The 121,896-nt window shown below is 42.5% G+C and overlaps 4 protein-coding genes across 8 annotated transcripts; all 4 read left to right on the top strand.

Moving 5' to 3' along the window:
- Positions 1-1,437: 1,437 nt before the first annotated feature.
- Positions 1,438-46,138, top strand: LOC143374756 (uncharacterized). 2 transcript variants are annotated; one of them, XM_076823170.1, is made up of 17 exons: positions 1,438-2,064; positions 9,998-10,440; positions 14,796-15,088; positions 17,258-17,649; positions 19,712-20,053; positions 21,192-21,336; positions 21,915-22,302; positions 23,235-23,616; positions 24,972-25,184; positions 25,515-26,039; positions 26,640-26,933; positions 27,328-27,628; positions 28,793-29,065; positions 42,245-42,669; positions 43,327-43,512; positions 44,022-44,368; positions 44,877-46,138. In XM_076823170.1, the coding sequence occupies exons 1-17, from the start codon at positions 1,891-1,893 to the stop codon at positions 44,926-44,928; spliced, it is 5,175 nt and encodes a 1,724-aa protein (XP_076679285.1). In that variant the 5' UTR covers positions 1,438-1,890; the 3' UTR covers positions 44,929-46,138. The 2 variants fall into 2 exon arrangements, with proteins under 2 accessions (XP_076679285.1, XP_076679284.1); XM_076823169.1 differs by having other exon boundaries at positions 43,324-43,512.
- Positions 46,139-49,942: 3,804 nt separating this feature from the next.
- LOC143374764 (uncharacterized) lies at positions 49,943-52,116 on the top strand. Its single transcript, XM_076823185.1, has 3 exons — positions 49,943-50,357; positions 51,249-51,408; positions 51,495-52,116. The coding sequence occupies exons 1-3, from the start codon at positions 50,180-50,182 to the stop codon at positions 51,859-51,861; spliced, it is 705 nt and encodes a 234-aa protein (XP_076679300.1). The 5' UTR covers positions 49,943-50,179; the 3' UTR covers positions 51,862-52,116.
- A 10,881-nt stretch (positions 52,117-62,997) lies between these two features.
- Positions 62,998-70,583, top strand: LOC143374504 (uncharacterized). 3 transcript variants are annotated; one of them, XR_013086672.1, is made up of 4 exons: positions 62,998-63,554; positions 65,724-66,513; positions 66,772-68,101; positions 68,136-70,583. XR_013086672.1 is itself a non-coding variant. In XM_076822662.1 (4 exons), exons 2-4 carry the CDS (start codon positions 65,735-65,737, stop codon positions 67,622-67,624), a joined length of 1,554 nt encoding a protein of 517 aa, XP_076678777.1. In that variant the 5' UTR covers positions 62,998-63,554; positions 65,724-65,734; the 3' UTR covers positions 67,625-70,583. The 3 variants fall into 3 exon arrangements, 2 of the variants coding, with proteins under 2 accessions (XP_076678777.1, XP_076678776.1); XM_076822662.1 differs by having other exon boundaries at positions 65,724-66,035; positions 66,114-66,513; positions 66,772-70,583; XM_076822661.1 differs by having other exon boundaries at positions 66,772-70,583.
- Positions 70,584-79,389: 8,806 nt separating this feature from the next.
- Drm (odd-skipped family member drumstick) lies at positions 79,390-93,101 on the top strand. Of its 2 annotated transcripts, XR_013086709.1 has the most exons (4): positions 79,418-79,926; positions 84,038-84,610; positions 87,822-87,998; positions 88,323-93,101. XR_013086709.1 is itself a non-coding variant. In XM_076822854.1 (3 exons), exons 2-3 carry the CDS (start codon positions 84,381-84,383, stop codon positions 88,396-88,398), a joined length of 306 nt encoding a protein of 101 aa, XP_076678969.1. In that variant the 5' UTR covers positions 79,390-79,926; positions 84,038-84,380; the 3' UTR covers positions 88,399-93,101. The 2 variants fall into 2 exon arrangements, 1 of the variants encoding a protein (XP_076678969.1); XM_076822854.1 differs by lacking the exon at positions 87,822-87,998 and having other exon boundaries at positions 79,390-79,926.
- The last annotated feature ends 28,795 nt before the right edge of the window (positions 93,102-121,896 follow it).

Here is a 121,896-nt window from a genome sequence, read left to right as displayed (position 1 = left end):
GTCTCAATTTCTTCCACGCGTCCATCGCTACTATCCGTCTATTCATCCCTTCCCTAATCCGAAACTCTTCCCGACGGACGGTGTTCACCCTCGTCGCAGCAATCAGCCTCCGAGCTGTTCCGTTCCCTTTTCTCCACTCTACTTACGACCTTCGACTAGCGAACGCTGGGAAAACTGAGCCTATTCGCCGCGGGGTCGAATGATACACGTTGTGATTTTCCTTTGGGAAATTATTCTGTCGAGGTACTTCTTACGCGGATGTCGAACATTATTTTAACCATTTCTTACAAGATTCAGGCTTTGCTATAACTTATAACATTCACATTCATCTCTCTCTATTTCTCTTATCTTCTGCTCTCGTTCTTGTTTTCTTATTTTTGTTATTTTTTTTAAATAATTTTAGTGCTACTTACTGTACTTTCCTTTGGTATCTGTGTATGATGTAAGTGCGTAGTAGAAGATGGCTTATTATTATTATTATTATTATTGAGTTCATGAATATCATTAGTTATCGTTAATTGCATGGAACTTGAGCTCTTTAGCACGTTAAAGTGAATGAGATAGGGAAGGGCGAATAAGTATTTTTAAAATATAAAAATCGGTTACATTTTAAGATACTTGTAATGTATTTGGTGGATGATTTTCTTATGTAACACAAATTGGAAATGATAATTATTATGCATTTTCCTTTGCTGAATCTGAATGGTATTGCTGTAAAGTCAACAATTCGTTTAAATTACTTCATCGTTCGTTAAGCAAATATTGCTGCGGTTTCAAATAAATCTCCATATAAGGGATGAATAAATATAAACAGATTTTCCATTGATCACCAGCTGAATAGTGAATGAAGCTGGTTGTTTTCCAAATCTACGGTAGAACCTCTATTATTTTACATAACACGTGGGCTTAATGTACGAGTATTTGATTTGCCAACTACGAATTATGTAAAACATTAATAATTCTATTCCGTTAACTTGCTGAACAAGAAATCTCTCTGTGTCACCAAATCTTATATTAAAACTACTTCTAAACCAGAAGTATTCCTTCCAGAAATACGTCCACTGCATTCCTACCATCCCTCGTGAATCACTTCCAGTTACTCCATACTAAATTATTGTTCCACACTCTGAATAATAAAGCATTCACTGAAACAAAAATATTTTCAAACACATCATCACCTCGAATCTCTCAAAATGCCCAGAAGAGGCGTAAAAAAATCTAGCAAATAGGGACACAAAGAGAATGTTAAAAAAGGGTGCGCAACGCTTATTAAATTCCACGCCCGCAGCAAAATTACTCGCCCAAACGAAACATTACGCAACCCCCTCCATCGCAGCGTTTCGCACGGTGGGATTAATGAAAACATTCACGCATCATTCATTAGCGGAATGAAATCGTCCCTCCCCGAGCGTGCCAGCCACCCCCTCGATGATCGCAGCCTTCCACCCTTGCTTCTCTCCCGTCGACGAGACATCTCTCGTCGGCATGGGATCCCACCCTCTCTCGAGGCTTCGCGGCCGATCCGCTGGCGCTAGTGTCTGGCCCCTAGGAGGTCGGGGGTAGGTCGACGGAACGAGACGATGCACGTACGAGGGAGGGAACGGATCGCGGTGATAGTCGTCGAGGACTCAGGGTGGTGAGTGCCACCTTCTCGGGTCCTCTCCCCTTGGTCCTAGCCGTCTGGGGCCAGGATCCTCGGCCGTTTCTTTCGGCACCTCGCGTACCTCGAGGGCCACCGGGAAAAGGCACAGATCGATAAAACCGGCGGCCAGTGTGCTATCCAGCCCCCGACAGCTCGCGCCCGTCCTCTCGCGTACGTGCGTGCGTGCGTTCGTTTCGCGTGGAGTTCGCACCGTCTGGCGGCCAGGATCGCGCGGGGTGCGGCCGACGATGGTGAAGGCCCCGACCATGGGTCCCCCCGCCGGCAGCATAAGGAAGATCCACCCGGGGCCCGAGATCGCGATGAACCCGAGGAACCTGCCGACGGCTCACGCTGCTACGATACCTGGCATCCGAACAGATGGCAATTCCTTCGGCAAGCCAGCCGCCGAGTTTCACCCCCAGGTACCACCAGGACGATGGCAATGCGCTCCCGCATGCCTTGCCAGCTGGTTCCCCATCTCGCCCTGTCTCGTTCCCCTCCATTACGACAAGTTCGTTGACCCTTCTGTCGGGTGGCGTTTGTTTTGATGCTCTCGCTGTTTTCTCGCGGGGTGACAGCCTCCGACTGAACGTGCCCGGGCTGCCGCGATGCTCTGACAGCGGTCCCTGTAGAGGTGGCGCGTTTTAAAAAATTGCCTCCATTAGAGCGTTTCGTTGTTTGTGCACTCCCACTCCACCCCCTCCCCCGCCTTCGCTTGTTTTAACCGCGCGTTTTGCCAGCGTGTGATGCTGGGCTATTTCATTATCGAAAAATTCTTTGTACGCTGACGGCGCACCGAGTTTTCGTAGTCGCTGATCCAGTTAAAATGTAAACTTCTGTTTTTACGCGGTGTTGTTTGCTGCGCTGCATAGTACGCTTCTTTTCTATTTTTTGGGCGAAGCCGAAGCAGATGCTTGTTGATGCTTGTTTTCCCTGGTACTGTTTCCTGGGGGTTGTAGTTTGATAAGTGCCAAGGGTAAATTAGTTTTTTTTTTTATTTTCTCAACGTTCTGTTCGATTTGTAAATTTTGCTGCTTTTATTTTGTATTTTATGTCTGTACATTTTGGAATTATATTTCAGCTTCGCATTACTTAATTGGAATTAGATTGGCGAGCATTATTAAAACAGCGCGAATAACGTTTATCTGTCGCCGGTGGTACAAATATCGTACATTCTCCCCGCTTTTTCTTCATTTCAGACTCGTTTCACCGTTTCTCCGCCAATGAACAAAGTGGCCTGTATTCAGCCAAACATTTCCCATAGCTGCGTAATTAACATTAACAATCTCTACATCGGAGATCTAGGTTTCTTTTCTCGCTCTTTTTTGTTTCGTTATTATTAGCGATAAAGAAATATTTGAATTCCAAGAGATTATAAATATCTCTCATAAATTATAAATATCTTAACTAACAAATATTAGGATTATATTAGGATTTAATCTTATACTTTTGTGTGATGAAAGTTTCAAAGTTATTTTTTTAATTTCTTTCATAGCCATTTTAATAAAGCTTCTTCCCTAATATACTCTTCCATTCGTTTCACAATGTATTTAAAATGACTCAAAGAATTTATGATTTTTTATCAAAGTACATTATTAACATAAATTAATCGTAGTGAACCATTTACACTAATCTATCTCGTATCCTGTTTATTAAGCTCTTTTTTGGCTCCCTCTTTCGAAATTACCTGGTCTCACTTCCTGGAGTTGATTGTCCTACCCCCGTTTTACTTTACTCTCCTTGTGCTGCCTATCTTTTGCTCTTCACGCGACAATTTCTACCCGTTGCTCCTCATTTTAGCAACATTTAGTACGTTTGCAATTCAGCGAGCACTGGAAGCTTTCACTGTCGCAAATAAGTTATTGATAAATTCAGCAAGTAGACAGCGGGGCGGGTCAGGCGGCGGTTTGAAAAATGTGGGCGGGAATACATGAATGAATGGATGCCGCGATCCTTTCTAAGGGACCCGTAATCTTTTAAGTCCATTGATTTATTCAGCATCCCCTTTCTCCCCCACGACCAGCAATATTACTGCAAAGGGCTGAAATATAAACAAGCTCGTGTATATTCTCTTCCGCGTTTTCGTTAAAGCGCGTGCGAAATTTTTGCGAAATTTAGAAGTGGACTTGAGGGTTACGTTTAACAGACGCCCACGAAATATCAGAATAGCGAGGAACTAATTAAATCACGTCCTGACGATTTCTCGCGACGTAATTCAATCTTAAATGTTCCTTGAAAATAAAATGAATTACTCCTTTCAAGGAAATGCTTGGAAATTAAATTTCTGATCACAGACGCCCTCAGACACTGTGCGCATTGAAAACGATCGAAAAAGGAAAACTTTTAAGATGCAAAATAATTATACTTTTACGCTTTTTAATTAAGATGCTGCATGTTGATGCAATAAACAGAGTGATGAAAAGTGTCTGGTTAAATTTCACCAGCTTTTTCTAATAATAATAATCATAATAATACTGACGAAGAAATATTTTACCTTTTTTCCCCTGAATTTTTACATTTCAAATTCGAGGGGAAATGTAATAATTAAGCTTCAATTACTTTCCAAAAGTAGCTTTAATTCTCTGAAACGCCCCTAATTGAAATGGCTGTATTTCTGACAGGTGCCGGTGCCCAAATAAAAGGCACTTGAATTTGCTTTTTTCCACATTCACGCATACAGCGCGCGAGTTGAAATCGTCGTGTGATCGTGAACGTCCTCGAAACTGCTTATTTTCTACAATACCATTTAATCAACATCCTCCCCAAACTTTCCAAATAATACTACTAGGTACTACCACTGATAATAATACCTCTTTTTACAAGCAGCAGCGTTCAACGAGGTGCACTCACCACCGCGGAACCCAACCCCAACTGAACCACCTAGGAAAACTTCCTCTCGAGCATCGGCAGCTCCGAGCGTTCGAGACCGTAGACCCTACGACGACGAATCGGAGCCCCGATGAGTGGGGATTGTTCGCGAATATGGCCTGTGCGTCGAGGTTAATAATTATCGCCGGAAATTCGATAAACAATGATACCCGTAATTCGCGAGGAAATGCTTTGAAAGGCGGCCTTAAGACGAGCCAGCCCATTGAAAGTGTCATAAAGGCTCCGGGTACCGTAAGAACCCGAGTTAGTTTAAAGCCTTTAATTAATCGTGATTACCGCTCGAGGAGTTCCCGTTTCTTCTTTCTCCACCCACTCGACCGCCCCCACCCCCTTTTTTTTCGTCGAATAAGAGTGTGCACGACCTGGAATCGAAGCTCGCAACTCAGCGTGTCATCCTCTCGTCTTTCGAGCAAGTGCTCGGCTGCGCTTCGATGATGCACTCGAAGAATCGTTTCCCGCGATCGAATGTGGGTCAGTTTTATCGCGGGAGCGGTGGGGAGAGAGCGAAGCTCGCTCCATTTTCCCCGTCGAAGGGTCCTTTCTGTTGATCTTTTCACACTTGAATTTCAATAAATCGGATTACGAGCCGCGGGGGGCGGAAAATTTCACGCCGCGAGATTACATGTCGCCCACCGTCAGGGGGACACCTTCCCGTTGATGTTTTTAGCGGCACGAATTCCGATGAAATGGCACCGCTGGGAAAGAATTTCCATCGTCTCAGGTGATGCCGCGGGAAGTGCATCGCGTCACGCCGTCAGCTTTCATTTTTGTTGTTGTTGTTGGATATTTTACGGTGGGGGTAGAATTCACCTGATGGATACCTTCGCTGTGTCTTTTTATGATTCTGTTGCTGGGCGTGTAGGTTTACATTGGCGGATCTTTAGGGTTGATATTTCTATGCGAATGTTATGTACTCGCACATATCTAATATTTATGCAGTGCTGTTGAATATTACTAATGAGGAGGAAGATATTGGTAATGCAAGTAAATACGCAGCTCGTTTGTAATATGAACATATTTTGTTAACCTCCTTCGTTAATATTAATGCAAATATTCGAGTTGTGTTTACTTGACAGAAATGGCGTTGATGAACCGGTAGTTATGCAGTATAATTATAGCGCAACTGGAGCGTATTTCTTATAATTCCATTTTGCATATAAATAATATGAATAATAGATTCTGTGTGACGTGTGTGTATCACTGGCATGTTGCACTTTATATGACGTAGTCGGTGATAACCCTTTCCGTGTGAATAACGACATTTTTTTACCATTCGTATTCCAAGCACTCTTTCCACCATCACTGTAATTTAAACCTTTTTAAGTACCCTCATTTGAATGCAAATTAAAAAGTTGAATTATATTTCTGTGATACTCTGCATAGTAAATTTGATTCAACCACGTGAAAGATAGTAGTAGTCTACTTTCAACAAAATTTATAAAAAATTTCACCGCGTCAATTCAATTTTATTTTTCAGATTTGAAGTTTGTACAAAATTTGAAATGAATATGATTTTAAAATATAAGGGAAAAGAGAAGCAGGGTTCATGTGCACCAGCTTAATGATCGAAACTGACGGCAGCGATGCCAACGCGCCGACTGGAAAAATGCTTCGAAAAATCCAAGTCACTGCGCCGTTTTCCAGAATGGGAACACGTGGGAAAAGGTTTACTGGGTTACATAACCACTGCTCTGTCACGAGAATATGTGAACACAAGATGTTGCGTACTCTTGAAAACCATAAGCGACTACACTCGTAACTTTTAAGATGCCCATTTATATAAACACTTTACTCCATCTGAAAAGCCTTGTCGCGCAGCTGCATCGTTGCAACTGCAATTTTACTACACACGTTTGGTGCATCCAAGAAGCTGCTTGTTGCTACTGATATATTATGTTAGTCCAAGTATTGAATAAAAAAGTATGGTGCTTTATAAATTATGATCGCACAAATCTGGGATCAGCACTGTTAAGTAATAACTTTAGAAATAATTTTTGGAAATTTTGTCTACTTATTTCATTTACTTTATATGTATAATTGCATGCGAAGGTGCAGAAATTATTTGCTGGTAAATTGAAGATAAAATATTTGTAACAGTTATAATTGAAGAGGATTATTTACGAAAATAAGTTTAAATTATTCTTGAAAATAAAAGCATGTCATTTTTGAAAATTGTTGATCTTTGGTGCACGGTATTATTGAAAGATGTATTTGAAATTGAACAACAGAATAATTGGCACTTGATTATTTTCATTCTTCTTTTGCGAAGCATGGTCTCATAAATTTCTTTTTTGATAGGAATTTTTGCAAAACATGGAATGTTCTGTTACATCGTGGCAGAATTTTCTTGGTGCACATAAGTATCTCACAACGCTCTATCGATCTTCGTTATGAAACATTCTTGTTCACCTCTTTAATGTTTTACAACGGAGAAAATTATTGGAGTAGAAGCTCGGCATCTGCTTACGACGGAAAAATGATTTTGAAAGAGAATAAGTAGTCTCTGCACTACTTTCTAGTAAATGGAGATGTGGAAATCATTTTACAATTTCCCCTTAAAACAGAATCCTGTTATTATTATTTATTTCCATTTTCCATCTGAGCCTCAAATTGTGGCCCTTTCGCAAGAGACACATTTGTCGAATTAAAATTGATATTTCGAACAAATTCACACACGTTCTATCTCGTTCTTTTTTTTTCTTTTTTTTTTTTTTAAATACCTTCATCTCTACCTAGCAAATATATGTATCTGATAAGGAGAGTGCATAGTTCAGCTGCCACTGCAATTTATTTGGGGGTTACATGTTCACATATGTGTGCATAAGTCGAGGGCCTGGAAAAGATATATCTTTGAACCCCATTTTCTCGAAAACTATTTTATACAACGCTCCTCGCGTCTGACGCATTGTTGAATACATCGTGCACTAAGTACATGGAAAATTTGAACCAAATCGACCAAATTTCCTGCACTCCCCTCGAGAGATGCAAATCGCAAGTCGAAAAGGGCTTTATTATCGACTGGAGTATCGAGTGATTCTTTCGTACTCACGCTCGCATCCAAAACAATGTGAAAACGATGTGAAAACTCACGGTATCGCCAATGAAGAGTCATAATGCGAGGCATCGATGTACTTAACATATACATAACGAACCTAGAGGCAGTCTCCAGCAACGCAGAAATACTTAATTAATCCCTAACGATCAATTATCGCTTTTTGGAACGCCAGGTGCAAAGTGGAAATTATCGTGTATTTCGAATTTATATGCACAGAGGGCAATTGCACAAATTGGGAGATGTACATATATGTATATAATATAATGATGGTTGGAAGAAAGTTCGCAGTGTTAACAGAAATAAAAAAAAAAACATGTTGAACAAGAAGAAACTATTATAGGATAGAATAATTTTTGAAAAATTGGTCCAAACGACTTGAGAAGCTAACGTTTCGTCATTTTGAAAACAAATGCAATTGGTCGGTTTTTCAACTTTTTCATCTGTATTGCAAATTTAAAAATCCCGTTTGTAGGTTTAAGTAAGTTGTATAGATGCTAAAAATTCCATCCATCAATTGCGATAGTAAACACAAGACACCTTCTATATATTCTACTCGAACATTTATGATATTGGAACAAAGAGACTTTCGAGATATTCGTACCGTGGGTGAATTTTCCTTCGATGGGCCCACATGCGAATATCGACAGCATTGAGAGAAAATCCGTTTTATCGTCGACTAAAGCCCTTTTCAGCAACAAATCTTTGCCTGGCGATTTCGTTTCGAACAAATTTCACGCGAACGTTCAAGTAAACTCAGATTAATTCAACTGAATTTGTTTGACCGTAGTAAAATCTCGCGGGAAACTTTGCTAATGTTATATCTGAATAGTTGAAGCTCTGGGTATTTAAGCTCTGGGTACAGTGACTCTCAACAATATTCGGACACCAGAGTATGGTTAACTTTATGGCTTGATATTTCAGTTGTTTATAAAGCATTGACAGTTTACAAAACATCGATAAGCAGTTGTTTATTTATAAAGTATATCGAAGCTATTGAAGGCCACTCCGGTTAACAAGAATGGGATTCGAAACTATGCGACGTTCTTTTGGAGCACCTTTATTGTATGTCAAGATTTCAACTAAATTAGCGACCCGGACCGTGTGCACTCCTCTTGCCAAGTATAGAATGGTGTATCAGCTGTTCGAAACGCGCGTCTGCTCTTTTTTAACTCCGTTACGGTATATCAATAGTTGGACCGACGCTAATAGCGTCGCAGTTTCCGTCCAACACGTACCATCGATCTATTTGAACGATCAATAAGCTGATTTCGGTTACGCTGACTGGGACAGCCGTTAGCAGAGGATGAAAGAGCGCTCCTCTCTTTTTTCCCTCTCGCGAGCAATTAGAAATTGACAAGTAGCGACAGATGGATCGTTACGCGGTGGAATTTTCAAATTTCATCGAGGACGGGGAATATAAATTTGTTTGGGGAGGAATTGCACGACGCCCGTTCAAAAATATCAGTCTCTCTTTTATATATCATAGAAAGGGAACAGTGATTCGCTTGCACGTTTCGACAAGTTGATCGATTTATGTATTTTGCGCAGGAGTGATGTTGCACTTTTTAATAGCACAAATGCCACTCACGTATATTAATTCGCTTTATTTCAACGATGCTTCCGCAGTATCCGTATTCTCAGTCACTGAGTAATCTGTATCTTAAGGGGTCATGCCTATCTGTGAGGTCTGAAAACAGATGTATTTTTTTTTTCTTGAAAAAATATATATAAATAAAAGAATTTTACACTTTACGGTGACATTACGGACATAGTTCTCTTCACGATGCTCCTATGCCGCTATAAATGAATATTTTTACTTACAAAATATTTTTTATAGTCTTAAAAGGCGATAGAATTAAGCTACGAACGTGCAAAGTAATGATTAATTTTCAACGCTCTCTGTGTCTGCCATTTGTTTTTTCATTGTCACACAAAAATTCAGAACAATAGTTGAGGATTTGTCGAAGCGTTTTTTACAAAAAATACATAAAGAATTACATAATTTTGGGCCCAACAAGGCGCAATCCCCTGTTAATATGGTTACCTAGACATGAAACTGTCCTAATTTCACTATACATAGCACTAATGTATTTCCTTGAATTTAAATAAATCCGATTACCAATTAAATTTTCTTCCAACACACCACAATCTATTTGATATTTCCCTATACCCTGCATTTCGATCGTTCCCAGACGCTATTCCCTAACTACCCAAGCCCCATACATATTTTACACGTAGCTCCAATGATCGCCAGCGGGATCCCGAGTCAGATACTTCGCAGCCTCGGCGACCACCCACGATCCAGTCCACTACGAAATTAGTTTTACCCTGGCCGCGGCGCTTTCAATCAAACTGCCACGCGTCCTCCATCGATTTTCCACTAATTAGACTAAACCCCGTGTGCATGACAGGTGGACGTCTCGACCCAGGTGGATCTGCACGGCGGTTTCGGTGCGTCCGGTGGCCACATTAGCATCGACTGGGACAGAAGGGCGACACCCCTCTACTCCCGCGAGGACATCAAGGAGCAGTATTGCATCACCAGCAGGCAGCTGGATGCCGTGGAGAAATCCGGCGGCGGTTTCTTCGGTTGCCTGTCCACGAAGGGTCCCTCGCCCTGCAACACGGCCCGCGCCTCGATCCTCTCCGCCTGTGTCAGAAGCGTCCCCAGCGATGAGAACCTGTGCGACGCGCCCTGCCCCCGACGACCCCTGCAGATCATGTACCGTCAACCCTACCCGACCTACTCCAGGGGACTGTCCCGCTACAACTTTGAGGACGAGGCCGACTGGAACGAGAGTTCCTACTTCCGGCGGCGACCCAGATCCTTCTGCACCGTGCCCGATCCGAAGAGGTGAGTTTCCATGTGGAGGACAGCTTTACTGCTACACTCTGTATTAATTTAAGCAACGGGTATGATGCGCAGACTTGCCCGGGAGTGTAAATCATATCATTGGGAAGGCTATTGCATTTGTAGACATTATTTGCTTAATATAGGATGCAGAAACAATGGTTAGCTATTTGATAGTAGTAATTTCGATATATTTTTTTAGGGGTTTTAGAAACTCGAAGCTTGAGAGATATATGAAAAGCAAGGATTTGTTTATAGTTTTCATGTTACAGAAATGAGTTTTTGGGTAGAAGGTAAATTTGTCCGAAAAGGCGAATCGTTTCTGATTAAAATGAAAGAAGAATAAATTTTGTGCGATGTATGGTTCCCGATATAAATTAGATATAAATTCATTTATAGACCTCATTTTCGTGACAGTGGGCGGAAATTGGAATCTTTCATGGGCGTTATTTTTTAAAGAATTTCGAAACTAGCAAAGTGATGACTTAGACCCCTCCTGATTTCACGAGGACTACATCTTACTTCAGTTTCATCAAAATTCAAAATCCCACGTATAGATCGCGAAGAGTGATCGATTTGTCGTGGGGTGACCTCAGTGTGATTTTTTATTCCTTTTTGAAATGAAAAACTGTAATTTTTGTGTCGCGTAAAGGTGGCCGTCGAAGTGAGTTCATTGTCGTATGACACGAATATTCAAGGTCACGCAATGTTAGAAATAAAAGACAATAAGGATCTGGTACACAATGGAGGCAGAATACGTACGGAGCTCTGAAAGGTAGGTTAGCCATTGTTTAACCTCGTTTTCGCTTTGCGCGGTATACTAATTGCGTCTTTCATCTCTGACCTTATATAATTTGGAACATTGTTATATCTTATATCGTTGAACTTGTCTTGGCAATACCAAAAATCATAAAAAAAAAACAATAGAAAATAAAATAAAAATCATCTTTATACCCTGATATCTATGTATAAACATTTTTTAAAATGTTACCCACTACTATTTTATTCTACATTAGTTATTTATAAGTCTCTCCATCCAAATGTTTGTGTTTGGAAATTGCATCTTAGCAGGAAGAAGTACCTAATTACATTCCTCAATTAGAGGCTTTTGTATGCATCCTTATAATTAGATTCGTCTTCCAGCAGTTTTATACACACTTAAATATTTATACAAAATCATAATAGGAACTCAAAATTTTTGAAAGTAGAGCTCCAATATGGAACATATTCCGTAAAATGTACCATTAAAAATGAACCTACAATATTAACAGGAATGACAAAAATCAATTGTTTCCACACAGTAATATAAATTTCTCGTTGCATAAAGACTCCAGATGCCATTTATTCATTTTTCCCAAGCTCGCCAATCGTGAGATTTAAAACAACGTGTTCACTCAGGACACGAAAATAGGTTGAGCATAATAATTAACGTAATTGTTCATTCCACCGGGTTATCAAGATGAAAGGAATGCTCGAAAATAATCCTAAATAATACGCGACTAAAAGTTCTTAAAAAAAGCATATAGTAATGGTAATGCATGTGTGCCGTTCTAATTGCTGCTGAAATGTAATATAACACGTGCCTCGGAAAACAAGACTCACATTTAACTTCGTTCTATTCAACGATGCAGAAGAATACGAAGGGTTTGAAGGAGCAAAGATAATAACGGTATCTTTGCTCCCTCGAGGCCTTTTTGCATACTCACGAAGGTCATGAATGTTTTTTTTAAACAGCACTCTGTATTTTTATCTCCTGTGTGTCGGAGATGACGTCAAAAGATAAGTTTGTTCAGATACAATAACGTCACTTTGCAATGGCCATGACTTCAGAAATGTCTATGAATAAGGTATTTACCGATAAAAAGTAATGAATCGTTTGCTTTAAAAAGGGTAATGATAAATAAATGTTGCAAATAGCCCAAGTAACACAAATACACGAAGGTAACTGTAATTACTTAAGTTTGTTAGTCATGATAGTCACCTGAATTCCTATTACGAATGAAAGTTAGTAGCCCAAAAAAGATAATTTATCATCCTACCAGTGCTCCGTTATTTCATGAAAAATGTTTTAATAGAAAGTAGAATTTCTCAAGATAAACGACTTGTTTGTTTAAAGAGTGAAGGGGTTACGTATATGTACCTGGATCTTTATATCCTTTCTTCGGTTTTTGTAGCGTATGTAGAGTCTACATCGTAGACTTAAGCCTTTTCAAAAACATTACGTTGAAGTCTACATAATTAACGAAGTTATGGAATTTTGCAGTTCGAATTCTATTTCATTTTATTGCGCAGTTAGCTTTTTGGAACTCTTTTAATCCAGAACCACTGATTGAGGTAAAATGAAATGGAATCTGAAATCGTGTTTTCAACTCGCAAGGGAAACTGCTGGTTTGTAGAGTACCTCGATAAAAGTATCGGACAATTTTTCGAGGCGAAAACACCCCTCAAAGGTTAATGTGTGATTTCCTACTTTCCTGTATTACAATCTTAAAAACTATAGTGGATATATCGAGAAGTATTTGAGCAAATTATTTGAACGTTTTAGAGTACAACCCCAAAACTGCTCAAAGTTACCTACATTCGAACTCTTCGATACATGTCTTTATTTCTCTATTTAATTGAAAAATCCATGAAAAAAATCGTTCAACTCCTTCCACGTTGTTCCACCAAAAGAATTCAGCGTCCACCACAAAAAAAAACTACCAAACCACGTTTTTGCACCAATATTTGTACTTCTGACATTCGAACAAGCTTCCAATGAAATTGGACGACAACAAATTGGATCGATAGAAGTAAACAGTTTATTCAATGGAAAAATTCCAAGGTTGCAATTTGTTACTCGTTCACGTGCACGCAACCCCTGAAAGGTCTAAAGAAAGCGCTGTCAGCTCTTCTGGCCGGTTAACGGATTGGAATAAAAATATACCGTTAACTGGGGGCTACAGCGGCAGGTTACGCGCGACTTAATTAACCTGATAGCCGATAGACACTTCTGCGCCGTTCATTTTTATTAATACGCGCCAGAAGCGCGGCAGAGATATTGCTTCCAGTGATGGTTACATTCTCATTTCCATTGTGTCGGCCGCAAGCCGATCTCGCGAATGACGGGCATTATCTTGGGAAAAGTGGGTGACGGCACGTTGCCTCTTGCGACAACGACCTAAATAAATTGCATTTAGATTTCAACCGGTGCCTTCGAGGATACGTTATTACGCCAGCTGTGTTACAAACTTCTCCCCGGACGATGCTTCCTCCCTGATTATAATAAAACGAATCCCACTTGTGCTTGAATTTCACGGGTCATCTCGGTGAAATGGGCCGCTTAATTTCAAAGGAATGTAAGGTGTAGTAATAACTAAACTCACCTTCTCACAATGGACAGTGATACTTACAAAACGATTCTACGCGTAGAAAAATAAATGGAAAATTCAGAATGATATTCTCACTTATACAGTTTGGTTCTCAAGAGTAATAGGTAGTTGTAAAAATTCGAATTTCAAAGTTAGTTTGACCGATGCTCAGCAAATTTTCCAACTCATTGTCAGATCTTCTTGTCTGTACTTATATAGGTATTAATACAGTAATTTATCGATCGTTTACACGTGACCTTGAGGGAACGTCGTCTACGCTCCCGCGCGCGAATTACAGCAATCAGAAATAAACTGGACCGTTCAGCGCGCCATCGAACCCCGTAATCTTTTGCCTTCCCGCTCGCAACGACCGCTCGTAACAAGCTTTTCCTGGAAACTACTAAGCAAGCTCCCTTATAACAAACACATTACCAACTTCCGCCCGGGCTCCTCCTTGAGATTCTATCGGGGTTGTGCGTTTTATGTCTCTTTTCTAAGTGGTTAATTTCCCATCCCGCCACTTGGGGCATATTTATGTCGTCGGAATCACGGGACCGTGAAAGACGAGCTATCTGGTCGGGGGTGTAGCGGGGCTCTTTATATTCCGAGAATATTATCGCCCGTTACCGTGGACGCGGTAGTAAATTTGCTGTACAGCTGGTGATCAACGTGTTAGGAGATTGGACAACGATTTTCCTTTGAATTCGCCAGAAAGGCGATTATATCTTCTCGATGGGGTTGCTCCGATAACAATGGTAGATGTAACGTTTGATTTAGAATATTGGAATTGTACGGGTGCACCGAGCAGCGCTGAGAGTTGTACGTGTTAATAGGAGAGGGTGGGAAGTAATGGAACTCGTGGCAGGTGAAACTCGCTCGATAGTGACTCTCTATAAATTGCAGAATAAAAACTCTGAGTAATCTTCCGAAGCATAGAATTTCTCACGAACTGGACGGATGAATAATTTTCTTGTTCTTTGCAATTATTCGTTTGTTTTTCTGTCCAAGGTACACCTGGGTCCCCGAGGACGAGGAATCCACGAAATTGGAAGGTCCTCGGCCAGTGCTGCCCCCCGCACCCCCGCCGCCCGTGTCACAAGCCCCGAAAACGAAGCACGTGAGCTTCGCGAGGTCGCATACCCTGACATCCTTCGATCTACCGATGAGTGGGAGCCCGCCGAGACCGCAGAATCAGGAACGCCTTATAGATTCGCAGCCAACGATGCAGAACTCGATACATCCTTCGACCTTACCCCTGATGCACCCTTACGCTGCCAGCGAGCCCCGTGTTCTCGTTCTCGGTAAGTTTCCGTTCTCATGAAAGTTCACGAGCAAATGACCCTCGCACGGTCCATTTACTTAATGCGATGTAGCATTCGAAACATGGGGAACACAAGGGAATACCAGGATTCAGGAACATGTTTAGATTTAGAGTCCCTCGTCGAAAGTGAAATGGTTCAGCTTCTTCCTCTACCAAACTGGGGTACAAATTTTATTCAACAAAGTAATTGTTTTCGGCACCAAGTCTCGCGACCACGGTGCGCTTTACGGGGTCGATTTTCACGCATTTATACACTTTCACAGCTGACTCCCGCCCGTCCCTTTTAGAAACGCGTGGCGCTCCAAGCTAAGCTTGTATGCTGGACTGTAGACACTTTTTAGAGAGGAGTGTTTCTATAGGACGGCAGGCTCAATAGTTTTTTTTTACTCGAAGCAGCCCATTAGAACGTCAGGCGGAAAGTCTCGCGACATTTGAGGCTCGCGCAATTAAGGCTTCGAGCCTCTAGCGACCGGTATCAAAACTAATAGCAGAAACTTCGGGACGCCTAAGTGGATATAATGTTCATACATTTTCAGAGATAGAAAGTTCAGTGTCCCGTTAATGATACTTAATCCTGTCTCCCGCTGATTATCCTCTTCTCTTTCTACTTCCCCTCGGTCTAATCTTCTTCCTCCAAGTTCTTTTTGACTTTCTTTTTTTTCTCCCCTCGTAGCTTCTCCTGACTTCTCGTGCCTTTCTCTGCCACGGTATCTTTGTCCGCTAAATTCACCGCCCCATTCCACTTCTCACTGTCTGCTCCTGCTTCTTTTTATGATACACCCCTGCTTCCCCACGTGCCATTCCCCTACGCGCGTTTTCGCGCGCTCTTGTGACTATCACCTTCTGCGACAGCGGAAATTCCCAGCCTCGTGCTGAACTCTTCAACTTTTTTCGATCCCAAGTTTTTGTACCACAGATCGTTTTCGTTTGTATAAATAATGAGAAGATTGAAGCGCATTATTAGGGAAATATCATTCTTAAGGAGAAAAATAAGAAATACTAAATTAAATAATTAAAATAAGAAATTTTTTACACCTTTAGTCCCTACCTTCTTTACTCTCCACCCGACCCTCCGTATCTCTACCAATATTTACTAAATACCTGATACAACCACTTGAAAAACTCCACCGTGATTTATGAAGAGAAATTCAATATCATAACAGGAAGTTTCATCGTTCCCTGCAATCCGTCACTTCGGCGCGTGGAGTCACGCTGACAGGAACTGCGACCCGTTCCCATTTCAACCCTGCACGATCTGCAGATTATCAGGTCTTCCCGGGTATTAACTTCTTGCCCAGAAACCCAGCAGTTAGCTCAGTATTAGCCACCAAATTGCCAATATAGCCGGCCCAATGAGACACGATATTGAATTCGTGTAGGAAACGATAACGACTTGGAGCAGTTTCGCAGTGCACTGACATTAGACACGACTCGCGAGTCACACGGGGGAGCGGGGGGCTGAGTCGGTGAAAGCATTAATATTCCCGTCTCAATTAATTCCTAACGAACGTCGAATTACGGTCGGGACGTAAATTATGTTACTAGGGTAATTTCCACGCCGAAGAAAATCCGTCTCTTATTCGTCCCTTCGCTGAACTTGCAAAGGCGCGGAGAAGAGATTGCAGTGGACGTCGAGATTACTCGACTTATAACTTATAACGTATCCAACGTGACCGTTATAGTCTCGCCCTGATTGCTTCTTGTCGGGGATAGACTCGTGTGTAGGGAATTTAGGAGCTTTCGTGCTAAGTTATTCCATTTCAGAGGCAGATGTCTGCATAGAAAATTTAAAGGATTGCAGGTTGCAAGCTTGAACTTCGATAAATATATTCCTTCAGCAACTTGATAATGAAGAATATAAAATAGATGACTGCAGCTCGCGATGCTTTTTTCTTTTAAATCGATATTATACGGAGCAGTAGCAATTTTCTTGCATCATCGGATGAAAGCTTCCTTCATAGTCTACACCCTATAGTAATACAGATGAAAAAATTGAGAAGAAGACGAGGAGGCTAAGAAGGATTTATCTTCTAAGCTGACTTTCATATTATAGCAATCCCTAGCTATTCCACAGCGAAAAAGGGTTGAAACGTCCCCATTCACTCGTCAAGCAACGATTCCAACAGATTTAGCGGAAATTTCGTTGCAGAAAAGCCACCGAAGCGGGGTGTGATGAAGACACAGGCAACTCAGACAGAGATCCCAGCCGTGTTTCGAGGCCGAGTTCCTGTCACCCTTAGTCCTAGAACGATACACCGCGTGAAAATGGTCTCCCAGGGGGCCCAAACCAACGGCCTGTTTAATGGAAGGAAACTGACGAAAAGCTACTCGGAGGCTGGTCAGCTGAGCACTCCCTTGGGCAGTGGTCAAGTCGGAGCAGCAGGAAAAGAAGAGATTGACCATGAACCCCTTCACAGGACGCAGAGCGAAGAACCACCAAGGTCACCCTTCCTCGTCGACTCGCCACCATCTGAGATCCACGAAGCCACTCTGGAGGAGGTTCTGACCAATGGGGACATCTTGGAACCCATGGCGAGAGTCGTAAGTGTCACTTTGAATTGCAGTCGTGAATTCTGGTATTACAGCAGTGGTCGAAACAATGTTCAAAATGAGAACAGTGAGGAAAGTAAGAGAGATTAAAAAAATGTGGTAAAATTTATGTTGCATATAGTAGGGAGCTGCTTAGGAATGTAGCGAGTAATCAGAGGCTTGGATAAGTTGTATAAAACGATATTGTTGACGGTGTTAACAAGCAGATGTGTGCTTGAATATTTATTTGCTCACATTGTTGTACAGTTCATGCATATGTAACACTAATTACTAAACAGTATGCTGAATACAGTATATTAGATAAAATCTTTATATTATCCATAGGCAGTGCCTTTTTCTATTATTTAACGAAGCCTGAGAGTTCTAAGGATCGTGTTAAGCCTGAAAGTGGCTGAAAAAGACCAAGACTTAGAATAATTATTTAGTGTAATTATCGTAAGATCTGTGATTGAGTAATTCTGAAATTAATTTCACCATCCATTCTATTGATTTTGCCTGACGACCGCGATTGAGTTAACGGATTAAGCGGTTGAAACGCGTCCTGGCTTCAACGCATCCTAGCACAACGTGTCCTAGCCTCAGCGCAAAATAGATGTGGCGGAGAGATGCTGTGCAGGGTGAACTGTTTAACTCAATAATTCTAATTATTTCCGTTTCACGAAGAGCAGTCTGAAGATATTTTCTGTGAAATGCAATGAAGCGATTACATACGAGAGTTTACAAATCGATTTAAAACTTTCCCAGAGAGCTTTCGCACTTTCCCGTGAGTTGAAAATAAAATTAGAACATTATATAGAAATATAGTTTATTTATTTTTTTAGTTAAATTAATGCCCAGTTTCACCGTCATTAACCCATTAACCTTCCTCAACTGAAAGTGGAAAGTAAGTACTACCTACGTACATATTCATTTAATTTTTATCCATTCATAAGTACTTTCGTCTCGAAATCAATTAATTTTCGGCAGAGTCTGCTTTGATAGTAAAACCATGGAGAAACTTGCGACTAGATTGACGCGAAGTCTCGTCAATCTCGTATCGCGACTCTCAGGCCCTCCGAGTTGAATCACATTGATTCTGCTAGTCGGAGTGGAGAGTCGCTTGAAATGGTGGCTCGCGATGCTCGAGCCGCTGTACTCGATATCGCCTTTGATTGAGAGGAAGATATTACAGACTTCAATTTCGCCGCCAGTTAAGGATCAATCTGAAGCCCCGCCCGAATTATTCGATTGCGCATTCTGCGTTCGATTAAACGCTCCCCACTGCCTCCATTCGGTTGAATTTTACGTCGGAAATCTCGGCGGTGTGATAATGGTCGTATCGATTAGGTGTTCGACCGGGCCTTCTGATTGGGCGATTTATACGCGAAGCTTTATGCGTGCAATGACGTTTTAAGCCAAGAATTACCAGAGCAGTGGAAAAATATCTCCTTGTAAATTATTTATTTCAAGCTAAACATGTACAATTATGTTCCTTGAAACTGTTCTTACCATTAGTGTGATAATAAACACGTTGGCTCAAATTGAACGGAATTAATTAATTTATTTTGAGGGCGTGCTGTGCATAAATGAATGAAGCAACGCGTTCCCGCAGGCAGGCCGATTCCACTCTATTAACAGGAAGGTCGAACAAGAATCAAATTTCGAGGCCATCTATAGCAGATTGTAATGGTAGCGTGATCGAATTACTGTCCGGGCAACAAAATAGACGTGGCGAAAAGCAAAAGCTTGTTAGTGGGGTGTAATTAAAGGACACACGTCGTTACGGATATTAACATATCGATCCATGTTGCTCGTTTCGTGATGTTTCGCAAGTGATGGAATACGTGGATGCTGACTTAAACCCTACCTAATTTTCGGTAAACTACTACGTAATCAAATTCTATCAAAATCCCTTTCATCAAATGCAAAAAATAATCTACCTCCCCCTTCCATTCTACTTTAATTCTATCCTACATCACTTCAGATCAGCTCGTACTATTTTCTTAAAGCAGACCTAGGTGACTGTCCAGGTGCTTCTCACGCATAATTTTCTTTTTTTATTCCTTTTGACCAGCCTCAACATCAACGAAGGTCCTTCGATTTGGACGACCAAGAAATCCTTATAGACTTCAAGCCCGCGCCCGTGTCACCGGATGCGCGTGTTCTCCTCAATCGGATATCTCAGTCGACGCGGAGGTTCCTGCCGTTGCAGAAAACACTGTCCGACGGCGAGATCCGCGTGGAAAGGCGCGAGCTGGTCGGCGAAGTTAGTGAACTGAGTTACCCTCACACGTGCATAAGGAACCACCAAGATCCATGGGGCAGGACCGTCAGAACACCCGTCCAATTTTCTTCAACGCCTGAAGAATTGTTCCAACTGAGAGTCGCCTCGCCACACGAGGATCACCTCGAGGAGGCAAGTACAGGGATCATCTTCTTGATATGAGATCTTTAACTGGTATTTTATGAAATAGTTACTTAATTTTAAAGTAGTTTCATTTTCTTTATTATGTGTGACAAAAAATTTCTTTAATATTACTTATGCATTCTATTATCTTCAATAAATTTTCATTTCTTCTTCTCGCTTTTCAATAAAATTTTCTCTATTTCAAATGCCTTGGATTCATATTGTTTATGCTGTATATAAATACAGCGTATTATAAGAGATGGACATTGCTCTAACAAAAGCATTTTAAATCGCTGACTCAGTGCAATACGTTTCCGCCCGCTATTGAAACCTTCCAATCCCTATCTATCGAACTTTTCGAATGACTATTTCCTGCAGGGATTGAAACGCGCCATCATCGTTCCACCATCGACTCTTCATTCGGTCGAGTAGTTGTACTTGAAGATTGATGAGCGATTCATTGATTCTTCCATCAAGAAATATACTCCATAGCTATGCCATCTCTAAAAATACCAGCGAACACAGGCACATCACTAAATTACCCCAACGTGCCTACGCTCCACTTGACTTCTGCAAAAGAAGGAACTTTTGATTTCGCAACGAACAACGTTTCGATGTTTAAACTTAAAATCAAGTTTCAAATGAAAAGTTCCTAATTTTTCCGACTGCTACTGCCAAGGTTGGCCGAGTTTTAAATTAAAAGTGATCACGTTGCGTATAGAGGTTAAGCACTTTCGAAACTTTTCTTTACGCTAATTGCTTGAATTCTAGAGATACTACCATTGTCACGGTCGTGTAACTAGTTTGAACTTTTCGCTTGAATTATTCCTCTCATCCTGTTATCTCTGATCCACTTGCGAAATTAAGTTGAACAGCAGAGAATTAGAAACTGTGTAATTCTATAAATTAGTAGGCTTTACCACTCACTCTATTCGTGGTGAAACAATTACGGTTTTATGACGAAAATAGTGGGAAAGCTGGTTAATCGCTTAGTTGCGAAAACAAATTCTACTGTTTTCTTTATTTTAATGCAGAATAATCCTCGTACAACCATACACTGCATTTGATTATGATAAAAAGACCAGTGTGACATTTTTTAAATTGCTGAAAGCTGTTGTCGCGACGTTATTTTTCGATATCGTTGCAGGAGTTTCACGAGAATCTCATCCGACGGGGGCTTTTCCGTAAGAGGAGCGTATCACTCGAGGATGGCGTGCAAGGTTTAGCATCGGACGACTTTATGCTACCGAGATCGCTTCCCACGTCGCCCACGTCGCCGACCGCAGTATCAAGTATGAAATATGATTCACGCCGCGGTGCCGCGTTACTTCCGCAGCCTAGTGAAATTTTCAAGAAGTTTCACGGCAAAGTTCCGTCAGCTTCGCGGCGAGGCAATGTCCTATGCTTAAGCTGGTCCCCTTTTTACGAACGTGACGCGACTATTTTGTGGGAAAAACGACGCCGATTTATCCTCCGTCTCGTTTTTTCTTTATTGTCATTCACGTTCCACTTGTGGTGGTTTTACTCGCGATTTCACCTAACACTGGTTCTTCTCGAACTAGAAAGAAAAGCTGAATTTTTGAAATTGCTGATAGAAGTAGCGAAATCAATTTTGGAGGTCTCTCCTCCAAACAGGACGATTATAGTTTGAATTTTGTAAGGGTGATATATATTAAAATTTCGATTTATTTCAATGCAAGTAGTAGCAAAAGATGTCCAACTACTGATATGTATCTTTGAAAGAAAATTACCATTGCAATATTTACATACGGTAACAATTTTGCTGGAATGCGCCATCTCTCTGATAACTACCCTATTAATGGAAGTCCAATTAAGATCCGACCACCGTCGTTCCTCCATGATGTTTCAGCGCCAAGGAAGATTTTACAGAGTCCCAAGGACTATACATCGCCGTCACGTCTGTTGCGACGAATTTGCCCGATAGTTTTCAGCCCCGGAACCGGCATTTCTGGCATGATTACGTCCCCGTTCGTTTCGAGCGATTCGTTAACCAACGACGCCACGAGGGATCACAGCGACGGAATTTGGAATGAGTCTCAGGCGACAGTTCTCCAGGCTGACTCATTGGCACTGTTGACACCGTCATCGAGACGAAGACACTTACTGCTTCTGCAGCATCAGCAGCGCTCCTCGATGGACACAGAGGCGTTGGATGTGGAAGAAACGATGGAGTCGCGGCCGTCTAGCCCGAGGCTACGTCTCGAACCTGTCGCGCCTGTCCAGCCATTAACACCAAGGTAAAATCTTACATAATTTTTTTTATGAATTTAGTAATTTTAATTGGGAGTGCTTGAAATATATAATAATTTGCGTTTCTGATGTTTCATATGCTTTCTTATTTCACGTTTTAAATGTAATTCTGAACACTACCTTCTATAGAAATGTGTTTATACCAAAAATTTTAGTACAAAATCAGAATCTTTGGCAATTCCAACGTGCTCCACAATTTCATTTCTCCAATGTCATTAATAACTGTTATAGACGACGGAAATTGTTTTTGCTTACGAATAACCATTATCGTTGACAAGAATTTTTATTGGTATATATATATTGTGGGAGTTTTATTTTGGTCACTCTAGGCCATCATCTATTTTTATTAATATAATTACGAATAATTTGTATTTATGAACGATATACAACGAATGATAGAATTTATATGTTTTAATCAATAAAAACACATATGTAATAATTATATATTTTATTAACTACTTAGGGCATAAAATCGGTGTTGAGTTTTACAAATAATAATTTGTGTAAATTCTCTTCTGATAAATTATAGCGCGCCGCGGGTTCTAATACCCACAGTTCGCATTCCATATATTCTATAGTTCAATAGTTATACCGTAACCAAAAAAAAGTTTCCGCAATATATATTGGTTATACCGTAACCAAAAAAAAATCTGCTCATCGGTAATAGTTATTCATAACCAAAATCATTTAAACAAAAATATTAATTTAGGTTATAACTAATAACTAGTGACCAAAAAATATTTCCGTTTACAATAATGGTTATCAGTAACCAAAACAGATAAATCTTAATATTTTTTAATCACTTGATTTTTCGGAAAATTTATGCTGTATTCCATTTAAATAAAAATTAACTTTTTCTCAATGATTTTTTTCGAAAAAATTTAAAAAATAACTGTTATTTTCGCTCTCTGTTTTAAAGGGACCTGCTCCTGAACGTGGAAACGTCCGTGATCTCGAGCAATGGTAGACCAAGGAGCGCCTTCCGTCGCCCTAGTCCTGCTCCGCCATTGTCGCAGCCGCAGTCGCAATCCTCGAGCGAGTTTGGCTTGAGCCTCGCCCGGACGGACTCGGGAGGGCGCACGAACACTGATTTGTCTGAAACCTCGACCACCGAGGACTATGTCACTGCCAACACCTCCACTGAGACTGGGACCACCACAGGCACTTCCGCAACGACCAGTTCCTGGTCGAGGCCCCCGCAGACGTCGAGCGCCGCGGCCTCGGCTTCGGCGACGGCCACTGCCGCAGATGGCAGCTCCTTCGAAAGTGCCAGCTCAATTTACAGCTTGGCTCGCAGCGAGGTGAGTTTCAACCCGTTGCTCGTCTTTATAGTGACATTTTAGACTTGTTTTTGAAATTCCACATAGGTTTGGGTTAGGTCTGGGTTAGTCTCTTATTCTTCTAAGGTGCACTTTACTTGGTCCAATAATTTGATGTTCTTTCTGTCAACTGTTTCGTGACGAATTTTAGTTTTTAGAAGGAGGGTTACTACCTAGTGACCAGAATTGGTCTGGGTTATTAATAAACAATTATTAAAATAACGGATCAAATAAAAGTTAATTTAACTTTAGATTATTTCACGAATAAAGTTAATTATTTTATTCGACAAGAATTTATTCTTTGACTTTTATTGGTTCTTTGAAATTTATTTAAATAAAAATTGTGCCCATTTCTGCTAGTGACATATTGGTATTTTAAAGTTTAGAGCTACTGTAACTGGAACTTTTATTATAATAATAATAATAATAATAATAATAATAATAATGTTAATGGTAATGGTAATGGTAATGATAATGATAATAATGATAATAATAATTTTAAGAATAATAACAAAAAGATAAAAAAAACATAAATACATATAAGAAGACAAGAAAGAGAAAAATACTAGAGTAAAAGTAGAAGTAATATCCAGAAATTTCGAATGGGATGAAATACTATCAGGAACGTATGGTTATGATCAGACTGTGACAAAGTAGTGACATTTATGCGCATTATATAACCTGTGATATTTATGGCTCGTACCAATCCAATGAATATAGATCACCCATTGAATACCAAGCACGCGTATGTACATAAAAAAATCGGAAGAATCAGGAGGGATAGTAAAATTTTTATTGATCCGTAAGCATACTATTGACTTGGCCCAGTTTCCCCTATCGGGCGCTTTCTTACGACCAATAAATATGATGTTTTATTAGACAATGAAATCCCAAACACACGCGCAAGAAAGCAAAACAATAAAACGTATTATTACATCTCACCAAACACAAGCTCAATTTATTCTCTTAAAAGTTCACTATCCTCTGCGTTTCATACGTTTCAATTAAATTACCCTGTTGCCGTCGTAAATTATAAAGCGTTTTAACGTTTGCTTGCCAGAAAAAAATAAAATACAGTAGAGTGATCACTAATTCTGATTTTACTTAAAAAAAAAAAAATTCCATAAAAAATTCAACGATGCAGTAAGCATACTCCCCCTTAAAAGTGTACACTGTATCCAGTAGGATTGCTGAAAACGTAGTCTGTGATCCGCGGATACAATTTTCCAAATGCACAGTGATAACAAGCCTATTAAGCCTGAGATAGAGACCTGAGTAAGTTAAGAACAGTTATCGTACCGTGAAGCGAGATAAAATTCTATGGTATGGATCGTCAGGCTGTCGCCGAAGAGCCATGCAGTCCGCCACCGATACTGGAGGAAACGGAAATTCCAATTGGATTGGAGGCGCCACCGTCTCCAGCCAGATCCAGCAGTAGCAGTAGTTCGGGTAGTTACGATCTGAAAGACGCGATGACAGATCCGGGTCAGGAACACGAGCAAACTGCACCTCCAAGTGGGCACACCTCAGAAACGGAGCTGGACCGTGACGTAAGGCGATAATTAAACTAATTCCGATCACCTTTCCAATGGAATTTTTGCAAATTCAACGAACTCCATGACCTACGACCTGCGGATCCTTTTTGCTGTCTATGTCTGCGATTTTGATAAGACTGAAATATTTTGTAGTTTGAATGCAATCAGGGAGGGTTTAAATAATCATTTCGCTGGTTTCGACTTTGTAATTTTATAAAGTTTATAAATTTATTTTTATATCCAGAAGTATACCTCGCGCGAAGTTGGTTCTTCCTTCATTTTCCTGCGCAATGATGTTATATACCCAGAGTTCCATCTTTTCCCCTGTTTTCTGTTCACTTCCAGGAAGGCCACCGTTCCTCTTCCGGGGGTTACGCAGAGTCCCCTCCAGACGTGCGCGCCTGGAGCGAAGAGGAGCGGCGTAGACGAAGGAAAACCTTCACTCTTGACTTCCTGGGTAGCGCAGGGGACCCTGAGCGTGCCGCGGAGCTGTACACGGAGAACGCCGAGGTCAGCCCAACGCCGACTCATCGTCCCAGAGCCAGAGGCAAGTCGACGAGTGCCAGGAGTCCTCACAAGAACAACAGAAAGCGCGAGACGGTCCAGCAGCAGACGCAAGTGCAGCAACAGCCGCAGCAACAGATCGCTAGGAGTCCCCAGAAAGAGGACTGGCGGGTGGAAACAGCAGAAGATGGCGGGCATGTACCAACCTCGGACGATTCCAGTTGCAGCCATCATTACCATATGCATCACTACCATCATCATCATCTGCACCGCGAGGGCGCGGATGGGGGGCGGCATAGGAGGACGAGGGAGAGTCCAAGAAGGAAAACCACGGGCTACGTTTCTGCTAGAAGAAGGAGCAACGAGGTGAGTGGATGTCAAGATGTTGAAAGGAACAAATAGTGGGCAGATATTTGCATCGAGTATAAGCGTAGGACTAATTAAATAGAGTACAGTCAACCTTCGAATTATCCAATTTCAATGTAACATGAAAGCAATAATGGTTTATAAATTCCTTGATTAAGCGAACTTTTTTCCCTCCAGACAGCAAAAAGAATAAAGAAATATGCAAGTATCTTGAGAGATTGTAGTTTTTCTCTATTTCTTCATTTTTGTTCTCGTGTTATGTTAAAAAAGACACTATTTCATACCAAAAGTGTTATACTAGACCAGTGGCGCATTCAGGATTTACTTTTGGGGGAGCCGAGTGGAAGGGATAAAAATATTTTTAATGTAAATTCAATAAAATTCATTAGGTGATTATACAAATTTATTTAAAGAACAAAAGCCAGTTTTCTTTGGAGGGTGCCAGGCCCCTTTGCCCCCCCCCCCTCTGTGCGCCACTGCAGAATGCTTGTTCTCCCTAAGCGGGTATTTTGCCTCGAAACTGAAAAGTTACGAGTCCGTGATAATATGGTTTCGCTATGGTTGACGACACGAATACCCAGAGTTTCGATCCCAATTTAGGACAAGAACGCAGCCATAACAGGGAGCCTGCCTCGAAGAAGATCACGCGCAGCGGACGACATAATGTGCTCGAGACTGAGTCCAGGCCGTTATCAGCGCAGTCCAGGACACAACGGACAACGAGCGATGATTGTCGAGGCGCAAAGCCCGGAGGCGAGATTAAAGGCCCTTTCAGCTGAGTCCTTGAGGTCCGTCAGTCCAGGAAGCGACAGTGTCTTTTACAGCGAGAGCGCGGACCAATGCCTCACTGTCAGCGTCCTCGACGCCCCTCATTGCCACCAATGCGGCAGAGAGGTAAATTATTTACCGTTTGTTGGATCAACCGTTCAACGAGGAGGGGAGAAATCGAACTGTTGAAAGTAGTTTTTGGTAATGCGAATAAGAAATGTCTTAGCAATTGAAACTCTGGTAATATTTCGAACAACTATAGACGAAGTACGTAGTTTATAGCGTAGCTAGTCGCTTCAGCCTCACATTCCTCTTTTCCTACCTGTTTCTGGGTCACTCCACCCCAAATCGATCGCTTCCTGAGGTCGATGGGACCTCGATTTTCAAAGTTCATTGACCCCTTAAATCAAAGGGAAGAGAAAAAAAAATCCACCATGTCCAGATCGACCTGTCTCTCTATCTATCGGTCTATCTACCTCTTTTCTCTATCGTGCGTGCCGTCGTGTTGCTCCACCCCGAGGTCTCGGAAGAGATCGTTCGACCGCCAGCAGGTTTCGCGGACTCGCCGGAGGGGCACAGGGCGTCCACGAAGCACCTGTCCGGGCACAGGCTGTACAAGAAGTTTGACAAGAGGTACCGATCTGAGGACCGAGGGGACAGGAGGCACCGGCGCAGCAGCGCTGGTAGATCGGACGTCCGGGCGAAGTCGGAGGAGAGGGCTGGTCCCAGACGCGGAAGCAGAGGTTCTCTGGAGGAAACCGCCATGGGGAGGAAACGACTTCAAGCGAGAAGCACGGACGTCAGCCTGGAGATCCTTACAGGTTGGTTACTACGAGTAGCGGGGGAATCTGTCCAGGTGACACCTTTTCTTTCATTCATTCAGATGTTAGGACAAGATTTTGTATTAGATTTAAATCTTGTCGTTGTTAAGAGCTCATATTTCCTTACGGAAGAAGAGACTAATAAGGAATGAGTATAATTACAGGTGGGTCAAAATGTACCCCCATCCTCCAGGCGACGATTAGGGTGTTTTGGAGGAAATTCAAAATAAAAATTTATCAGAAATTCATAATAAATTTTGTTCTTCGCCTTATCAACAAGAAGAGAGCCCAAATGTGGTTTTGAATGTATAATGAATTTCAAAGTCACTGAGGGACCATTGAGTTATCCATTTATTGTGAAATAGTAAAACAATGTTACAGTATCATAATTTTTATTCCGCAAATTATGCCAGCTCGTGAAACTCAACTTTACGTTGGTTAGCGAAGCTCAGAGAAAAATACTTCCTCTGTTCCTCGAGCTTGAATAAAACACATTCCAATAAAGACATCTGCGCCATATATTGTGAAAAAGGCGTTTAAAAACTTCCGACGCGTAAAGTCCATTAGCCACGTCCGCATCCACCATAAAACGCGTTACACAGAGAAATGGATGCACGAGGTATTGCGAAACGAGCATAATAACGGTGGGCAAGCATTGCCCCGTAAAAAGTGACGTAATGAAACACGATTGACGGTTCATTAGATAAGTTTTACCCCTTTTTCTGTGGCTGTTTTTCTTTCCCTCGAGAGATTAATGATTTTCGAGCTTGTTAAGACACAGCGAAATTCAGTAAAAAGTATAACAACGAAACGTTCGTACCTTTTAATGGATTCGTGTATATTTCGTTACTCAACGTACCTACTGCGCCCGATAGAAATTAATTTCTGCTACATATTGTCGAAGATAATTAATATATGTGTGATAATTGATTGCATCGAAGGTATAAACTAATCTGAATAATTTTTAAACAAAGTAATCGTAGTGTCTCGAATATTTTAGAGAATATGTAGGGGATGTTACACGTAACTTGCTCTTAGCTGTATAATCCCTAAGGGTGCCCCCCCCCCCACATTTTCACAAATTCTATAAACTCCCACGTTTAACAGACAATTCCATCGTAATGTTTCACGTTGGAAACTTGATTGTTGCGTTCGAAACAACAGGTCGAGAAGACGAGGACAGCTACATGGAGCCGTACACGAGCAGCGAATGGATTTACATCGGGGACCTCGAGGAGAGCCATGTGTGGAGGAGGCCGGACAGCAGGGATGGCGACGAAGAGATCCCAGAAAGTATCGTTAAAGAGCGGAGAAGCTCTCAGGAATCGACGGAAAGCGAGAGAAACTTTCGTAAGAAGTACCAGGCGGCGACACACAGGATGGTGCATCGAAAAAGCAGCGGGGAAATGTATAAGAGGATACAAACTAAGAGCTTTGGTAAGTCTCTAGACAGTTCTCTATTATTATTCTCTTCTTATTAGATCGAACCCCTTTCAGCAGCGTTTCTGTTGGTCCACCAGAAACGAAGCATCATATTGTGCACTTATTAATAAAGTTTTCTTTTTTATCAATAAAAAGGGAAGAAAAGAGGGTCATAAAATATTCATAGTAAATAAAATTATTGGAGGTAAGTTTATGAAGAATAAGATTTTCCAATAACGAGTAGATATTCGAGGATTCCAAAATTCCTTTGAAAATACATCTGACGATACTTGACTGGTATGTCGATCATTTGAACACGAGAACGAACGTTTAGATACAGTACACTTAACGCTCTATATTTAACAGTCCCGCTCGCAATCGAAATCGAAAGCAGTTTACACGAAATTGATTGCTCCTCTGTTGCATTAACAATTACACGAGCTCGAGCACTTCCCTCAATGGGAATTAAGCGATAGTTATTTCGCTTTGTTGAGAAAACATTTCGATCCACTTATCAGCAATCAGTGGAACCCGTCGGTTGGGTGTACTTGTAACCTAAACGTATGGAAGTTCATAGTAAGAGCAATATAAATTATTAAATAATGACTAAAATTCTTTAAAAAAAGATCTGTTTAGCATTTCCCAAATTAATAATTAAAAGTTGAAATTGATTAAAGAAGTGAAATTATTGTAATTTAATAGGTAAATTAATTTCAAATAAGTAAATCAATAATAAATGCTTCTAAAAGTAAATATTTTCATCTGAACATAATATAAAACAGTGTTACCCTAGAAATAGTTTTCAAATACCTTACGAGGACGAAACGTTTAAATAATTCGATCGAAACGTAAAGCTTCGCGCGACAGCCCGATGAAACTTTTAACAAATTCATGGCGCTTGTAAAATTTTTAACGGCAGCGTCGATGTATTGTACCAAGAATGTAACGCTGTTTGCATAAATATTCGCTAAATTCGTCTGGAGATATATAACACCTTAAAGCTGCTCCTAAATTTATGCTCCTAGACGTGGAGCTTCCGACGGGCATTTACAATCCTCCGAAGATGTAACATGTAACGCATAATGTGTTGCATGTAGACATGCCTTCCGAGGTAGTTGTGACAGAAAAGAGGAATCGCGCGCAATACGTCAGCCCAATAAATCGAAATTTTTAGTGAAAGGTGAAACCAACAGGGACGGGTTAATGGAGCGTGGATGAAATTAATTACGGTGAATGTTTTGTCTAATACTTTCCTTCTCTGTATCCTGAAAGTAGTTTACCAAAGTAATGCAATAAATGAATACTTAACTTGTAACTTAATAATTCTTAAATATATTTAAATAAAAAAGAATTTTAAATTCATCTAAATTTCGAAATTCCCAATTAAAGAAGTAAAGCTAATTATCAAAGTGGACGACATATTGCATTATAATTGAAACTCCGAAGAATATCATAAAGGCTGTAGAAGAAATAAATCTCTAATTTTGAAACACAGAAAATTGTATGTTTCTTTCACTGTATACCGAATATAGGTTACGATCTCCTAATATTGCATCAGTGAGAAATTCCATGTGTGATTCATGGCACAAACGACTATACCGTACCTTCGAAATTTATACGATAAAGTATGGATAAGTATGCAGAGTATGAACGGGGATGAATATACGAGGGTTATTCAAAGGAAGAACTAATATGGGAACCATTAGAGACGGCAGATGCTGGCTAACTTTTATAGTAGCAGGGAATGTCATTTGAATTCCAAATACCCCCGTTTGGATGAAGTGAGAACTTCCCATAAATTTATACCTAGAACTATAATACTTACACAGGTAAAATTGCTTTAATTCAGGATTTCGGATTTACAGGACTTATAATATTTATTAAACCGAGTAACAATTTGTTAGTCAAGATGCATATGTAGAAAAATTACAAGTGCATTATAGGTACGAAGAAATTTATAATGCAAGTGTTGTTTCTCTTTCTTTATTGCTTCCAATGTACAAACGAATAACATTATTAACAAGAATAATATCTTTTATTTTAATGTTTAAAAAGGTATTCCAAAATCTATCCTTCACAGAGTTCTGTACTGTTCAACAAATTCGTAGAAATACTAGACAAATTTTCAAAATCGATTTTCTTGAAAACGATGGCTCGTATTAAAAAATTTTATTTTACATTTTTGTTATATTTTTGCATAAGGAATCTCCACAGTTGTATCAACAGCCCCCACCCCTGTAGAAACAAGAATCAAAGGATTTATTCCTCATCGGCCCAACTATAAATGCACGTGGTCCTTCAGGTTTACAAATGCCTGTAGCGATCCAATAATTAAGATGGATTGTCTATTTCTTACAAGCATCAATGAAGTTCTCTTTCGATCGGCCATATTGGATAAGTCTGTCCTCCAGAGCGTTCGAAGAGAGAGGAACACGTCCGCTGTATCGAGCCTCGAAGAACGAGAAATCTCGGCTAGAAGAGGATTCGAGATACGAAAGCACAAAGACTACGGGCGAAACGTAGAAATTCCATCCCCGAAAGTGTAAGAGACGGAGAGAATTGGTGGACTAGTAGGCTACTGTAACTAAAATTCACTCCGCCGCGAGGCACGCATCGCCGAAGAATGCCTCGAAGAGAACAGGCCGACAAAGAAATCGTTCCCGATCTCGGCCGAATCTGCAGACGAAAAGAGAAAGCAGAAAAGGGGGCAAGCTTCGTGACGGAGGTGGTAAACGCGGCGACGTGGTGCAGAGCGGAAGAAAGACAGGCAGAAAGGAGGAACGAAAGAGGAAAAAAGAGAGAGCCGTTCTTCCCGTTTCTTTAAATAAGCACCGCGTAATACTTGAGCTAAATATAATCGGCACGGCGCAGCTGAGAGAAAGACGCCGAGTGTCGGCTGGTACCGACGCTTCACCGATACCCGGCGTCGTCCGTTGGCCGCGTGTGACGAATCGGTCGTCGCTTGATTGGAATAAGCGATCGTTTCTCGTGAAACTGTACTGGCTTCGTCGCTTTCAGAAATGATAAGTATAATGGCATCTGGGGATGAATCTGAAGTGAGGTTTAGATGTTGGGTCTGAACTTGAGTTTATTCAACTCAGGTTTAGAGAACATAATAATATGCCTAAACCTAAGTATAGTCCTAAGAAGGTCTGCAGCAAAAGGAACATCTAGGACTTAAAAAGATTTGGGACTTAAGAAAATCGGAGACCTAAGTTCTAAGAACACCCAAGACCTAACCCAAGTTTAAATGTGACTACACTCTCAACTCAAATTGCATTGCCAACTCAATTGTAATGTGTACAGTAATTTCAGACACATGTATAGTGCATTCTGTGCATTTAACATGTTATTAGACAGGGAACAGAGTAACTGTATGCAGGAATGTTAGCCAAATTGGTGATCCAACTTCGTTGTAAGTAACATGAATGGTACATATAAGATAGATGAAGTAACAAAGCGTAGCACTGGGAATTAGGGTTTTTCAGCAGGTGACTGGATTGGTGAGTTCACTGCTAATTTCGATCGATTTGATCATTTGGGTTTTAAGTGGCCAGCGCCAGCACTAGTCGATATATTCTTTCTAGGTCTTTGGCATTAACCCTTAATTTTTTAGTGCTACTATGCACTAAATATAATGATGCGTGTTTATTACATCACAATTATATGGAAGTTGAAAACAGTAAACACAATTGCGACGAATTACGTATAAATACGAAATTACAACATAGGTACTTTTTGTATTCGAACAATTTTAGGAAGAACCCATTCTCAAACTCCGTCCACTAATCTTGGAATCTCCCTGAAACATCCTTCCTGCAACACGCCCCTGACCATCAAAACTATCGATCCCGCATCGAAATATGTACAAGTTCCATCGGCCGTGGGGGTTGATACTACGGGGCGTTTCAAAACAATATCCACAAACAGAATTGACAAAGACAATTCACAGAAACAAATGAGAAAACCGACGACTACAATATAATTCGAAAGCATCCAATACTATTTACACTCAAACCGCCCTGGCCTTAACAATCATCCAAATTTCAGCCATACATTTCTATAACACCTAATAACATCAATTCTCCTCCTAAAATCTCCACATAGCCTCCCTCGACTCTGGGACCTCCAAATCCGGAACGCCCAGTATACGTGGAAACGCGATTTTCTCGCGTCCGAATATCTCGGCAGAAGAGGAGTCTAGAGAGGGGGGAGTGATGGTCGGTCGTCGAGGGAGGGGGGGACAGAGGGTGGCGAGTGGAAGAAGAAGCTTTTGGCTGGCAGTCAGTGGGTCAGGGCGCCGAGTCGCATTCCACGAGTCGGCTGAAGGCATCCTCTTCGGGAAATCGAGCTTTCTCCGTACACCCACGTCTCGCGACGGCCGCGCGTCTCGCCGCCTTCTTCGAGCCTTTCCGTCGCGCACCAGTGAACCGGAAGTCCCCCTCGGCCGCGAGGGCGCCCCCCATAGCTTTTCGTTGTCCCCCTTGAGCGCGATGGTGTGCGATTGCGCGGCCACGGAGTGTTCCGCGGAGCTTGGGGCCGATGTGTCCTTGAAGAGGGCCTTGGAGGAGCTGCTCAAGTGCATGCTCAGGGTTTGGTGCAAGGAAGGCCAGGCCCTCACCAGGCTCGGCGCATCGACGCACGGTAAACCTTCCTCGAGATTAATGACCCCCCACGCTGCTCGGTGAACGTTTCATTGGGTTGACCAGTTCGTAAGCGTTCACCAGGTTCATTTGTTGTTGGAAAGTTTGTATAGTACGATGGGTCTTAGTCTTTCAAATGAAGGCCATTTTGTTGCGTGGTGGTGTTGATGCATCTTTGTGGTAATTGTGTGATTTCAAGAATGCACCACACTTTGGGGAATAGTGGGTATTGTACACTGAACAGGAACTTATGATTTACCCTCTGCAATTTTGTCATCTGATCCTTGGATCGATGGGCAGTTGGACATTCTTGATACGTGAATGCTGAGGATTTGAGATTTTGGCTGCAGCGATTTCTTTTGCTGGGTTTTATACATCGATCTGTTGATGAGTATGATGTAAATGTTTGTGGGAAAGTTTGAAATGATGTTTCAACGACTTCCGCTGGAATGACGAGCTACAAATACCATTCCCGTGCCTCGTGTGGTAAAAAATATGCTACATGTGTCGCGACTTATACAAAGTGTACACACGTTTTTAGGAAATTAGTGTTATTATGCGTTTAAATATCTGTAGAATTGAATGGACACAAATTAATTTTCAACGCGTGTAGTTTAATAGGATTTTTGTCAGATAGAATCGTATTCTTGTAATTTGTTCATCTTTGTGAATGCTGTTTGTCATTGAATATTGGCTATTCCTATATTTGAAGAAAGCATAGGTTCGGTTCGATACGAAGCAGAAACGAAATTTTCATTTGAGAATATTTTCTGAAGTGATGGTGCAGGTGCCACAATGAGAAAACCTATTTAATAGCTGTCTCTATAATAGAACAGTTCATCTGGCATTCTATTTCGGTTAATAGGAAACACACTTGTGTTCACATTATACAATTTTAGTTAACGTGATTTTCATGCCTCTTGTTTTATAATTTTATTATTTATATAATTTTATTGTAATATAAGTCTGAGAAAACGAAGAAATAATTAAAGTACCTATGTTAATTCTTCGGTACAGTGAGATAATGATGATCCCATTATTAAGAAAAATATCTTTCCATTTATAAGTGCCTCATACAGAACTAACTCCAATTTATTAGCAATATTTTCATTCATAAATGGAAGCATACCTATATAAAGCACAATTATTCTCTATACCACATTTCGAAATCAAACTAAGTAATGCTTTTTATACTTTGAGGTCTGAAATTCCCCACTGCACCAGTTGAGGGCTGAAGGTACATCATCGTAAATATTGAACCGTTTACCTTTGCAAATTGGGTGAGCGAAATCAAAGAGTGGAGAGTTTCAGAAGTGAAAAATTAAATTACTATCGCGAATGTTTGCCAGGTCAGAAGGCTGTCCCAGGTGGCATTAAAGTTTTGTTGTACGAAATGTATCCCAAAGCGATTAGCTTTATACTGTTTGCCTTTGAAACTTTTAAGAGTAACACCATCAAAGCCTACCCTGTGTTCGAAATTGAAGTATAAAGCTAATAGTGTAGAATTTTATTATCTATACATCTCCCATAAGCATATAAATTCTGGAATATTTTTGTAAAAATTGTAAAATATTACACTAAAAACAGATCAGTTGAAATATTCAACCTTTTCAATTTAATATTGTTTCATTATTCGTTTTATCGATGGCATGTGTAATGAAAGCATAATGTATCATGATTATACAATGACCATTAATCATCGTTACAGAGGTATTAATGTACCAATACGGTATTATTTTACATTATTAAATTATCAAATGAAGCTTCGTTAACAGTAATACCATCATAATAATTTCTCTTCCGTAAATATTGATTTCAATTAGCATCTATTCTTGCACCCTTGGTCATTTCGAGAATAATTATTATTTGTTAATCAGAAAGAAGATGGTAAAGAATGGTAAAGAATTTCGTGTAAAACACAAGTAATAGAAAACAAGACGAGTTATAAAATTTTCTCGCCTAATTTATTTTTATTCGTCTCATGATATTTGACAGTTTAAGAAACAAAATATTTTTTCCTGAACGTAACTTTTGAAAATTTCGGAATAATAAATTTCCTATAACAAAAGAATATTTCAACGTTCCTAAGCCTCGTTCATCGAACGAAGTCATGGTCGACGTCGACAATTAGGCTGCGTAACCTTGAAGAAGAAATCGTACGAAAATACCTTCTTTTGAAACCACAGTAGAATGCCGTCTTGTAGTCGATTTATCGAAATCAGCACGACATTGAACGAGCCGGACACAAGCGTAGCATGTAGTTTAATGACAAGAAAATTAGATTACTTATTCCAGCTTCCCTGCAAATAATTGAATATCTTCGATCTGTCAGATACGATCCTCGTTAGGTAGCTACTTAACTAATCCATCAGAAGTTAATTTGCTCCGGTATAACGAAGTGGAATATCAATAAACTATTTGACGATTTGACCGTTCCACTTTATGCTAAGTAACATTTAATATTTATGTAGAAGCCGTTCCCCTTACTGCTCCACTTTAATATTGTCTACTACTATTTCTGTCTCTATTCCTGTGTTCCTTATTCATTTATGTGCCTATCCTTGGGTGGCTTCTCTAATTTACATGATCCCTTTTCCTTCTTTCCTTCTGCAGCTCCTCCCCGCATTTTTTCTTCTTCGTTCATAATTCTTTCTTGCCTGTTCGTTTCTTATTAAAATTCTACTTGTTTCCCTTTTTTCTTCCGTCATTATTTACAACCGGGAATTTTTTAATCCTTTCTCTTCCACCTTGGTGTCTAGGCGAAGCCAATTTTAAAATATAGAAATTGGTAGAGGAACGTGCCTCGTCTAAACAGTAAAATCGAATGTGTGCCAGGTCGCTACGGCAAAGCTTTGTTGTCATTAATTGAACCACACATGCCGTTGCCAATCGAGTTTTCGTGGCGATCAGGGTCATAAGGATAAAACTGAAGCTGCAAAACGACTTGAATTAAGAAAACTTCTAATCAACTGGGGATGTGTTCCATAGATTGTAGTAATCTATTAAGTACAAATTGTCTTACTATAAGCACTCTCCAAACTATCGATTTTATGAAATACAACGAATGAACAAACTTTCATCATTTAAACACTTTACCGTTCGTGTTATTCTAATTTTCCGCAAAGTGTTCCGGATTGGACATGTAACCTTTTACATTTTCGCAGTGGCGTAAAGTTACTTTTTCCTCTACTTTCTTTGTTGTGAAAAAAGAAATATTTTAAATCACAAGTATGTATGTTTAAATATATTGTAAATGCTTTAATAAACTACGGAAAAGATCGCCTCACGGATCTGTTAACCTTTTTTTTTTGCTTGCACCGCCGGTCCCGAAGCGCGAGCTTGTAAGAACTGCGAAAGTGAGTTTCTTTATCCCAATGTCTCGATGGCTAAACACGCTTGGAAAAACTAGCATTGATCTTACATTCGCCAGAAATCTAGATGTATCTTGCATGCCATTTATTTCATACTTTAGCTATCACAGGCCTACAATCAATAAAATTATTTCTGCAATATCCGAGTATTCACGTCAAAAGCTGCGATTTTTTCTGAATTTCCGAGTTGGATATCTTCCCTTGTATACAAATTTTCTACAGTGAGCATTAAATAAAAGTTAAAACTAAAACGTCTCTGTTACTGCAGCTCACTGAATGTTTAAAAAACTCTGATTTAGTGACATGAAACGGCGACGATTGACAATCGACGCATCACCCGCCTCAAAGATCGTCGCGAGTCACCAGCGCGAACATTGGCACGACATTTACTACTCTTTAATAAACGTGGTACGCTTCAAATTCTCAACCCCTTCTCTGCAATATCACGTACGATTTAAAAAGAGCGTGCCGGTTAAAATCGATAATTACAATGATTCTCCCCGACCAGACTCCACAACCTTGAGATTCTTGCGTCGCGCGTGCGAGAATTTCCCGCCACCAGGAAAAAGACGATAAAGGCTGCTGGCGCTATTTCTGACATCGGACGCGATAGGGGATGATTGGAATGCGTCTGCCTTCTTTATCGGGGAAATATTATATGTAAAAGCCTGCCGCGGGCGCACGTGGTAATGAGACAAAACGCTAACCATGTATACACAGTCGATTACGTTTGAAGCATGGTGATGCAAGGACTCGCTTATTTTTATGGCGTGATGCGCTCCTGAATAACTTCGGCTCGACCTGCTTTTATTTTGCCCGCATTTCGACCTCGTTCTACACGTCCCGATGCTTTCCTTTTTCCAGACACTTCCGATTGCACCATTCAATCAGCCTTTCTTGCTTTTTTCCCACAGCCACGTTTTGTGAATATAGAATTTCATTTAGTTGTACTTTTGCCACTGCAGCCAGCGGATCATAAAATATTTTGTGCAACTGCCTGGGTATTTTGTAAATACTGTATTACTATGTCGTGTCATCTGTGATAAATGGAACGTTCTAAACTTTGTCTTATTTTGGTACTTGTTCTTTTACTTCAAGGACTCTTAAATATCATTGCATTATTAATTTAAAAGCAGGTCACACTAATCACGTTGGTATTACTAGCCCAAATATTTTTTATTATCAGAAATATTGTTAAGACCCTTAAGTTTCTCTTGAGAATGTAGTACATAATTATCACGTTTGTTTCTTAAAACTGTGCTCTAAGTTTTCAGGTTTAGAAAGACTTTCGTACTAAATGTACTTTGGGTTGGGAATTAAACTTTAGTCCCTGTGAAATACCCAGTTTATCGCGAAGCGTGTATTTACAGTGTAAACTTTTCTTTCAGTTAAAACACTGTCTGTTATTTATAGATTTAAATACTAATGGAATGCCTCTAATTAATGTGAATTCCAAATACCAGTCGAGCCAGTTCCTGAAGCTTTCGTAATTCGGTTGACTCCAGCTTTGTAGAGTTGTTTAAAAGCAATTTACGATAGCCATTGAGCGTTTGACGAAGACATTGTTAACGAGCGAGGTCGATGCAGGGTTCAATAATCGACCTTACGTAAATCAACCCCTCACTGTTTAGGAACAACTTTAATTACCGAGGGGTGTAAGTACGCTCAACTCGAGGTTCGTCAATTGTAATGAAAACGGCTGGAACATCACAAACCTATAAACAATACACGATAAAATTTTCTGGATATCATTTTATTATTTGACGAAAGGAACGCTTAGAAGTTAAAGGGTGTTTCTGAACCATGGGCAAATATTAATCGGGTTAATGGAACTTGTGAAAAAAGTCTTAATTAAAGCAATTACTTTAAAGTGTTTTCTAGGCTAAATATTCCACCACGCATAACGTCGATATTAACATATATAAATACAACTAAATAATTAATCTTCTACACAATTAATATTCTAAACAACTCTCTTATACAAGAAATCAACAGGAAGTTATGTATATGGAAAATAAATTTCCGAATCTAACAATAGCAAAATAATAATTTGTCATTCTTATTATTATTGTCATAACATTTCCATGTATCACTTCGTAACAGTGAAGTCACGACGAAAGAGAAGACAGAAGGTCCACGTGGCTTCGTTGATGCGAAAATGAAAGCTGTTACATAGCACTCGAGGCGAGTTGTCTTTTTGTACTCAAACATAGTACGCCACGTCCGGAACGCGGTGACGTAAAGCATTATTTTTGTGATACGCCGAACTGGTGGGCGACACACTGTACTGTTTTATTTTAAATGCGTCCCTGATTCGATCTCAATTGATTCTCCAATGTACATATAACAAGTAGTCGCGCGTAAACAGAAGCTCGAGCGCCTTGCTGTTACACGCGCCACTAGTATTTGGAACAATCTTTTCAAATAATTGAAATATATCGTACCTCTCTTTTTATACTTCGCAATATTGACATCTCTATTTTCAATTTTTTCCCTCATTCCATATTCATTAAAATAATTTATGATTAAGCAAATTCCATCTACGATAAAGAAACATTTTAAACTGTTACAAATAGCAGTAAATTTCTTTTTATAAAAGCAACTGTTATTACAGTAATCATAGGAGTGACAAATTATTGTTTTGCTATTAAAAACAACTTAATTTTAATGTAATATTAGTCAATCTTCATTAACCTTTATTAGGTATAATAAATATTTAAATGTAATTATTATTTGTGTTATTATGAAAGAAAGTGGATAATGAAGTACCAAGGGTTCAAAACCCACCCTTTCGTGACTTGAAGTCAAAGTTCTATTGAAATCCCTCATAAAACAGTTTTTGGTCGTTTTTGAACGATGTCCTACGTGCCACAGTCGTTCAAATTGAAAAGAAAAAAAAGTAGTACAAGGCGTAACGAACGAAGTGCATTTATTTATGCAGCCACGGCGACGTGCACTGTCCCGCTTTCATTTTATTTTTACCCAGTATTCCTTTCTATTTGTGCACTTGCTTTGGGCTGTGCATAGTACTACTCTCTCTCTCTCCTCAAATCTGCACGACAAACGTCGCGAAGTACGCGTGCTTCCTGATTATGAAAAAGGAACGATTGAAACGTTTATGACTATTTCTTCCCTCGTTATTTCTCACAAAATTATCTCATATACTTTTGTCACGATATTTACATAAAACGGCCGTATTATTAACACGCGAGGTTGTTTTTAAGAAATAGCCAGACTGATGAAAAATAAATATTTGCGGGAGTAACATTTGAAACACAAATACTGAAAATTTTGTATAGAATTTGTATGTCTTTGTTTACTGAAATACCACGAATGTACAAAAATATTCTGGCGACGTTAAAATTAAACTACGGGAATAAATTCAATTACGGAAACTTGATTGATCGCTACTTTTGCACGAGAAATTGATGGCAATTAAGCGGAGAGCGAAGCGAGCGTGAATTTAATTTCATCAATTAGCAATTTCGAGCACACCGATGGGGCTTCTCAGCTATTTTATATCGACTGTCTGCCAATGAGCTGCAGAGTTACTAGAAATGGAGACGGAAATCCGATAAATACGTAATTAACAGCGAATTGTATTTTGAGCATGTATCAGCCATCGTCAGCTAATAAATCATCAGAATGGCTTTTGCCAAGACAAATACGGTAAATAAAAAACGATAGGAACGAGATAATGGTCGTTTTGAAAGATCATTTCACTTTAATGGGCTACAGCACCTTGCAGGCCAAAAAGAATGGGTAACTTTAAATTGTTTTCTCAGGTAATTTTTCAGTGAAATATCCAGACCTTTTTAAACGATGTTAGGCAATATTTTTTACCTTTGCTTTCATACATTTTTTATTACTTAAAGTTTTAAAGTGGTGGAGTTATATAACATTGCCCACCGTTATGTGATATGGTTACATAAAAAATTAAAAATTCTTATTTCAACTTAAAGTAAAATAGATTTTCTTCAATGTAGCGTACCATTTTTAAATAATTTTCAGAAATAAAGAAATGGCATCTTCGTAAAGAATATTATATTGAAGAAATTAAAACATGATAAAAACCTAACCGTGGTGTAGCCCCTTAAAGCCACATAAAAATTGCCTTTTTTCAAAAGTGATCGAGCAATCACGTTGAATGAAAGTGTACCTGTAGCTTCGTCGATCTCGTAGAAACTTTGACACTTTGTCGTCACGTAAGCGCCACACGACTGGTCACAGGTCGGCAGCCTTTTCCACTCGCCACACAACAACGCCGTATTGAACACGAGACGAACCCCTCAGCCGCGAATGCAAGTTCGAGGAATTGGTGGAGCGACTTTCAACCAGCCAGAAAACTCTGCGCATAAATTCCCCGCGTGAGGGATGATTTATCGCATGGCTGCGCGTACAGTATCCACGAAATCGTGGCGGGAAGTTCGGCGAAGTAAACCGTCTTTTATCTCGCGTGAAAGCGTGATCACAAATAAAAATAACTGCGTTGTGAATACGCGGAACGGGGTCGAGGAAAGAAATGCGAGCGGCGACATTATTCTTTCTATTTGTGCTCGATCGCTGGCATCTTGATGGATATGAAAAAAAGAGGTCGTCAATGTCTAGGGTACTGTCAACGAGAGCCGAGGAACTATGTATAATTTACGCCTTCATCAACGATTATCTGCTTCTTCGTTCGTGTAACACACTTGTTTGCCTACTTTTATATCTACTGAATTTGTACACGGTGAACGAAAAATTGTTGTGGTGGAGCCAGGAAGGGTGGGTTCCTACATTTTAACCATTTGTGGTCAGCGTCATTTCTGAGTTACCATTTTCGTATTTTTGAATCTTTAAACTTTTGAGTGATAATTGTGTATTTGTAATGCTCATACAAAGCAATATTTTTTTTTTGTTTGAATTACAGAAATATTGATAAAAACAATTTTCCCTGGGCTGCGACACACGCCGTGTGACCACGAAGAGTTAAAATCATTTTTGTGGTTCACTTTTGATATTTTTCTGTCTGCTTAAAATCAGTGCTAAACCTATCTACCGCGTAGACTTACAATTAAGCAAACTTCCAAAGCGAAAACGCGCCACTGCCAGGGGTATGGTTAATTGAAATCTCGTTAAACGCCATTCACCCTCCACGGTGTACGCGATAACTTAATATGAAAGATTTTGTTTGATTGCAGAGAGCGACAAGAGGGTAGTAGTGAAACGCGAAGCTGGCGGCGAGTTTGGTTTCCGCATTCATGGCTCGAAACCAGTGGTGGTCTCCGCCATTGAGCCAGACACACCGGCAGAGAGCTCCGGCCTCGAAGTCGGTGACATTATAATGTCCGTGAACGGCAAAAGTGTGATGGACTCGACTCACTCAGAGGTCGTCAGGCTCGCACACTCTGGCACCGACGTTCTTGAGCTCGAGGTGGCGAGGACCTGCAACGTTTTGGCACCAAGGCTCACCAGGCCTGGGATGAAGGACGTCGCCGACGAGGCACCCATGTGCTCTGGCTACCTTTGGAGGAAATCCGCGACGTCCTCCAACACGGACAAGTGGGTTCGGAGGTGGTTTGCTCTGCGCCGCGATAATTGCCTCTACTACTACAAGACTGACGCGGTTAGTGTAGAAACGACCCATAGGGTGGAATTGTTCTTCGTGGACTTAATAATTTATTGTTTATTAACCCTTCACTGATCACGTGGAGTCTCACAGACTCCTCTTTAATAATTTGATATTGGCAAGCCTAAATTAATTTTTAACATATACCGAAGTTATTAGTGACTTTAGTATATGACCATTCCAATAAATTTTTGCGAATAAAACGAAGTTATTCGATAATAACGATTTTTTGTTTTATTCGAAGATCGTGAATTACGAAAGCTATTTCTGTTTTACAATATTGTAAAACAAGGTCGAATGAAAAGAAGCAGGTGTGTTCCAGACTCCACGTCACAGATTTTCAAATGAAATCCAGTCTTTATATTAATTTCTAAACTCATGCTTACGTTATTCTCATCTGATTCTACCATTCCCCAATCTAAACAGCTGGGAACACGTAAGTCGGTAACTCGTAACTTATCCATCTCAAGAGACTGGAACTCACAATCCCAGTCGTTCATCAAATGAAAAGTCCCCCAGCCACGCCTTATTGGAACAGAACCCAATCGACCGTCATTCCTCCCCGCGAATCGCATCCCATCGCGATGACGAGTGTTCGCCCGCGATCGTTTATCCAGCGAAATGGTTCACGGGAGTGCGATTCCGTTGCAGCAGGATTCACAGCCAGTGGGGGCGGTAATGCTGATAAAGTACGACGTGGAGCAAACGCCCGAGCTGAGGTTAAACAGTTTCGCGGTGAAGAAACAGGGTGCACCGACGCTCCGGCTAGCGGCGGACACAGAGGAGGCTGGTGCCCGATGGACGACGGTCATCAAGGAAGCCATAGAGAGAAACGACCAGGTGAATATCACGGGGCAGCGACGAAACTTTATCCTCTTCCAGGAACACCGGGGCCGCGATAAATTTTCATGCCATTCGCGTGCTGCAACTTCTGGGAATGTAACGAGATGCAGAAACTGGCCAGACCTTCTCCGCGTGCTTCAGAAAACAAGATTCATTTTAAATTCCTGCACTTCGGCGATACAGATACGCGAGTTGCTTGAACGATCAGAGTTCTGGGCGAGGCGGTCCCGCGAAATGGTATTGTTCCATCGTGGATGTTTTATAATAGGATTGCATAAAATAATCGGATTTAATTTGTGAAACGGGAAAATTCAGACTCCAAGTGTGTTCGTTTAATTGTTTATTTTATCGGTGGGGTGCTAGTTGAGCTTTGGCGAGGCTTATTGTATCGATATTAGTTGGTAATTCAGTTTCTGTTTCTCTTTACTTCGTCAGGCTGTCCAACCTAAATTTGTCGAAACCTTGTATTTGCCAGTGTAATTGGACATTATTGGTGTGTTTTGTAGGTCGACACTTGGCTAGAAGCGTCGCTGAAAATGCGCGAGATGGCGGCCTGCGCCATTCAGCGACCAGACTGTTTCGGATATCTGAGCAAGCAGCAGGAGCACGCCAAGAAGACGTCGTCGCCGACGGGTTGGTCCAGGCGGTATTGCGTGCTGAAGGATGCTGCGATGTACTTTTACGACGACGCCAATGCAGAGAAGGCTTTCGGTGTCGCCTGTCTTCACGGCTTCAGGGTGCACAGCAGCGCGCCGACTTCCGGTGGCAGGAAACACGCGTTCGAGCTACAGTCGCCAGACCCCACACGGAGGAGTTACATCTTCGCGACTGAATCTGAAATGGACAAGAAACGGTAGAAACTGTTGGGGCCCTTTCACCGTAGACACTTCTGTGACCTTTCACTGGTATTTCGAAAATACTCATTCGATGTTCGAAAGAGCAGTGACATAAAAAGAATGGAAAATCTGGAGAATCTGTGAATACATATGCCCAAAATATCGGTGAAGATGTGGAAGTGTCTCTTGTGGAAAGGACCTTATGCGTTTTAATAGATTCTTTCGTAGTTAGAGACTCTTGATAATATTTTCATCTCCAATTTGTTATTCTGATAATAAAGCAAACAAATTGTGTATTCCTCCTGATATGTAAATATACTTTGCCCATAAAATATAGTATTTTTTATTAATTGTTGCCTCCTGGTTTTCGAAATTTTAGATTCAGTTCCTTGAAGTTGGGAAAATATATTTTGGGGAGAGATGTAATTAAGGTGGTGTGGTGTTATTATATGTCTGACAGGATTACGACGAGATTTTAAAAATTCGTATAAGAAATGGACTTTAATGGGCCCTTTTTTTTTGCAGATGGCTGGCAGCTCTCGAATATTCGATCGATCGATGGATAAAGATTGGTTGACACAGGCCCATTTACCGTACGAGGCGGCAAAGAAGTCGAAGCAGCGAAGATCCTCTGAGGTGTCCTTCGCCTCTTCCTGTTTCCGGTTCCTAACGAACATCGTCGCGAATCACAAGCTCATCGACCATTTTCATCGTCGCCTCGATTCTCGCGCGCAAATTCATCGTGTGGGTCATGTCGCAAATATCCATCAAGTTCGCGATTCTTCACAAGTCCTGACACTTCTGCTAATATTATTCTCAACTCATAATTACCCTAACAAGCATTTTCAAAATTGTCGATGAAAATATTCTACGATAGAATATTGAAGAACGCTAGAATCATCAGTTCAGGTCGTGAAATCTAACGCACTTGTTGCACAAATTTTTAAAATCACTGTCTCCAATGGTTGTCGTTGTGCCATTTCTGCCAAACCCACTTCAGTTGCCAAAGTTTTATTCTTAAGAAGATAATTTTATTCTCCGATCTTTGATCATTGAAACCTTGTACAGGATTTAACTCGATGATCCTCTGTGATTTGTAATTTTGTGGCCATTTTAGCTGTTAATCATAAATTTCGACGACTTTATTGTTACCAACGATTCTAACTCCCAGTTTTATAAATTTTATCGATCTTAATGTCGCTGACGCTATTTTATGATAATTACTAGTCACTAGAGGTGTCGTGTTTATCAACGATTAAAGACGACTGATATTTGAAATAGCGTTTCTCAAAATCATCCGTCATAAATGAATGGTATCGTTAAGAATTATAATTATAGAGTTCACAGAATAATTAGGGGGCCAGAAGAATGTTTAATTCGACATTCATATAATTTTTATTTTAGTTTTATCTAAGTAGTATTTATTATTCATTATTACATGAACGACGAAGTTCGTTTTCATTTTCGCACAAAATGTAACGCACAACTATTACCATTTATATCATTGTTTCCATTTCAATTAATTTGTATTGGAGAATTTTCTGTTTTATGACATTTATATCGTTATCGAGTACATTTGCTGTTACTGCCATTTTGCGCCAACAAGTGTAGACTTGGACACGATAGGGTTGTAAATAAAAAGTTCTTCTATTTTGGACGTTGTATAAAGCTTGAGAAACGCTGTTTTATGTATATAGTTGGCTCCAGTATCAATTCGTACACGAATGTTATTGGATTGCTGCAGGAATTCTTGCAAATTCTTACATTTAATAAATTATTCGTATTTCCCCAGTTTTTTAATTAATCGATAAGGTTGTCCGTTGAAAATTCAACACACTCCAAAATGAATGGCAATTTCACAATTTATTCACTAGTCCTTCGGCACCGCAAAACCCCAAAATTCACACAGTGTTTTTAATACGCGATATTAAGTTCGTTGTAGAAAGAGGGATTCAGCGTTTGTGGGAAATTAACTCTGTGACCATAAATGACCCTGAGTTACGTATACTCCACTGTATATTACAGATTATAGTCAGCAGTAAAGTTTTCGCTAAGGTGTATAACAAATACTTACAACAAATCAAACATGCTGCGCAAAAATTTGCAAGGACCCCCTGCAGCAATGCCATATTACTCTCCGGTTACACTTTCAAACTCATGCGCAGAGTTTAGCCCTTTGCCCTCCAAGTATGCCTCCCATGCACACTGTGCTTTCAATTAACAGTACTTGCTGATTTTATTAAGAGTTGTCAATATGGAAGAATTTATAATTCGTAACATTATAAGTTTACTGTGCAATAGTTGCATTTCCATTGTGCATGCCCAAATATAAGTTGGAGAAGTGCGACGGAGCCAAAATTATCTATTTAGTATCAAGACATTAATATTGTGCGACAAATAACCAAATGTCCCTCGCAAAATTTGTTTTCTTTCTTCTTCCACCTCTATTTATATTTTAATTATTGTTTTTAGAATCATTCTACTATATTATTCCCCACTCCCAAGCATTGCATTTAAAAAACACAGCATTGGGCATCGAACGAGTAAGTTGGAGAGCAAAGGGTTATCAATTTGTATTGTTACTGGCTTTTTGGATTCCGTTTTTTATAAGACATGTATATAGGAGATTGCATAGCCGACTTAACACGCAGGAATTGAAATCGTACACATCCCTGACAAAGCGTCGAGCATCAAAACCGTGAACGAAGATCGTTTATTCACCGATTGTGTCTTGTATTAGAAAGATCCCCGCGTTCCCTTTAAAGTAATAGGACTCGATTTAGCTTTTAAGATGGTTAACAGTCGTCCACCGCGTTTCCACAGATTTCCATGTGAATGTTCGCCGTGACAAACTACGATAGCCGTCGCCGAGATCGGTCCCCCAAACGCGCCACATCGTTTAGTAGGTATACTTTATATTTCGTTTGGGCAAGCGTCGTCCAACGCCGTGAAACGGGCACACGTGCGTCAGCATGGTAACACTTATTAATTCGATCACGTATCGCGGTATGCTGTCGCGCACAACTACGACAAACGTGTCGGGGAGATATTTAAGTACTGAAACGAATGCACAGTTGAACGAAAGGTGTTACTTAGACTGTAAGAATCATGAATAGCGACATACGCGAACTAGAGTCAGGTAAATTAACGAGGAACGAGTGTTCTAACGAATTTTTTATTCGCCGTGGACGAGAGAAATGTCTTCTCCAACGACCATCCTTCGCTCGCGCGTTTCAAGGTTTATTCGAATAGTTATCGTTTAATCGATAAATTAGGGAACTCGTGAAAGCGATTAGTACAAAGTAATTTTGTGGGAAAATTATAATTGTGAATAACATCGCGCTGCAAGTAAATTCAACAAGCTTTCACATTCTGTCGTGTTTAAATATTCGGAGAAACTCTAATCTGAATGGTACTTTGTTTTTAAAACATTTAATTTCATATGTAGGCAGACTTGCTGGTGTTTCAACTCCTTGCATCTTAATATTTTTAGTGGACATAGTTTTCGAGGTGCATTCAACACATGGAAGTAATAAAAAAGAATTTATATAAGTGTGTATTCTATTTGTCCTGTTTTTATATATATATGGCTCTTATTAAAGAAGAAATGAATTATTCGAATAATCTTCAAACGCGTCGAAGCGTCGTCGAACCAAAGAATCCTGTGACAAATCTCCAACGCCAAAGAGGAAGAATTCTGTACCGTGTGAATGCTTTCTTCCGCGTGCTTGTTGCGTGAATACGAAATATCTAGCGCGATGATACGCGAGTACTCGCATGTACATGGAATTGCCGCAATTATATCTCGCTGTTCATACCGCCACTCTTTGTATCGATGCCACAGAATATCCTCGAGCTCCGACGAACGAAAGGACGATGTACGAGAACAGCGACTAATTGAAAGATCTAGCGCGCATGCGCGTGCGCGCGCTATCTTTGGACAGCGAATGAGATGAGTCCTGATGATTACGACGAGAAAATTAATCGAGCTTGTGCTCGAGAACGAAATAGAAACGAGAGTCCGGGGGGGTGGGGGGGGGGGGGGGTGGGCAGAGAACGACAGGAAGAAACGTGATCGAAGCGATCGTCATTAGACGAGAAACGACGAGAGAATGGCGCGAAATTTAACGAACAGACCGCTCAAATGCACAGATAATAAAATAGGAGGTTTAATACAATTGTAGAATGAAGTGCGTCAATTATTTACCCGTCACCCTTCGAGCTGGTTTGAAGGATGTTGGTCTTATTGCTGTTTAGACGATTTTTCTTATCGCCGTGAAAACCGGTTGCATTTTTCTGTTCTTATGGGAGCATGCTGTGAAAGGAAAGGATTCTGTAAAGTGTCCCAGTGACTTTGTTTATTTTTGTCTCTTCTCCACGCTGCTTGTTAAGTTTGCGACAGTTGAACCGAAATGAATTTCTTCTTTCTCGGAAGGACGAACCATCGCAACGGCGGTCGTCTTTTCAACCCGAGAAACAGAGTGTTTATGATAAGTACGTGCATTTGTAACTACATCACATAATGATAATAAATATGGTATTGTTATATTTTTGTTAGCGTAAAGATGTCTATATGGAGTATTTTATTCTTGGGTTCGATTTGTGCTACTTTTCATGTAGGATTTCAGTTCTAACTTTACGATCCCACGGAGAAATGCGCAAACATAAGTTCGCGATTTTGTTAAGAAAAATATGTACCGTCAATTAAATGTTGTTTTTCAGAAATCGATCGTTCATGATTTTCAACCACCACGCAATAATAATCGTCAGTAATTAAGAAAGAGCGAATTTATTTTATAAATACTTTTTATTTCACTTACTAACTTATATAATAAACATTTACTTAACTCTACTCGTCGAATGAAAAAAAGAGCAGAGAATATCAGATATTTTGGCTTAACAGGTGCAACTTCAAATGCTTCAGTTCTAAAAGAAATGGTGAAGTGTAGTTGGACTGCCATTAATATTGGAAGTAAGTTTGACTAAAATTAAATCCAGGTCAAAGGGGAGATTTGAGGATACATAGTACATTACTAGAAATGTAAAAAAGGAATGATTCGCATAGCATATAAATGAGTTCAAGTATGCATCATCTTCAACTTGTTATCACGCAAAGTAAATTTTCAAGAAACGGAGGCTAACAAGACTTTAGGGCTAACAAAGGTCGATACTTTTTTACTTAGAGTTCACCATTTTTCGATACTGTAGCATACAAAATATAGCATTCCATTTAAAATAACAAAATTGACCTTGAAATCTGCGAAACAACGCCACCTATAAAAAAAGTACATGCACTAAAAAATGATGTGCCCCTTCAAAGGATGCAACTCTAGAATAACAAAAACTTTTATACAACGCATACTTTAGAAGTTATTCGAGGTGTTGCAAGTTGCGTGGACCGCTCTGTATACTTCCAACAATTTCATCAGCCACCATAAAAGTGTACAATGCATCAAGCTCACTCTTTAAAGAATATGTTACATTCTAATTTACACGTAGCTTTCCTTCAATGCAACTGATAACCTCTATATAGTTATCAGTGTCCCGGGCACTAACATAGAAGGGAAAGCCACCGATAAAATATAGCCGCCAGTCGCCAGACCATCTGTGGCACCGAACGTGGCCATTGCTTGCGACCAATCTTCGGTGGCTTGCCACTTGGCGTCGCGGCATTTAGTGTCCCGTTTGGGAAAGGCCTTTCCTCTCTAGTGGCTGGGACACTGACTCTGTGTCCGCCACTCTTCGCCCACATACCGAATCGAGTGCATTACACGTAAGACATCGGTGACAATTGAAATCCTACACCGATACTCCCATTTGAAACGGACATGGACAGTTTCGATACAGAGACGTTCGTCAAATTGGTGCGTGCCAGATCTGCGTTGTGGGACGTTCGCACCGAAGAGTACGCTAACAAAGTTAAAAGGAAAGAATGTTGGCTGGAGATATTTCGTATAATGATAGAGGATTTCGATGAGCTCCACGATGAAATGAAGGTAAAAGTGAGTAAGTATTTCCGTCTCGATCAGTGTGTCGAATATCGGATGTGTAGAGGCAGAGAAGTTGGACTTGAATTCTGCTGTAAGGCTGCTCTGATTCACCACTATGGAGAAAGTACTCTGGAAGTAATCCATAAGTTTTATTAGAGTCTGAACGGAATCAACTAACCGTTCAAAGACACGGCTCCTACTTCAGAGCAGAGATGGGCAAAGCTTTATGGGGATGACGAATAATGAATAGGAATAACGAGTAAACTTCTATTCGCCAGAAACGAATAAATTTTTAATCAAATTATAATTTATCCAGATAAGATACATAATTTTTATTCGAATAATTGTTTACTCGTTGTACTGGTCGTATGAACACACTTTTAGAAAATGAAGAGGAGATCAAAATTATGAAAAGTTATTCGTACTATTTGAATATTTTTGTGATTTTCCAATAAATGGATAATAATCATTATCCGGATAAAATATTCGATCAAATGGAATATTTATTCGGATACTTATCTTAGAGAAATATTTATTCGAAACAATTCGATTAGCGTTGAACTGCTACTTTTACGTTAGCAACCTTTGACGTTATATATATAGTTATGCAAGTTCCCCCACTGTACCTCCCGTTGCCATGGCAAGTTGTGGATACTGTGGCGCGGCGACATGTTTGGCGCCAGATTTGAATAGCATATGTTCATAGGAAGAGAATAGAAAGACTAAACTAGAAAGTTTGCAGTGTAAATGCTCCGAATTGTTTCGAATATTATTTGAGTCCCGAAAATTTGAAAAGACAATGATATATTTTTTATTTTTATTCAATTTTACAAAACTTCTGTTCTACTTTCAGCATGAATTGAGTTCTTAAAGAAATTTCAAGTAAACAGGAATTGCATTCTTTCAGGCTCTGAAATACAAAGAAAGTGGAAGAGTCTACGGAATTGTTTCACCAGAGAATTAATGAAACAGAAATCTGAAAATTCGGGCGCAGGGGCTTCGAATAGGAAAAAATACATGTACTTTGACATCCTCACATTTTTAGCCCCAGCTTTACTAGATAAAACGTATGTTCTAATTAATAAGGCACCCTACACATTTCTACCATTATAAATGGTCCTTTAAATTACCCTTTACTTTTATATATTTCCAGTACACATTACCTGACTGTCGTAGACGAAGACAAAACCATAACAGTGAAAGAAGAAGATGGACACAGAGAAGCGTCAATTGAAAAAGATTTATCTATTGAGAAAGAGAAGCAAATTTTACCTACACTGAAACGAAGAAAAATCGAGTCCGACGATGTATTGCACGATTTAAGTAAAGCATTGGAGGATATAAATCGAATATTGAAGGAATTGTTCAAGTGTAGAACGCAACACGAAAGTGTCCTAGGAGATGAAGATAAATTGTTCCTGTTATCTCTTCATAGAGATTTGAAATCTATACCACCCGAGAAGAGGCTAATGGCGAAGGTAGAGCTGATGCAAATTTTGCACAAGTATAATAATTTCTAAACACTTCTCCCCCTCTGTACATTTAACGCAAAGTGTCTTTCATCTGCAACATCTCGAACACGGAGGTTCGGTACCTAAATATTTCACAATTAATCAGTGTGTACCATTTGGTGCTCCTTCGCCAGCAGAATCGTCTCACAATTCTAAGTCACCCATGCTAAATGTTCTTAAAAATACTGCAGAATAGTTTAAGAATACGTATATTGATGTTTTTTTTTTTTAAAATAAAAGAATGTTAAAGTTACGTCTCATTTATTTCTCATCTTGCAAGAATTTTTGCTTTAAGAAATCAAACACTTGCAACACGTTGATCTCGCTTAACCCATGAAGCATTCACGCAAAGGTCAACGAATGCTTCGTGTAACCGATCCAAAAGGCCACGAAGATAAACGGAAATCCGTATTGTCAGTAGCCAACGCGTTTTACAAATTGCAGTCCAGCAAACGCCAATGAATGGGCGGCTGGCGAAAATCGCCCGATAGGAAGCAACGGCATGGATGAGCAGAATATTTTGCACAGGAGACGTCGAGAAATTTAAATGACCCGATACAAATGGGCGTAAAAGAAAGTACGACGCGGTTTTACGCAACTTTTTCGCGCCATTTTACTACCGCTCGCGGCGACTGGTATTCGTCGATTCACCGCGAATGGCAACTTCGCGGATTCGGTTACCGTTTCGATTGACGATACCAGTGACGTATAAATTTCATGCAGAAAATACATAAGAATGCCTCTTGGTTCGTGCATAAATTTCATCCTGACTTTTGTCGAGTTTTCTGCGCATAGTTGCGTTTTATTGGCGACGCCTGCGCAGGAGCCATGCGCAAGAAGAGAACACTTCTTCGTATTTGGGACTATTTTAAGAACGAAGTTCAGAAGGAACTTTGGAAATATGATATACCATAGGTTGTTTTATGCAAATGTAACTATGAAGCATTAATGAATTTTGAATAATATTTATAGCATCGTAGCTGCGATGGTGTTGAGAAAAAAGAGGATTATATTCATTTTTGTGAAATCTGACAAGTATGAAATTTAAGGCACCAATTGTAACAGACCTTCATAGCTGTTTCCGTGTGTTTGATTTAGTAATAATTATAGGCCAACTACTTCCGAGAATTCGTGAAACGTTCGCCCAAGATCGAAACGTGTAATTTCGCAATGGAATTCGTTTCTGGGGATTATTAGTCGGTCCCCGAACTTGATACGCAATCCTTTACTGATACGTTACGCTGCGCGTGGTGATATTACCTATTAATCCCTACAAATAGTAATTACTATTAAATTATTACGTCTGGCGCTGTATAATTTACATCAATTCTAGATTCAAAAGTCTCGCGGCATTTTTGGGATTCCACAGCAGGAAATTCCTGCAAGAGAGAGTAATTGCATTGTATTAGGTTTCAGAATTTTATGACTGAGCAATCCAAATCCATTACTACCAATTCATTCCATCGCTATCAAAGCACAATTCTTCAGAGAATTAAAAATACTAAAGATGCGACCATGAGTACGAATCCATCAGCGTGGAAGGATCAGAGACTCCTTCGGGGAGGATCTGTAATTCCAGCGAGCCGTTGAGAAACGCGATGCAAAACGGATTCGAGGTTGCTTAGGGCCCGGTACACGGTTTATCCGAGGTTGAACCGGTGGTATCCGTTTGATAGCAGATAGCAGGCCGAACGACGCTGGTATGTTCTCATTACGCGTCGTGTAGGTATGCGGCGGCCAGTTCGTGTTCTCCATGCTTCGAGATCCGTGCACGCCGCGAGACCACGTTTCTTCTTCTTTTACCTCTTTCGCCCTCTCCTCGTTCTTTTGCCCCGTGATCTCCGTTCGTCTTCTTCTTCTTCCTGACCGCCTCGTCCGTCCCCTCGCGAGCCACCACTGGAACAGGATTCAAGCCCCGTTCACACCGACCACGTGCGCGTTGTTGTTCGACCTGCGCGCCAAACATCCCGACTCCGCGGCTTCCTTTTTCCATCGCCGTTCGCCAATTATTCGTAGGCTAGCCTGTTCCTCTTGTATCCTTTGCGGCCGTTGCGAGGATGTACGTGTTCCCGTTGCTGATGTATCTTCCTCGCTTCTGCTGAATATTCATTCCACTCCCTTTTCCCCCTACCTTCCTTTTCTTCTCTTTTTCAACAGGATGTTTCTTCGTTTTTTAGCGGTGCAGCTTTGGCAGCGAAGGAAGGGGAAATGAAGTTTGTGATTTAGGTAGATTTTCGGGGAATATTGGTGACTGGGAGGTCTGTGTTACATTGCTGAGGGCTTTGCGCCTTGGGGTTAATTTGTTTCTTCTTCGTTTTACTTGTGTTCCTTTAGGAGTAAATGGAGGGGAAGGGGGTCTGTGGTTTACTGGAATTTTAGGAAGTAGATGTTTTTTAGATGTAGGTATTTATTTTGAAACTAGTAAATGGACAAAGAATGTTTTAGTAAAATTTGGGGAAACATTTTGGTAACTTGATGGTCTGCTTCTGATTCTCGAGGGTTCCGCTTCTTATTCCCAATTGGTTTCTTCTTATTCCTCCTCTTGGAATTCTTTCGAGCGATGCACGTATTTATCTTGAAGTTTCGTGAGAAGACTTGCACTTCTTTTTATACTATACTCCCTTACTTCTGGTTTTGCGAGGTTTCTGTTTCGTCTTCTGGTTCTGCGCTGCACTCTTTTTCCTTTTCTTCAAGCTCTTAATCTTGTTCAGTTTTTATTTAACGAAGTTTTGTACACCTCTAAAATCTCATTTTATGGTTTCGTGACATTTTCTCCTCGTGTTCCCTTCAGCATACTTTATTACACTCTTCGTTTCCCTTTTCTTACCTTTAATTACTTTCAAAGAATTCTGGAGCTCGCATCTTCTTTGTAACTTATATATTTTATTCATCACTGCTCCTTTTTTCTCTCGTCGAATTTTCTTTAATACAATATTGCGGTTCACAAAACGTACTTATCGTCATTATACTCCTTCAAGAATAATCCCCTTCCCACTTTCGTCACGTTTTGTTATCTTCCATCTTTCTCTTACATTTTGTTATAATCCTTTTTCTTCCGTCTTGAAAATTACAATCTATAATTGGAAATAACAGTTGGCCCTGTATACTTTAATCAAGCCGCAAAGAATCTGTGCTTGGCTTCTTTATAATACTCCCCCTTAATTTCCACTTGGGCGATCATATGCATAACCTTTTCCTTTTCCCTCTCTTCGAAATTCATTCGAACGACAACATAAATACGCTGGAACCAATCATTACTTTACTACTTAAATTTTATGATATTACTTCCTTAATTACGTACCATGTACTCTTTTTTCTGTTGTACGTTTATAACCTCCATTTTCACCCCCCTCTTCTTCTTCTTCTTCTTCTTCTTCTTCCTCTTCTTCTTCTTCTTAAATTGTTTCGGCACGGAAATAGGGCGACCGTACCTAATATCGCCTAGCAAAAGTTAAATCGCTGTCAATTGAATAATAATTGATATTTTTGCATGAAATTTGTTTCAAAGTAAAGAGAAATTATTCATCTTTCGTGTAGCATAAGTTAGAATCGTTGAAACTTACAAATTTTTAGTTAGGAATTAAAAAACATAAGGCATGCAAAAACCGGCCCTGAAAAAAAGTGTACCTAATATCGCCTACTCAATAAATATTGATTAATTCATGTATATATGGGTTTTTAAAGTCATTTTCGTATGTGCTTTTATTTTTTTTTTTTGCTCTATAAATGTTTTTTTATGCATCTTTGATTTTATTTTTATAACAAAAACATAGAAATGGGATTTTTAAAATATTTTATTTTCTACGTTCGGGTGTACATATTCGACAATTAAAGTTTATTTCGTGACCCCACCTGTAACAAACATTACATCGAAACCATTGTTTTCCGGTGGGCGGTATTGAGAACACGCATACTGCTAAAAGAAAAACGCTATTTTCATTACGTAAAATATTTGATTCGATTTCATATCTTGAGTACATCATTAATTAGGTATTTCTAGTAGATATTCTTGCATTCACAGAATTATTAAACTTACCTTCTTCGAATGTGATGTAAAATTATTGTGGCGGACCAATATATTTTTTACACTGTTAAGATTCACTAAAATATTTCCCTTTCTGTAATTGTTGATCACATGACGCTGTAATTACAGTATGTCTTCCTACATATGGTTAGGTACTAATTCAGTGCATAACCGATAAATTTTATAACGATGGACGATATTAGGAACATGAGCGATATTTTAGGTACAGTCACCCTAATGATGCATAAAAGGCGCATAGATTTTGCGAGGGCCTCTTCCTCCCCCCTCTCTCTCTCTCTCTCTTGTGCTACAAACGCTCCAACTTTTTCCTTCTGCTTTTCTTGAAGTTCTGTAGGGCATGAATAAAGGGCCGTCCATAGTGGTGCGATTAAGCATGAATGAAGCATCGATGGAACAACGTATTATAATCGAGAAGGCAGGCAATTATTTTCTACGTATATCGATTCCTCAGTGTATAGGTATTACTTTGTTGTTTTCCTACCAGTGAAGGCGCGAAGAATGTTATTTGCATAATTTGTGATTAACGATGGTACATTATTTATTCGTGACGAGCATAAAGTAGCAAAGCTTCTATGTACATATTTTTATGCAAAGGAAAAATATGGCAGAAATATATTTGCGGCTTCTTAGATTGTTTTAACTCCTAACGTTTCGCAGAAAAGCTACAAAATTTGTTCAAGGATAGCGCCTGCTAAAGTGTTAACCGCTAGGAGTCATAAAACCAGATAGTTCAGTTTAGTTCCCCTAATAAAGTTTTAAGCGGTAGCTTTGTTTGAAACATTTATAAGAGGCTACCAGCAGCACACTGGCGTAGATTACTTTTGCTTTTATAGGTACCATTTCGTTTCGCAATTCACTTTAGGTTAGCTGAAATCCCACCACCGAAATGGTAACAGTAGAGCAAGTGCCATAAAATGTCTTAACATGCAATATAATATGCTAGGAAAGATTAAATGGATTCCGGATGTTGAGAAATTATTTCGATGATTCTGTGTAAATGTGACATTAATTTACGTAACTATTCATTCTCGTTTAATCCTCCATGATTTGTTTAAATACCCAATGTTTAAAAGGTCTGCATATTCCGGAGAATTTATGCAGAATCACTGCACTTAAACACCTTCGTAGATACTCAAAGATATTCTCGTTCTTTCAATACCGAAGTAGGACATTTTAAAAAGTAGAAAGCTTTTATTGTAATGGCATCATTGTCAAAGTACTCAAGTGTTAAATGCTGAAACGATCAACTACTCAAGTATATCTGCTTCAAGAATCAACTACTCGAGCGTTTCACTGTCCTGTGTTCATCAGCCCTGAAACACTTGAGTGGCTGATCCTTTGAGTGTTCAAGCGTCCAAATATCCAAGCATTCACTCGAACAATTCTAGACACCCATCTTCCTCGTTCCTTCCTCCAGCAACTAAACTCGTTATCACGAGGCTAATCGACCATATGCTGTGAACGCCGCTTAAATCAAAGATTCCATCAAGTTCGCCCGCGTAGCCACAGGTTTGACACGGCGAAACTTTAAACGTCGCACGCTAGGACGTGTCTTTTGCCAAACCCTCGAGGCTGCCATTTACAACTATCGCTGGACACATCCCGAAGAGGAATTCCCTGTAACTGGTCTAAATTCGGTGGAATCTTTGCTGAAAGTCAGACAGATCTCCCCTGTCCCTTTCTCTGCTCGCTTTTTGCCTGATTCTTTCCTCTTGCTCCTTCGGCGCTCTCTCGTTCCGTGTTCCCTCAGCTTCCAGCACGGTGGTGATCTTGATAACGCTGGCCTGGCGGTGGTAGTGAGATGGCGTCGGTGGTAGTGGCAGAATGGATTGGGGAGGGAAGAGGAGAGGGAACTAGTTCAGTGAACAAAACGACGCGAGAGACAGTTGCACGCTGTAGCAACGCCTCGCCGCTGTCGCTTCGCCTAAAAGCTTGTCCTCTCTGACCCTCTGAAAAGTACAGACGTTCCAATTCACACGACGGGCTTTCTTTTTGTTTTATTGTTATGTAACTTAGTGGTCGATTCGCTTCGTGATAAGTAAAGGCTACAAAGGATAAATTTAGGTGGCCAGGCTTTTGCTAGCCCTGGCAGTGAGTCACCGATGGATCTGGTTATTGGGTTGCTGTCTCGTGGCTAGTTCCAAAATACATTTTTATCGCAATGTCGATTCTTCGTATCTGAATCGGACAGGGCATATAAAAAATTGGTGTTTCTTTCGAACAAAATGTTTTGCGTTTACGTGTTATAAAAAACTCTACATATATATTGCAGCTGTGGGAGCACATCTAAAGGCTCAAAATACTTGGATAATAAATATAGAGATGGGCAAAAATTTCATTCAAATAGAAATTTCGAATAACGAATAAAAGTTAAAAAAAAGATTGTCAAATGAAAAAATTACCTTTATTCGTCAAATAATCTAAGATTAAAGTAACTTTTATTTGATCCGTTATTAAAATAATTTTTTGTTTAGTTAATGTCCAACTCTGGTACTTAAAAAATTAAAAAAAAACTTAATTATTCTTGTCAGTTAAATGCCAAAGAGAAATGTTTTTATTTCTCAGTCAAGAATGAAGTTATAACTTAATTCACTATGAAAGTAAACAGATGGAGCCTTTAAGATTTAAAAACTGTTATTAACTGAAAATCAAAATTTGCACTTACACCACTATGATTCTCAGCCCTTCGTATATATTGCTTAGGAATTACTCGTGTGCACTTAAGAGTCAATCCAAAATCCAAACATCACAGTTTAGGACTCACATCTCCAGTAACTTAAAAACCAGTTTATAGTACAAATTAATCCTTCGGATCATGATATTTTTTAATGAGAACATGTTTCTTCATTTAGGCAAAATTAAGCAGAAGATTCGAAAAACGAACGAGTAGCTTGATGGTACCTGATCATTTGAATGACGAACATTTTTTAAATTATAGTGCACGACAGGAATACACGAAGAAGCTGCTTCCCTTCCATCATTAGCCCTTATTTTTATTCGTAAGTCCCCCCAGACACAAAGTCACGTGGTATTTTGCATCAGAGTGCTCCACGTCACGCAGGTATTTAAATGTAAGGTACCTGTCATTGAAGACCAGTCCTTTTTCTCACGTTTAAGCAGCCGTGTTGACCTTCTTCCAGGTGTCTGGCCCTTTTAAAAAAGGCGATTCGTCAACGTTTTGTCTCTCTGTGCCTCTTTGTATTCCGTGAATTCACAAGTCGCGAAAGGAATCGGTTGGATTGTTGTCAACGGTATTAGAATCTCGTGTGGGAAAATCTGAACACGTATAGATATTCTCAGACACTTTGTAAATATAGTGGTCGTAGGAACAATAATTGAGGGATTGGAGACTTTAGTTATTCAGGAGAAGGACATTAAATTTAAAACAACATCTATCTTTGAGTACTGAAGTTCACTTGGTTAACAACCACGATCGATCTTCTCTTCCATGTTCCGCGATTTTTAGTTAGAATTTCGTTGTAGAGGAGTGATAAGGAAAGAATATATGTAAAAAGGTTCGTTTGAGGCGTTCGAGAAGCCAGGGGAGCGGTGGAAAGAACGACTAATTCCTCCGCGGCTGATTCGTCTGCATTGGCAGGTACCTGCAGCGTTTACACGGTGCTGCGGCCGACTGCGTGTCGCCGACTCGTGAATACAAATGCACCTGCAGGTAGACGTTGACCTACGGATGCACTTATGCAGGAAGGACGAAAAGATAGCTGATGACTCGTATTTGGGTACACCCACGATGATCGGCGATCGTCTTTTTAAGAGGTTACATATGCCTTTGGGGATTTAAAAAGAAAGGATCCTTGATCTTTGCACAGTCTTTAAGAATGAACAATAGATTTGAAATCAGTGTTATTAAAAATGCTGCGAAATTTTAAGTGAACCAATAATGTATGGACTAGGAAAGATGGAAACGGAACATATCGTGGGCGTACAAGGAAAATTCTTTCCCCTAAGTTTTGACAAAAATAATGAATTTTAGCGATATGATTGCTGGGACCCCGAAGGATTTCTATTGTATTTGTAATGCAGGTTACAATAAGTTGGTTGGTACAAAGCCCTTTCACACGAATTGAGCACTAACATAGTATTTAGAAGTTAGAAGTTAATATTAATATATAATATAGAAGAAGAACACTCTTGGAGCAAAGTGGATAGACCTCTCTCGCCCGGGTGTAGTGAAAGTTCGCAATAAAAAGAGATTTAGTTGACATCGATGCTCACGCTCGGGGAAAATAAAGGACACCACTGAGGCGTGCTATGATTCTACGTTCGCGATGTACAAGAGTAGCCTTCGATATTTGTACAGGGGCAAAAGTCAGCGGCGTACGCTTTCTCGTAACGCGGAACAGAAATTCACGGGACATTAAAATAGTTGATGGACAGTGATAGAACATCAATAAGGGATCTGTTAAGAGAAAACGGTTCTGCGAGCGAGCTGAAGTCATCCGATTGGACCGATACAAGATATTCGTCTTAATATTCATGCCAGGAGGTCGACATGAACGATCCATCGATCGACTACTCCCCGCGAACTAGTTTCGAGGGCACTTTTCAAGTTGAATAGAAAGCAATGTGAAAAGGGAGGCCCTGATGATAGCTGGAACATAAAACCAGTGAATTCGTTTGTCACATGGATAACGCTGGTATCGTTTCAATGGAAATTCCGCTCGAATAAGGGGGAATGAATGGGGGGTGCGTTTTTGGGGTTGATTGTTTTCTTTCACAAACAAGATCCATCGATTCCAACGCTAAATACAAAAAGATCCAATGAACGAAACAATTGAGGACTTGGTAAAGATTCAGCTGCACCCTCTTGTTCCTAAGTCCTTCCTAAAACTTCGAGTACATTAGAGAAAAACTGTTTAGAAAATTACTGCTTCGACTTAACATTAAAAAGAGAACACTAATTGAAAAGTATATATTTTCACAGCACAAGTAATAGGTAGTTATTGAGTCGATAAGCTTTTATCCCTATTTTTCGCGAATTTTTCAAAATCTGGAGCTGCCCAAAACAAAAGTATTGCACAAAACAGTAACGGGTGCGGGTTGAAAAGTTGCACCAAGTCGCTCGTTAGTTATCGGATTTTTTACGCATATTGCCTAAATATAACTTAAAAACTGTAAAAAAATGGAGTCGCACTCATCTTGCTGCAAGCTCCTCAATTGCCTAGCGTCTATCAAAGTTCTGACATTTCTACAGAAAAACAGGGGTATGTCCACGCGTAATCTAATATTTTCCTTTAATACCCAACAAACTCTCCTTTAATTTCATTCAATCACGTTTGCTGTCCACGGAGGATGTTTCGCTAGGAGCGGAGCTCCCAGGGACCAGCTACTTCAACCGAAACGGTGCAACTCGCTGGAGAGACGAATCACGTATCCTACAACGTCACTGTAACGAGACGAAGGGAAGCCAGAAAGCGAGGTAGGAAGACGTACATACGAGGCCATCGAGCGCCTACAAACTTCCCCCTTAGAGGGGTGGCGGGCGAAGCGGACTATTCCTGTTCGAAAAGCCGATCGCCGCGAGGGAGCGTATCGTCATCGGCGCGAACTGAATCCCCGAGGGATCAGACAGACGGGAACAATTACGGCCGCTGTTCTAGGCAAGTGGAGCGAAATCCACGATCCATGAACTAGAACCAGCCTCGTTCCTCCGAGACACGCGATTCAATCGATTCCGCCAGTGTAAAACCGGCTGGGCGTCGGCGGCTGCCGCCAGCAGAAAGGAGACGGAAGGACAGAGAAAGGGGAGTGGGGAGGAGGGGGAAAAAAAGGAAAGAAAGAAAAGCGAGGTGGACGGGAAGAGGGAGAGGGATGGAGTGGACAGGGATGAAAAGGAGAGAGTCTACGAGGGAGGGGGAGGAGAGAGAGATCGAGACTCGATCTCTCTGAGTGCCTCTGGCCGCTGGCCTCTCCCCTTCCCGCCCACCAACAACCGATCTCCTTCTTCAGTGCCGGCGCCGCGCGAGTCCCCTGCAGGTGGACACTTATACAACCTGCCCCACGATTTTTCACCTTCCGTCTAACTCGCAGGGGCACTGAGTTTCATTTGTGACGCGATCCACGATCGTCTAGATCTCTCGTCAGATCTTCGAGTGACGATGCGCGCGGCGGTGTCTGGTGCTTTTGGAGCTTTGGTCTCCAGGGGGATGAAACGGTGGCAAAACAGGAAAGAGGATCTTTGATCGTCTTCCGAGGGAACCGAAGGAGACAGTAAGTGTTTCTTCGGGAGGTCCTGCTTGGAAAATTGGAGTGAAGCTCGACGGGATAGAGGATTCGATGGTGATCGGTGTTTATCGATCAGGGGGGCACAGAACCTTAGTATTACGCACCTGTTCCTCATACCACGTCCCTACCTAAACCTCCTGCGTTCAACCTGCGCGGCATCGCATCGTAGGTACTGGTAGATAGGATACCCGCGGATCTCCCTCCCTCGTTCCTGGTCCCCTTTACTCTACGTCTCTGTTAGCGATGGGCTCGAGCGCGGCTTGAACTCGCAAATTGGAGAGTTTTGTTGCGTGTCTAGATGCGGGGGATGAGTTTATCGTGGTACGGTGATGCGAGAAAATTGTGTTCCCTGCATTTGCTTTGGCATATTCCAAGTAGCTGAATATATATAGTAAGGGAGTAATAAAGTGCATAAAACACTTTTTCCTCGCTTTTCTTTAAGATTAAATTCCAAGAAGCTTCTTAAATAAGACACCTTCCTATCTCGCCATGTAAATATTAGGTTTGAGTGACTAACACTGCTGCTTGAGGTTACTTGACCAATTGTTATCTTTGATATCCCCAGTACTTATCTAATTATATATACCGCCAATTTCCCGCATTCCCTCTAAGGCTGAAATACCTGCTCGCGTTTAAAAGTTCAAATTCATGAGATCAAGCGACCCGCCAATATCGTCGCAAGTAATCCACCGAAACTTGTTCCACCAGACGTATCGCCTGCGAGGGTCTCAGTCCTATCGCTAGACCCTGCTCCAGGTTCTCCTGCGTCTCGGTTGGACTCCCCATTGGCCGGTTCCATCTGACTCTGTCGCACTGTCGGGCCAGGAACGAGGCAGTCGGCGCACAGCATCCAGCAGCAGCGCTACTAGCGGCAGCCGAACGGAAAGACTCCCAGGCAAGTCGTGGCCGGTTACCTGTGTGCCAGCGTGCGTGTGGACCATGCGTGTGCCACGGTTGCGTGGGTGTGCGCGGAGGTAGCCTACCTGGCGGCGTCCACCACGCAGTAAACCGCGCGCTCCTTCGTATCCACGATCCAGAAAGAAGGGACGGTTCTGTTTCCACGGTTTCCGTCTCCGTTTCCCAGCCAGTAATCGCGGGGCACGGTCGTACCCGCGTTCTTGCGGCTTCCCAGCCCCCCCTCGAAATAATCCTGTGCCCGGGCCATCGGACCTCTGTGCGGTTCACGAGTGTCGTTCACGAGTGTGGATCCGTGTATGTGTGCTTACGTGGGTGCTCGCGGATGGTTATCTGATAAAGCAACGGCGTGGCGAGCTCGATGTAGCCGGTGCTGGAGCCGCGACGAATGCCAGCGATCAGTGGACAGGACCAGATATCTCGGGCGGAGATGCGACGGTGGACCAGAGGAGGAGAGTAAACGCGCGATCGGGAAGTGTACACGGCCGACGTTCCCCTGGTGAGCATTAGACGACGGGAAGCATCCGCGACTGGGTTCCCCAGGGAACGGCGAGTGCTGGAGGCCGAGGGAGCTCCGAGCTCGTTGCATTCCTCTGGGCATTCGCGATTCCAACATGGCCGCTGGGACTAGCCGTGACCGCTGGGTCCGCGGAAGCCATGTTGGCAGGTGTGCGCGGCTCGAGATAACCAGTTCACGTTCGTGGAACGCACGCGGCTGCCAAACGGGAGCGGGTTCCACGTATTATTGGAGAATCGTCTCGGATGCGATTATGAGATAGGCTTTTCTGATTTGTTGCTTCATCGTTATCTCAGCCCTTCTCCTCAGACTGTCTAGATTTTTACTTGACAGAGGCTACGCTGGATGTATCGCTTATAATTGCTGAGAGCGATGGTGTTAGACTGGGAATGATTCATTTTTAGGGTTACGGAGGGTTGTTGGTAGTCGTTAATGGTGGATGGGGATTGTAGCTGCTTGGTCCTGATGTGGTATTTAATGTGTCTCGTATTTAATGGATTTTTTGGTGCATCGTTTGTTACTACATGCTTGTTGTAAAAGGTGCTTTTGATTTAGGAAATTGAAATGGTAATAGGAACGGACAGGAATGGTATTGTTTGCTACGTGAAAACAGTGCTTGTCTATGTTTAGTGGGAGACACGGGTAAGAAGCAAGATGGCGGATATGTTTAACGTGGTTTATACTTAACCTTGTCACGCGAATCTTTGTATTGTATGTAGATAATAATTGGAAACGGTAATGACCGCGCATGTTATCATCGATTTGATAACGGATTGATTAATCTTCTTTTACTCTCAATGGAATTGAACGAAGAGCGATCTATATAAACGCGTTAGGGAGAGAAGCGTTGCAAACGCTGCCGAAGTCCTTGAATCACGTTTCCAAGACATTTCGTAATCAAAGTACACGTTACCATTTTGCAACAGCGTGAAAGTCATTTAAAAACTAATAAGCTAGCTGCCTGAGAACATTCAGGCTACTCGTTGGATTTTGTCGTCAGATGTTCCGATTGATTTTTGGGGAAACTTAAATTTTATGTGATTACCAAAATGGAGAAAGATGCTAAGATATTATTTATAGGTGTACCGAAACTGAAGAATTCATCGGTCAACTTTTTATTTCATGGCGAAGACAGCAGATTCTAATGAAAATGTTCAACCTAATTGGAACTTTAAAGTTACGCAAATTTTCTGTGTTTAGGAGGCGAAGAAAAAAATTGATCAATTTAATTTCTCTTCTTATCCTTGGAATTACTTAACATTGTAGACGTAATAAAAAATATGCAGTATTAAAAAGAATTGCGAAAATAAAACAGATCTTTTGAATCCTAAAACCTATACTTAGTCTGGCATTATTAATAATTCATGATATGTTGACTACTTTTTATTATGAAGCTATGGAAAAAGGACGAATGAAAGAAAGTATCACCATTAACGAACACAGCACAGTGCAACAAGAAACTAATTGACTTTTAAATTTGTTATTAACTTTAGTCAATGGCATTCTGTCGATCTTAGTACATATATACGTCCACATCCATTTTATATTAACTTACAGAATTCTAAAAATATTTAAGTAGCTGAATTAATAATACTCTAATATACCTTTATCAACGTCCTAAACCCCACAATGTTTATTAGGACAATTTTCATAAAGCTCTTGAACAAATATCAACGACTCTCAGCAACCACTCCTAACTCCGCAGCATATACCTACATTTTCAAAACTGCATTACAGACACGTTTAAATACACCATTTACGCTATTTCGATTCATTTTCCATCGTAATACAAGTGTTCATCTTATCTCCCAACGTAATAAAACCATTATAATTACTATCATTTCCAGTTCAAACATGACATAATCAGAGATAACGGAAGGCCAAAAGTCATTCTGAAAAATTGATTTCTAAACCGCCCGAAGGAAACAAAACACACGGCTAACAGCTACTAGTATCCTCGTTTCCTTATTGCTTCGTTGTTCAGCGTTGTTTTACGTTTCGCACGCGTGTCTGAAACAGTAAATTATCGAGTCATCGAGTTCATTCACGTGGTCCCATTGCATTCGTATTTCAGCGAACGTGTCATAACTATTGCCGCCGCTCCGCGTTCCGAGGTATCCCACCATCATCAGGGTTGCTTTTCAATTGCAGGTGTCATCGGTATGCCGACGGACATCGTGGCGTCGTCGGCCTCGGCCTCGGCCACTGTCTCGGAGGAGACGAGCAGAGGTCGAGACCTGGGCCTTGGGCCCTCGCCAAGGTCGGCCGCCTCTTCAGCGGGCCCCTCGTCTTCAGGAGCAACGGGGCAGCCGTCATCCAGAGGCTTCGACCCGTCTAGCGCCCTAGCCGCTTATCACCACCATCGGCATGGCCTGGTGGCGGGTCTGGGTCATCCACATCACCGCGAGTCGTCTGCGTTCGTGCCCGTGGTGCCTTCGAGGTTGCATCTGACGCCCTACCCAGGTGAAATACACCCCCATTTAACTGGGCCGCCACCGCCGTCGTCAACTACGTCTAGCTCAGAGCACGAAGTGGGTCCAGAGCCTTCTGTCGCCAGGAAAACTTCGTCCAGCTACGAGATCATGGCTATGATGGCTGACAAGAGGAAGGAACTGGCAGCGAGAGCGCTTCTACTGCCCCCGCCGCCACTCCTAGAGCCACCCCCTGGCTATCCCGTCTTCACTGGGCCCTTTCCTGCTGGTTCGGCCCTCTACCCACCTGGCGGGCCCCTGGCGCACCAGCACTTGGACAGGAGGCTGTTGAGGGCGCCGGGCAGAGCGTCCAGGCCGAAGAAGCAGTTCATCTGCAAGTTCTGCAATCGGCAATTCACGAAGTCCTACAATTTGTTGATCCACGAGAGAACTCACACAGACGAGAGGCCCTACTCCTGCGACATATGTGGCAAGGCTTTCAGAAGGCAGGATCACCTTCGGGATCACAGGTAATTTTTATTGGTTTGTGCGAACGTTATAGCCAGCTGTCGAATTGGACCTCTGAAACGGAGCTGTCTTTAACAGCGCGCTGTGAAGTCGTTTTTAACGTATTTTTAAAAATAAATGTTTCCGGGAAGGCCAATCAATCCTTCCTCATTAAAATGAAAGAAGAATCAGCAATGTGCGGTGTATAGTTCCAGAGATTTCCAGAGATTTCTGTGTAGGATCCGTATCAACACTTTCAGCGTTCCTGTTCCCTGTTCCAGGTACATCCACAGCAAAGAGAAGCCCTTTAAATGCGGCGAGTGCGGCAAGGGTTTCTGCCAGAGCCGCACCCTGGCGGTGCACAAGATCCTGCACATGGAGGAGTCCCCTCACAAGTGTCCCGTCTGCGCGCGAAGCTTCAACCAGCGCAGCAATCTGAAGACTCACCTTCTCACCCACACAGACCACAAGCCGTACGAGTGCACCTCCTGCGGCAAGGTGTTCCGCAGGAATTGCGACCTGAGGAGGCACGCGCTCACCCACGCGGTGGGCGACGTGCCCCCCGAGGCCCTCGAGGAGGCCCTCAGGGACGACGACAGCCCCGAGGAGGACTGTCCAGAACCTGGATCGTCTTCGTCGACCTCGTCCTCCACGAACTCCTCCCTCGCAACTTCTTCGACGAACTCGTCCTACACACCACAGGGGTCCTCGGGCCCACCGCAACAACCCACGGCCCCGGCCTCCACGTCCTCCCTTCCTCAGAGGCCTCAGCTGCAGATCAGAAGAGACCTACTGCCCTCGTCCAAGCCGTCCACGGTGACCAGCGGTGGGAGCAGTGGCCACTCTGTCACTCAGAACCCATCGGGCCCACTGCCACCCCCGCCGCCGTTGATCCTGACCTCGTACAGACGTCGAATAGGGTCCCCAGGGCCCTCGAGGGTGCTCCTGGAGCTGCAGGAGCGCGAGAGGGAACGCGAACGGGAGATCGAGCAGAACAGGGAGAGGGAACGCGACAGAGAACGAGAGGAGGAGGTGTCACGTCCACCTAGGGCTCCTACACCCCAGCCGCCACCTCCTCCTAGACCAGCACCCGCGAGACAAGGATTCACTATAGCGGATATAATGCGCCGGTAGAAGGGGCAGCAGGAAGAACATCGATGGTGAATACCAAATGATCGTGAAACTGGGACCGTTGGTGGGATTGATTTTTCATACGAGTATTTTTTCCGTTAAGGAGGAGACCAGCGAAGGTTTATAGAGGAATTTTTTATGTAATATGTAATTCTAGGAGGGAGATTACAATTGGTTTAAGTCCACGTGTTGTTGATTTCGAGGATTCGGATGTTAGGATGTTTTGTGTGATGTTTAATGTTTTTGGAATTCATTCGGCTTGTCGCTGGTGATTTGTTGCAATGAACGAATAGTAATTTTTTGCGAGTGGTATGGAATTTTGAGTAGCCTCGAACACATGGAGTTACTCAGGTCATTGGGTATTGTGGACTTGCGCCATTTTGATTCTTAACCGCCTTTTGTTGGGATGTTAATGATAGGAAATGCCAAGAGATGAGAAATGTTACACTACGGTGGGAATATTGTCACGAGATTTGAGTAGTACGATTTTTTACTCATTATTGGCAAACGAGAGAATCATAATTTTGGGCCCTAAGTATCGAAACATATTGAAAACAGAATAGAATTTGTTAAGAAATTCTAACAAATATAACAATTACGTATCGATGTATGTATTTCACGTTGAAAGTTTAATGTTTATACAGTCTTGAGTCTTTAATTGTATAGTGGGACATCAGTTTGTTTTAATTGAGACCTCTTATTCGAATAGATTTTACCTAGGGGCACAATTTTGTCAAAATATAAATTTAATTAAAAATTAACTGTATTCATCTTCGCTCTATCGTTACTGCAAACTGTTTATAATGCTATGTTGATAAATAGAGAATTTATAATTTGTGTACATATCAGCGTATAACAAAGAGTATATGGGTGTAAGAAATTGTCTAATTTTTTACAAGAAATTCTAGTTATACTAGATTTTATGTCAAGGAGAGAATATTCAAATAAAATTTTATTTCCAGTGACTCGATACGTGATGGATAAATCGTGGCAATATTTTCTGCCGTTGCGTGATACATTTAACTCGCCTTGGCAGTTAGGGCAAATTTTTTTCTGTAATTACGCGTGGCTGTATTTCTACTATAAACAAAAACGATGTGTGGAGAAAAATAACAAAAAAACATAACTTGGAAAAGTACAACGTGAACAGGTCGAGCGGTCAATTTCGTTAAAGATTTATTATATTACTCCGTTAAGATCATATTGTTGTATATAGAAAGATACGTTGAAATTTTGGTTAACACTGGAATACTCAATCTTAGCTTACACGTTGCGTGTAAATAAACTTCATGATTTCTGAACGTGACCATTTTTGGTCCACATCCTGCCAATTTCATTTGTTACTTCATACGAATGCATAGTTCCAAATGTCGAACTCTCTACTTCATTCGAGTATCCCAGGGTTAATGTAGAAATACGTAAGAACCAGTTGAACAACGATCTTAAGTTATATTCGAATACAAGAAAGAAACGAGACTAATTGTAAGTATACCTACTATCGTTTCATTATGTCGATTAATATCAAGATCAACATATTGGATTGCCTCATATAGTCGTAGCGTACTTCATTTAGTGAAACTAAGGAACGAACTGTACTTCGAAATACTGTATTTTAATAATAATTACGCAACACTACGAATATATGAAGCAACCTCGAAAAAATGTACGAAACTCTGTGGAACACTCACTTCAAATTACACACGAAAGCAAGAAGAGAGAAGCAACGAAGACAATATTCTTCGCGGCGTTACTTTAAAGAAAGAAAATAAAGAGAAATGTGCCTTAGTACACAGAATCGTGTGACAAAGAGAAATTCATGATGACACACGAGTTGAAACTTCTGAAGAACAGAGGATCGATTTAAAAAGAAGCGCTTCTATGTGGCGTGAAAGGAGAGTCGGGGCTACTCCTTTGTACACGGGGCACGTTGGAAGGGGTAATGGAAATTTGGTGGCCACAGGAACAACCTGAGTCGTCGTAGCCACAGGTGACAGGTGCAATAGGTTGTCGAAGCTACTTGGTTTTGGTGGTACCTGCTCCTTTCTAAAAATACATCCGACCCTAGACGAACGCCGTCCTCTTTTCTCCCGCCGTGGAGGATCATTAAGGGCCCCTTTGTGGCCCAATACGCGTCGTTCAACCGCAAGAATGGATCCCCACGGTTTTACTATCCGACTCGAGGCGCGTTACCTTTCGAACGGATATCAAGGCGACGGGGGGTCGTTTTAGTGGAATCCGTTCGTCCAACTCGCTTCTTCTTTCATCTTTCACTGGTTCGTGTTGGGCCCTTCGAGTGGAATCCTGGTATTCGAGGGGGGCCATTTTCTATAATAGGAGGAGATAGCGAGTAATATTCTGAAAATTCTCTTACTCTTGGGAGCAGCAGTGAAAAAGCAATTTGTAGGTAACATCTTCCGAGGCGGGGAGATTTTAGCAATGAATTTTAATTGATGTGATTCGCATGATCAAGAAAAGAACTTTATAATTCTTATTGAAAACGATACTTGATGTGATATTAGCGAATCGTGCACAGAACAGAGTTCGTTCATTTGTTTCCTGCTCTTTTGGGACGAAACGCGGTAGCTGATCGAGATGGAATCATTAGCTATAACGACGTTGTAATTTGTATTTCGAGATACATGTTAAAGTGGGAATGAAATTCCCTGTGTGCATGCGCGCGTAAATGAGACGGGGTGAATGAAATAGGGCGAGAGAAAAATATTTTGTACTATTTTTAAACATGCCTAATGTATAGAGATATATGGAAATGTACAATGTACCGTGTACAACGAGTGCCGTCCCCAGGACAAATTACAAAATTCGCGGCCGGCTCAAGTGTCCTGTTATTTTCTATGTTATCAATGTGCGACTTGCACGAGCATCTATATTTTTAGATTTATACGAGAGTTAAGCAAGTTTGTAAATTATATTAAGAAAAATGAAATAAAAGATATAAGAAGCATTTGGGCATGTTACTTTTTTCGCTGATATATTAACGTTAGTTTCATTGATATCTAAGGCTCATCCTTAGGGCAAACCAGAAACGACGTTAAGGTGAGAGGATATTTTGAAATATTAAATTAAAGGAATGCAGGAAAAAAGTGCTATATAAATGTGCCTTTTATTAGACCGTGTCAATTTTTATAAAATTTCTTTTATTCTATCAAAATCTGTTAGTAAAGGGTATTGTGCGACATGTTTTTAAAATTATTAGTCGTAACATTCAGACCGTGATAGATTTGAAATATTTTCGAGAATTATTTTCTTTTGATAATAAAATAAACTATGTTTACATCGATAAGCAAACGATCGGTTGCAGGTAATATAGCTACTGTAGATATATTCATTTACCCTTCGATCAGTGCTTATTACTTCTTTATTGGTCGTGGATAAAACAGTTAAAATTGGTTTGACTCGAATGTGAAGGAACATTATTTATGTTACGGATCCATTTTCTTCGTGTATAACAGATGATGCGCACAGATTTCTCCTATAGTTTGACTAATTTATGTAACTAAACCTTTACGTCCCTTTGGACACCGATTGCAATCTTCCGAGCGTGAGCAGGGGGCGCAGGTTGTCAGACAGACAAGGAAAATGCACAAGATGCGTTTCATCGATTTGGTTGAAAATTTGCATATCAGTAGTACAATTTCAAAAATTTGCGAGAAAATCAAGTTAAAATATTCGACGCACCCAAACAATATAGCGAGGTATTCAATCTCATCTCTGACGCACAGTTTTGAATGCACTTTCCTGAGAAAATTTTAAATAAACTATAAAATTATAGTCCACATATACCTACATTCAAGATTTCTCGAGCCCACTCCCCCTGCGAGTTTGCAAGCAGTCGACTTTATAACTCCAAGTGGTGACTAAAAATCGACAAACAATCTATTCCGCCGGCACGTACGTTTCTAGAGGCATGATAAGTCCTCTATCGCCCCAGGTTGTTCATCTTACTCCACGGTGTGCGCACCGTCGGCGGCGGTGAGTTCCTGTGAAAATTTCGGCGTGACTCAAAAGCTGAAGTCAAACATGGGCGTGTTTCACGAGGTGTCTCGGTAAATCCGGTAAAGCGCCGAAGGCAAATCCCTTCTTCTGTCAGCGGCGCGCGACAAGCTAAATGCACGGCAATAGTATGTATATACGCTATACAGGGTGTTTCATTAGCTCCGTCGCGGGCCGTTTTCTGGGAACCTGCCAATAGGTGTCGACGTAAATCGTTCTGCAAACGGAGTTTCTCAAAGGATTCGTTTATCGCGTGTGAATAATATTTGTGATCTATAAGAGAGGGCAGGAGGTATATCGTTAGGTGAGCACATAAATCTTTCTGCAAGCTTAATTCGACAATAGATTCCTCTGTGATGCGTGTGAATGAAAGGTTTCATCGATAGCTGTGGATACGAATCTTTCTGCAAACTTGGATCGATAAAAGTGACATTATACGTGATTAGGGGTCTTTTATAGAGGTACGTATCGACGCAATTATCGATAAGGGGCATTTTCGCAGGAAAAGGTAAGTGGAAATCGAAATTAGGCGGTTTAACAAAAGTGTTTCTTCGATCAGCAAACAGAAGACACACCTGGGCTGCTGCTTATCTCCCTTTGAAACGCTTCGAGGAAATTCGCATACTAAAATCATAGGAGGTGGTGAAAGCTAAGTTTTTATTATACAATTTCACAGCTTTAACATAATGAAATTTCCATTAAGCCCACGTTACTGCCCATAAATTTACTATATCCGTTAGTTCCCTAGATATTCAACTAAATACATTTCTCAACCCCCACTTAAAGGGCAGTTTTCACCCCTAAAACTCGACTATTAGCCGATAAAATGACACGTGTATGAAATATCGTTGAATACTCTACCAATCTGCAAAAATTCATGAAATTGCCTATTGTTGCGGGTAACAGAGCTTCCACCGTAACTATCGACGGAGTCGAAATTGGAATCCTTCCAGATGAACGGGGCGGGGGTGGAGGGATCGTAGGTGAAAGCAGAGTTCCGTGGAGCTGCTACGGTGGTCGCAATAACCTTAGTTCCCTCGTACGTTTGCGGGCGTAGCATTATAACGTGTGCACGTCGCATACTTATGTGGCCAACACAAGGTGCGGCTTTAGTCCACGATTCTTCTTGGGTTCGTCCTATGCCCATTATGCCGGCCAACTGTTCGTGGGGCCTTACCGTGGGCCCCCGATTAAGCGTCGTCCACAGCGCCCTCGCCGAATCCTCCAACGTCTGATCTAGAACTCTTTTTAGTAACGTCTACTGAATTACGTCGGGGAACTAATTTTTGGGCCCATTTATCATTATCTTGTTTCCTTAGTGTAGATGAATCTTTAGAGTGTATTGCTTTATTGCTTTTCCGCAGTATTTATGTAACAGTTTTGTCATTGTTTTGCGTGACGGGAATTTAACGTAAGTCTACCATAGATTTTATTACATAAGAATTAATGGATATAATTTTTGCAAAATTTCTCGCCAAAAACAAGTTTTAAGATAGTGAATGCTAATATTTAGAGAAGAAGGTACTAAAGTGATAACTATGTCGTAGATGACGTAGATGAAGATAATAGCTCAAGCGCGTCAACGTTTCGAAGCTGAAGCTGCAGATTTCCTGCACTGGAATGTATAAGAATAACACTCGAATCTGTATTTTCGATTTTTAATCGGATGCAGTGCATTACCTCGAGTCACTTAAAAAAAATTATTCAGTGCTCACCATTTATCCTTCGAAATATTTCAAATTTCAAACAATATGTATCCTTTCTTACAATTTACATATTTTTTTTCACACTGAACGTGAATGGAAATAAACAGTTGAGCTTGTAGGAGGAACAATGTGGTAATCATTATTATTGTGTGTTAAAATGATTTCACATTTTACTGTCAATGTCTCTCGTAAAAGTTGGAAATTTTCAGATGATAACGTAAGAAATGTCAGTTATTGCTAATACTAGTGATAATATTTAAAATTGATGATCTATTCAAGCCTGATGCTGCTGTTAGCTACTTACCATTTTAGAATCGTAATTCAGTAAAATTCATAATGACTTACATTTTGAAATTCATTTAGGAAAACTTATTCAAATATATTTGAACCCGATATTTAATGAATCTATTAAATTTCCATGTATATAGTTATATCAGATACTTGTAACACTTACAAGTTATTTTCTCAATCGTTTACGTTGAATTATGACAATATGGACTTTAATTATTTATGTACTCATTAAAAAGTAAATAAGTTCATTTCGAATATAGTTACCCCATGTACTAAACACTTTTCTCTTGTAACTAAGCAACTGCTCTACAGATAACAAATGTCCAACAAATTTCGATGAATTTTACACATTTTAATCTGCCAATTATAGATACATTTAGAAAACTCACAATCAGTTACCAAGCCAAAATTTGGTAAATCAGATTTCTCTACTATTAATCACGGAATATAATTTCACGCGTACAGAAGTTCAAGTAGGAATACGTGTTCAGAGTAGATGAAGTAGTTTTCATACAATTTTCTAGCAGAATTTCATAAAAATCAGGTATGATTCAACAGTTTTGCGTTGCGTGAATTATCAGCGAGCATTTTAAAAGTAAGTTCCTTTATCTGAGCGTTTACAAGTGCAACTGATAACCGTGTACAATAAAGTGCCACAATTGTGGAATTATTCTTTGTTAATGTCCGACAGTGAGTTAAAAATATAAAGTATAAACTGTGATAAAAGCAGAATTCTGTGAAACGTACTTTTTTACACTATTAACTCACTATTATATAATCACTCTAAGTTTCAACAGATACAAAAAGTCATACAGAATATAATATAATTAAACAACATTTACTTGATCCTACAGTCTACGCACGGTATTATATCTGCAGAGAACCATAGAACTGAATTTCCACCTTACAAAACATTAAATCAATTGAACTGTATCGATCAAACACCTTCAAACTGACATAGTTAATTAAACGTTAATAGTTGCAGGTATCGAACGTAGTAGAACCTGTTCGCGGCTCTTTACCCAGTCGCGAGTTCGCGTTACGTATAAACGGAACGGCCGTATTTCGGCCATAAAGTCGTGCCGCGTAAAAATGATTCAGCCGATTGCGAAACGGCCAATTGTGAAAGAACCATTAAGCCGCGTAGCGGAGACGTGTGCATACAAACGCGTTCCCATTGGGCGCGTCCGCGTATCTTGTGACTCGCGACTTCACGCCGGCCAAGAACGCGAGTGGTGCTTTGATGTGACCGCCATTCTCGGAGACACTTATTACCCTCGCGTCTGACAACGCTTCGAGACACATCCAGGTGCCCCACGAACTGGGTGGCCTAAAAAATCTCTCGTTCGTTGGTAATTTTCCGTTTGACAGGTATCGATTTGCACACCCTGAACTTGTACCCTATCTGTGCCCAAACGTGCACCATAAATGCTTTTAAAAACCTTTAAGTTGATTTATTTTATAGTTTCTTGTAAACTCAATGTTGTTTTCTAAGTTGGGGTGTTTGAAAGGAAAGTTTGACGATATTGGCAGGAAACGTTTAAACTTCTCAGATTTTTGAACGATTAGTGTATTATTTCTGGAGGGTTCCATGGAGGTGTGGAGTAACTTGAGAAAATGGAGTGTTGACATGCTTCATTGATTCAATAAATTCTATCCAGAAATCGACTCAAGTGTGCAAGTTAGGTATGCAAAACATTACTTCTGACGTCACTTCTCGTTACAAAGCCCCACAGTTTACCAGATACCCAAAGATGCTACCAACTTTACCCCCATTGCTTCCACGCTAACCCACTCACGCCACACCAGTCCCCCAATTCTCACTCAACCCATTTCCTCTATTTCCATAGAAATTCACACGCGACCCACCTGGATCCCAAAGAAGCGAAATATCATTAAACAATACCGACCAATATCGGTGGAGATTAATCGAGCGTGGCCTGTAATCATACGTTAAACCGAGCTGCGCAGGCTGATTATATATTATCACTAACATCTACATCCGCGGGCCCGGAGCAACATTTCCGTCGCGGCAGCCCCCTCTGGGACCCTCGCCGATGTTGAAGCAAGGATCTACCTGCTAATTCGACGTGGACCTGTCTCGATCGTTCCTCGTTATCTCTGCCCACGGGGCGGCGGCGATGGCGTTTACGGTATCGTGTGGTCCAGGGCCTAATCTATCGGACGGGGACGTAGGCCGAAAACGAGGTGGGGCAAAACCTTTTTCTCTCCGTTGCCACGGACGTGACAATATTTGTCGCGGCCGGCGCGATAGCGTGGACGCGCGCTATTTGCCCTGGTAACATTCCCCATGGGATGCCGTCTGTTTGCCGAGGCTTTGTTTCCGCCAGTTTCCGTTTCCTGCGCCAACACGGCGGCCTCTCTGTGATCTATCCGCTCACCGAATACGCGCGCTTTCCGTCCACAGACGCGAACCCCCGATCTCGCCTCGATCTTTGGACGGTCAGTGCGCCGGGATTTTGGGCATGTTGTAAGGAGAGTGGCTCCCCTGGAAGACACTTGGTTCGCTTGGTTCAGGCTGCATTATGGTTGAATTGCTGCTGTAATTTAATTACGGCTTTCTGTGCTTGTCGGGGTGAGTGGAATTTTTTGGGTTAAGTATCTGCAAAATTTCAAGCAATTCGGTAAGTCGGTGCTCGCGCGCTACTTCTGTTGGTAATCAGAGTTTTGAAATTTTATAGCTTCGAAGGAGACATGTTGTTGGAGAGAGGTTGTTTAAGAAATGAAAACTCAGTCTTTTTCAACTCAGGTTGACACATCTCGCTAACTGCGCATAAGAAAAATACCACATAGGTATCGAAAATAATTATTTTCAAACCCCTAAAAAGCATACTTTCCACTATTCCTAAATGTTAACACCACACTTTGTGATAATCACATGAAAATACCTTAAAAACATCTTCGATATAATATCTTGTCGCATGAAAAAGTATGAAATAAAAATTTAATCAAATGAGAAAATGTGTTTCACAAAACAGAAATGGAAATTGCTTTATTTGTCGGCGTGTTTGAATTCTCGCCGCCGAGCGTCGCAAATTCTTATTCCCCTTTTTCCTGGTCTGACCATCCGGCTCATACTACTTGCCATGAGAATCGGACGCAGAAATCACGCGTGAGATCGAATCTATGGTGTCAACGTCGAGCTACTTCTAACTTTACGTAACACGTGTCACACGGCCACTAACGACGCACAAGGCAAAGTTATACGTTGTCTTTCTAAACCCAGCATTGCGTAATGTCCAGGGCTCGTCACTGGGCAAGCAGTGTAGAGATTTGAACGACTGACATCAGAGTCGATCGCAGAAACCATTACACGCACTGCACAGAACATTAAATCGATATAGATTGTTTGCATCGAGACTCTACTGTCTTTGTAATAATTGTTTCTGAAAACTTATTAAGTAAAATAATTCTTTCGTAACCAAATGAGGACTTCATAAGGAGTTGACAGGGAATTCTTAATTAGGTATAAAGAGTTTCAGGTGACTCAACATATACTTAATATCCCTTAATAATTTTATATGATTCTTTGTTCCTGCTTCTGTTTGTTTTTTCAGATTTTAAAACTTCTTCTCAGTTATTATCTTTAAAATCAGTATTTGCATGGTGCCCGATAATGCGTCCTCTGCAAACGGTCTTATCGCCAACGCGTTACCTGTCAATTTTGTTGGATCTGTAAATTCTCCAACACATCTCGTTTACTTATTTCATTCTTGAGATCGAAGCGCTTTTGCATCAGCGGATTTTGAAAATTTAGATAAACCTTTCGTATTCCTTATTCAATTCCACGGTTCGATCCGATGAGGTAAGAGTGATTCAATGTGTTCTGGATAAAGAAAATATTCAAGTGTGTTTTGTAAAACGTTTAAATTGCTTATGTAAACACTTGACTCCTTGGTAAGAATTTCTTATGGGTTTATACATACTGATAATTTAAGACACTTCTTAAAAAGGAAAAAGGACACGTCTCGTTTGAAGCGTCAAGAAGCATTTCTTCTTTCCCTTATACATACTTTACATTTCTGCAACTTGCTATTATATCCTATAACAGTTAATTCAGACATAATTCAAATACAGTCTTACTCCCACTGCGAACCAGATACTTGAGTGGTCCTTTAAAATTTCATCCATCTCTTAAACAAACTTTAGTCTTCCTAAAAAACAAACTTTTCCATAATACCCCTTAAAAAGCGAACCGTCCTCAGAAAACAGAAACAGAAGCTTACTTTCGTCAATTACCAACATCCTCCCCCATCTCGCCAACGCCAAAATTGCTCTAATTAATTACTGTACACCATAAAAGACTCCTAACCCAAGAGAAGTCCAGTCCTGCAAACTGATACCTTCTGTTTCCATCCTGAACAGCAATCCCTTTTCACCTGCACCCTACATCGTCGACGGAGCACTACGCTCCAGGAACCCTGGAAACATTTCAGCCTCATCTTCCACAGGGAGACGCTGTTCAGTGGCTACATCGGATTCCGCTCCGTACGTCGGCGTCCTCTTTGTTGTCGATCGCTCACTGGTCTTCTTCGCCCGCTCTTTCTTCCCGATCCGTGGGTGCCTTTCCCGTGGAATTTTTCCACCACTCGATCATCCCGGTGGCGCGCGAAGGAGGCGATAGCCCATTGAATCGTCCAATGAAGCGATACCGCGGGAACACGCTGGGCGGCGCCCAGTGCGCTGGCGATGGCTCTTGCGGTCCAGTCGCGGGGCCCGTAGTGGGGCCCGTCGGGGCCCGACAGGACCAACGGTACAGCCGGTGGTGGGGGGATTGACATCGACTACTGTGCATTTCCCACGTGCCCTGGGAACCCCCGCGGCATCGTCTCGGCCCCCGCTCTTCGCTGTTGCGCGCTCCTTCCACCCCCGCGCCGCCTCCCACACCTTCGTCAGCGTCACTCTTTCTGGCCTCGAGAGCGCCTCGATAAAGACAAAGAGATCACCCGCTCCCGCGGATCCTCTTTCGAGAATCGACGTACCGTTGATCCGGTTTTTCGCGTGGGCGAGTCCACTGACAACCGCCGCGAACGTTTTTTGCCTGTCTCCAGGACGAAAGCGTCGGCTGGCCCATCGGAGTTAGGGATGCTGAACGGTGGTCTAGCTTAAATCGTTGAGACGCGGTTTTGTTTCAGTGTCCATTGGAAACGAGGAATTGCGCGGGTACTAAAAATTCAAAGCTGGGCCTGAACGTACGGGAGAAAGATGAGCATATGCGGTGGCTGTTCTCGAAACGGCTACCTCCTTTGTAGCCAGGCTGGGCTACCGCCCCCGCGGGGGGCAAATATGCGAAGAGGGCGAAAACGAAAGAACCGCGTCGGTATTCCACGGAGAGTGGGAAGACCCTTTCGAAAAGGGTCCCCCGCGTGGGCGACGTGGATGCTTTGATCCGACGGTTACGAGGGCGGTCCCATCGGGCCCGGTGGTAGGGATCGTGGAAAAGAGGGAGCAGGCCGGGGGGAGGGGGCGGATGGGCACTCTCCCAGGAGCTCAGGAAGCCGCGTCGTCGAAGGATTTGTGAATAACCGCGCTGCTATTCGGCGACTGGGCCAGACAAGGACGCGAGACGGGCCCAGGATAAGGAGCACATCCTCCTTTTCCTTCTTCCTCTTCTGCTCCCGTTCCACCTCCGCGGTTCTCGCCCGTGGCGCGCCTCTCTTCTGCTCCTTTTCAACCACCACCACCACCACCACCACCACCACCGTGCCGCACCGCGTCGCGCTCCGTTCAAGGAAGGAAGATCCTGGAGCGGTTTCTGTTAGAATCTAGAGAGAGAGCACACACGGACAAACGACAGCAACCGGGGTTGCGTCGGTGTGTCTGGGTTCGGTAGGGAGGTGTCTCCCGGTCCTCCAACCAGAAGAAGCGAGACGACGACGACGACGACGACGACGACGACGAAGGAGACCTTTGGCGGTTACACACCGCATCCTACCGTCTTCTGGTGTGCCTACCTATTCGGGCTACCAGCGAACCGAGCGGGCAAACGGAGCTTCAGTCGACGCCGCGCACCCAAACGGTCCAGACCTGTCAGCCCGGAAGACAGCATCCCGAGACACACGTACAACAGAGAATACCGATCCCACGAAACGAGTTCCAACGGGTTTTTCTTTGTACGCGGGCAATAAACGAGCGATTTCGGTTACGAGTTCGGGGAATTGCACGGTTCGATGTTAACGCGGCTGAACGTTTGTTACACGTTCAACGGAGGCGTCTGAAGTTGGAGCCACGACGCGAGGAGGGAACTACGGTGAAGCGCGGTGACTTCAACGACCGGTGAGTGCGAGTTTTATTCATTACATTTTTTCTTTTCAATTCGGAGTAGGAATTTCTTTTACCTCTGCTCGCCGCCGCTTGTCTTTTACGATCGTTGTGAGGAATTTAGGAGGATCACATTATTAGTTTTTGATTATTTCGTATCCCATGTTTCGAATTGAGTTTTCAAGTGTGTGTGTGTGTGTGTGTGTGTGTGTGTGTGTGTGGAGATTTTCTTGGGTGTCGTGGTTTATGTTTCTGATATTAGTTAGAGTATCATTGTTTTGATGTCGATGTCGAGTGAACAGAGAAAGTATGATCGGGATTGTGGTGGCTGGATGCTTCATGTTTCATTGTGCTCCGAATCGAGCGGGCGGGAAAAGGTGTGGTCCACATTCGTTGATTCCACGTGAGTCTTGATGGTGACTGGCCCAAAACCGGTAGCGCGCCAGAGGGCGGTACACGGTAGCTGGTTCGCTTTGATTGGCTACCGGACTACGCTCCAAAGTTTTGCTCGTCGGTAGCTTATTATGCAGTTCTTTTTCGCGTTTCAAGTACAGCATCTCCAGAAACCGCTGTCGAGTGAGCGCATGCATTGATTTATTTTAATTTAATTAGCTTCGTCAGATTTTGTAATTGGATATTAAGTAGGATAGACAAGCTAGGTATTAAGGGGGAAATGTAATTAAAACTTTTGGATGTTTAAGAGGAATTCAAATCACTTGATTTCTTCATTTCTTCCTTTTTCATTCACTTCTAATTCAGCTGGAAACTACAATTGTTATTTTTCATATTTTAAAAAGGAGTAATTCTTACTTGCTTTATAACAAACACTCACTCCTCAACTCCATCCACTGCCAATGAAATTCCTCCAAACCCAGCTCACCACTAAAAATTCACCATGTAACCAATCGGATGGAATTCAATACCTTGCACTCCCAAACAATCTCCCTCACCAGCTCCCCATCGGGAGCTACCATATTTCCCTTGAAATTTGCTACCAGGAATACATCACAACAGAAAAGCTACCCTTTCTTCTGATTGGGTACCAGGAAAATGTCCCACCAGGAGAGCTACCCTTCCCTAATTTCACCCTTTCGCAGTTTCCTAACTTAGACTTAATCCAAATTTAATTCTTCCAATCAAGTTTTTCAGTGGTCCCGCCATCGGTGGCTCTCATATCTCCCTTCCCATTGGCTACCAGGAAGTTGTCCCACCAGAAAAGCTACCCTTTCCTGATTCCACAACTTAGACCTACCCAAAGAGACCCAAATCCAATACTCCCAGTTCAAGTTCCTCGAGGTGCTCACCATCGAGGGTTCGCGTCTCCCTTCTCATTGAGCAGCGAGAAGGTGTCCTAAGAGATCCCTGCCCTTGCACATTCGACCGAATGCTATCCAGTAGCATAGCACCACGTCGATCCAGAGGAGGCGGGTGTGGTTCCGCTTGGTGGATTTCTGTGGAGGTTCAGTAGCGACTGGCCGAAAACCGGTAGTCAGCGGTAGGGCGGTTCACGGTAGCAGCTCCTCTTTGGTTGGCTACCGGCGAACGAACGAAGGCTACTGCTCCCTTCTTTATTCCTCCATACATACGAGAACGGGTGCACGCACGTCGAGCGGGCTTCTTGGTTGGCTCCACTCCGTCCTCCTTTGATTGGCTGCCTCTTCACCCGTGCCCTCCGTCCTTAGTCTTCTTTTGCTCGCGGGGGAGTAAGCGTAAGCGCGGTGGCTCCTTGTCTTTCCTCGCGTAAGCCCCAAACTGGTGGCAGGAGCGCGACTGCGTCCCTGTAGCTTCAGTCTTCTGAGGTTTTTATGATTGTGACGCAATGTTCACAGGTATTCTCGTGGTGTGGTTCTTTCTGGATGGGCTGAGAGTACTGCACCCTTAACGAGTTGCTGAGCATATGTTGCGTACATAGGTTGGGAGATTTGAATGTTAATGACGTTGAAGGGTTTGCAAATGAAGGCATAAAGTCCTGATAGTGGTGCACGATCATGTTGATGCAGTGACGCTTTGATTATAATAACTACTAATCGGATAAAAAAATAAACAGTCCGAGGATCTGGTGGTCTGAGACATCGGAATTTAATTCCATTAAATCCCCCTGAAGTTTCGAAGGTATTAATTTTAGAGTACTTTTCATTAATCGTAGTAAAAACAAATCCATTTAATTACCCGAGCATTTTAACTTTAGCTATCGATTCAGCCATCATCCCATTTTTATACACGACAGACTTGTAAGTTCCTGCACTCTTTGCTACTTAGGGGGCGACATTTTCCCCAAAAGTGTCGCGCAATCGATGCGAATGACGACGCAGGTTTTCACGAGGGATTCGAACGATAACTTTTAGTGGATCCCTTGCGGGGTCCTTTCTTTCGTCGGACGTGCCCGTATTCACGAGTGAACAGCATGTTAGTGTCACTGTTCTTGGAGCACGACAGCCTGATCGAATTGCAGGACGCGTGTCTAACAGGATTAAGAAATCCAATGTCCCGGTTTCTCGGCTTAATTCTAGCATTGTATTCCCGTCACAGCCTGCTAAACAACTCCATTACTCCTCACAATGCATCGAAATCGTATCTTATAACAGCGGCGTGGCTGCGGCTAGCGCCATCCTTGAAAAGATGCAACGCTGTTGCTGGCTTCGGAGCTCCGCTCGGCGTCTCGAATTTAGACACTTGAATGGCATTGAACACTCCACGTGTTACTTAACGCGTAATTCCTTTTTAATCAGATTCCAAGACACGCTCTTGTATTATTTTTCAAAGGTATCGTAGATTTCCTCCCGATAGATCCTCCTCTGATGAAACCGCAGCTTCGCATGGCCACACTATTTGCGTGGGTATACTCATTCGTAGATCCCTCTAACGTACTACGCGATCTTGACTGCGTGCTTTCACATACATTGCATTATCATACATTATCATACATTAGCTTTGACCTCTTGATCACGAACAGCCGTGTAGACGAACTTGCCAGTTGGCATACGATTTGCTGGTAATCTCTCGCGGTTACCTTCGAGGAGCGTGTACGTACAGTGACCGATACTTTTCTACGCGATCGAACTATGAGGCTTGAACAAATTCAAGGAATTCCCTTCTAATGAAATCTGCAGGTTTTAGGAGCCATGTAAACATTGAAAGTTTACTAGTATTCATCTACTACTCTACTAAGCCCTTCCTTCACCCAACTCCATTACTATTCCTCCACTTGTCGCTGAATGAAACAAGTGTGCGCAGCAACGAACACGTCAGGCTAAAGATAGGCCGCCAAGAATAGCACTCTGGTGTAGCCTCGAAAGCCACGAATCGCCGAAGCCTGCTCTTAAAGAGGCGAAGAGCAAAAAGTGAGCAGACTCGCGCGTAACACGCAGCTCCGATTAGGCCCCACCGCTGTTAGGTAACCTTACCAACCGGGATACGCCCAGCCACGCTTATTACTCATTCGGACACGCCACTTTATTCGAGCGTGCGCCGCGTTCTTACCTTGCGCTACCAGTAGCACCGGACGTGGCTCTTGCACAATGGCCGCGCCACACCGCGCGATTGGACCCCGGGGGCCTTTTTTATTGCTGCCTCTTCACTCCACGGGACCCCTCTTTTCGACTACTGTTCGAGCAATAAGCTTCTCCCTTGTATTACATTCACTTGCGCATCCTTGCTTTCCGCTGAATCGCATTTCCTCCGCAGCGTTGGTGGTTCCCTTTGGGCCTTCAGTTTCAGTCGTTGCGTTTGAAGTGGATTTAATTTTGTTTAAGTTCTAAGTAAAGTTGCAATGACTGACTATTCCACAGAGGAGCGAAGCTTATTTCTCAACTCCACTTTTGGATGTTACCAAATGTGGAGTTGACCTAACCTAGAATCTGAGTACCTGCGCCAAGTCCCACAGCGACAAAGAAAGGGGGCCGAAATCTTGCGAAACACCTCCTCCCGATTCCTCCCGCCAACAGTCGCAAGCAGTCAGCCACCTACCCATCGGAAACAACGCCCAAATAATTCAGTCCCCAGCCACACTGTGCGCGAGTGAATCCCAAAAAGAACGTGGCCCCGATAAAGCCGGCCCCACGTCCAAGATCCCCGAGTCGTCCCCGGGGATCGATCCGAGGAATCATTGCTCCTTTATTCCCCGCAGGTAGAGGCGAGGCAGAGACTCGGTCTTCCCGCGTGGAGGTACAGCCCGAGTGATCTCACTCCCAGAAGTCAACCTGGGACTAGGTTGCGCGGGAGGAGGCGAAGAGAAGACGAGAGAAGACGAAGAAGAAGCGACACGGGCGGCAAAAGAGAGGGACCGGAACGGTGTGCTCCCGTGAACGAGAGAAACGGCCTGCGGTCCAAGAAGCGCGACAAAGACGCCCATAGGCTGCAACCAGGTGGAGGGAGTGACTTTGAGGCGTTAGCAGGACCGCGAGAGAGGAGGTAGAGGGAAAGGAGACAGAGAGTCGACCCAAGAGAAGGAGCGGTGGGAATTTATAAGGATGTTCGCGATAATGCCGATGGAGACAGAGGGGCACGGCAGGGAGTTCGGCCGCCGGCAGAAGATGCGCGCCAAGTGCACGGTAGAGTTCGTCTGCAAGTACTGCCAGCGGCGCTTCACGAAGCCCTACAACCTCATGATCCACGAGCGCAGCCATAAGGACGACGTGACCTTCACCTGCGAGGTCTGCGGAAAGTCCTTCAAGCGGCAGGACAACCTCAAGCAGCACAGGTACCATTTTCTCATTATCCGGATAGATCTTGATCGTCATAGAACGGATTTGTTGTTCCTTGAGTTTTTTCCGTTTTTTTTTCGATGCCGTGCCTCTCCTAATTCGCCGCTCGTCGCCCGCGGGCAACCGGCCCCCAGGTCGATTCCCATGGCCAGACATTGATCGAGCTAGAGATCGCCCTCTTCTTCTTCCTCTTTCTTTGTTCCCTTTTTCTTCCATTCAATCATCCGCACCGAGTTAACAGTGCAGGCCCCCTCCGCCTCCCCGAGTCGCCGGACGTCCATTCGTTCGCGCTCGATACGTGGCGATGGTCGACGACACAAAGTTGCGCGAATTCCTCTGAAACGTCACACTGCGAACCTCCGTGGATGACAGCTCCGGCTGGGTTGCCATCCTCTTCGACGGATGATAGATCGTGGGTGCAACTTGGTGTGATCTCTGGCACGGTGTTAACGACAATGTCTGCGTGGAATCGATTTCGTGGCTGGGCCCCTTGGCCTCTTCGCTCGTTACCGTTTTGGGTGATACCGCGTCTGTGCTCCGCTCGTGGTCCGTCGCGGCTGCTCTTCGACGCGTTGTGAATTAACGATTGACAGGCGGTACCTTCACAGCTTCGGTCTCGATATTAATTAACGTTCCGTCGAACAGACGTTATTTGCACAAAACGGAAAGGAGGTAGTGGAAAACTTGAGTTTCTTGTGACGTCTTTGTTGGAAATTCTCGTCGTTGGCAGTTGTGGGATATCGTGTACCGTGATCGTGTGAATCGAAAGAAGAATTAATACAATTCTGATTCCCCGACTTCTTCCAATTTGTCCCCATTTCTTGAGTTTTTAATTTTATTAACACTTGTATAGTTTGTGAAATCGTTATACGTTTCAAATCTTAAGTGTAATTTCAATTAATACATACATTCCTATACAAATAATGTTTGCCATATTAATGGCTGCCACTGTTGCAAACTAAAGGAATCTGTAAACACATACGTCGAGCTTAATACCTTTCCCTTTCATAATGCAAGAACAGATAAGAAAAATCAGAAGCAGTCTTTCCAAGTGCAAGATGTAATTTAGAGACATTCCAAGTAAATGGCACTGCATGTTTCGTTTTTGCAGGGAAAGTGCTTTTGTTCCAAACGAATTTTCGTTCGATTCCAACCGAACTAGCCGCGAGCATTGTGCATTGACCGTAGCAGCCATGAGCATAGGGACCACTTCGAAAACCGGTCGGGTCACCGCCACGACCTTTTGCAACATGAAAAAGAATAATCCAGCGAAGACAGTACTTCATTTAGTGACTCATCCAGCGGCATGATTTCCACCGACGATTCGTCAATCCTTCGTTCACGACCGCGACGGAACCACGAGACCCCTCGGCGCGTAACCAAACATAATTCTCGGCGATCGGAGCGCAGACGCTGTCAGTGAGAATCGATTCTTCGATCGAAGACGCGCCGCGATCAAGGGGAAAATAAAATTCACTTTATCTGAATTCGACCGGTTTTATTGGCGACGCGACGCACGTTCCATGCAGAAAAGAAATTACCGCTGAGTTGTTTCTATTGGGCAGTGTTATTTCAACGCTTAGAGATCCTTAAATGCACCGTAGTTTTTGTAGTTTTCTTTTAGTCACGTGAGAAATGAAAATATTTTCAAAGTGATAATAATACACGTTACTTTTTATTAGAAAAGATTCCAATGGAGGATTTGAAAATTTGCAACTTTAGAAGGGTGGGAGTTTAGATTCCATTCTGAATGGTTTATAATTGGAATTATAAATGTGTTGCAATTCTAATTGGTGTTACGTATTTGTGCATTTAAGGATTGTAAGTGGACGTTACAATTTCTAATTGGACATTTTGGTCAATGGACTTTACAGTGGATCGCAAGAAATTTTTTGACGAACGGTGCTACTTTTTGAATAATTTGAAGCGATGTGTCTCTTGGTTTCTATTGGAAATTTCAGGAATTCTGTTGTAAATAGTAAAGTCTCTGAATTGAAAAGCGAAAGTCGCGTTGAAGTCGAACAGACACTCTTTCGCGAGCCGTCGGTCGTCGACGATCTGCGATCGAACGAAAGACAGCTCGTGGAACGGTGATTAAACGTAAAATATTATTCGTCACTGTATCGCGTAGACAATGAATTATTGTTGCGCGTGCAAATTTTTATGTCGATATTTCTGGGAGCAGTAACTTTTCTCTCTTCAGTATTCAGCTGATTTATGGACGAATTTATTTGACAATTCGTTCAAGATTTTCTGGAGGCACGGAATATTCACTTTACGCACTGCTTCAGTTTTTGTTGAATCTCCAATAGCCTCGAACCAAAACGTGAAAATGTCTTGACATCTTCTCTTTTTATTTGTAGTATTTTGCTACATCGATTAACTTTTTCAAACGCAGTCAGCATCCAGAATAACATATTATTCCTATCGCAAATTCTGAAGTTTAACTCTAACATCGCCATAATATTAAAACTATTAAAAAACCTTAGGACCAAACTAATTTCATTTCCAATTAACTCCCAATTTAACTTCACAAACCATACGACATACTTTAATATGGAAACCATACATACAACCAAAGCATACAAAAAGAAACAATCATAGACTGCATAAAAGCATCGGTAAACATCCACCACTCCACAAAATCAAATGAAAGAGTTGAGTTTCCTAAAAAAAAAAAGTTACTGTACCCAAAATAAATCTCACCGTCACTTCGCTAAACCTAAATTCACTGACGAAAGCCAAAGATCAGAATTCAGTTGCCTGTGACGTAAGCAGTAGCACAGTACCTACTCACCCAAGTCTATCGACCGCGCGAAAACTGAAAAGAAAGATAACACCGACGTAACATCTTCATACGAAGAAGGTCACGAGTACCGTTGACCTTTTTTCGTCAGCATTGGCGGAGGAGCGAAAAAGGGGGAGATAAAGGGTTGGGGGATGGGGGAGCCGCAAAACTTCGCGCCCCTTCGTCCCCCTGCGTGGCACTTTGAAGATCGTCTTGACCCATAAATCAGCCTGAAATAATGCTGCCTCCGCGTGGAACGTGCTAGCTCGAACGCGCAGGCGCGCGCGCGCTTGAACGCGGCCCGAACGAACGAGCGAGCGAGCGAGCGGGCGAGCGATAAAATAAATCTTCGATACTGGTGGATACTAATGGATACCTTGTATGTAACGGCGGTGGTCTTGTTTTCTGTTCTGTTGTAGATGTGGGTGGCGGTGAGCGGGAGCTCTGAATCTCCTGCGCCTTGACATACACACACAAAATGTACACGCAACATCAACATCATCAACAACAAAAAAATTACAACATCAACAACAGTCTATAACAACAGAAATTTACAATCACGTATCTTCTATCAGTTCCATTATTTTTCTTCAATGGTATTTTTTTTTTTTACGCCGCGATTTCTCCCGCCACCACGAAAAGAAAGAAAGAAAGAAAGAGATACGCCCAGCATGCCGAAAACTCTGCTACTACCATCTTCTTCTATCACTCATTACTCTGCTATGATCTACGATCACGTCTGCCGCCTTCTATCTTCTACTGACGCACTAACCGCGCACGAATAATGGCCATCTCGCACTCGCGAAACCGGTGGAATTTTCATTTGCTAAACAGGAAGGGAAAGAATGTGAGAGAGGAAACAGAGAGTTCCCTTGAAGAGCACTCTCCTCATCTTCCGATTTCGACCATCTTTGTTCCAGGAGCATACACTCTGTTCCCTACAAGGGCTCCAACGGCTACTCGAATGGCTATTCGAATGGCTACTGTAGGTACTAGAAGCCACCCGGCCGACTAATATCCTAAAAATCCCTGTAGACGCGCGTTTCTCTTTTTCTGATTAGGCTGTCTTCTGATCGCGCTAGTGTCCACGGTGCTCCTTGGAATTTCCACGGGGATAAAGCAGCTCCCGATTACGTCACAGACACGTGCACGCAAACGAGGCGTTTCGACTACGTTATTCTATCCACGACTCAAACTGACATTGAGTAACGAAGATTAGAAATATTTGTTTGATTCGTAGAATTTAGTTTTGGGAGACGTTTCAGCGTGTGGTGTCTGTGAATTCACAGCTGACAAAGACACTTTTTTAAAGTGGCTGCCATTTTCCAAGAAATTGAGAAAATTTCCTTCTCAAGGAAAGAAACCTGTCGCTTTGTGTAGAATAGTAAAAATGGGGAAATTGAACGTCGTGGTGGGAGTCTGGCTTATCCACGCGATGTCTCCTCAATTTCTTGAAATAATAATGGAAAGGTAGAAACTTAAGTAGCGTCTTTTGAGCAATGTCTGTAAGCGAGCGATATCTTTATCCCAGTGGAGGAACATATGAAATCGTTGAAGCTATCACAAGCAGTCCAATGATATCACAGATATCCATTTATGCTCCTACAAAAAATAAACTGAATCTGCACCACGAGTCTAAGAGAAATGCCGACAAAAATATTCTGCCCCTTAAGCTATAAATCGTGATTTCCAATGTCACTAAAGATTGCAAAAAATTCAGGGACAAACAAAATACCAGTATCGTTGAACAGAAAAAGCTTGCAAAGACAGCTGCAACGATAGCAACAAGAAAATCCACGTGGAAATTCCAAGATCTCGATGCCATCGCGCGCCCATCCTTCCCGATGTCCGTCTGTCGGTTCTCCGAGTCGGTCGATCGGCTAGCGGTCCGGGTCGCAAGGGAAAAGACTTTCCACGGATTCTGAGTCGCCTCCTCGCCTATGAACCTCGCTTCTCGCTCCTCCATCCCGCTTGTTCGTGTTCACTTCGCTTCTGCCATCTTCCTGTATTCCGTGCCTAGACACCTAGACGTTAGCCACATCAAGTCGACGAGACTTCCCGTCGCGACAATGATATCGAGAGACAGATACAAAAAATGGAGAATCGCGTGAATGGTGCAGCGAACGTTGAACGCGTCGGCCTGCTTCTGGAGCACCGAGGCTGCTGAGGAAGATGAAACTGGATGGGGCAGGGGCTACGAGCGCGACGCGTGATCCGCTGCTGATCAGCGTCCCGCTTTTGCCAAGTCCTTAACGAGCTGGTCAAGGATTTCTTAATTAAAATTCCGCAACGGTCCGAAGGACACGCGGCGTCTGGTGTAGTCGCGAGGGAAAAAGTAGAAACTGGCTGCACGAGGAATCCGGCTGTCGTCGGTGGTTTCAATCGAGTTGCATAAGACTGTGGAAAAGTCGCGTCACTAAATCGGGCCTCGTTATCAGCAGTACGGCTCGAGAACGCAATGTATCCAGCCGGTCTCCGTTATCTCCACAAATCAACTCGTGGTTCCTGCTTTCTCCAGCGGCGTGGCGACTGCAACAACTCAATCGTGGAAAGCAGAGTCGACGTAGACGCGATTCAGCCTGAACGTCCATGGGAACAGAGCAATCGGGCCAAGGTCAGGGGAAGAGGATTACACGCTGGACGCGATTTGCTGCTAGTGACATATTTCACTCAGAACCGGGAGGAAAGCTATAAACCTACTTGCAACAGGAATCTGGGCCCATGAGTCCCAAAAAGTTCTCCGAAACCTAATCAGAAGATCAGACCTGAGAATTAATCAGAGAAAACCTGAGTAAATCAAGATATCAAACTGCCGCTAATGAACCCCTTAGGAAGGGATCCAATTTCGATATCAAAAAGGAACCCGACGGCTGCCGATTAGGTTCCCCGGAAGCGTCTGATTGCTATTCACAGATCAGCCAGCTGAGAGAAAGGAAAGGAGCCCGTGTCAACGCGGTTACGCGATTACCTCGGGGCTCAGAGTCCCAAAATTGAGCAGCGCGTAATAACCCGCATCAGATACGCCGCTGAGGACCCGATGCTACCGTGGGACCACGCCCAAGGCCCCAAGCGACGTCTCTTTGGGCCCCGGCGGGGCCCGTTCCCACTAGGAGCCCTCGATTCGCCCCGTTCCACGGGGAATCGGTGGAAAACGGCCGGCCGTAGTGCGACGACGAATCGGAGCCGTGGGGAAGCAAGATCTTCGGCGAGACGCGACCAGACGACCTTGGAAACGTGGAACAAGGCGGGCCCGCTGACGCAAATACCAGTCAGCTGAGATCGGTTTCCAGTGGATGAACCGTCGGTTCCGAGTGTCCCCTCGATCTCGCGCGGAGACACGGGCTCGTTCGATCAGAACGGCATGATCGATCGGTTCCATACGTTTCCCAGCTATATCCGTAGGTGTGACCGTCTCCTTCCTTCGTCCCCCGCCACCCTCCGGAGGTTCCGCCACGGCCTGGACACCGCCGTGGAAAAGTTCGCCCGAGGACACCAGGAGCAGCAGCGACGCAGCGAACATTTTCACCGCCAGAGATGGGTAATCCTTGATTCCGATTCCTTTCGTCGACATTGATCTGGGATTCGGCAAAGAGGTCTTCGAAAGGAACTGCGCGAAGACAACGATTTGGCTGAAATTTTCTTAGACACTGTGGTATTGGATGTATTATTGTATTTAGTGCATGGTATCACTGGAAAGTTTAGGGTTAACGTCAAACAATTCATCATCGATGGCGAGTTAAAACGAGGATTATTAGATCGATCGAAGTTAGCGGTAAAGCTATAAAAATGTCTGATATTGGCAACGCTATCGCCGATCGATTAAGTAATTTGCATTATTAGTCATCATCGAGGATCTTCGACATACTATGTCTTCCAAGATTAATTTCTAGTGCTACCAAACACTTTGCTAATTCATTTATCCTGTGTATACGTAAAAACGATTAAAAAATCGCTCACAAGAGCTGTGTGCGAAAGAGGGGCCTTCAATTTGGTTAAAATTTTGCACGTTATTAGTCCATGCGAAGTATAATGACACGCACAGGTTGCGCTCAATGTTTGGTAAGAGAAATTCAGTACAAATTTTCGGCCTTTCAAACCTTGTATGAGTCTATGCGCGAGGACCAGGTCGGTGTACGTAATTAATCATAGAAGTAATTAGAAACTAGGAAAAGTATATACGTATGACTGGAATTACTGCATAGATTACAGAAGAGCTGTAACTTGTTTACGTCTGCATATATCGAGGTTCTGGAAAAGGTGGAACTTTGAATTCGATTTTCTCGCACATCTTTTAGCACTGCTGCCTGTGCGTTTGGTACGTTATTATACATGCTGCGCGCTAACTGTATGCAAAATTTCAATGAAATCGGTGATCCAAAGCCTCGTGCACTCCCCTTGTCAGTAGATGTTGCAGAAATTGCTTGTGAACTTTCATTTCGATGAATCGAATATTAATGTGTCAGAGAAGTAGCATATTTTTAATGAGAAATTTGACGAATCGGTGAATCTGATGTTTTCATTTAGCTATTGCGATAAAATTCGCAAAATTCTATAAATATTCAAGCTTTTCTATATCAATACTGCTTCAATAACTTGAGAAGCAATTCTTGCAACATTATTTATCTATTTAACATTCGCCAGGCACCCTGCTGTTTCCTGCGAACGAAAGAGTCAAAACTCACCGCTCAACAGTCGAAACAACTATTTTTCTTTCCGCCACCGAAGCATTCGATCAAATCGCGAATTCGAATTTCATGATTACAGTAATTCTGTAAAAAAAAAGTACGTGTCAGGTTGCGTTAAATTTTATACACATAGCAGCACCGTCGCTTCGAGCTGTACATCCTTTTTCGTTTTCTCTATTTAAGAGCGCGTGCGATCGTGTGTCGAGTAAATTCGCGAGGCTAGTTTTATAGTCTCATCGCCATAAATTAAACGGCACTAATTAAGCACAGCGTGGCTGAGAAGAAAGAATAATTGTTTCGGACGACTGGACTTTTCGCGAGCTGCGGCGCCTCGAGGTCGCTCGAGATCGGCCAGTCAGCTGTGGAACGACGAAAGTCCGCGCGCATCGCGATCTTCTTTTCTCTCGCACGTTCCTCCGCGAAAGCAGAAAATTTCCCCGACTAATGGACAGGAAAGGGGAAGTGGAGAGCTCTACAGTCGCGCTTTGTACATAGCTTAAATTACCTATCGCTGCGTCTCCCTTTTCTAATATTATTGCGGGCAACGCGATTATCGCGAACGTATTATTATTATTATTATTATTATTAATATTATTAATTATTTTATGAACGTTATCGAAAAATAGTCCTTAGTCACTGTGCATCGTAGCCATCGATAGGCCTCTCGATTCGTAGAAATGTATCTCGTTTTTACCGATTAATAGGAGTGATAATAATGTTATTATTTTATTATTATTATTATTATTATATGTTATATTATATTATATTATAATTACCATAATTATATTATATTTGTATCTACGCCTGTATCGCTAGCTTTACAATGAACCGAGGCGCACGGTCAGCCCCGGTGAGAATGAGAGATTTTGTTGCTTTCCTCTCGAAGAGAGATAAGACGACGTATGTGTGACACCTCTCCCGTGTGCTTTCGGGGAATCGCAATGTACTTTCCGTTGGGGACGAACCCACCCTACCGCGGCCTACCAATAAATTTTGCCAAGTCGTAAAACTCCATGCTTTGCTCGTCTTTTTTTTGTTCCTCTTCGTCCCCCCTCTCCCCCTCGCCACGTCCACCGTTCCACTATTGCCACCCTGTCCACCTGACCCTACCGAAGAACGGGGCAGATTTTCACGAAATCCCGCGCGATTTGGGCCCGTTGCCAGATTCCTCTTTATCTTTTTCGTTTCGTTGCACGGACCGACGAAAGTTATCGGGTGACCGTGTTCTGCGCCGATGGCTCTCTTCTCTCCTTCGAGACGGTTGATCTATTGTCCGTTTAATTGAATTATTTTAATGGGCCGCTCGAGGGCCTTCTGACTACGGGCCCCGTCGCAGGCGGTCCAGTATCGCGCCCCCTTCTTCTTCCTCTGCTTGTCCTTTCCCGTTTAGATTTACGGTAGAACGCTGTTTATCGGGACGAAAGTTTGCTGAGCGTTCGATTTACGGAACCTGCGGGTTCGTTCTTGTTGCTGGGGGTATCGTTGAGCTTGAGGTACGGTAGGAGTAGTTTGGCGAAATGAATAGTTAAGTAAAAAGGAGGAGGTGGATTATAATTTTAAAAAATTTCGAAATTATTGCTAACTCAAATAAATATTATAAATTATATAGTTACAGGAGAAGTTAGTCGGTTGTGGGGCCCAAAAAATCTGAATGAAAGTTTGTGCAACAGAAGTAAAATTGGGAAGACGAATAATTAATCGAAGAAGAAAAGCTCTAGTACTGAAAAAACAACTTTAACGTGGGTCAACTTTCGCGACAAATAGCTTTAATTTATTTGACGCTTTCAAACATATATTTTTAACTCACTAATGAGTCACAATGAAAAAAGAGCAGTAGAAAACTGAAAAATGAGTTGGATCGGTAGAAGTTAATTTTTGTACCGGCATAGTGGTTATTCCCTTTAAGCGGGAACGTGGGGCCATTTGAAAGGGTTTTTGGTGGTAGATTCGAGACGGTGGTATATTTAAAACGAGTTTCTGATGAGTTGTACCTGCACACCACTTTAAAATGGTCGTCACGCAAATCGTAACGAGCCGGAGCGCGAGGGAAGCCGGAATGGAGAAGGATAAGGAGAATATTCGTGATCGGGTCAGGCCTCCCGCAGGCGTGAAATAGCCGAGTGTTTGCACGAAATTATCATTCCTGTCACAATACGTCGTCCACGGGGGAACGGTAGATCTTGACTCAATTAGCTTTACCGGATTCGAGAAAGAGAGAAGACGTATCGCTCCGACCGGAAGACGTTAAGAGAAAAGGAATCGGCAAACATTGAATTAGGAACGCCACGTTCAAAACGCTTTAAATGCCCGTCTTCTTGGTATGTACACACGCGTTGGTTCAAAGTTCTCTTAAGAGTACAACGATATTTTATTTCGATTCTAGTGGCGTCTTCGGTATTTCGTATTGTTTGCGTTTTTGCGTGAACGTGAACCAAAATGGCTGGTGGGATACAGCCTTTGGAGGTAAAGGACTTTTGGATAAACAAAGGTAAGGAACTTTTGCATTTTTGGATAGATCTGTGATTAAAAACTAGTTAGTCCTGTTACGGATACAAAATTCCCTTTTTAAGATGAGACACTCAGTCTGCAAAGAAACTTACCTAATCTAATTACTATTTACTGACATTTTTCTTCCCTTCTGTGTGCTCTTCTAAATAGCTAACTTTGCACTTCTGACTACTAAACGTCTTGTAGAAACCTGTCGCTCCGGCTGCTGGGCCTAGGTTACCTTATACATATAATTAATAAAAATCTTACCTATAATCTTCTAGTTACCACGTATTCCTCGTATTTACTCTACGGTTAAAGATACCTCCAACGCTTTCCAACCAATCGTTCGAATTGTGTCGCAATTTGCACGATAAATGGAAGAATTGGTGCAGCAGGAAACGAAGAAGATGAAAGTATATTTTTACAAAAGGCAAGCACAGCGATCACAGGGGAAGTGACATAAGATTCAGATCGGGCAGTCTTAAAGGATGAAATATGCGCGGTGCGTCCGTCGCTTTCACTGACCGACCAATTGGCGATTTTTCGGCCGCTCGCGAATCGTGCAGAATTTTGCAATTGTGCAAGAAGCTTTAAGCCGCCAGAAGTGCACGGCACGGGCGAACAAGATTGCGGACGCTGTATCCTGTTGGCTTTATGCTTCTGCTGGAAGCTGCTCTCACCTCCTGGGGCAAAAGTCGTGAGCTGAATGTCACGGTGATTGAATACGAGCCGTTGATGTGCTTTCCTCAAATGAGCCGGCTGCTCCTCCTCCTTCGCCTGGCCGATGATGTCTTTCCTGGATTTATAAATATTTCCAGTGCACATAACCGACATCTTCGCCCGTGCCCACGGTAATAACCTGGCTCTGAATAATTTATTAGTCGAAAGATAACTGCTAAGTATCCCCGGAGCTCGGGCGTGCTTTACGAGCACTTTACGCGCACTTGGTTGTTTTGCTTTGCAGCCGGTAGTGCCCACTGTGCGCAGGATAAATACTTGGCACGTTCGTTTGTGGGGGATTGAATAAAGCGTTAAATGTTTTAACAATAGAAGGGACATGTTCTCAGGGGCGGATTTGGAGACTTGGCGACCCTAGGCCTGTGTCATGAAATATTTTAATTTAAAAGAGTTGAGGTAATTTTAAAATTAATTCAATATGAAAAAGAAAGGGAATTGTTTTTAAATTTGTCTCGAGCCTTTGTGTTATGTGTAAAGATCACTCAGTCAAAATAGGTAGTAAAAATAGAAACATTTCGCTACCTTTTTCACATTCTTTTGCCCCAAATTTGCCGCCGTAGCCTAGTTAGCCTATATACAAACTCGCCCCTGTATCTTCTACATCGCAGGCGTAGTTATTAAAATTGACAGCTTTGAGTATCATGTACTGCGCGAAGTGTGCCCAAGTTTCTGCGATTCTAATCGATATTGTACCCAGAAATATGAATAATAGTTATAAATTCAAGATTAAACTACCATACAAACAAATATCTTTGTTGCAGAAGCACATCGTCGTACTTTTAAGGCTTGAAGCGTTCAGATATAAAATAAAACTGTTCACAAGTTACACAGTGACATCCAGTGTGGGCCTCTGATGAAATGGGCCCCTTAAACACTGTAATTACTAAAATATATATATTTATTTCAGAAAAATTTTAATTCTCCTTTTTTTGCACCTCTATATGTTTTGAAAATTGTAGTTGCGGGTGGGCCCCTTAGTCTCCTAGCAACCAATATTTTTAGTAACTTCCTTGTGGCTGAATATCGACACCGTGGCGAGCGTGTTAATCCATCATTAATCAATCGATACTTTACCCATAAGGGATTGAAGCTTGATGCGCCGATGTCGCAGCGGTAACACGCATAGAAACGCGTCTTAACGTCGCATTAGCTTCCCCTTAATCTCGAACGATTTGGCACGGCCGCTAATTCGACTCGTAAACTCCGGCACGGCCACGAAAGCGTTTCCACATACTTAAGAAGAAGTTATGGGCATGCGCGGGGCAGCATGGTAGCGGGCAGAAGCTTCCCATGGAACTCTCACCTCCGCGGGCGGAAAGTGAACTTCGCGGCGCGGCGTTGCGGCAGCCGTGCAGCCGACGTGGCCGCGATCCGTTTTGGGGGGAAAGGTCGGCGAAAAACGACACTGCGATCGCTACTATAATAGCGCCAATGCCACGGGCCGCTTTCACTCCCGCAAGAAACGCAGCTTCTTCAGACGCGGAAACATGGACGCCTCTGACCTTGCGTCTGCGAGCTACAAACGGGGTTCACCGTTAAGGCCACCGATTCCCTTGGCTGTCCTGGATTTCGAGCATCGTTCCTCGCTGGCAGCATTGATCTTGGTCGCTTCAACTACTCGCGTGGTAAACGGCCTTTTCACACGCGACACTTTTGTCGCTCGTCACAGCAATTTTCAAGATATTTACGTACCAACCGTCTGTTTTTAGTTTTGTTAGATTGGCGGTAGCTCTGCGGGAAGAGCACGTCTGAAATATTATTTCAGGCATTGAGAGCAACAACGGATTAGCCCACATTGAAAGAAATTTTTTTTTCCTATTTTATACGATTAGCAGAGTCTATTGCAATACATTATTGCTACTAACTCAATTTCGCAAAAAATGTGGGTTAGTCCGTTTTTGATCTCAATGCCTCATATATAAACCATGGCAGTGTTTCAAATGAAAGACGAAATCCCACATTTAGTTATCAATAATGATTCACGTGAGGTGACGCAAATTATCATTACGCAATTCCGATTTGCAGATTTTATTAATAAGTGTTTACACAGTTCTGACAATTGCATTGAAAATATAGACACAACAACGCGTAGAATTCCGTTTTGTCATTTCGAGGTCGGTGAACTTTCGCCGTTACCCTTTCACACGTTGCTCAACCGATTTCCACCGATCAGATGAGACGGGGCTGCGCTCAGTGGGAAATCGGTGATCGATGGCAATAAAATAAACGCTACGTGCCGGCGATATTAATAAAATACAGTAGGTCGCTGGTGCACGCAACCCGCGGCTACTCGTGTAACGCGCGGTTATTAAATATAAACAAGCAGACAGCGGAGCGTCAATACATTGCGAAGGGATCAGGGAAGAAAGACAGGTTACGTGAGAAAGCGAACGTCGTTTTGTAGTAGCAAAAGGTGAACGCTTAACTGCTCTAAAGGTTATTACCGTGGTATCATCGCTGCGTCAAAGAGGGAACGTAGTTAAAGCCGCACTCCCACTTGCGCAACGCGCTGTAAGGGGATAGACTTGATTCCGTAGGTAAGAAGATACCAAAAATTTTCCGAGCACACTGAAATTTTAATAGTTAAAGCCACGATGATTAATCAGATGCGTCGAATGCATCGCGTTTACTTTTACACTCATCACCTCGTAATATATCAGCTGGACTTGATTAGAAAGCCATGAGGCTCCATTCGTATCGTAGTCTCATCTTGTGAAATAAATAAGTATCTGTTTGAGTTAAAAAATTATTCGCTCTTTTAATTGTAAAATTACAAAATTTTAAGTATCGAGACACCTTTTTGAGTCTCGCTGCGTTCAAGAACTATTTTCTAATACTTCAAGTGGGTTTTTTGCCATACACTTCACTCGTGGAAACGTGGCTTAACGCGCGAAACGAAAATGGACGAAATCGAGCCGAGCGAAAATTAATGTTACTTTCTATTTGTATCGAAGAACACGCGGGATGCGAGCAATCGTATTACGTGTTCGAGATACCATCGAATTGAAAAGCGTTCCTCGTAATTATAGGGACGATATAATCATTTCTCACCGTGCTTATCGGGTATTTCATTAATTAGTCGCGCAGATAATTGCTTTATTAATCCCAGCGCGTAGATTTTCGTGGATAACCGCGAATTGTGGGAACGTGTAAAGCGAGTGGGTAATTGATTACATCGGCTGGGCGTGAATTATTCACGCCTGGTTCGATTAAGCTAAACGTGATTGCCTGAATTATTGCTTGGGAGCGGAAAATGTTTAATGTCCCGTCAATGGATTACAACGTTGGCTCTGTGATCGTGTTACGAATTGTTTTTAAATATTTGGGGCTAACTAAGCTAAATATTTTTCTTTTCGTGAAAAATGGAGCAAAGCTCTATTTGTATAAAAAAATCAATAAATAGAGTTTATTAAAAATACATATACTTGAATTTATCTTTGTTTTTTTTATGAAAATTTGATATTTGTACACTTTGAAAATGAGTATTGTTATTGCTGCTCAGAGTATTATGATATTTCATCCGAAATATCATAATACTCTGAGCAGCAATAATTTAGGTGAAAAGATATAGAGGAATGTTACTCCCTCGTCATCAAGAAGGAAGATCAAGCGACTCCGGAGGAATCTAGTTATAATGACTGCATATAATATCTCTAACTGCTTCCACATATCTGTCCAGTCTGCTTCGTGATAAATAACCCTAGCCTGTAATTTGTAATTTCTAACGAGTAACAGATAAGTAATAGACACGAAGCTACGTTCCAAGCTTCGTGGTAACGGAAGTCAACACGTCACCCACAATTAACAGCCTTCGAGTAAACTATGAATAAATTCTACTTCATTTCACGTGCACGTAACACCAGCAATTACGTTCACCCTCCTGGGTTAGGTAAGAAAATTTGGAATCAAAGAAAACTAATAATTAGAATCTTCAAATAAAAATGGGAATCAGCTATCCTTTGAATAAAACGCAATTATTAATTTTACTACAACAAGGTATAAGAATCATTAAAACTGCACGAACGGAAATAAAATTATTAACTTTGCAATGGACGTCTCCAGCAAGGATTTTCCTCTCACAGCCGATGGTGCAACGAACTTCGATTTTCAGCTTCTGCCGGGATGCGCATAACTTTTGAATCGCGATGATATTCAAGGGGGAATGAAAGAAAAATCCAAATAGGATTATAGAAGGGGAGAGGAAAGAGAGAGGCAACCGTGGGTGTGGATACCATCTTAAATAGTGCCAGGAGGCAAAGTATAATGCTTAAAGGTTACTACCGCATCATCGTCACGTCAAACTAACAGGGAGATTAATACCCCATAGTTGAGCGCTAGTTGCGTTTGCCGTTACATCCCGGGTGTTATTAATAATCACCTATAAAGTGAATGCTGTTATTGATGGTCCTGGTAATAATAATAATGCAGCACACGACACACGATCAATTACCAATTACAATTATAATCGCGCCAACTTGAACTGCCCTAGTACAAATAATAGTAAGATTATCTGGGGTTAATATTCTAAACTGTGAGAGTGAGCAGAAAAGTAACGAGGACTAATAGTTGGAGAGTGTTACGCAATTGTAGGGGTTGTTAGTGCTAAACGCGATTAGATTGCAGAATGGAATATAATTATGGAAAGGAATAATTGTCGTCTCGGTGTATCGATTTGATCGATGGTTCACTTCTATAATATCGATCATGGTAAGGGGCTATTAATATTCTCGAATGGACGCTATTAACGACAAAATCACTTAACATGAAATAGATATATGATTCAACGTGTTTAGCAATGGGATAGTTGCGATTCGGAGGAACAGATCGTAAGTGATTGAACGTTTCTCTGGTAAAGTTCTTGTAATTAATGAATATCTTGGAGGTTTTCAGGTTTTCAGGGTGCAACCTGGTGCAAGTAACAGAAGTTATGATAAAAATGCTGCAAATCATGGCAGACACTTTGAAAACCTTTGGATTACACAATATTTTGAAATATTGGAAAAAAGATTTATAAATTAAATATAAATGTTACGACAAGTTTGAATAAGAATAAGTTACGAAGATATTATAGATATTTCTGGAATGGTCAGGATTTTATCAGTGAAATAATCAGAAAAGAAGCAGTGAACCAAGCATGCTTGCAAACAAAAGCATCTACTTAGGTACTATTAACAGAATAGAAGCGAGTAATACCTGAACAGAATAGAACCAATACCCACGATTCTTAATTATCCAGTTAAACGGGCTCTTTAAGAAATTGCCTTTATGACTAACGATAGGAGCCTCTGTTGCGAAAGCAACAGCAATAGCTTCTTTCCACGTGATATTGAAATTGTAAAAATTCTCGTAACGCATGTACCAATGTATGGGTTTATGATTAATTCCCATCTGAGTCACCTATTACTAACGGAGACGGGATTCTATACACAAATACAGAAACTGGTAGCTCTACCTTGACAAACGAATTAATTATTCAATCCATGAAATTAATCGCTTCACCTACCGCGGATAAAAAAGGTAATCTACGATTAAAGGAGCATGGGAATCGATTAAGTCTCTGCAATACATACGAAATATATACTTATATCGAAATAAACATACCTATATAAATATATACATGCATAGAAGAAGTTTTATAAGGAATATATATATATATGATATGTAAATATTCGCCAGCTTTACTATCCGGCTTCGCTCGGAATTGAGATTCTGATTTTATACAAAAAAATTTTTTCTTTAAATAGTCACATTCACCTGGATTGACCAGGCATAAAGAGCCGAAACACATTTCGCAAGAATTTTCCTCAGAGTTTAACGTTCGAAAGCTTTTAGTTAGGCGACAGACAAACACACAAACATAAACTTTTGTATAAACTTTTTGCTTTATATATTAAGATATTAACTTCTTCCCCGTTTTGGAATCACTTGTGAACTAATTTGTGTTTATAACACTTCCATACCGCTGTATAGAAAATTGGTACCTATAGCTAATTAGTGGTTTCCATTAATTTCGTATAAAAATGCAGTTCATAATCGTCTTCAAGCAGCCCATTTTCGTGTCTTTTCCTTTTTAAATTCTTTCCTCCTGTATCAGCAAGTAAAAATCCGCCGTCTCCATTCAAAATGGTTGATAAAAAAATCGCATTTTGTATCGGAGTTTTTATATCCATGGAAACCCGGCTTAACGGCACCAGAAACACAGCGAAGTGTATCTTTCTCTTCGCGTAGGTGTTCTGCATCTGTTGAGCAATCGCGGAAAGAGTTCGTGTCAATTAGAAGGACCGTAATATCAGGATTTCTCTGAGTGGCTAGCACAGTTAATTCGCGTGAGAACGTGCTATTAATAATGAGTCTGGTAGCTGCGCCTCGTTAAGTGGAGTTAATAGCTAAATCAACCTGCGAGTCAAGTAACGATCCAGGTCGAAAGGTAACAAGAAAGAGACCGCAGTTGGGTGTGGGTGCCGCAGATATCACTTCGGATATCACTCTAGAGGAAGAAGCACATACTATAAAGGTTACGGTTTGCATAATTAATTCATTTAGGTGACGTTTCAGTCCCCTATTGTGCTCCCGGCCGCTGTTATGCATGGCGAAGGTGTCGCCATTTTTTTCAATAACCTCCAGACGGTGCTTGTTAATTAATGACGAAGACTGGATAAGATAGGGGACACAATTAAATATTTACTATTTTGCGTACCCTAAAAATCCTTTCCCCTTTTCTCATAAGCAAATCTTCAACTTTTCTGTATCAAACACACTCAACCTCATAAATTACAGCATCCTCAACGCGTTTTATCTCAAACTACATGATTCACCAAAACTAAATCCCAATCACCTCTTTGGGCTACCAAAAAAACATCTATTCCAAGTCGTGTTTAAACATATCTCGTCCAGGCACAGAGTCCCATAAACTGGCCCACGTGCCCGTGTCCCACCAGCCAATGTGGGCCAGACAGTTGGGCCCCGTTGAATGTAACTGACCCCTATAACACCACCTGACTTAAGGTAACACCTTGTAATATCTACAAATGTTCCATTTACTACGACTTCCTCTCTTCTGATATTCGAAACCACCTCGTTTTCTCATGCAAACGTGCTACCAGATAAATCATCCTTCAACACTTTTTATGATTCCCCTCATCTTCCTTTCTTACAAACACCCTATATTTGCTACATGAAGATTACGTTTTATAATAGTCTGATGGCTACACCTCGACCTCACACATTATGCGCTTCTTTCTGTATTCTTAAAAATAATCTCATTGGACAATAAAATCATCACGGACATTTAATCTACCATAATTGGTTTACTGAATGGGATCGAGATGTATCTGTTACTTTGTGCACAATACTTAAAATGTATTAATGTTCCAAAAGATTGGATTGTAGGTGTTAAGAGACGAATGAAGCCACGAATCTGGAGAGGATCTAGGTCGCTCGATAATAGGGGAAAGAAACGGCGATCGTGGGTGCGGATATCACCTCCGACAGTGCCAGAAGGAGAAGTATATAACCGAAAGGTTACTACCGCATCATCGCCACGTCAAACTACCAGCTAGATTAGTCCCCCTTGGGCGAACACGAGGTATGTTTTGCTTGAACGGGTCTCCGTCTCTGTCAGGCCTGCTCTCTGTACAGGACGCAGTAACTGACTACATTGCCAGTCGGTAGGTTGGTAGGTAGGTAGGTCGGTTGGTCGCTCGGTAAGTATATTAAACGATCCAGTCTCCTCCCCCCCCCCCATTGCCCCCCTCGCCATGAAGCGTCTCTTTCTTGGTCTCTCTTTCGCTGCATCACAAGCAGCTGCTTCTAGGATCTGTGGGAGCGCCTTTCACCTAATTGTTGGCACAATATGTGAAGACTGAGCCACCACGGTTCCCATCGACTCCTGGAGATGATTCCCTGGCTCGTGGCGGCCTAGGTATAGCGGGGAACCCGTCGAAGATCGCCAATAACAGAGAATTTTTCTTGGACAAGGTGGCTTGGTAACTGAGGGAGTAGTGGGAAATGTGGATGTAGTGTTATCTGTTATTGTGATATGTGAGGATAGTAGAAGAGATGGAAATTCTGAATGGTGACCAGAATGGGGCTTCTAGTGAGAGGTTTGGAGCTACGTAGTAGTGGAATAGTAGACGTCACTGGAGATGTCTGACATGGATTAGCCAAATTGGAGAACAAGGAGTTTCATTTTGGGTGTTAAAATACTGATCGTTACTTGATTTAGTAATGTCATGGGGTAAGACCATCACAAGCTGTGAAACTAAATTGCGATACGAAAATGTTAAATAATGTAATAAATGAATCCATTTCTTGAGTTCCACTTTGGGGTGTTTTTATAATACAGATCAATTGCAAAGTCCTTTACACCGTAGCGTATATGCCCCAAACCGTTCCTGTCGCTTTAAAAGCAATGATTAAGATGTTCGCAGGATCTTCCGAAAATTGAAAAGAGGAAACGACCCCACACCGCGTTGTAATTCGTCCCGAAATTATGATACACGACCATTACTTTTTTTGCACCCTGTACAGCCGTTACACAACACGAAAAGAACGGGCAGAAAAACAAGCAGCAGAGTGTCCCGCGAGGCGTCCACCGGCTCTTCCGCCGTCTTCGTTCGGCGATTCGCCACGATCTATAAATTACGAGACAAGAGCCACCTCCGCTGACGCGAGCGGGGCCCTCGGTTGTGACTCACCAGTCACAACTTGCACGGACGACGAGAGTGAAAGAGCCCGCGGTGAGGAGCGGACATTGTGCCCCGTAGCACAGGGCATACGAAAGGAAGAAAAGCAGCCGCGGAGGCCGAGAGAGGGTTGGAAAGTGCCGATGGACGAGGGAGGGAGAGGCTGGAGTCTTGTACAGAGGTGGACACGGGATGGCGGAAGAAAGAGACGAGCGCGCGGACGCTGCTGCCGCTCAGGCTTCAACAATAACGATTATTTACGCCCGCGGAACATTGACGTTGACGTTTAACGTTCCTCTCCTACCGTGAAAGCAGCGCTTGCCCGATCGCCGCGGCCTACGGTCCGCGTAACGAATTATTGCTGCTGTTAGAGAAATTAATTCTAGGTGCTGGATCGGGGCTGGCTCGCGACTCCCCCACATCGACGCACCGGCAATAATTCAGCAATGACTTTATAGTTCGAGAGCGTAATTGAAATTCTGGGAGGCACGGTGTGCTTTTTAACGTGCTAGACGTACGATGATTTACGCGTCGTTACGCGGAAAATTACAGGCGGAATTATTGGGGTAGCGAGAGGGATGGGTCCGAGGATGCTGCGTGACGGTTAAAACGGCTGAAATTATAAAACATTCGGCGTTCTCGGTTGTCTTTCAGTGCTTTGGCTAGTAATGGCACTGAATCGCAAGTGGTATTGAGATAGCTTGGGGAAATCGCAGCTTTGGGGTTTGGTTTCACTTTTGAAGTGGTTGATTTTGGTGTGCTCTATGGCTGGCTTTGAAGGCCATTGTGGCTTTGTCTGGGCGTTGGGTTATGAAAAGTGACTGGTTCTATTTTCTGGATTATACACATAAAAACTAAATTAATATATAAAACACAGCAATATAAATTTGCTTTTTAAGTATTCCTAAGTTTTGCATCTACCCCCTGGGTCACCGTACATTCGTTCAAAAGTGAAATGGTAAAATGGACCGAAAAAGATGTAGGTATTCACTTACGATATGTAATATAAATTATTTTAAATATGCATTAATGTCGAGAAGAATTCATTATGAAAAATAATTATCGCGTTAAAAGTAACACGTATAAAAACCTTCAAATATTTATGCAGTGTGATTATGTTACATTTCCTTGAAAGCTACATTGGTATACACGACGATATTAGAATTGCAGAAGAAGTTATTTAACATTTGCAAATTGGAATAAGCAGTTATTCAGAATTCAGCAGTTAAGCAGAATTGAGCGAAATATGCGAGTAAACATTCCAGTGCACCTTTAATGCAGAATGTAAAAAATTTAGGAACATTGCAGGCTTTGAATATCAAAGTGAGTGACCATAGTTTTGCGTGTCGCTACCAAGCGGTAAATCGCGATGTTTATGCAAATTGGCGGCCGCGGAAATGCGAGCCGAACCAGGCCAGCAGATTTCTCGACACCCGCGTTTCTCCGTAAACATATTACACGAATCCTTTCGCGGTCTATCCTCTGTCTTTCACCTTTTCGTCCTTTCTCTCTGTCTCGACCGCCCACGCTGATAACTTGGGAATGTTTGAAACAAATCAAAGCTAGTCCTTTCAGAATGATGCTTGAATATCTTGACTTTGAAATTAGCCGTTCAATGCGATTCAAAGAACAACTAGCTGCATATAGCGTAATATAAGAGAAAAAATTGTAGAAATGTAGAATTTCTACGACTGGGCGTAATCACAGTCACGCGATGTGACAGTTATTAGGCTCTAAATCACGTGTACGTGCTAGCGGCTTTCAATGTAGGTACTTAGCGAGGAACTTTACTTATTGAAATCGTATCGCACACTATACATATGTCGAGGAACGAAGAACTAACCGGTTGCTCTTAATAATAAGTTGAAACCGAGTATCAATACAAGTTTAACTCAACAGTGGAATTTTAAGGCTCAGAACACGTACGTGACAGCGGTCGTTTACGTGTCAAAAAATAAATATTAGCAATCCTTAGTGATGGAATTCGCCTCATACACTATTTACAAGGGAATTACACATCGAACCCGCACTGGCCGATTTTGATGAGACTCTGCAGATTTGCAGAATAGTGAAAAATATATGACACGTATTATTTGTTATCGGCAAACGTCCATGTTGAAGGTGAAAAACATATTCCCTGAAATTTTCTAAAAACTGAGCTGGAGGCCGGATTCATTTTGAAAAAAACACACTTTAACAAAATTGCGTTTTATGTTTAATAGTTCTTAAAATATTCCAGAAAATATGTTTCCGACCCGCAACTTTAGCAGCTGTTTCCACCCCCTCGGCGTGGAGGATTGCCGATAACAAAAAATACGTGTCAAATATTTTTCACTATTCTGCAAATCTGCAGAGTCTCGTCAAAATCAGCGTATGCGGGTTCGGATATGTTCCCTTGTTAGGTATATTTCGAGAAATCAACATAAGTCACTCCCCTTCATTCTTCTCAAATCCCTAACAATTTCCTAATCACTTTTCTATGTATACTTATCAATACCTCCACTCCATGTCCCCTTCTCAAAGACGTCTGTCGATTGAAACCATCAACACGTGGCAGCATAATCGAAAATGTATTTAATTGGTATACCACGAGTAAGAGTCACGAGAATCCCTCGAGACCCACGTGGTTCATCGTTTCCAACGATTAATCGATGTTTACCCCCGTGTCTTGACCCATGAATATTGTGACGTAGAACGCGAACGATTCGGCGGTAAGGCGGCCCAGATGCGCCGTTTATCGAGGAACGTAATCTAGCCTCGTCATCGGGGAATGTGGGAGTGTCGCGGAGGGATCATCCGCGTCTCTGACCAGAGAAAAAGATCGGTGACAGCTGGTCGACGCAGAGGTGTCACGAAGGGGCGTGGAGGTCCGTCAATTCCATCACACGCTGACTGTCGCTGGATTTCCAGCTCCCCTTCGTGTCGCCCTCCACCTTCATCCTTGTTATTCGACACTGCCCCAAGGTAATGCAACTATCGTATGAGTTGTTCTGGTAAGTCGATTCATTAATAAATTAGGAGGAGCACGGCTCTTTTTGGGGGAAGTTTTTTTTATCGAAATATGTTCAAGGATATCTACCACTGCAGGATTAAAAAATATTCGTTTCCAAAACTATACAGAACACCTTAAAAAATCACTACATCGAATCACCGCCACGATCGACGAAGAAGAAAGGGCAGAACAGAAGAAATAGTAGAAGAAAAACACTTTGTGGGTATGACTCAGAGGTATTTGAGTTTCCAGTGGAGAGTGCCAGGACGATCGTTCCCGTTTCCAGTCGTCCTGGCTCCAGCCACGATTTTGTGGCTGCTCATTGGCCCCCGTGGGGGTATCGGGCCAACCGCGTCCCATTATCCCATGCTAATTCCCCGGCTACGGCTGTCATTGCCTCGAGGCGAGGACTGACAAGTAACACCTCTTGGCTCGTGTTCCTCTCGTCCGTAGGAGTGTCTCCTCTCTTGCTTTCCCCTTCCAGAGGGGGCTTTTTTCCTCCAGTCATTGGTCCTCACCTGGAATTCTCTTTTTTTTTTTTAACGGGCTCTCTTCGTCTCTATTTCTCCTATTCGATTTCATCCTCTGATTCGTTTCTACGTTTGTCTCGGCTCCCTTTCCCTTTCCACCCCCCCCCCCCCCGAGCCGCCGCCGGTTCGAGTCCTAGCGGTGCACGCTCCTGCAGAGACCGAAAATCAACTCGTCATGCTCGCTTCATTTTCTGGCCGATGTAAAACAGCCATTTGTTAGGTCGTGTCAAGCATCGCAAGAACGTCCGCGGGGTGTCCCGCTCCTTGGACGGGCCACGAATGGCATATCGATTGGCGATTCATGCGATTGACGCCTGATAATAAATATCCGAGGGCGAGAGCGGTGTAACATCCGAGGGTCCTCTCGGATCGAGTCCCACCTCGAGCGTACTCCCGGTGTTGTTAATAGTTCTTCTCGAGGCTCCTCTGGTGCCCTGTGTCGACCTTGAAAAATGCGTCCCCTTCGGCAGGGGACTGCTCGAGGTGTATTAGGCTGCATCGAATTTTCACAAATAGATCGTGAAGGATTTGAATTAAGATGAAGAAAGATTCGATGCATCGAACGTTACACGACAGGGAGATTTACTGGAGATGAACACGGAGTAAAAAATGTTTCAAGGACTTGAGTTATGTAATACAAAGGATAGGAAATGATCTGATTCGATATTAGATCATCTTTGAACCTCGAAACTAGTCATCACTAGCCCCACAAAAGTCTACGTTCCCCTCTTCCGTTGGAGCATGCGCATTGAAGACATCGCTACACTCACTGTCAGTTTTAAAACATTGCAGAAGTAGGTACTGGTTCGTACAAAGAAAGTAAAACATCTTTTACGCGAGTCAACGAGGTAACCTGGCAGGGATTATACATTCGTAACGGCTCTCTTCATTGGGACCTTAAAAGTCATCGTCCACTAGGGGCTTGAATGAAAATCTCTCACAGAATCGTCCATCATGGGGATCGTAAAACGATGATAGGGCCCCCCCAATATAGACGTAAAATTTGATTAACCATCAACTGCAATCCAGGAACGGTTAAGCTGGTTAAGGAGCAAGCGCAATCGTGTTTGTTGCGTGAAATTTCACGATGTGCCCAGAACAGATCGGTGTCGCGCCGCTTAGTCGTTCGTTGGCCTCGTGGACGCTCGTTACGCTGCGGCGCTGTCTCGTAAATAACTGCCTTATATTCTCGCTCTCCTCTCTTCGGCCCTGTCCCCGTGGAACCGTATTCATTCGCTGTTACCGCCGTTTAGAGGCCGTTGCTGGTTTTATGAAACACTCGAAAAACCGTGGCAACTGTGGCGAGACGCCGCTACGATCTCCCTCGAAATAGAATACCGAGAAATCGCGAATCGAAAATGGCCGATTAGGGACTCGCGAATCCGTCATGAAACCTTGCCGTCTGCGACTCGTTTTTTCCAGAGGCAGACCTCGAGGTGGGTGCTACGAATTCAGTGCTTGCAGATGGAATTTTATGGGTAAGGAAATGAAATTGTGGTTTGGGCGGGTGTCTGTGTTATTGCGAATGAAGAAGAGTCCACAAAAAAGCAAACCTTCGAACACCATTCTCTCGCAAACTTCTCACCGATCATCTATATCAAGGGGCATAATGAAACATTAATAGCATCTTGATGTCCATAAACGGTAATCCAAGGTTCTCCTACAGAGAATTAAAGCCACATCAGAGATCCAAACCTCGTGCACCCTTCACACTACTTAAGTTTATTCTCTGCGAGCATCTGATGATAGAAACCAGTACCGAAACATATATCACTAAATTTATCTGTGTATAACGTTCCTCGCCCAAAATTCCATGAAACAAGTAAAACGCTGGAACGCTACCTGCTCGTCAAACAACCAATGACCCTGTCGAAATAATGGGCCCTCGAGCACTTCTCGTTCGTCACGGCTGTTCCATCGATTCGAATGCGAATCCTTGATGCACGCTTCTAGATTACGAAGGGCAGGAATGCGGAGACGTCCCCGTGGATCTACTTTGTTAACCATGAAGAGCACGGAACAGGCGCGCTTTGGTATGCGCAGCATCGCTGTCTTTACACCGGCTTGAACCAAATTTATGTGGCACCGGGAGCCGAGGGTGTGCATTTGAATCCCGGATGAGACACATCCATATTTTTTTCTTTACGACCGCGCGCCTCTGCCCGTGCACGGGGCCGTATGCCGGATGTAGCACGCGAACCGACACTTCTGCGACGACATGAACGTGATCCCCGGCCACGGGGCCTACGGAATTTCTTCGTTTCGTTTCCTTTTCTCTCCTTTTCCTCAACCACTGTCTCGTTTCCTTTCTTTTACCTTTCGAATGGCTCGCGACATTTCGGACCTACGACTTAACGTCCCCTCCCTGGGCCAGAACACGGCCGTTCTTTCTTGTCGTTGTTCTCGGCTGCGCTGTCACCGTCGCCTGACCTCCAGACGTCTTGGGTTTGTGGAGTAAAGGTGAAGGAATAAGCTGGCACTGCTGATACATGGATTTCTTGGGATTGCGGGAGCCAGGGGTGGTTTCATCGTAAGGGTGATTATGTAGATGAACTGTATGTAAGGTGGTTTAAATCTAGAGTGGTATAATACGAAGCTGTTGATGCGTAGAAGATTAAGCTTCTGTGCTATGTGGTGGATCTTAACTGTGTTGTGTATACTCAACGCAAATTCACCAAATTTTTAAATTTTAATATTAGCAAAGAAAAAAAATGGCCTGGAGTGCGATACACCCCGTGTGAACGCGAAAGGTGAAAGTATAATAGTTTAGGTTCCGCTGAAGTTCAGAGCAATTTCAATTCACTGTTTCAGTTTAAAATCCATTGATATGAAATCCATCCTGTTCAAAACACGATTCATCGAATCGAACGCTAATAACAAAACTTACTTAGGCAAACGTTCATTCGTAAAACTTCTCCGTACATAACCATAAAATATGCCCCCTCTACCGAAAAATGTCACTTTCCCAAGCCGACCAGACACCACCTGTGTTGACAGCGGCCGTCCACGCGCCCTGTCAACAAGACCCAGGGCATCTTCCTCGCGCATTTCAGCCGTCCGTGGCGAGCGGAGAATATATACGACCCGCTGTCACAATCTTTCGCCAGATTCGGGAACACTCTGGGGACTCCCGTGGGTCTGAGGAATCTCGACCCTCCCTGCAAACGTTTAAATCGATCCTCCCCCAGAGGAAAAAGAGCAAATGGGAGCCACTCGAATCTCGTTACCAGGCCCAGCAGGACTCCGATTACCATTTCTTGGACAAATCGTCGCCTTCGTGCCGCGGTGTCGCGAGATCCTTCCTGAGAAACCGCTTTCAGGTGATTATAGACGCTGCCTGCCCGAGGAACCGCGTCAGGGGAAATTCCTCCACGCGGATTCCTAGGCGACCACTGCCCTTTTACTGGCTTTATTCGCGGCGTTTCGTGGTCGACTGCCGTTTCCCAGCCATTCCACACGCTCATTAGCGCGTGATCGCGAGCTGCTAACGCTGCTCCGCAGCTCAACAAGGGAAATTCAGCGGTGGCTTCATTTTCTCGCAGTTCCATAGCAACGCCAGTTTGACCCCGCGGGTTTGGTACTCGGGTGTAACGGAAGAGACTCGATTTTCTACAAATTTTCAATAGAGATGTAAGTGGTGTGAAATCGAGATGAAAGCTCTATTAGGTATAGCTTTTCCGGACTTAAATTACGTAACGCTTATTTTAGGGTGCGCGGGTCGTAAATTTCTTACGTTTTCTTACACGTGGGGGTAAGAAATCCACAAAATTACCCTTACGTAATTTAAGGTTGGCCCCAAAAGGTAATTTTTTCATTTGCAATAACAGACCTACTGTAATTTCTGGCATATGTGCAAGATATTACTAGTTCCTCATTATTTCCACAATTAATTACTGAATTAAGTTTCCTTCTTACTTTCTTCTTACTTTAATACGTTACTACACAGGGGCGAATTTGGAGCTTTGGTTTTTTCTGTGAAACTTCCTCAAATATTTTAATGTTAAAAAGAGTTGAGACAATTCTAAAATTAATTCGATATGACAATTCACATATGAGTAATTGCTAATTTGCTACATGAAAAAATGTGATTTTTTTTTTAAACTTGACTCAAACCTCTGCGGTTAAACCTTTTTCAAATGTTTGCCGCCCTAGGCTATAACCTACTATTACTGCACAGAAAGAAGGCTCCTGGCAGGCGATAAAGTCTGCCGCTAGCTGCGCCTGAACAAATTCCGCCAATAACAAAAATACGTGCGCCCTATCTTTATGAGTGTACACCAATCGGTGACAAAAAGCAATCGCTAAGAGCCTTCTTTCTGTGCAGTAATAGTACTTAACCTATACACAAATGCGCCCCTAACTATGTAAGGCATGGATGAACTGCGTGCAAAATTTTATCAAAATCGATGCCTCAAACTTTGTGCACTCCCCTTGTTACTACAAACCTAGAAACTTTGTAAAGTATATAGGTACACTTTTTAGAAAAAACCCTGTAACCCTACCTCGGTCCCGCATTCTCAAGTTTCCCCCGCCGTTTGACTTCACAGGAAGTTAAACTCACCTCCCAGAAGGTGCTCGCACTTTGGGAAAGCATCAATGAAGAGCAATCCGTGTATCGACGTGTATACGCGAGCAAGCGCGCGCTGGAAGGTAGAGGAGGTAGGTAGGATGTAGGTCGTATATCAATCGGTTTATCTACTTGTCGACGCGTGTGGCCGACGGCGCGTTATGTCGCGGTCGACGAAGAGGGCCCAGCGAGATCTCGAGGAACGGAAAGAGACGTGGCGAGCCTCGGACTCGCTCCGCGTCCTTTCCTTGCGTTCTCGTCCCTTCTCTTATTTTCTTCTCTTAACTCGTGGAGACACTGAGAAAAGCAAGCTTCGGGGCACGAAGAAAGAAGAAGGAAGGAAGCGAGACCCGTGTACGCTCTAATGTTCTTCCGTTGTTCTTCTTCTTTCAGGAATTGGACTCTTCACCCTCGAATAGAACGTTTCAGAGGTCCTTGCAGTTTACTCCAATTTACTCCATTTTACTCGCCTCGTTCACGCCACTTTCACGGAGCAGGTCCGAGGGAGGATGCCGAGCGACGAGGACGTCACGTATAGGAGCGCATAGCAGCTTCAGCGATCCATAATTTACCAGCCGTGGTGCGCTCTCTCGCCTGGCCGTTTGTCTCTAATTTATGTGTTTTTAAAGATGCGGCCTCGCGGCTTCTACGGGATTCAATTTTCGAGGGATTCCCGCCCCGCGTATGCCGGCGCGGCACGATAGTCGCCGCTGACTGGCCCATTTACGACGTTCTTAGAGTTACTTCTATCGTGAACAACTGGATTCGTTGTAAGTGCTATGTAGGTACGTTTGGCGATAGAGATATATAGGCGAACCGAGCAATAGTGAGACTGTTAGAGGGATTTAAGAGGAAGGGGTTTGGGAAAAGGAGTCTGTGGAAAACCTTTGGTTGCGATTCAGCCTATGATGTGCCTCGATAAGAGTAGGTGAGACAAATTAAGGCAAAAGGATAAAGTTTACGTCACCGATTTGACTCAATCTTTGCAAATAGTTAGGTCATACAGTGTATAATAATGCGCCCTGTGTCAAACGCATTGTCGCTCTGGCCAGGGTATCAGCTTGCCCGATGGCAAGTGGGCCCCTTAAACATCAGGCAGTATATTACAAATGTCAATGATTTTTTAGTGGCTTGAAAATATAATACAAGTTCCAATATTATTAATGTATGCAACTGAAATTTACTATTTTAAAAGATACCCTTATAGTTGTGGATGCCCCCCCCCCCCTTTGTCTTCTGGCAACCAATATTTTAAGATACTATACCGAAAAGCGAAACCAACTGACATTCCTAATCTTTGGAAAAACGTAAGCAAAACCTGATAACGTTTATATATCTCTTCACAAACTGCATCGACAAAGGGGTAATGAAACAACAAAGAAGACTGAAAAAATATATTAACATATATTTTCATACACCAAGTGAGGAAAAAAGTTGTGAGTTAAGTATAAGGTTAAACACGTCTCTTTCCATCGGTTATTAATGCACGGACGGTGAAATTATTACCTGTATACATCGATAAATCTGCAGCCGGACTGAATTTAAATAAATTATTGTATGCGCATTAGCATAGCAAGGCAGACCGCTGATCGGTCTTCCCTTGGAGAGCACCTGGTGCATATGCATTCATGCACATTGCATGCAAATATCTCGCAGGGAACTCCAAAACAATACACGTCCACGCCCGGAATCTGCCGATGGCAATTTCGATCAAATAAAACACGCGCTCGTCACTTTTCTCAGAGTGAACCATGGTATTCCCACCAAAGTGTCTGTACAATAATGTACCTAACATCAACAACAATATGAAGCTACGAAAGAAACTTTCAAACTATGGAAATTTTTTCTGCGAATGTCTAAACAATAAAGAATTTTCATATTGTAACTTTAGTTAGTACTGTTAGTAAAATAATGCAATGAAATCCACAGGTTCTATGCGATTTGTTATAAATAACTCTATGGCGATTCATGAAATATTGTTATTTACATATTATCGTATATAAAAAGTGGTAGTTGTTACTATATCCACTATTATATTTTTTCTGGATTGAAAGCTAAAATGTTGTACACAAATTTGATTCTAAAATTCGGCCCCTTTTGACTTACCTACTCCACTTTGTATTCCACTTTTCTTATAAACACCGTATGATCTTATTATTAACCCCCTGTTAACCCCAACGATTAATCCCTGCGAAATTTCTGCAGAAACGCTTAAATGGCCACGCTGTTTCAGCGCTTCGATTCCTCCACACCATGCGTCGCGAGGCCCTCCATTTTGTAAGCGGCAGGGTCGACGGAGAATAGACCCGTTATATCACAACGGAGGCAGGGTTTTTGATCGCCATAAATACCGTGGTCGTCCGAAAAAGTCTTTATACTATATCCACGCCGATAATTATCTGCGGCGGATTCTCTTTCTCGCGGGTGCCTGGGCCTCTAGCGGCTATTAAAAGTTCGTTTTCCTAGGCAACGTACGAGGGCGGAATGGCAACGGGTGCCCCTTAATTAAGGCGACCCGTGTTAGAAGGGAATTTCCTCCGAAACAGTCCAACTTAAGCGGTATTTAATAACGTAACAATTATATGGTAGGCACTAGACTTTCGAAACCGCGTGGCCTATCGGGGCCTCATCGGTCCTATCTTCACCCTTCTGCTTTTTTCCCCGCCCCTATCTGTTCAGGCCCCCCTTGCCGTGGTTACCTCTGTCCCACTTCCACCTTCCGTTGGCCAATCGTACCGTCTGCCTTTGGTTTTCGTTGAGAAAAGTACCACAAGGAACTGGAACCGCAAGACCCAATTTCAGGAACCGTGAGACAATGGGAGGGGCCTTACTTTTGAGGAACGTTAACTTCAATACTGGTTAAACTGAAAATAATAACATTAAAAGTGTGCATAACTTTGGTCGCTAAAATTTAAGTCCCAGCGCAATCACGAGCTTGAGTATTTGACAAATTTGAAATTTGTTCAAAATAAATAAATATTCAAGGCCTCCTGTTGGAAAGAAATTTATTCTATATTCTCGACCGACTTTTTCATGCAGAATCATCGATTTTCTGCTGTACCACCAGTTACGAAACACCCTGTATAATTGCTGGTCGATTGGGCCTGTCCTCGTTTTATCGGCCATAAACGCGCTGACCCAAGAAGGCGGCGTATAACAAGGATGATGTGTCGGGATCGATTCCGGATTCCCTTAAAAGTATCTGCTGGATACACTGTATACGTACGCGGCCTTTTCCCCTTTTATCTCCCGGTGCTGTTCCTGATTTTATGCCTTTTGGGAACATGTAATTATACGATTCCGCTGACCCTTCAACCTGTGATTAACCCGTTGCTGGTCGCTTCGGGACAAGGCGAGGACTTAGATAAATGAGAGATGAACTCATGGATGAACTGTTGTTTCTATGAAATTAGAAGCTTCTTGGTAGTACCTACATGTGACTGATGTCCACGGTAACAAAATGTCACAAGATGGAAAGCAATACGTCGAATATTAATTTACCAATTATAATTTAAATACTATAAGTCCTTGAGATAAGTTCACAATATTTAGGTGTACTACAGTAATTTATTGCAAATGTAATATTTAATTTCACAAAAAAGTAGGGCTAGGCAGTCTTTTGATACACAATCTTCAATTCTTTCAAAGAAATTGGATCTTTTAGAATCAGCTACTATACTTTAGTTTAATAGTCTAACACAAACGTACAAAGACAAAGCACAGATCGTCCAAAAAGATTAAGACAACCGTCAAGCGATCATTAAGCAACTGCCCCAAGAAAATCCCCTAGCGTCCAAAATTCTCTCGACGCCCAAGAACCACGAAGCCAGCAATCAAAGATGGAGATTTTGGGATCGTTTTAAATTCAATCGAAATAATTCCCCGAAAGTATACGCTGCGAGCCGTCAGGAAGTCATTTGTCACCCTCTATCATCTTTTTGTGCTACCTTTGTGGCACGTCCATTCCTGTCGCTGTTCCGCCACTCACAATTAAGGAAATTCAGGGCAGAACGGGTTGAACCGTAGGGATCAATTTCGGAAATTATTGTCAGGTCCCTGCGAACGCGTATATAATTGGCCATTGATCGGTCCCGCCCAATCCACCGGTCGTAAACGCGTCAGTCTACGTCCAGGGGGAGTTTCGGCTCCCAAGTTTCTAGCCTTCCTGCTCTTCTTAAAAAAAAAATTCGATCCGACTCCCAGTAAAAGCTTTTACAACGGAATACAATATAACACCTAACGACCAAGCCCCAGAGCAACCGGCTGGCCAATTAAAAGTAGAAGCATCCAATTACCTACCGATTGCACGAGGTTACGACTACCCCTCGAAACATTGGGCACACTGTTTCACACATTTTCTCTCTTTTGGTTCTACCATCTTCCCCTTAGTCTCCTTTTTGGGTAAGAATGAAGGAAAGGGTTTCATGAGTATTTTCTTCTCGAAGGAAGACGAGAGCTTCTCTTTCTTATTGTTGAATAAAAATATTTGCGGGGTTGTGTAAGTTTTATGCAAAACAGATAACCAAATTATAGTTTCCTTCATCGCAATAGATACTGCTGTTAACATTTATATCTGCTAAATTTTGGAGTTGCTCATACTTGGCAGTGCTGCCAACATAACACTTATGTAGACACGTAACACGAATTTATTTTAAACCTTCCTTTTACCACCACTGTATGCCCAAATCAGCCCCACTTTCAAACAGCTTTCCTTCGGTGCGCGTAAGATTTCACTCACACAGCGACACGCTAACACTGGAAGCGGTCAACGAAATTAAATACGTCGTCCCGATCGGACAAGCTGGGCCGTTAATTGGATTTTCTCGTAGGCCCCACTATCATTTAGGAGCGAGCGCTGGCTCTAGGGAGGATATGGTAGGGAGTCTTCTCATCAGGAATCCTCGGATAGCTTCCGCGGGCCGAAATGTATCGTTCTCGAAAAACGGACCCGGGGCTCTGCTCGTAACCCGGCGCCCTGTGTTTACGACCCGACGGGAGCAACGTCTCTAAAAACCAGGTACGCCCAGCGATTCCACCGGTCTGCAGTAACCACATTTCCACTGTACGGAACTCTCCTCGCCCCGGGGCCTCGACCAACAAAACATTCATTCCGCTCCCATAAGCCACGCTGAGTTCTTTCACACGTTCTGCGCTAGCGACGGGCGAAACGCATCAGTGCGTACGTCACTGCGTTTCGATAAGTGTGCGGATGGATAGTTACTAATTTATTATATTAGTTGGTCAGTTAATGATGTAGAGAAGTGTGAGTGGATGGGTGTACGAAGCAGTAATAAGGTGACTAAATGCGCATGACTAAGCGAAGGACCCCGCGGGGAGTGATAAGTACTCGTAGTAGTTATAAATAAGAAGTCTGAATTTGAGGACTTACAGAAAGAAATACATTTTTACCTTTGCCCCTTTTTGTAAAAGTTTCACTTCGAGTTCACTATCGAAGCGATGATTCCAGAGGGAGCTTCCAAAATGGCGTGGATCGGGTCCAAGTGGCAGGGACGGAGTCGGGTTTGCGACGTGCTCGATGCAAGGTCAAGAACATCAGGAACAGATACGGACAGGCCTATCATTCCCGTGTCGATCGTTCGGTCCGTAGGAAAGAATTCCTGAAGGATCTCCCAGGAAAAACGTAGAAGGAACGGGGCCCAATGACGCCTCCATAAATCCCACGTAATCCTCTCTTGATTTCAGGGCCTCAATTCGCGCGATATATTGCGTCGAATTCCGATTAGCTGTTCGTCGAAATTGCCTTCAATTTAGCAATTAACGAGTGGAAGGGGGGGCTAATGGGAGGGTAGCTAGACACATCGGGTCGGTTGAGTGACAGCTTTGACCTCTCCCACAAGTCTACGCGCCTCGAACTCACCCCGAGTCGCACAATCGAGTTCACTCACACGACCCTGCTGCGTCTGTTCATTGAAATCGTCTGGCTCCCATCGAATCGCGATTCCTTCTCGTACGATTATCGAGTACCGATCCAAGGTGGCGGATGGTCTTACGCCACGTGTTACTCGTTCGAACTGAGAAATTTCAGAAAATCACACTGAAAATTTAAGCATTTTATCATGAAAATTTATAATTAAGTAGTTCCAAGCTTAATTACAATTTTTTTCAAAAGCAATCTTCCTCAATAAGAAATTAAAGAAAAGGTGGCATGTTCAAAGAAGTATCACATTCGTCCTCCCTTCCTCTCCCATTACACCTACAATTGAAACAACTATAAAAAAAAAGAACATAGTAGCGTACGCTTGAACGACACGAGGCAGTCGAATTTCTGCAGAGAGGCTAAATTTGCCGAGACCAGAGACACGAGAGGGACACCGAAACCCGCAAATTGTCCTGTAACAGCGGCTTGAGCGCACAATAACGACAAAAGCGAAGTACCCAAGGATGATCGTTTCCCGAAACAGAAAGAAGGGGAAAAAGAAGAGGAGACGGAGCTCTTTTTCACGCTGGACGGCCTTTAACATTGGCACGAGGACGGGGCGCAGTTTCCAAGACAGGTAGACGGCTAGGTAGCCGACACTTGGCTGCAACAATGGCCACTCGAGAGTCTCTAGAGTCCTCGTTTCAAAGATTCGAGGAGGCGAAGGGATAAATAGGCGAGCATCATTCAGGTAGGATACGGATACTTGTCCCCCGTGTTGACTTATTCAACCACTTGAGTCGACCATCCAGAATGGACACAGAGGAATGGCCGATACGTTGGCTCATGGGAGCTGTAATTTGCATATTTCATTGATCAGAGCACGCTCGCGTTAGCAGCACTTCGATATGTCAAGTGTCGTATATATCGAAGACTTGATTGGTTTTATTGGTTGTTTTGCACGGGCGTGTAGCCGTCGTTGATTTAATTAGAAGAGAACGACGGGTGGAAAGAAGGGGTGAAAGGTAGGAAAGAATACTTCTTTCAGGAAATGGTAGTAGGCATTAGCGAGCCTTTTTGTTAATGAAAGTAGCTACTTATCCCTTTGTACAAGGTGTAGGTGGACGGAGGACACAAAAACGCTGAAAAAAGTTCATAGGTACCTGCATATAAACACGTCGATGTCTTAGTGCACAAATATTGTATGTTCACTTTTAGCGTTTTCGAAAAAGTCCAGGGGTAGGGGGCAACCAATGAACAAAAATATTATTTTTGACAAATTTATGAAGTAGATATAAATGTGATTTTTATACAGCATAACAAAAAAAAAACAGGAACAAAAACTCAACTATCAACCCAGAAATAAAATTCTGCATTTTTTCAAAGGATGATTTTACCTCCTAAAACTGCACTATGGCACCGACAAAAAATAGCTTTGTGTTACGGATGAATTTCTCTTTGCCCACAAAGTTGCATCGTTTTCTGAATTTTCGGGTTGTCTAACTTTCCTTGTCAGACAAATCAGACGCACTGTGCACTAGGACTGGGCAACGGAGCGGCCCGTGAACCCCCTCCATACCTATTTGGGCCCTATACTCTACAGTAGGGGCTCGCGAGCCGCACGGAGCTCTCGCTCCTACATAGCTAATATCGCTGATAGTGGGGGTACCGGTTAACCGAGAGTGGGTCTTCCCCAGCCCTGCCGTACACGCAACTTCAGAGTGCTTAGGAGCCTCCGGTCGAATTCCTAGCCCACAAAGAGCAGCTCGTAGCTCTGTACCAGTTGTCCTTACCAGTTGCACACCACAATCGATCAAAAGGCATCGACCTCCAAACTCTAAGCTGGTGTCGAGTTGTATTCTCAACACAAAACGACAGAAGGCTACCTGTTTTACCCAGGGTTCAAGCGAGCTGGTCGGTGGCAGAGGAGCAGTTGACAAAACTGTTCTTCTCGCCGCTTATTCTTCGCCATTATTCAGTCGGGGCTTTTTGTGCGTCAGAAGTAAATCTCGTGAAGAGGAAACGTCAACGGTGGTCCCAAGGCGGGGACACTTTGGTCGGCTACCGTGCGGTTCAGCCACGGGGGGTCCGTCGTTTCGTCCTCCTTTTCTGCTTGCACCTTTGATCGCCAGCTTCTTGGAGGAATTCGGCCACAAAATTTCAGGCGGAAATATCGCGGCGAGGCTACCGGTGCCCGTGACAGATTTCTGAAATCCCATTTCGACTTTTAAATGGGTAGAGGGAGGAGGCAGGGAATATTTATGAGTCGCTACATTAATAGAGATTTAATGTGCTGCCAAATTAAATAGAATTCATGCAGGCATGTCTCGTTGTGTAAGATGGAGCAAGTAAATTATGATTGATTATTTCTATGTGAGATTTGTAATGTTACAAGGGAAGCTTGCAAATTGGACATTATTTAAATATCTGTACATAGCAACCTAGAAGTCCGAAAATTCTACTGATCAGCTTCATTTCTTTCACAATTATAAATCTCAGAGAAAGGAGTAAAGTTGGATAAAAGTTTTTCTACCAATTGCATCACCCACGAGACACGGAACGTGTTAATTCCTCAGTTCACAGACGCGAGGCTGCAAATCGGTGTCGAACAGAATACGCTGTCAAGCTCAAGGAACCCCGCGATAGCGTCCGAAACTCCGCGCCCCTCGTCCCGCATGCGCCTCCGTCCAGCGGACAATAGAAAATTAAGGGTACACGAGGCGCGATGTAGACTTCCACGATAACATACGACTCCCCCTCGTGAATCCTCAAAAGGTATCGACGTTACCACCCTGTCAACCGCCTATGCGCGCGTATTCTTCGATCCAGACGGTCGTAAGGGTGGGGACCCGAGTCAAAGGGAGAGGAAGAGGCGAGCAAGCTCGCGGGGGTGCGGGAGAAGGATCGAACGGGTCGAAAGGAATAAATGAAGGGACATGGGATGAAGAAATAAAGAGAGGAGGCGAGTGGCGAGGAGATAAAGGACGAGAAAATCGAGGGGGGTTGAAGGGAGGGGGGTGACGGTGGATGCAAGTGTCTCGATTCGACGGCGCTTCAAAGGCGCCCGAAGGAAATAAAAACTCGGCTCGCGGCTCGTTGGCAGAAAAAGGAAGGGAAGCCCGCCTCCTCGGGGACCCCTCGGTGAACCCCTCGTGGACACGCCGCCATAATAGGCGGCGTCTTTACGATTAGCATTGTGAGTCTCTCGATGAATGTGATTGTTGTCTAAGCGGGGCCCTGTCGTTCCGTATACCGGCGGGAACCGAGATGGGGAACAGCGCGGAGTGCCCTGTGGGCCCCTCCCCACCTCCCTTCTCTCCTCCCGCCCTGCAGGACCTCGTGCTGGGCCCACAATGCGCGCAGCTATGCCAAGCACGCGTCCCTTGTGTTGCGTGAGCGTGCGTCCGCGCGCGACCTGCCTGCCTATATTTATAATGCATTATTTACAACTACAAGGGCCCGGTATTCCTCTTCCTTTCTCCCTTTCGACCGCCGCCACGAAAATGATCGAGCCGGCTGACCGACACGGTGTTACACCCTTACACTTTTTTCTTCTCTCCTTCTTCTTCTTCTTCTTCTTCCTCGTCTTGTGCCTCGTACCGAGTTTCTTCGTTTTTTTGCCTTTTCTCACGTGGAGACACTTTGCTTTCCCCCTTTCTCTGTGCACTGTGTCGCGTTTTTTGTAGTAGCGGAATATGTCTCTGTAACGTGAAAACTATTTCCCTGAAAAATATAAAGAGTATTAGTAAAACTATCTAGATGGAAAACTATCCAAAACTATTAAGTACTTACAATTAGTTTGTCATACTTCTAAGGAACACATTTAGCACCACTCGTCGCGTCTTCCTTTACAAGCCTCTACCCCTTCCTAAGGACGATGCCTTCGGCCTGTGCAGGCATTGTCCCTTCTTCCCCCCTTTCCTGCACCCT

This window comes from Andrena cerasifolii, chromosome 11, assembly GCF_050908995.1.
Source record: "Andrena cerasifolii isolate SP2316 chromosome 11, iyAndCera1_principal, whole genome shotgun sequence".
NCBI lineage: Eukaryota > Metazoa > Arthropoda > Insecta > Hymenoptera > Andrenidae > Andrena > Andrena cerasifolii.
This window is presented reverse-complemented; position numbering and strand designations above follow the sequence as displayed.

What these genes read in the sequence shown, in the direction of transcription:
- LOC143374756 (XM_076823169.1), top strand. Translation starts at nt 1,891, where the DNA reads ATGGTGAAGGCCCCGACCATGGGTCCCCCCGCCGGCAGCATAAGGAAG. An exon ending in TGGAACCCATGGCGAGAGTC is followed by an intron (nt 17,650 to 19,711) that starts GTAAGTGTCACT and finishes CCTTTTGACCAG; the next exon opens with CCTCAACATCAACGAAGGTC. An exon ending in ACAGCTTGGCTCGCAGCGAG is followed by an intron (nt 23,617 to 24,971) that starts GTGAGTTTCAAC and finishes ATGGATCGTCAG; the next exon opens with GCTGTCGCCGAAGAGCCATG.
- LOC143374764 (XM_076823185.1), top strand. Translation starts at nt 50,180, where the DNA reads ATGGACAGTTTCGATACAGAGACGTTCGTCAAATTGGTGCGTGCCAGA. An exon ending in TGAAATGAAGGTAAAAGTGA is followed by an intron (nt 50,358 to 51,248) that starts GTAAGTATTTCC and finishes GCATTCTTTCAG; the next exon opens with GCTCTGAAATACAAAGAAAG. An exon ending in CCAGCTTTACTAGATAAAAC is followed by an intron (nt 51,409 to 51,494) that starts GTATGTTCTAAT and finishes ATATATTTCCAG; the next exon opens with TACACATTACCTGACTGTCG.
- LOC143374504 (XM_076822661.1), top strand. Translation starts at nt 65,735, where the DNA reads ATGCCGACGGACATCGTGGCGTCGTCGGCCTCGGCCTCGGCCACTGTC. An exon ending in GATCACCTTCGGGATCACAG is followed by an intron (nt 66,514 to 66,771) that starts GTAATTTTTATT and finishes TCCCTGTTCCAG; the next exon opens with GTACATCCACAGCAAAGAGA.
- Drm (XM_076822854.1), top strand. Translation starts at nt 84,381, where the DNA reads ATGTTCGCGATAATGCCGATGGAGACAGAGGGGCACGGCAGGGAGTTC. An exon ending in GACAACCTCAAGCAGCACAG is followed by an intron (nt 84,611 to 88,322) that starts GTACCATTTTCT and finishes TCTTTGTTCCAG; the next exon opens with GAGCATACACTCTGTTCCCT.